Genomic DNA, 144,179 nt, shown 5'->3' with positions numbered 1-144,179 from the left:
TTAAGGATAAAGAGGTTAATTCACCAAGTTTCTTAGTCCTACACCTAATGATGAATTTTTCTAAAACATACACATGCATTCAACATTCCTTATTATCTTGTCAGATAAATACACATGAATATTGACTGTCCTTACTAGGGAAATCTAACAATACAATTGGACAGTGAGGACTCTTGTGATGCTTTGTTGAGGTGTAATTGCCTACCTCTCAACTTTTAGATTAAGATGTCTAAAATAAGGTGCCTATTTTTATCTACCCTGACACAATGGGTAGATCTTCTATATTACTGATTCTTCCAAGTATCTTAATCTTCCAAGAATTGGTTTTAAAAGGATACACATTTTTATTACTTTTTGTTTTTCTTTTCTATTCCACTAGTCTATTTTTAGTCCAATACCATACTGTTTTTATTCCAATGGCTTTGCAGTATAGTTTGAAGTCTGGGTGTATAATATCTCCACTTTTTTTTTTTTTTTTGATCAGGATTGCTTTGACTTTTTGGAGTCTTTTATAGTTTCATATAAATTTTAGAAATATTTGCTTTATTTTATTGAAAAATACCATTAAAACTTTGGTAGAAATTGCATTGTATCTGTATATTGCTTTGGGAAAGATGGTTATTTTGAGCATGTTAATTTTCCAATCCATTAGTAAGGAATTCCTTTCCATTTTTTAATTTATTCCCAGGTATTTCTTTTTGATGCAATTATAAGAAATTGTTTTGTTGATTTCTTTGATAGTTCTATGATTGCATATTAAGAACACAGCAGATTTTGAAACTTGCCACTTTAGTATACTAATTTCTAACTTAAAAACTTTTGCATAGAAAAAGAAACAAATATTAAAATGAAGATACCCTATTGAATGGTGGAAATTATTTGCACATCTTACATCTGACAAGGACTAAAATCCAAGACCAATACATAACTCATATAAACCAACAGAAATACACAAACAGCTCAATTAAAAATGGGCAGAACTATGCAGACACTTATCCAAAGACAGGTGTCTAGCAGGCACATAAAAAAAATGCTCATCACAGAAACATAATTAAAATGACCAAAAAATATCACCTCACACATGTGAAAATGACCCATATCAAGAATACCCAAAACAAATCTTGGTGAAGGTATTGAGATAAAGGTATACTCATATACTGTTGGTGGGAATATAGACTGTTACAGCTCCTATGGAAAGTTTTTTATGAAGGCTTCTTAAAATATTAAAAATCGGCATGCTATATGATACAGCAACTGCACTACTTGGTATCTACCTGAAGAATACCAAAACACTAATTTGAAGGGATTTATGCACTCCTGTGTTCATTACAGCACTATTTACAATTAACCAAGTTATTAAAATATCCTAAGTACCCAATTACAGGTGATTGGATAAAGAAGATGTGGATTATACATACATAATGTATTATTACTCAGCTATAAAACATGGTGGAACTGGAGGGGATTATGCCAAACAAAATACGTCAGAAGGAGAAAGATAAATACAAAATAATTTCTCTCATATATGGACAATAAGGAAACAAAACAACAGACTAAACCAAATCAAACTCTGAACGCCTGACTTGAGTCTTGTGTCATTCGAAAGTAAAGGGTGGAGATTGTGGAGTAAATAGGAAGGGGGTGCAGTGTTATATGGTGGAGGATTATGGGTGTTTAGGGGGTATGGTGTGGTAGTATTAATCTGAAGGTGTATGAACCTAAAACCCTAAATCATATAGTTTTGTAAACAAGTTTTTACAGCTTACAATGAAGCAATTTGTTACATCCATCATGATTTGTTAGCCAAAGGAAGGAGTTATTTGGGGAAAGATTATTGACTATTCAAAATCATCCAAAATTACCTTCCGAAAGACAACTGAGAGAATTTCTTGTTTATTGCAGACCATCGGGTCCCAATTTTTCTTATGTATCAAGGGTCCACTTCTGTGCAACTCAAAAATTAAAGATACTTTTAGCAACATCAAAATTTTCCTTCAACCACAAACTATGTTCGGTGTTCCAGATTATCATAACCCTCTTTTTTATGATCAGGAAAGTTTTAGATCATGATCTAGAGTCATGAATGCAAAAACAGCCATCAATAACACACTACATTGTGAATGCATTTTAAACAGGAAGTAGAAACCCAAAGCTGTTTGTTTAGATACTTCTTTTCAAATTTTAATGTGATACTCTTTATTGATTGATATTGTGTTATAAATAAAAAAAGTTAACTAGTGTGACTTCTAATTTGCCCAAGTTAGAATTTGGAATTTTTTTTTTTTGGTTTGAGAGTAGAATGATTTTCTTTAATAAATAGGTTTATATTATCTCATTGCATGATTGTGCCAGACCTCTTAACAAGAGAAACCACAAAGTTCATTATTAAAAATAAACAAAAAACTACATTTTCAACTACATGAAAATTAAGTCTCTGTGGCAATATATGTATAAAATTAAGTGCAAAATGATAGTTTGAAATACTTACATTCTACTTGACAAGGATTAAAAGCTTTAAAATATGAGTCACTTTTATGAGAAAGACAATCCAATATAGAAAGGAATAATACTCAGAAGAGGAAATGTGCATTTCCAATACATTTATAATCAAGAAGAGGAAAAGTGAAAGAATAATACTGATACAACATTTTCTCTATCATACTGACCAACACTTAATGACAACAGTCAGTGTAAGCAAAAGATACTGGAAAAAGGGGTGTGTGTGTGTGTGTGTGCACGCACGCGTGTATGGGTTTGTGTGTGTATGTGTGTGTGTGTATGTGTTCCATCCTATAGAATTTACAGCACCAGTACATACGCATCTATCTGCAAAGATTTGTATCCCGATTCAACTTCTAAACTGTGAATGGTTGATTTTGATTGTGTGGATTAAAACTAACATACAGAAAATATACCCTGAAAATTATTTATCAATATTAAAACACATGGTGATGTGAAAACACGGTGGGATTTTCAGTAGAAGACCTCAGCCTTCTTAGTCTGGTTCCTCACACATCGTCCTCTGCACCAGTTGTTTCTCACAGTGCAGCATGTAGTGGAGGTAACAAGAGAAACAGCAGAGACAAATGTGACAGTCAAGGAGAGAATCCTGTGCTTCCTAAACCTAGAATGGAGCCACCCTGGAGGATCACCTCCTGGAACTCTGGCTCACTAATTTATGGATGTTTTCTCTTGAGTATTAATTATTCACCGAAAGTTTGGCGTAAGTATGAAAAGAAGCCTCTGGTTCTTGGCATTGTCAGCCTGTCTCTGTGGGCTTTATTATCTCATGGTGGTAGGTTTCCTAGTGGACACTTCAGGGACCTCAAAGGCTCTGGGCCAAGTTCCAGTGACTACTTCTAGCCATAGGTGACTCTGGGAGCTTTTGTTAAATCTCCTCTAGTATATCAGAGACAGATGGGTTCCAGGCAAATTATGATAGCTAAGGGAGTGTAAAGGCTGGAGTTAGTCTGTACCAGGAGAAATGGAAGCCCCAGATGACTCCATGCTTGGGGAATCATATGCCTTTGTGCTAATGATGCCTGAAGATAGAGACAGGCTTTTACAATAGCCTGGTCTGCAGGTTTAGAATGCTTGCCATTTATTAAGTGGAGATATTTACTGCCTATAGGATTTTCTGCTTCTGCCCTCACCTATCATTTGTTCCTCTTACTCCATCTCCCACACCTCCTAGTTAGATAATGTGGTCTCTTAATAAAAGTCAGAGGTAGAGAAAAAGCTATTAAGTTGGCATGTTAATGTGATGTAAGTACAACTGAGCTGGAGTTAATTTTATGAGACCCTGTGCCTGTATAGAAGAAAGTAGTAGAGCTGGGTAGGCCAGAGTTGTGGGGGGTGAGAGGATTCACCAGAGACAGAGTGGGGAACAGAACAGGCAGATTGACAGAAGCACACTGCTGAGGGGAGCAGCGAGCGGGTCATGAGAGTTCTGCTGCACCATGTGGGGATCTCCCTGGCTGGCAGGGGATCGAACTCATGCTGCAGAGGCTGCGGACATCTTCATAGATTGTATCTGTGAATGTGGAGTAAAATATTTGAAGACACTTATTTACCACTTGTGGGGTGTGTGTGTCACAAGTGGCTGTGCCTATAAACTGTTTCTCTTATGTAAAGAGATTGAAAACGACAGGAACTAAGCTCATAATTGTTCCTTTAACTTTAAAATAAAGACTGTACTTTTGAAAAATACATTTGTGGTGGGTCTTTTCATCAAACTATGGTTTTCAAATAAAGTCAATGCAATTTAATAGGAAAAAGACTCCAAACAAATCCAAAATATTTAATAAGCAAATGAGTGCTGGTATTTTAGCCACTACTTATTTACAAGTTAGCTACTCACTTTGTAAATATATCATACACTCAAATTGAGTTAAAGAGTTAAATATGAACCATGATACCATGGTAAATCATGGTGGATATTTAATGAATCGCTAAATGGCAAATAACATGCACAAAAGTGAAGAAAGATAAGGAGAAGGAAGAGAAAGATGAGGAGGGAAGGAGAAATAAGTGAGAAGTCAACAGATTTAACTCTCTTCTGAGATTTTAATCTCTGAATATTGAAAAATATCAGGAATATATAAGAAAATAAACTAACATTATTAATATGCAAAAAGTCCATCCAAGTCAATAAATTATAAGCACTAGAAAAAAGTCAAAGAATAGTAATAGAATAATGAAAGACTTTCAAGCAATAATAAACATGTGAAAGAGGAGCAGCACCCGCCGCTGGGGCAGACTGGGCGTGCAGGGGAGCGCGTCCCTGGCACCGGCACCGGCATTTTGCAGCAGGGACCTTTCTTGCTGGAGACTGTGTGAACCCAGCAGAAGGCTCACCAAGGAGACAGAGGTAAGCTGGGAGGCTTTCCCATGCTGGGCGCCTTCTAGCCTGCAGTTCCAGCCCAGAGGGGAGCAGCACCCACCGCTGGGGCAGACCGGGCGTGCAGGGGAGCGCGTCCCTGGCACCGGCATTTTGCAGCAGGGACCTTTCTCGCTGGAGACTGTGTGAACCCAGCAGAAGGCTCACCTAGGAGACAGAGGTAAGCTGGGAGGCTTGCCCACGCTGGGCACCTTCTAGCCTGCAATTCCAGCCCAGAGGAGAGCAGCACCCACCGCTGGGGCAGACCAGGCGTGCAGGGGAGCGCGTCCCCTGCACTGGCATTTTGCAGCAGGGACCTTTCTTGCTGGAGACTGTGTGAACCCAGCAGAAGGCTCACCGAGGAGACAGAGCAGGGACCTTTCTTTGCTGGAGACTTGTGAACCCAGCAGAAGTTCCCCAGAGGAGCCAGTGGTGAGCTGGGAAGGTCGCCCAAGATGCCGGCCAGTACCAGCAACACAGTGTCACAAGGAATACGGCAAATTAGAAAACAGGCAGTAGGGAGTAGAAAAACCACATGCAACCCAGCAACTCCTCAGCAAAAAAGCACACCGCAAAAAGAAAACCATCTACCAGATTGCAATGACAGTAACTTGGAAGAACTTCTGAGCCTTCCAGATAGAGAATTTAAAATTGCTGTGATTAAAAAACTGACAGAAGTCATAAAGGAAAACAATGATAAGGGGAAAATAATTAATGACCAGAAGAATGAAATTGAGTCCCTAAAGAGGGAAGTAAAAGAAATGCAGGAGATCAAAGAATTAATGGAGACGCTAAAGAACTCTGGGAAAAGCAATGAAAGCAGAATAGATGAAATGGAAGAACGAATAAGTACTCTTGAAGACACAGAAATAAAAAGAACTAAAACAGAAAAGGAAGGAGAAGTACGAAGGAAAAAGACCGAAGAAAGACTTCGGGAACTATCTGACTCCATGAGGAAAGGAAATATAAGAGTTATAGGAATCCCAGAAGGAGAGGAGAGAGATGTAGGAACAGAGAAAATATTCATGGATATAATTGAAGAGAACTTCCCAAACGCGAAGAAGGATCTGAAAATTGATATACAAGAAGCAAGAAGAACACCAAACTTCCATGACGAAAGGAAAAATACAGCAAGATACATAATAGTAAAGCTCCCAAGAATCCAAGACAAGGAAAAAATAATGAAACTAACAAGAGGGAAGAAACAGATAACATTCAAAGGGAAACCAATCAGACTGACATCAGACTTCTCTGAAGAAACACTACGGGCAAGGAGAGAGTGGAGGGACATAGTCAACAGACTCCAAGAAAACAGATGCCAACCAAGAATACTCTATCCCGCAAAGCTCTCCTTCCTCTTTGAAGAAAGAATATGGACCTTCCCAGACAAACAGAAACTCCGGAATTTCATTAAAACTAAACCCCCACTCCAAAAAATACTACAAGGAGTCCTAAAGCCAGAACCTCAGAGGGATGAATAACAACAAAAGAAAGCCAAAGAAAGTTATTAAACGAATAAATAAAATCAAAGGAAAGACAAACACAATGGCAAATACAGATGCTAACATATCAATACTAACTCTAAATGTGAATGGACTAAACTCAACATCATAAAGGCCATCTATGACAAGCCAACAGCCAGTATCATTCTCAATGGTGAAAAGCTGAAAGCAATTCCATTAAGATCTGGAACAAGACAAGGATGTCCACTTTCACCACTGCTTTTCAATATAATACTGGAAGTCCTAGCCAGGGCAATAAGACAAGAGAAAGACATCCAAGGAATCCAAATAGGAAAAGAAGAAGTCAAACTATCACTCTTTGCAGATGATATGATAATATACATAGAGAACCCCAAAAACTCCACAGAAAAACTATTTCAACTCATCAATCAGTTCAGTAAAGTGGCAGGATACAAAATCAACACGCAAAGTCAGTAGCCTTCCTATATACAAACAATAAATCTGAAGAAGAAGAAATCAAAAAAACCATCCCTTTTATTATTGAAACAAAAAAAATCAAATATTTGGGAATAAATCTAACAAAAGAGGTAAAGGACCTATACAAAGAAAACTATAAAACACTGTTAAAAGAAATAGAAGAAGACACAAAGAAATGGAAAAAAATCCCCTGCTCATGGATTGGGAGAATAAACATTATTAAAATGGCCATCCTACCAAAAGCAATATACAGATTCAATGCTATTCCAATCAAAATTTCAATGTCATTCTTCAAAGAAATAGAACAATTATTGATGAAATTCATATGGAATCACAAAAAACCCCGAATAGCCAAAGCTCTCCTGAAAAAAAAAGAAGGGAATGGAGGCATCAAACTCCCAGACTTCAAACTCTACTACAAAGCCATAATCATCAAAACGGCATGGTATTGGAACAAGAACAGACATACAGACCAATGGAATCGAATAGAAAATCCAGAAATAAACCCACAGATTTATGGTCAACTAATATTTGACAAAGGAGCAAAGACTATGCATTGGAGCAAAGAAAGTTTGTTCAATAAATGGTGCTGGGAAAACTGGGTCGCTACATGCAAAAGAATGAAGCTTGACCACTACCTCACACCATATACAAAAATCAACTCAAAATGGATTAAAGAACTAGACATGAGACCTGAAACCATAAAATACATAGAAGGAAATATAGGCAAAACACTACGTGATTTGCACATCAAAGACATCTTTACAGACACATCACCCAAAGCAGTGATAGTGAAGGCAAAGATAAACAGCTGGGACTACATCAAATTAAAGAGCTTCTGCACAGCAAAAGAGACAATAACAAAAACAAAGAGAAACCCCACCAACTGGGAGAAAATTTTTGCACACAACACTAATGATAAAGGACTGATCACAAAAATCTGCAAAGAGCTGATGAGACTCAACAACAACAAAGAAAATAATCCAATCAAAAAATGGACAGAGGAGCTAAAAAGAAACTTCTCTGAAGAGGAAATGCGAATGGCCAAAGGCATATGAAAAAATGTTCAACATCACTTGCAATCAGGGAAATGCAAATCAAAACTACCATGAGATACCATCATGGTATTGATTTAGATGGTAATCTTACACCAGTGAGAATGGCACATATTAAAAAAACTAGCAACAACAATGTTGGCGAGGTTGTGGAGAAAAAGGAACTCTTCTGCACTGTTGGTGGGAGTGCAAACTGGTCCAGCCACTATGGAGAGCTGTGTGGAGATTTCTGGACCTACTAAACATAGAGCTTCCACAGGATCCAGCAATTCCACTCCTAGGTATTTACCCAAAGAACACAGAAACATCAATTCCAAAGAACACCTGCACCCCTATATTTATAGCAGCACTATTTACAATAGCTAAGCTTTGGAAACAGCCCAAATGCCCAAAAATAGATGACTGGATCAAGAAGATGTGGTACATATATACCATGGAATATTACTCAGCATTCAAAAAAGATAAACACATGCAATTTGCAGCAACATGGATGGCGCTGGAAGGGATCATGCTCAGTGAAATAAGCCAAAAAGAAAAAGAAAAATACCAGATGGTCTCACTCATAGCAGGAATCTAGAATACTTAAATAAGGGACCAGGAAAATGAATAACTATAAGAAAGTGAAAATCAAAATCAACAAAAACTATGAACCAGAGACACTTTTTGGGGGGTGGGGGGCAGGAGGGGAGGGATTGGGGTCAGAATGGGGGGATTGCAATTGTAAAAAAAAAAATAAAGAAAGATGGTATGAAAAAAAAAATAAACATGTGAAGGAACCAACTCCATATAAATCACTTAAAATATAACAAGTTTATGAACATGATGATGACCAAGATGGTCCCTTACTTTGCTACTGAGAAAAACACCTAACAGTAACCAGAAAGCAGAAAGACACTACACCCAAGAGTTCTGTGGCTTAGGATGAAATTGAAACAACCTTAACATCAGAGACCAACACAGCATTCACAGCAGAGAAACAAAGGAGAGTAATGCTTCTGTGAACTGGAGATAGGTGGAGAGAAACACCTAGAAGCTATTGTCTGGAGCAGGGTACAGAGAGGGCAAGGCTGCCTACTCTGACAGGGGTCCTGGGGAGGAAAGCAAAATGGTGTGGAGGCATGCACCTTAACTGGTTGTAATAGGAAGAGTAGAGCTAGTGCTATGGATTTCACTCCCGTCCCCCACACATTAGGTTTTGTATTGATCTTGTGCAGTACCCTGACAGTGATAGACTGTAAGGTCACAGATCTGGAAACCCAGAGAAGAGCAATATTTGCAGTGCCATCGCTTTGAGCCAGGCCTCCTACCCTGTACAGCACATTCAAACTAGTTGTTGGACTTCTCCAGGCCTTTCCACCGTCCTTCTGACTCATCAATAGCAAAATAGGCCTTAGTAGCTACAAAAACCATCAAAGGCATCTAAGTCAAAGTGAAAAAATCCATATAAATTGAGTAAGTAAGCAGATAGTAGTAGAAACTTAAAGGCAAAATGGCAGTAGCAAATCCTCGTATTATCAAAAATCACTTTAAACTGAATGGACTGAAATCACTAATCAAAAGGCACAGAGTGATTGGTTGGATTAGAAAACAAAACCCAACATCCTACTATTTCCTAGAGGCAGTGGAACTCTTAACTCCAAAAGATAAATACAGTCTCAAAGTAAATGGAAAACAATACTGCAAGCAACTGGGACCCAAAAAAGGAAGGGACAGGCATGCTTATATCAGATAAAATAAACTTTCAGCTAAAAGGTCACAAGAGAAAAGGTAACAATTATATAATTATTAGAGGATTAATTTTTCAAGAAGTCATAACCCTCATCCATATATATACACTAAATAAAGAGTACCAAAATTAGACAACTATTGACAGACCTAAAAACAGACATTTGACAGCAACACAAGTGTAGTAGGGAAGTTCAATACCTCACTTTCACCATTAGACAGATCAAAAAGAGAAAATCAACAAGGAAACCGTAGTCTTAAGTGAGGAATTAGACTGGATGGACCTACTAGACATTTGTAGGACATTAACACCCTCCAGCCCCAATTTTTCCTCTTAAGTGTACATGGAACACACTTGATGGGGAAAATCCTAATGTTACTGCAGTTAAAAGAATTATTTTTTAAAATGGAAAAAAAATAGAGTATAAGAAATGGAAGGACATTCCATGCTTATGAATTATAAGAGTTAGCTTTGGTAAAATGGCCATCTTATATAAAGCAAAACATAGATTTAATGCAATACTTACCAAAATTTCAAATGAATTTTTCATAAAAGTAGAGCAAACCTTCCTGAAATTTATATGGAACCACAAACACTGTTACTATCCAAAATAATCTTGTGAAATAAAAGAAAAAGAGGAATAGAGTGACACACTTCCAGACTTCAAATTATACAAGGCTATAGTAATCAAAACAATATCTATTTGAATAAAAATACACACAGAGACTGATGAAATAGGATTGAGAGCCAGACACAACCCCACATTTACATGTACAGTTAATTTCGGACAAAGGAGTCAAGACATTTGACGGAAAAAGTAAAGTCTCTTTAACCAATGGTTTTGGGAAAACTGGACAATTACATTCAAAAGAATGAAACTAGAACACTGTCTCCCACTGCACAAAAAATTTGGATGTAACCTGGAATTTTAAAACACATAGAAGAAGACATAGGTAAAACATTCTACCACACTGGCTTTAGGGATGTCTTGGAGACCTGAATGAAACAACAAAGGAAATGCAAGAGCAAAAATAAACAAGTAGGTTTTTTTTTTTAAATATTTAGCATTCATATGAACCACTGCAGTATCTCTTGGTAATCTGAACCCCAATTTTCACTGTAAATTGGCAAATAAAGCAACTGTGGTCAAATCATGGCATGGTAATCAAAATCTTAGATCTCTCAGGTGGCTCCACCACATCAGTTGTCTAAATCTGCAGAATTTCTGGCTGAGAGTAAAAGGAATATAAAATGAATAGTAAATAAATGAAATAATCAGTATCAATTCTGACCTCAGGACAAATTGCAGCCTTGGAAGCTATAGTTTTATTCCATTAACTTTCAAGTTTTCTCAGAAACTGATCAACCAGAATCCTGAAGAAGTTATAAAAGAATGGAGTGAAACTATCCTGCAAAGCAAGTGGGGTAGAATAATTTTGGTGCTCTGTCCAGATCTCTTGGACTTTCTTTCACTGGTTTGGTGCGTGCATGTACCTTCAGCTGCCATGTGTGATGCTGCTAAAGGCTCACACTTGGAACATTCCAAGAGCCTCAGCCCTGATGGGTTGCAGCACCATCATCAGGAGGTGGCTGCAAGTTATGCACTACTCTCCCTGGTGCCCCTAAACAATGACTGTCTAGAGCCTGATATGAAGGTGTAAAGGCCTCACTCCTCCCTTGCCACGAGGTAGAAAGACTGTGTTGCTGGTATGCATGAGAGTTCCCGGAGACTTCAAGCTAAGGCTAGGTGCCGCTGAAACCAAATCTTGTTTCGTTTCTCTTGGTCTTGTTTGTTTTCAGCATTCCCTTCAGATTTTTTTTCTTTTTGCCTTTTTTTTTTTTTAACAGTTATGAGACTTGACCTTAAAAGATACAGTGAATATACTGGTTAGTCTAAAACTGGCAGCTCATGAAGATTTTTTCATGTAATTACAAAAATTTGCCTTTAGTGGAAAACATGATTATATAAAAAATAAATGGGAAGACTAACATTCCTCTCTCAGTAACCAATGAAATGGTCTAAAGGGATGTAAAGATGTAGAAACTATGAAAAACTTAATATGACACAATGGATATATTTAGAAACTTCAATCAAGCAACAACATGGAAAACCCACCAAAAGTGGCCCTTTTAAGGGTTTAAAGTAAGTCTAGCTGCTTTAAATGATAGATGGGGCCCTCAAAAAACAAAAAGCAAACAGAACAAAGGCTAAAAAAACCCCAAAAACCAGAAGAGACCATCCAAGGACAATGAGGGAACAATAAAAGATTGACCAGTAAGGTTATGAGATGCAATACCACTGTGATACATGTCCCAAGTCCAAAGCTGCATGTGATAAAGTTCAAACTCTGGGAAACAAATTGCTCTTGCTAATTATAGCTTTCCAGCATCAGTCTCCACAACTGCATCTCCACCCACCCAGGTTCTAGCTTTTACTTTCAGCCCTCCTCTCAACAGTCTCTGCCCCTGTTTTCCACAAATTTCCTTGAAGAATCTTTGTAAATATTATTTCTGAGCATAGGGGTGAATGAAAGATCTGTGGGAACAGACTGAGGCAGAGTATCAGGTGAGAGAAGAAGGCAAGTATAAATTTTCAAGGAACTGGTTGTAGAGGGGAGAACCACAGAGGGGAGCAGAGAAAATCGCTATGATTTGCTCACTGAGCATTTAAGATGGTTTCTTTTTCTGTAAGCCTAAGAAAGAAACTCATAACCCTGTCCCTTATGATTCCATATCTAACAATGGAAATGACATTTGTTTATTTGACTAAAACAATGCTGCCTTTTCAAAGACATTTCGGTGAATGCCAGTTGACTTAAAGAGTGGTCTCAAGGTATCAACATTGAGTATAGCATTTTCAAAGGAAACTACAGGTAGAAAGTAGGTGAACCATAGGCTGGTTTCCATTAAGTATCTTTTGCTGCCATTTAACGACAGCTTTAGGTGATGTAAAGAAATGTCAAAAGTTTGGCATCCGGGACAATGAAGACCTGGGTGACTAAGTACTTTTATTTCCATTGCACGTATAGTACGCTTTGGGGCTGCAGGTGTTTCAGGTTTGTCTAGTAACTTAATCTGCTGGTTTGCCCTCGTGGTCACACTTAACCTCCTCAAGAGCACTTAATAGTCATGTTTCTGCAAAGCAAGGCAATTAGACCCCTGAAAATGAAAAGTGTAATCCAATGACAGCTCAAGGAAAATGCCATGGATACATCATGTTAAAAAAAAAAACAAAACAAAACACCCATCTGGGCCTCCCCCCGTGGTGCAGGCAGTTGAGTGAAGCGCTTTGAAGCTGTCTACAGCCTCTGCAGCACCGGTTCGATACCGGCCGGCCTCTGAAGGTCCCATATGGCACGGCAAATCTATCCTGTTGTGCCCGCTGCTCCCCTCATCAGTGTATTTTGTCAGTTTGCTGGTTCTGTTCCACGCTCTGTCTCTGGTGAATCCTCTCACCCTCCTGCACATCTGGCCTGTACCCCGGTTTTTGTATAAATAAATCTTTAAAAAAACAAACAAAAAAACCCAACACCCATCATTGAGTAGACACATTATGTTTACATGGTAATCAAATGTCTTCCAGTGAGAAATGAGTCTTTTTTTTTGTAAAAATGTGCTGCTGCTGTCATGTGTATTCATATTTTATATTTTTGGTATTTTATCTTTGGGGCCAGTCCCTAGAAGCATAATTTCTAGATCAGAGAGTAAATGCATATATAAGTCTACAATGTGTGAGTTTGGCTGGTCTTCCATAGCCTCACCAATAGAGCAGGCTTACACTTTGCATGATACCAGTCTGATACGTAAGAAATGGTAGATCCTTGTATTTTTGGTTTTTCTCTTATTATAGTTTCAGTCAAGATCCAGCCAAGATAAGAGAAACCCAACTAATTAATGTAATAGAGAAATTTGAATACAGGTCAAAGTTTAAGCAGGAATTGGTGCATTTACATGTAAAAAGGAAACAGGAGTGCTACAGTGAGTTTAATAAACTATTAAAACTCTTCATATTTGGAACACAAAGCATGGCTTTGGTTTTTTAACTGAACCCTAAGTTTTCTTATGACTACTCCTAAATAATTTTGCCTTTTCTAATACACTTGCTCAAATTTCCTTTAATCCCATTAAACATAGAAGCTTCTTATATTTTGGTGAACCCAATTGATTGTAATGAGCACTGCATGATTTCACTAATTTGTGGAATCTAATGAAATATAAAACATACAAAATCAAAGAGTAGAATGGTCATCATCAGAGGCTGCAGGCACACAGCAATAGAGTCATATCGATCAAACTACAAAATGTAACTTCTGGAGATCTGGACAACATAGGACCTATGTTACCAATATTCCACTATTATACTTAAAAATTTGCTAACAGGATAGATCTTATAAAGGCTCTTAATACATAGGAAAAGAATCAATGACTGGGAGACAAGTGATAGTGATGTTTTAATGGTTGTATACTTATGTCCAAGCATAATAAATTTTACCCATTACTATGTACAGTTTTTTTGTCAATCATACTTCAATGACGTGGTTAAAAAATAAAAGTGGAAGTATCTTTGATATAGAATTATCTCAGGGAAGTTGACTCAATAAAATATCTCACAGTTCTAGAATCTAGGACATTAATCTCTGCATTAAGTAACTTACTGAGAACCATCTATCACTGGTAATAAACAACCTGGATTCATAGATTCAATTTTGGATTTCTGGTCTTAATTTTTCTATTTTTCAAACTCACCCCTCTATTTTGGACTGTCTCTGGCAAAATAAAATGTATTTGATTATAGAATTATTATCAAATCTTGACTGAAACCTGGGGAGGCTCGCACTTTTCAGTATTGACAATGACACTTGACTCATTCTTACAGTTACCGAATCTCAATCACTTTAATATGCTTTTCACTATTTCAACCCTCAAGGGAAAATATTATTCCTATGTTTTCCAGCATCTAGATACAGCTACCATGAATTGTTTCAAGGGGATTCAAGAATGTATCTAGAATTTTATTGTTAAAATGATTGAAATATTTTGGGAAGTTTATCAGATATCTGAAGGCAGCAACTGTGTAAGACTCCACAGCTTGTCCAATGAGAAATGATTCAAGAATGGATTATGAAGTTAACATCAATTGTCATCAATGTTGGATATTTGGGGAAAGATAGTTATGCACAGTATGGTAAAATGTGACCTTGAGAAAACACACTTATCTATTTTGATGGGGATGTAGATGTCAAGTGAGGTTGGCCAGAGACTCTACTAGGAGGTCTCTGCACAGCTGTCACCAATGAACACAAATGAACTCTGAAGACTTCTACTCCAAAGTCATGTTATGTTTCTTATCTTGATATTTTAATTCGGCACATTGTCTCCCTCAGAGCCTGGTGGACCTGCTTGTTCCGCAGAGTGTAGATGACAGGGTTCAGCAGTGGGGTCACCACTGTGTTCACAAGGGCAGCTTCCCTGTTGGATTCCAACCTGCTCATTTGCTTTGGCTTCACATATATAAAGACGCAGCTGCCATACATCAGAGAGAGGACAATGAGGTGAGAAGAGCAGGTTGAGAAAGCTTTCTGTCGCTCCTTGGCTGATGGGAGATGAAGGATTGTGACTATTATCTTGCTATATGCAGTGACGGTTATAATGAGGGATGTCAAAAGGACACACAAGGCTAGGACAAAGGCCCAAATTTCAACAGACCTGGTGTCAGAACAGGAGAGATGGATCAGGGGGCCAAAGTCACAGAAGAAATGAGGGATGACATTCGGGCCACAGAAGGATAACTGGGAAACCTTCACCACCACACCAGTGATGAGAGTGAAACCTAATACAAAGCAAGCAATGACCAGGAGGATGCAATTTTTCAAGTTCATGATGGTTGGGTAATGCAGAGGCTTGCAAATGGCCATGTACCGATCCAGAGACATCACTGCCGTGAGCAGGAAACCTGCTGCTCCCAGGAATAGAACCACAGAGCCTTGTATAAAACAGGCAACAAAGGAAATAGTTTGCCTGCCTAAGAGAAAGATGACCAGTAATTTAGGAATAACAGTACTTATGAAGCAACACTCACAGAAGGAGAAAACGCTGAGAAAGAAGTACATAGGTGTCTGGAGTCGGGAGTCAGCACAGGTGATGGTGACGATGACTGCATTGCCTGTAATGGATGCCAGGTATGCCAGCAGGTGCACCAGGAAGAGGACCTTTCCCAGATGTTGGACAGCAGGGAATCCCTCCAAGGTGAATTCTTGGACAGTGGTCCCATTCCCTGTTCCCATGGTCATCTCTTCACAGTAGACTTACCCACTGGTCATAATCTACAATAAAGAGATCACGGCAAGCACTAAGGCTTTAAGGGAGCACACCTTCAATTTGTTTGACTACCCGAGACAGCAGGGAGGCAGAGAGAAAAGTGGTCCAGTGAGTTGGTTCTTGAATCAGAAGAACCTGAGTTGAATACAAGTTCAACACTGAGTTTTAGCTACTGAAATGGGTCATCTTTGTAAAGTTAGTTTAATGCTATTTTAAAATTCTTTCACAGAGACTCCCCGGTGGCGCTGTGAAGCTGTCTGCAGCCTCTGCAGTGCGGGTTCAATTCTCGGCCCGCCGGGGAGAAACACATATGACATGGCAGACCTCTCCTGTCTCTCCCGCTGCTCCCCTCAGCAGTGTATTTTGTCGGTCCGCCTGTTCTGCTCCCTGCTCCATCTCTGGTGAATTCTCTCACTCTCCCGCACCTCTGACTGTACCCCAAGTCTTGTATAAATAAATAAATCTTAAAAAAAAATAAAATTTTTGACAGAACATTTTAAAACAGGAATATATTGGTTATGACTCAACCTTAAATAAAAATTGACCATTACTTATTTTTTCTATCCTTCATTAAAATAATTGCTGATTTACTGACCTGTAGAATGACATCAGCCTGAGAAGTAATCTAGTATAACCACTTTACAGAAGAAACTGGAACTTTAGAGACTTTGGGATTGCTCAAAACCATGGCATAGTCTATAAATCTAGGTTTTAATCTACTCTTTCAAAACTCATGCTGGCATGTAAGAGAGATGGGGAGAGGAGTAGGTCACAAAATTAGCTCACTCATGACAAACATTTTGGATACTTGGATTTTCATATTCACTCTTACATCAAGCCTCAATGCACTTTCTCATTCTCTCTTCAGTCCCCTCAGTAAAATACTTATGATGGTGTTTGGTTCTCGCATTTCAATACTAAACTGAATGTCTCCAGCATGGAGTGTGCCTCTTGCAATTACCTGCCATGGGTCAGTTTCCCTGAAGCACTGCTCCTGTAACCACACTGCTTACCTGAGGGTGCGCTGCTCTCAGGGCACCTGGAGGAGCCTCTGTTTCTGTCCTGGTTGACAGCAGCCTTTCCTCCAAGGGACCAAGATGCTTAACAGGGGCACATAGGAGTTACCTCAGGGTGGGCAGCGCTTTCTCCTCTTACAACCAGCTTCTTCCCAGAAATCAAGAACTTGCTCTGAGCTGAAGGGAAAGGAAAAGGAAACACATTTATTACAGGTTGTTATCCCAGAGTGGGACGAATGGTTCCCAATGTCCATGATTGACAAAGTCCTGTTTCAATAGCCCTGAATGTTTCATTCCACAACAAGTCTACAAGGCAGCCTTGATCACTGAAACTCCAGAAAGGAGCAGACAGAACAGAACATTTGCATTCCTCTGCTCCCAATTCTGGGTGACAGTTTGACTTTAGGGTTCTGATGAAAGGTCTCGCTATGCCTCTGCCATGGACAGTAACATGACTCCATTTTCTACACCAGCTAACAGGGCCAGACAGCTACTTTTGAGTTCAGCTCTTGCTGCTGTGGAGACAAGGCTCTTTCTCTTTCCATACTCCATCATCTTCGGTGGACCTGATACAACCTACCTTCCATTGAACTTGCTCCCCGCCACTATGACATCCTACCTTTTAGAGATGCATGTAGAGAAGCACCCTTATTCCAATGTATCACAAGATACTCCAGACATGCAGGTGTGAGGACTCTGATAATTTCCCACAAGACTGTTTGATCACCAAGCAGGATATACCCAATCAGTGAGCAAAGTACAGGCTTGCAAGCTTCATTAGATGCTGAAGGGACAGGGGCAGAAAGTAAAGCCAGGCTTGGTGCTCTGGGGGCAGCTAGTTGGTCACCCTTGAGAATAAAACTTACTGGCAGAACCTTTATGTTTACTTTTCCATTGTCTGTGGTAGCATTTGCTCCCATGTCTATGCTATTTCCTGCCAGGATTTTGCAAAGAAATTAATCTCCCAAGGGTTTCTAAGATCTCAAATTGGATATTACTGAAAATTCTATGTAAAAGTTCAGACTAAAATGATGTGTGCACTAAGGCCAGATCATAGAGAGAAAAGTTTTTATGATGAGGAAGAATTGGGTACATCCCTGCCTTTCATCAGGCTCTTGACAAAGACACCGGTTTCAGAGGAAAGAACTGGGTGAAACAACCATTACATCCTTAGAGTCGATACCTAAGAGTGGGATTGCTGGGTTACAAGGTAGATCTATTTTTAAAACTTCGACAAACCTCCATACTGTTTTTCAAAGGAACGGCACAAATCTAATTCTCACCAACATCACACCAGGGTTCCCTTTCCTCCATGATCCATACCATCACCAATATTTGTTCCATTAGTCTTTCTGATATGGGTCATTCTCACAGGAGTGAGGTGGTATCTCATAGTGGTTTTCTTTTTCAGGTCCCTGATGACAAGAGATGTTGAACATTTTTTTCATGCCTCTTGGTGATCCATATGTCTTCTTTGGAAACATGTCTGTTTAGCTCTTCTGCCCATTTTAAATGGGTTGTTTGCTTTCTTGTTACTGAACTGTATGATTTCTTTGTAGATCTTCCTTTTTTTGTTTTTAAAGATTTATTTTATTTTACAAGAATTGGGGTACAGGCCAGATGCGCAGGAAGGTGAGAGGGTTCCACCAGAGACAGAGTAGGGAACAGAGCAGGCAGACTGACGAAATACACTGCTGAGGGGAGCAGTGGACGAAACAGGAGAGGTCTGCTAGTCATGTGGGTTGCTCTGAGGCCGGCGGGGATTGAACCGGCACTGCAGAGGCTGCGGACAGCTTCACAGCACTGCACTTAACTGCCTGCGCCACCAGGGAGGCCCCAGATCTTGCTTCTTTTTAACTGAACCTTCCACTGTAGCATTACTAAGTAAGTTGAATGATGTGAATGAGATAAGCAGAGGTAGGAAAAACTATCTACTGCAGGACTTAGGAAGAACAGGCATGCTTCTAGATGGTATCTTTAGCAGCAAGATTCCTAAGCACCTTCCTTATATCTGAAGATCTTTCCAGCATGAAATGGTGGATGTTCTATTTTACAAGATGGAAGACTTTTCACAGAGTTTAGAAGAGCCCCAATGAAATCCCCAAAGCAATCTCCTTTGAATGGGAAAAAGCATCATGATTATAAGGTCACCCCTCTCCTGATAAAACCCACACAACTTACACGATACAGATTTACTGTGACGGGAGGGAAACAGAGGAGAAAATGAAAGCTGTGCAATGAAAAGAGAAAATGAATTTATATTATCTCCCATAATCACATTTAGGAAATATGATCTTTTGGGCTTGGCTTGAGACATCACCTCACCAATTAGTAGTACATTGCTGTGTGTGGAGAAGTCAGTTTCTAAGGCTCATAGTATTCAGTAAACTGGATTGATCTCTTTCTACCCAAGTATTAATTACTCTAGATCTCACAGTGATCTGGGCTGTTAGTATAGATGTTGGGAATATCAGTAACCCAATCGAATTCTGTCATCTTATCTAGTACTTGCCACTACTTGAAGGCAAAGATCCTGAACAGAATTCTTAGGAAACACAGGAGAAAAACTGGAATTCTTCAACCTGCCAATTTGGCTAGATCGTTCATCATTGGGTAGAGGTAGTTATCTGCCTCATATCCCTTACTTGGGATGTCAGGTATTCCTGAAACAGACAGGTAAGGAAAGGAACCACAGTGGGAAGCCCAGGCTCAGTTACGGAGAAGCACACTGCTGGGGTGAGGCTGTATTAGAGACTGGCTTCTCTTGCAGTGTCCCTCACCATTGTACCTCATGTTTGCTGATGAGACACATCCATCCAAAATAGAGGAGCTAGATGGACTCACCTCTGCTTTCTCCATATATTCACCTTGACTGTTTTGATAAAAATAGAATATATTTTATGGTTTCATGTCTTACATCCAAGTTTATCCACTTTGAGTTGATTTTTGTGTGATAGTGGTCTAGTTTCTTTCTTTTTTTTTTTTTTTTGCATGTGGCAGTCCAGTTTTATTGAAGAGGCTTTTCTTGTTCCAGAGTATAGTCTTCATTCCTTTGTCATAGATTAGTTGTCAATAAATGTGCCTTTACTTCTGGGTTCTCAATTCTATTCCATTGATCTATTTGTTTTTAGTTCCAGTATCATGCTGTTTCAATTATTATGGCTTTGTAGTATAGTTTGACTTCTGGAAGTGTGATACTCTATTTTTCCCTTTTTAGTCAGGAGAGCTTTGGTATTTGGGTTTTTTTTTGTGGCTCCACATGAATTTCAGTAATCTTTGTTCTATATCATTTAAGAATGCCATTGGGCTTTTTACGGGGATTACATGGAATTTGTAAATTGCTTTGGGTAGGATAGTCATTTTGACAATGTTGATTCTTCTATCCATAAGTGGGGAATATCTTTCCATTTCTTTGTGTCTTCTATTTCTTATAGCAGTATTTTATAGTTTTTCTTGTATAGGTCCTTCAACTCCTTTGTTAGATTTATTTCCAGGTATATATTTTTTGGGGTGAGAGTGTAAATAGGATGGCTTTCTTAATTTCTTCTAGCTCATTAATTGTGTGTAGGAAGGCAACTGATTTTTTTGTGTGTTCCTTTTGTGTCCTGCCACTCTGATGAACTGGATTATTGTTTTAATTAGTTTTCCTGTGGTATTTTTGGGAATCCCCATGTATATTATTACATCATCTGCAAATGATAGTTTTATGTCTTTTTCCCAAATCTGGTTCATCACATAGCTTTCTCTTGACTAATTGTTCTAGTTAGAACTCCCAATACTATGTTTAGTCGTAGTCGTGAAAGTGGACCTCCTTGCCTTAATGGAAAGGCTTTCAGTTTTTCACCACTGAGACTGATACTAGTTGTGGGTTTGTCATATATATTGCTTTTCTGTGTTAAGGTATGTTCCATTTATCCCCAATTTTTCAGGTTTTTAATCATAAATGAATGCTGAATCTTATCAAATGCTTTCTCAGCATCTGTTGATATGAGCATGTGGTTATTTCCTTTTTGCTGACATGCTGAATGACATTGATTCTCAGATGTTGAACCATCCTTGTGTTCCTGGTATAAATCCCACTTAGTCATGGTATATAATCTTTTTAATACACTGTTGGATTTGGTTTGCTAAGATTTTATTGAGCATTTTTGCATTTGTGTTCATTAGGGAGATTGTTCTAAAGTTTTTATTCTTTGTGTTGTCTTTGTTTGGTTTTGGGATATTGGCCTCAAAATGTGTTCTGAAACCATCTGGTCCTGGACTTTTGGTTTTTTTGGGGGGGAGAGTTTTGATTACTGTTTCAATTTCCTTGTTTATAACAGGGAGAAGAAAAAATATAAATAACCAAGCAAGCCCACAGGAGAAGGACACACCACAAAAAGAAATACAGTCACCAGAGCTCAACAATGACATGGAAGAACTTCTCGGCCTATCAGAAAGAGAATTAATGATCATCATGATTAAAAGGCAGAAAGAAAATGAAAAGGGAAAAAAATGGTTTGAGACAAATAATCACTGAACTGAAGAATGAAATTGAGACCTTAAGAAAGGAAAGAAAAGAAATGCAGGAAATTAAAAGATAACTAGAGGAGATAAAGAATGCTAGGAAAAGCAATGAAAACAGAATCAATGAAACTGAAGAATGGATCAGTACTATCAAAGATACAGAAATAAAAAGCCAAAAGAGAAAAGGAGAGAGAAGTGCAAATGAAGAATTATGAGGATGCTCTTAGACAATTATCAGACTCCATGAAGAGAGGAAATGTAAGAGTTATAGGCATTCTAGAAGGTGAAGAGAGAGACAAAGGAACTGAGAAATTATTCAAGGAACTAACTGAAGAAAACTTTCCAAGCATGAAAAAGGAGACGAATATAGACATACAAGAAGCAAGAAGAACTCTCAAATACCACAATGAAAAGAAACTACAGCAGGACACATAATAGTAAAGCTTGCAAGACTCCAAGACAATGGAAAAATAATGAAACTGGCAAGGGGGAAGAAACAGATAACTTATAAGGGAAAACCAATCAGGTTAACTTCAGACTTCTCCAAAGAAACATTAAGGGCAAGAAGAGAATGGAGTAACATATTCAGCAAACTTCAACACAGCAAATGCCAACCAAGAATACTTTACCCTGCAAAGCTCTCCTTACTCTACAATGAAAAAATATGGACCTTCTCAGTCAAACAGAAACTCCAGAAATACATTACAACTAAACCCCCACTCCAAAAAATTCTACAAGTCCTAAAACCAAAACCAACAGACAAATGAACAAGAAGAACAGAATAAATCAAGGAATAAATTCACAAGAAAGACCCCAAAATGGCAAATACAGATGCCACCATATCACTATTAACTCTAAATGTAAATGGATTAAACTCATCAATAAAAAGACACAGAGTAGCAGGCTGGATTAAAAAACAAAATCCAGGGCCTCCCCGGTGGCGCAGCGATTGAGCACTGGGTTGCGAAGCTGCCCGCAGCCTCTGCAGGGCTGTTCGATCCCCGACTGCTCCTCGGCCACCGAAGGAGGGTCCCACATGGCGTGCAGACCTCTCCTGCCGCCTGCTGCTCCCCTCAGCAGTGTACTTCGGTCCTTCTGCCTGCTCTGCTCCCCGCTCTGGCTCTGGTGAATTCTCTCACCCTCCAGTGCTTCTGACTGTACCCTGTGCTTATATAAATAAACAAACAAATAAATAAATCTTTAAAAAACAAACAAAAAAACAAAATCCAACCTTCTGCTATCTCCAGGAAACACATTTTATCACAGAAGATAAACATAGACTGAAAGTGAAAGGATGGAAAATAATCCTACAAGCAAATGGACCAAAAAAGAAGTCAAGAACAGCCATACTTATATCAGATGAAATAGACTTCAAATCAATTTCCTTGTTTATGATTGGCTAGTTCAGGTTTTCTATTCCTTCCCTCTTATGTGTTGGATAAAATTACATACTTCTCAGAATCTGTCCATCTCATCTAGGTTGTTAAATATGTTTCATATAAGTATTCATATCCTCTGAATTTCTACAGTGTTTATTGTAATATCTCCTTTATAATTTTTGATCCTATTTGAGTTTTCACCCTCTTTTTCTTAAAGTTTTTTCTATTTCACTTTTTCAAAGAACCAGTTTTCGATTTAATTGATTTTTTAAAAGATTTATTTATTTATTTATACAAGCACTGGGTACAGTCAGAAGCGTGGGAGGGTGAGAGGATTCACCAGAGCCAGAGCGGGGAGCAGAGCAGGCAGAAGGACCGAAGGACACTGCTGAGGGGAGCAGCGGCGGCAGGAGAGGTCCGCGTGCCATGTGGGACCCTCCTCTGGTGGCCGGGGAGCAGCCGGGAATCGAACCAGTGGTGCAGAGGCTGCGGGCAGCTTTGCAACACAGCGCTCAACCGTTGCACCACCAGGGGGGCCCGATTTAACTAATTTTTTTGAACTGTCTATTTCATTTATTTCAGATTTAATTTTTATTATTTCCTTCCTTCTGTTGGATTTTGGATTTTTTGATTCTTTTTCTAGTTCCTTGGGATGAGAGACAAGCTTGTTTATTTGGGCTCTTTATAATTACTTAATGTGAACCTGCATTGCTTCCCTCTTAGAACTGGTTTTGCTGTGCCCCATATGTTCTGGGTAGTTGTTTCCTCATTACTCATTTGTATCCAAGTATCTTTTGATTTCCTCTTTGATTTTCTCATTAACCCTGTGGTTGTTCAGTTATATGTTGTTCAATATCCATGTATTAGATTATTTCCTCATTTTCCTTTTGTAGTTGATTTTTAAGTTCAGTACCTTTATGGCCAGAGAAGATATATGGCATGATTTCAGTCTTCATGGGTTTGTTGATACTTGCCTTGTGACTCAGTATGTGATCAATCCTGAAGAATAGTCTGTGTGCACTTGAAAAAGTTTATTTGGCTCTTTTGGTATGTGGTGCCCTATAAATGTCTGTTAAACCCATGTGATCTAGTTCTTTGTTTAGGGTGATTATGTCCATATTTATATTGTCTTATTAATCTGTTCATTAGTAAAATTGGGGTGTTGAAATCTCCAATCACATATGTATTTTACCCTATGTCTCTTTTCAGGTTCGATAGTTTTCCCATGTATTTTGATGGTCCTTTATTTGGTGAGTGTTATGTCTACCTGTTGTGTTATTCCCCTAATCATTATATAGCATCCATCCCTATTGCTTGTCAACCTTTTTAGGTGGAAGTCTATTTTACCTAATATAAGTGTGACTGTCCCTGCCATCCTTGGTGCCATTTGCTTGAAGACGACCAAACATATACCTTGCAAACTAACACGATGATAGCTATGTGAGTATTATATAAGGTATACTAAGACAAAAATACCATAAGATATGAGAACATTTACAATAATAAACATTATTAAACATTAATTAGGACCTCCCCGATGGTGCAGCGGGTAGAACGCAGCTCTGTGAAGCTGTCTGCAGCCTCTGCAGCTTGGGTTCGATTCCCAGCTGGCCAGGTTGCTACCCGCATGGTGTGGCAGACCTCTCCTGTCTCCCGCTGCTCCCCTCCGCAGTGTTTTAGGTCCATCTGCCTGTTCTGCTCCCTGCTGTCTCTGGAGGATTCTCTCACCCTCCTATGCTTCTGGCCTGTACCCCAGCACTTGTATAAATAAATAAATCTTTAAAAAAATAATAAACATTAACAAGAGGATACAGGTTGAATATGTCTCAAAATATGGGAAGCAATAGCTAAGAAAATTCAATTAAATCCACAGTCCTGGTTAAGATTTTAAAACATCTCTCACAGTAACTAATAGAACTATGAGACATAAAACATTCAGGAATGAAATAGAAAATTTAAATCTCACGTTTGAACACTTACACATAGAACATTATATCACTATCATCTGGAGGGTTTATTAACACACAGATTGCTGGACCCCACCACAAAGTTTCTGATCCTGTGGCTGAGGATCAAATATTTCTATTTGTAACAATTTATCAGGCGAGTATTGCTACTGGTACAGGGAACAGTATTTCTTGGTTACTTCAGAATCAATATTTCTTTCCCTTTGTCACCATTCAAATTCTTGTCCACTAAGCATAAATTAATTTTTCAAGAGGATCAAGCAGTGAAAGAAATAAAGCTGATGAAATAATAAGCTGTCTTACATTTGGGAACAAGGTGGAGCATAAATCAATATGAGAAATGACAGACTAAAATAAAGGCCTTTTTAGAATTGAGGTATTTGTAGAAAGTGGAGACAGAAGAGGCAGGGGAGAGAGGAAAGAGGAAGTTCATTCACTTTTGCCTTTTTTTTTTTTAAGTTAACTTGCTCTAATAGTCATGGATAGTGGTGACTTTAGAGCTAGTTAGTGGTAATTGTAGCAAACAATTTAAGGGAATTCTCCAGAGCTCCATTGGGCCCTTGTTAGCCCTGAATACTATGAGTAAGAAGCTTCGCACAGAATGTCTCTGCACACTTGGGTTTATAAAGTAATAAATTCATTCCCTAGCCTTCCTGCCATTCTAGTGAGTATAAATTAGCAGATAATTCCTTAGGGATATTTTTCTCATAGTTCAACTTGAAAATGTTTTCTATGAAAGTTACATGCCTGTGGGAAATAATAAAATGTTGCCTTTGTTATCGCACTGATTTTCTAAGTAATTATGCAGGAAAGTAGTTATCAGGCATTTCCTAAGAAAACTTCAGTGAATCTGCCATTTGAGATTAGAGTGGAACTACATAAAACAGTTACAAAGCATTCAAATTATTAAATATTATAGTGACTGAGTATTGGTCCCAGAGTGGATGAAGGTGAATAGAAATAAAAGCATAAATAATTATAGGAAAGGTTGTAGGTAATTTGGAGAAAACATATTTTTTTCTTTCTCAAGCACTGAATGCAGCTATGAAATAGAATGGATGGAGCAGCCGTTGGAGGACACTTTAAAGAGAATAACAAGCAGGAGGGTTGGAAACAAGACAAGAATTGAATATACTACTGAATCAATGCTGAATATCATGTTTTATTTATTAATTTAATATCATCTTGTCCTCTTGCCTCTTGGTCCAAGAGAAGTTATAGACACAAAAGTGACCAGCAATGGAGACTAACCAAGGTCCCATGTTTCTGGTCATAGAATCTAAAAATGGAGTTCCAGGGAAATCAAATATATCAGGGAGAACTTGTGTGACATTGTGTGTGAGCTGATCTGACCCTAATTAGTATTATAAAGATTTTGAAAACAGAATTACCAGAAATATTTCTGGCCAAAAACTGCCACTGGGTGATGCACGTGTGGAGAAGATCTAAAGAGCTCTACAAAGATTTTGAAATCTGAATTGACATTACAATGACAGGCTTTAGAAAATGTGATTGAATTTATGGCATAGATGTAATTGGTCAATTTCTTGCCAAAATAAAAATATCAACTTTCTCTATAGGATTTTAAAAAGACTGAGTCTGAAAAAATGATATTCTATTTCAATTTTGACATGTATGATCAATGAGGAAAAGCTCAATTCTCACGGGAAAAGAAAATCTACAAACATCAGTTGACATTGACATGATGCAGATCTTGAAATTAGCTTACAAATCAGTTACTTAAATAGTCTAACATGCAATTGTAATCACTCTGAAAATAGATGTATCGATGTACTCAGCAGTCATGTAATAAAGGAAATATTTGAGTTGAAATACACAATAACTGAAATTTAAAAATCAAATGAATTTCATTTGATTATACTTTCATTTATTATGCTTTCAAAGCATAATATAAGTGAGTGGACACTGAATCTGTCAATGAAATTGAAAATAGATCAATGGAAATTATCTAACAAGGAAAATAAAAAGGAAAAAATATGTCTAACAATGAAAAGTGTCTCAGTATTCTGTCAGAAAATAATAAAAGGTATAATTGTTATCAGAGTCAAAGGAAAGCAGTTTAGTACTCATATATACATCTTTAGAGTAGTGGCTGAAAACTCCCTAAATTTGACAAAATCCATAAACCTACAGGTTCAAGAAGTTGAGTAAACATCAAACAGGATCAACCTAAAGAAATTATATGCTCAGACCAATCATTTTCAAACTCTTAAAAACTAACATCATAGAAAACTATTAAAATCAACCAGAAAATAATGTCACATTATCTGTAGAGGCGAGCATTTTGAATGACTGCTGTGCCATGTGGGTGGCTCCCTGGCCAGCTGGGGATCGAACTTGTGTGGCAGAGACTGCAGACAGCTTCATAGGTTGCATCTTAACCTCTTGAGCCACCAGGGAGGCCCTTTAATTTCTTTCAATAAATGTTTTATATTTTTTTCAATATACAAGTCTCCCTGGCTAAGTTTATTCCTAAGATTTTATTAATTTTCATGTTATTGTTAGTGGACCTGTCTTTTCTTAATTTCAGTTTTGAAGTCCAATGTGTTATCCTTTGGATAAATATTTGTGCAAATAGATACTTACACTGGTATATCTGGGGAGGAAGGAGTTAGTGCAGCCCAGTCTGGCTGTAGGGTAGGGTTTGTTTTCCTTATTTAACCAGCCACCCTTTGTCTTTTCATTGGTGAGCTCAGTCCATTTATATTAAGGGTGATTACTGGTATATTAGGACTTGCTTCTGCCATTTTGTCTTCAGTTTTCTAGTCTATCCATTTCCCTGTTCAATTTTTTTTATGGATTTTCTACTCTGATTTAAATAGGAGAGTTTCTTTTAACATTTATTGTAAGGATGATCTAGTGTCGGGAAACTTTATTTTTGTCTGTGTGTGACTGAGAGAGACTACCAACATCTACCCACTGAGTAGCCACAGGAGGCAGAAGCTGGGTCAGGATCACACTCCCACCCACTCAGTGAGTGAGAGTTGTGTACCTCCACTGAACCCAACCAATCCTAGAAGCCCACCTGGTCCAAGAGGGCTGCAACTGTGCCACCCCAACATAGTATGAGGGTGTACCCCATACAAGGAAAGCAACTTAAGTGCCTATCTTGCACAGCTAGAAGGGAACATACTCCTGAACTCATAAAACATCACCTGCCCAAGACCAAGCCATTGAGGCTACAAGAGACAGTAGAGTTGCCTAATGTCTAGAGGCAAACACAGAGAATCAGGCATAATGAAAGAGAAAAACAAAATCCCAGGAAAAGAACGTAGAGAAATGGAATTAAGCAAACTATCTGATGGAGAGTTGAAAGTAACAGCTAGAAAGATACTCACTGAACTTGGAAGAATGAACATAGTGAAAATTCTAACAAAGAGATAGAAAATCTTAAAAAGATCCAATAGAACTTTTAGATGTAAAGAATACCATAATGTAACTGAAAACAAAAAAGGCAGTATAGAGCTTGAACAGCAGACTGAATTAAGTAAAGGAGTGGATAAGTGAGCTATAAGACAAATTAATTTTAAGACTCATCCAGACAGACCACAAAAGTTAAAAAAGAATTTGAAACAGGATACCTTTAGAAAAAAAATCACAAATACATGGAGACAAGAAACGTGCTGCTGGAAAACTATTGGGTTAAAGAGAAATCCAAACTGGAGACAAAGGAAAATAAAAATAATACTGAATAAAATATTCATGATGCAATGAAAGTGGTACCAACAGGGACATTTTTAAAAAAAATTATATATTTTTTACATCATTTTTCATTTTTGTACAATATATGCATTTTCATCTTGGTTATAGTCCCCATGCAATTCCCACTCCCCTCCCCTTGTTTTGATGCTACTCCCTCCTGCCGCTACCCCCCCCCAGTGTATCTCTTATAGTTGCTTGTTGATTTTGATTTTTACTTTATTACAATTATTCTTTTTCCTGGTCCCTTATTTAGGTTTTCTACATTCTTGCTATGAGTGAGACCATCAGTATTTTTCTATTTCTTTCTGGCTTATTTAGCTGAGCATGATCCCTTCCAGCGCCATTCATGTTGCAGCAAATTGCATGTGTTTATCTTTTTTGATTGCTAATATTCCATTGTGTATATGTACCACATCTTCTTGATCCAGTCATCTATTTTGGGGCATTTGGGTTGTTTCCATAGCTTAGCTATTGGAAACAGTGCTGCTATACACATAGGAGTGCAGGTGCTCTTTGGAATTGATGTTTCTGTGTCCTTTGGGTAAATACCTAGGAGCGGAATTGCTGGATCATATGGAAGCTCCATCTTTAGCAGGTTGGGGAATCGCCACACAGCTTTCCATACTGATTGGACCAGTTTGCACTCCCACCAGCAGTGCAGGAGAGATCCTTTTTCTCCACATCCTCGCCAACATTTGTTATTGCTAGTTTTTTTAATATGTGCCATTCTCACTGGTGTAAGATGGTATCTCCTTGTAGTTTTGATTTGCATTTCCCTGATACAAGTGATGTTGAACATTTTTTCATATGTCTGTTGGCCATTTGCATTTCCTCTTCAGAGAAGTTTCTTTTTAGCTCTTCTGCCCATTTTTTTAAAGTGATTTTTTTTAAAGATTTATTTTATTTATACAAGCACTGGGTACAGTCAGAGTGTGGGAGGGTGAGAGAATTCACCAGAGCCAGAGCTGGGAGCAGAACAGGCAGACTGATGAAATACACTGCTGAGGGGAGCAGTGGACATGGCAGCAGAGGTCTGTCGCACCAGGTGGGACCCTCGCCAGTGGCCGGATTAAACTGGCACTGTAGAAGATGAGGGCAGCTTTGCAGCCCAGCACTCAACTGCTGCACCACCAGGGGAGGCCCTCTTCTGCCCATTTTTTGACTGGATTATTTATTTTTGTTGAGCCTCATCGGCTCTTTGTAGATTTTTGTGATCAGTCAGTCCTTTACCATTAGTGTTGTGTGTAAAAATTTTCTCCCAGTTGGTGGGGTGTCTCTGTGTTTTTGTTGCGTCTCTTTTGCTGTAATTTGATGTAGTCTCAGCTGTTTATCTTTGCCTTCACTATCACTGCTTTGGGTGATGTGTCTTTAAAGATGTTGCTGAGGTGTATGTCATGTAGTTTTTCACCTTTATTTCCTTCTATATATTTTATGGTTTCAGGTCTTATGTCTAGTTCTTTACTCCATTTTGAGTTGGTTTTTGTGCATGGTGTGAGGTAGTAGTCAAGCTTCATTGTTTTGCATGTAGCAACCCGGTTTTCCCAGCACCATTTATTGAACAAACTTTCTTTGCTCCATTGCATAGTCTGCTCCTTTGTCAAAGATTATAAAGTTGACTGCAAATTTGTGGGTTTATTTCTGGATTTTCTATTTGGTTCCATTGGTCCGTTTGTCTGTTCTTGTTCTAATGCCATGCAGTTTTCATTATTATGGCTTTGTAATATAGTTTGAAGTCTGGGCGTATGATACCTCCATTCCCTTCTTTTTTTTTTTTTTTCAGGAGATCTTTGGCTATTTGGGGTTTTTGGTTGCTCCATATGAATTTCATCAATATTTGTTCTATTTCTTTGAAGAATGTCATTGAAATTTTTATTGGAATAGCATTGAATCTGTAAATTGCTTTTGGTAGGATGGCCATTTTGATAATGTTAATTCTTCCAACCCATGAGCAGGGATGTCTTTCATTTCTTTTTTTAAAAGAGCTTCTTTATAGTTTTTTTTTTTTTAATATTTATACAAGAACCGGGGTACAGGCCAGATGTGCAGGAGGGTGAGAGGATTCAACAGAGTTAGAGTGGGGAGCAGAACAGGCAGACGGACCAAAATACACTGCTGAAGGGAGCTGTGGGCAAGACAGGAGAGGTCTGCCGTGCTATGTGGGTTGCTCCGCGGCTGATGGGCATTGAACTGGCAGTGCAGAGGCTGCAGACTGCTTCACAGCGCTGTGCTCAACTACCTGCACCACCAGGGAGGCCCATCTTTCCATTTCTTTGTATCTTCTTCTATTTCTTTAACAGTGTTTTATAGTTTTCTTTGTATAGGTCCTTTGTGTTTATTCCCAAGTATTTGATTTTTTTTGTTTTGATAATAAAAGGGATGGTTTTCTTGATTTCTTCTTCAGATTGATTGTGTATAGGAAGGCTAATGATTTTTGTGTTGATTTTGTATCCTGCTACTTTACTCAATTGATTAATTAGTTTGATTAGTTTTTCTGTGGAGTTTTTGGGGTTCTCTATATATATTATGATATCATCTGTGAATAGTGACAGTTTAACTTCTTCCTTCCCTATTTGGAATCCTTGTATGTTTTTCTCATCTTATTGCTCTGGCTAGGACTTCCAGTATTATATTGAAAAGCAGTGGTGAGAGTGGACATCCTTGTCTTGTTCCAGATCTTAGTGGAAATGCTTTTAACTTTTCACCATTGAGAATTGTATAGGCTATGGGCTTGTCATATATGGCCTTTATGATGTTGAAGTATGTTCCTTGTATCCCGAGAATTTCAAGGGCCTTTATCATAAATGGGTGTTGTACTTGTCAAAAGTTTTCTCAGCATCTATTGAAATTATCATATGGTTTTTATATTTCTTTTGTTGATGTGTTGGATTACATTGATTTTTGGGTGTTGAATCATCCTGTGTCTCTGGAATAAATCCTACCTGGTCATGGTGAATTATCTTATGGATATATTCCAACAGGGAAATTATAGCAAGACAAGCTTATATCAAGAAACAAACACTCAAATAAATAATCTAACATGCATCTAGAAGAACTAGAAAAAGAGTAACAAGTAAAACCAAATGTCAATAGAAGCAAGGAAGGAAATAATAAAAAACAAAGTATAAATGAGTTGAGACCAAATAAAATACAAAAAAAAAATCAATGAACTAAAATCTTTTCTTTGAGAAGTAAACAAAATTGACAAACTTAGCTAGACTCAGTAAGATAAAAAGAGAAAAGACAAAAACAGAATCAAAATGAAAGTGGAGAAAAGACAATGTATACCAAAAAATACAAAGAATCATAAAACATTACAATGAACATCTCTATGCCAACATATTGAATGACCTGAGAAATGGATAAAATCTGAGAATCATACAACCTTCTGAGATTGAAATTATGAGATGGAAAACCAATCAGTAGTAAGGAAATAGAAAAAAATCATAAAACCTCCAAAAATGTAAATTTCTGGTGAATTCCATCACATACTCAAAGATTTAATATCTATAACTCTTACATTTTTCACAAATTGAAAGTTTCCCAATTCTTTTGATGAATGATATTCATCACCCTGATACAAAAACTAGGCAAGGATAGCACAAAAATTGAAAAGTAGTGGCTAATATCCCATGAACATAGTTGCAAAATTTCTTAAAATAGTAGCAAACCTAATTTAACAATAATTTAACCTAATTTAACAAATCCTTTAAAAAAGGATTTTTTATAGACTGCCTTTTTAAAAAAAGATTTATTTATTGTGCATGCAAGAGCTGGGGTGTAGGCCAGAGGTACAGGAGCACGAGAGGATTCACCAGAGATAGAATGGGGAGCAGAACAGGTGGATTGATTGAAATACAGTGCTGAGAGGAGCAGTGGGCAAGACAGGGGAGGTCTGCTGTGCCGTGTGGGTTAGCACCTTGACTGGGGATCGAAGTTGTGCTGCAGTGGCTGCAGATAGCTTCAGTGCTGAGACTTAACCCCTTGCACCACCAGAAAGTCCTTAAAAGGATCTTATACCATGATCAAGTGGGATTCATTTCGGGGATGCAAGTATGGTTTGCTATATATAAATCAATGTGATATATCATTCTAACAAAATAAAGGAGAATATATAATTCTATCAGCAGATGAAGAAAAAACATTTGACAAGATTCAGGAAAAAGAATCCTCAATAAAATGGGCATAAAAGTAATGTACCTAACATAGTAAAGTCCATATATAGAAAATCCATAATTAATATCAAATTCAATAGTGAGAAACTGACAGCTTTTATATTAAGATCATGAATAAGACAAGATGAGCACTCTCACCATACTATTCAACATAGTATTGGAAGTCCTAGCCTGACAATTAGGCAAGAAAAATAAATAAAATATATCTAAATCTGAAAGCAAGAAATAAAACTGTCATTACACAAAAACATTATTCTAAATGGATTAAAGACTCGAATACATATCTGAAATTATAAAATAAATAAATAAAATATTCAGCAAGATCTTAACATCAACCTTGGTGATGTCCTGATGGTGTTGTTTCCAATAGAAACAGAAAAAAAGCTAAAACAAATGAGACTACATTAATCAAAAAAAGCTTCTTCCCAGAAATCATTGCCAAAACAAAGCGGCAACCTAATCAATAGGTGAAGATATCTGAAAATCTTATTTCCAACAAGTAATTAATACCCAATATATATAAACAATGCATGTGACTCTGCTCACCTTTTTAGTAGTTTGACCATGATGAACTGATTTATAATAAAAAAAATGCTGATTATATACCACATCTTCTTGATCCAGTCATCTATTTTTGGGCATTTGGGTTGTTTCCAAAGCTTAGCTATTGTAAACAGTGCTGCTATAAACATAGGGGTGCAGGTGCTCTTTGGAATTGATGTTTCTGTGTCCTTTGGGTAAATACCTAGGAGTGGAATTGCTGGATCATATGGAAGCTCTATGTTTAGTAGGTCCAGAATTCTCCACACAACTCTCCATAGTGATTGGACCAGTTTGCACTCCCACCAACAGTGCAGGAGAGATCCTTTATCTCCACATCCTCGCCAACATTTGTTGTTGCTAGTTTTTTTAATATGTGCCATTCTCACTGGTGTAAGATGGTATCTCATGGTAATTTTGATTTGCATTTCCCTGATTACAAGTGATGTTGAACATTTTTTCATATACCTGTTGGCCATTTGCATTTCCTCTTCAGAGAAGTTTCTACACCATGGAATATTACTCAGCATTCAAAAAAGATAAACACATGCAATTTGCAGCAACATGGATGGCGCTGGAAGGGATCGTGCTCAGCGAAAAAAGCCAGAAAGAAAAAGAAAAATACTGGATGGTCTCACTCATAGCAGGAATCTAGAAAACTTAAATAAGGGACCAGGAAAATTAATAACTATAAGAAAGTGAAAATCAAAATCAACAAAAAACTATGAACCAGAGACACTCTATGGGGTGTGGGGAGGGGAGGGATTGGGGTCAAAATAAGGGGATTGCAATTGTATAGGAATATAAAAATAAAATTTATTTAAAAAATTGCTGATTAAAAAATGGGCAGTTGGAGCGGCAGACCTCTCCTGTTTCGCCCACTGCTCTCCTCAGCAGTGTATTTCGTCAGTCTGCATGTTCTGTTTCCCACTCTGTCTCTGGTAAATCCTCTCACCCTCCTGTGTATCTTGCCTGTACCCTGGTTCTTGTATAAATAAATATTTTTAAAAAATGGGCAGAAGAGCTAAATAGATATTTTATCAAAAGAAGTACTGATAGCCAGCAGCAAAGATGTTCATCGTTGCTTCTTACTAATAAAGTGCAGATCCAAACCACAATAATATATCACCTCACACCAGTTAGAATGGCCATTATTAAAGAGACAAGAAATAACAAGTGTTAGATAGGATATGTTAGTAGGGATATAAATTGGTGCAGCACCATGGAAACAGTATGAGAATTCTCAAAAAATTAGTGTTAGAAATACCATATGATCCAACTATTCCACTTCTATGTATCTAATTAAAAAATACAAAAGCACTAACTTAAGATATGCATACCTCTATTATCACAGGCCAATGTCTCTGATGAACATAGATGCAACCTAATGATATGAAAATAGCCTCAGGGTCTATTGCCAGATGAATGAATTAAAATATATATATATATATATATATATATATACACATAACATACACACATATACACAGAGGAGTATTACTCAGCTATAAAAAAGATAAACTCGATTTATAGCTACATGGATGGATCTTTTGGGGACTATGCTTCATGAGATAAGACAGATGGAGAAAGGGAAATACTATATATTTTATTCATATGTGTAAGACAAAATGAATGAACAAAATAAACGAAAGTATCTTTGGTTTATAATTAGCTCAAGGAATTTGTCTCAATGAAATATTTTGCAGCACAAGAATTCAGTACATAAATCTCCACATCAGGAGTTGTCTTTTACTGGAATTCAAATTCAATTTTGAATTTCTGGTCTTCTTTTTTTAATTTTCAAACTCACCCTTCAATCATGGTCTATCTGAAGGTAATATAAAGTGCATTTTATTAATTCATATAGAATAAATTATATCAAATCTTGATTAAAACCTTGGAGGAATTCACACTGTTTTCAGTAGTTTGACCAGGATGAGTTGATTTATTCCTGTAGTTGCTGAACCTCAACCACATCAATATACTTTCAAGTAGCTCAACTATCAGGGTGGAACATTATTTTCCATGTTTCCCAGTAGCTTGATGCTATCCTCATCAGACATTTCCCAGTGGACTTGAAAGATTATATACCTCAATAGCCACATTTTATGGGTATATGACTAAAGTGTTTTAGTAATTTAACCAGTTATTTGAGAATCTATGTCTAAGAATCTATGTCTTGTAACCCATGCAAAATGATTCAGATTCTGCTATTAGTACCTTTGTATTGCCACTTCCCCAAGCCATTCTCATTTCCCCAATTTCTGTATTTGCAGTTTCTATAGTGACTTTCCTACTCCATTCTTTGTTTTTCGAATCTCTTTTTCATATAATGTCCGCAACTAGAATACATAGTTAATCATAAACCATCTGTTATTTTTTATTTTACAGATACTTCATTGTAAATAAGATGATATCTGAGCTTTATAATATGACCTTCAAGGCCAAGTATGGTCCAATCAAGGTGTAGGACATAGTTCATAAAATGTGTTTGATTTTCTAACCTCAGAATTTGGCTCAAATATCAAATAAAATGGTGTCAGTGTTTTTAGAATTATTTCCGCTGAAGAAAAAAAGACATTTCTATTTTAGAAATGGGAACTAAAAGTGCATTAATGCTAAAGACTGAGGCAATGGAAATGCTGGATATTAATAGGTGAGTTATCAAATGATAACCTTGATGTCCACCAGGAAAATGCTTTTTATTTTTTTTTTTTAAGATTTATTTATTTATACAAGCACTGGGTACAGTCAGAAGTGTGGGAAGGTGAGAGAATTCACCAGAGCCAGAGCGGGGAACAGAATAGACAGGCTGATGAAATACACTGCTGAGGGGAGCAGCGGGCGCAGCAGGAGAGGTCTGTGCGCCATGTGGGACCCTCGCTGACCACCAGAGATTGAAACGGCACTGCAGAGGCTGGGCAGCTTCGCAGCCCATTGCTCAACCACTGCGCCACCAGGGGAGGCCCAGGAAAATGCTTGATTTTTAAAAATTACTTTAATTAGTAAACTAAGTAGGCAAATAACTTAGATTCTCTCACCTTCAAATATTTGGATGAAATTTTACATCTGTAGAATTACTGTTCCCTTTTTTTCTCTTCTCACACACATTCTGTGTAACAGTTTGAGACCCAGACATAAATATGAATTAAGTATTTGAGGGTCTAGAGCTAGAATCAATAATTTAGAAATATAGCAGCATTGATCTGTTGTGGGATATTGCAGTTTTTCCTTCTTAGAAAAGATGCTTGAGACCCAAAACAGTTCTAGATTTTTGAGCAAGGAAATGATACCTATATGGGTTGCTAAACTAATGGCTAAGAACACCAAATGAGAGATTATCTGATATAACATCATACATACCCCAAGGTGAAGGGTACTATTCTTTGGCTAGGCAGGGATGGAATGTGGCCCTAGACATTGGTGCTATTTCTATTATTTCCTTTAAAACAACCCAATATATAATCTTCTATTATTTTAATTACTTAATTGCTTTTTGGTAATTATTAAGTCTGCTGAATGATATTTATGGCTAGAGAGATGTGAAATGAAACAGTATAAATTATGGATTTTTGGAATAAATGAGGTTCTAATTTTAAGTGCCTGGTTTATGGTTTATATCACATAGATTCAATAAAGTATTTTGCCAATAAAATCTATAGATTAAGGTGAAAATAATTATGCATAGTGGCAGGAAATATGGTCTTGAGAAAAGAATTGTCTATTAATGGGGTTGTGCAAATCAAGGTCAAGTGAAGTGTGTCGGGGACTTTCAACTAAGAACTCTGTGGAGAGCAACTTCACCAAGAATGAACAGAAATGGTTCTTTGAAGACGTACACTCCGAAGTCATGGATACCCTTTTTATCTTGATATTTTAATTCGGCACATTGTCTCCCTCAGAGCCTGATGGACCTGCTTGTTCTGCAGAGTGTAGATGACAGGGTTCAGCAGTGGGGTCACCACTGTGTTCACAAGGGCAGCCTCCCTGTTGGATTCCAACCTGCTCATTTGCTTTGGCTTCACATATATAAAGACACAGCTGCCATACATCAGAGAGAGGACAATGAGGTGAGAAGAGCAGGTGGAGAAAGCTTTCTGTTGCTCCTTGGCTGATGGGAGATGCAGGATTGTGACTACTATCTTGCCATGTGCAATGACGGTTATGATGAGGGATGTCAGAAAGACCAAAAAAGCAAGGACAAAGGCCCAAATTTCAACAGACCTGGTGTCAGAACAGGAGAGATGGATCAGGGGGCCAAGGTCACAGAAGAAATGAGGGATGACATTCGGGCCACAGAAAGATAACTGGGAAACCTCCACCACCAGACCAGTGATGAGAGTGAAACCTAATACACAGCAAGCAATGACCAGGAGGATGCAATTTTTCAAGTTCATGATGGTTGGGTAATGCAGAGGCTTGCAAATGGCCATGTACCAATCCAGAGACTTCACTGTCATGAGCAGGAAAACTGCTGCTCCCAGGAATAGAACAACAAAGCCTTGTATAAAACAGGCAACAAAGGATAGTTTGCCTGCCTGCCTAAAAGAAAGATGACCAGTAATTTAGGAATAACAGTACTTGTGAAGCAACACTCAAAGAAGGAGAAAATGCTGAGAAAGAAGTACATAGGCTTCTGGAGTCGGGAGTCAGCACAGGTGATGGTGACGATGACTGCATTGCCTGTAATGGATGCCAGGTATGCCAGCAGGTGCACCAGGAAGAGGACCTTTCCCAGATGCTAGACAGCAGGGAACCCCTCCAAGGTGAATTCTTGGACAGTGGTCCCATTCTTCATCTCCATGGGCATTTATTTCTACAACAGTCTCACCTGCTGGCCTTAACTGACAATAGACATCACTGGAATCACTAAGTTTTAGGAGCACAAGTCAAGTGAACAGATTACTGCTGGCAATGCACATAGCAAGTCGGTTCCTGTATCAGTGAGTGTTCTTGAATCCCAAAGTTTTTTCAGAGTTGATTCCTGAGTTAGATGAATCTGAATTTAATAGTTCAATATTTAGTTCTAACCCCTGAGAGAATGGTCATTTTTGACAAGTTAATGTTTGTGAACTTCATTTTCACTTTCTAAAATAAAAATGATAGAACCTACCTGGTCATGTACCTGTTCACTTATGTGGCATGTGATGTTAATGTTTCTATGTGTTCCTAATAGACTTAGTGTAATATTGTGATCATTAGGATGCACTTAAATATTGCATGATCAGTAGGCATGTCATTGAACTTGAATATCAATGAAACATTTTCTATTATTTATGATATGGTCCATTTACATATAAACATAACATTAATATAAATAATACTCCCCTGGAATATCACTTTTCATACACACAAAGTTCCCATGGTCAAAATCATTATTAGTATTATTCTTGTGATCACCAGAACCCAATTATTTCTATCACTTGCCACAAAATCATGAGCTAGGTTGCTCCACCCCATCTTCTTACAGGAGTTATGTAGAGGTTAGGTCACACAGTTGAGACTTTAGGTATATGTGCCCAAATTCACAGCCCCTACTATTTTCAAATACTGTGACAAGTATTTAAAATGCTATTCTTGATGATCTAACAACTTGAAGTGAAAGTGTCATGTTATCTTTCTTACTTTTTCTCTTCCCCAGTTAACTGATGAGTTACTGATCTATTCAATCACATTAACCTAAACAATGATGAACTTTAACACATTTTATAGAAGAGACAGACCACAGGTGTTGGGAGTTGCTCACACGTGTTATAACTTGTCAATCCAGGCTTGACTCTGTTCCTCCCAAGTCTATATTGACATGTAGGAGAGATGGGGAGTGAGAGGAGTTAACAAGTTTAGCTTAACAAAGAAGGCTATTCCAGGAACTTGGCACTGGCGGATTTATACTTCAAAACTCAGTGGACATTGTTCTTACTTTGGTCACCTCAGTAAAGCACTTCTTTTACTATGGCATTTGGTTTAAGCGCCTCTATCCAAAACTGAAGGTCCCCAACATGCAGTGTTTCTTTTTCACTAATCCGCCATAGACCAACTTCTCTGAAGTGCTGCTCATGTAAACAACCTGCTCAGCCCTCAGTGGCACTGCCCACAGGGCACCAGAAGGAGCCTCTCCTGGTCCAGTGGTAGCAGTAGGTCTTCCATGTTACCACAGTGCCAGGCAAAAGATCACCTTAAAGGAGGCAGGGATTTTTCCTTTTGCAGCTATTCTCTTTAAAGAAATCTAGAGTTCTTCTGGCCTTATATAGCAAAGAGAGGAAAGAGAGACTCACGTCTGAAAGTCTGTTGTTCCAGAGCAGGGTGAACACGCACATTCTCAGTGTCCCTGGCTGAAAAAGCCCCGCTTCAATAGCCCCAGGGGTCAAATTCCACACCAAGGCTATATGGCAGCCTTGACCACTGAAACCCCACAAAGAGCACAAAGAGCAAACCCACACTTTATTGCCCTAAATTTTGGGTACAAACTTGACTTTAGCACAAGTTAAGGGTGTGATGAGAGATGGCTCTGCCTCCCCCACGGGTAAAAGCCCATCCTGACAGGAAACATTGCTTCCATGTCCACACCAGCTCAGAGACAGGCAGATTCTTCTGAGTCAGCTGAGGGAGCTGTGGAGACAAGGCTCCTTAAGCGAAGACCTCCATTGTCTTGGGTGCATGTGCCCAAAGACACCACCTTACACCACCTCCCTCTACAATATCCTACCTTTCCTCTCGGAGAAGCATTCGTTTGCCACCGCATGACCGAAGAGAAACCCCTGACATATATGTCTGAAGCCTCTGATATTTTCCCACCAGACTGTGTCCTATCACCAAGCAGGATACATACAAGCAGAGAGCAGAGGGCCAGGGCTCCCAAGCCTCATTAGATGCTGAAGGGCCAGGAGCAGAAATTAAGGCAGGGCTGGTGCCCTGGGGACAGCTAATTGGTCACCACTGAGAATAAGAGTTACCGGCACGACCCTTATGTTTCTCTTCCCAGCGTCAGCGGTGACATTCTTTCCCATTTGTCTACGCTCTGCCAAGATTTTGCAAAGAAATTATAGGACCTAATTTCTCAAGGGTTTCTAATTTCTCAATCTGAACGTTTATGTAATTGCAAGTACAAGTTCAGACTAAATTTTTTTTACTATGACCTGGCCTCAGTGTACACATCACAGGAGTTGAAAGAACAGATTTTTATCATGAGATAAAAATTTATCTCTCTGCTTTAGGCAGGCTGTTAGGAAAGAGATCAGTTTCTGAGGAAGGAACTGTGGGAAGAACCTTTCTCTCTCAACCATTCATGCTTCCACCAACACCAATTCGTTTCACTGGATATGGAGGAAGGGGCAGTGTGGTAGCACGAGGCGCCTTTCTCAGTCTAACTGAGAGGCACTCTCAGTGTGGGACTGTGTGTCCTCGGGGTCACAATGCCTCACCTTTCTACATCAGGCTGCTGAGGACGAGACCCATCCAGTCAAAAATAGAGGCACTAGAAGGGCTGAGATCTGTCTTCTTCCTCACACCTTGTTTGTGTCTGTGTTTTGAAAACACAAATCCAATCAACCTCCTTACACCAAGTAGATGTGTATGGAGGTTCTTACACATCTCATTCCTAGATATCCTGAAATAAGAGTTCGGGACTTCTGAACACTTCCTGTTCCTTGTGGGCACTGAGGGTGCAAAGTGCTTCTATGTTAAGGGAGCCCCAGAATGTTAGCATCTGGGTTTTCGGATGATGCTTCCATCATCCATCATCCACTGCTCTCCTGTTAATATTTTCACATTCTTAACCCTGCACTTATGGCTTTTGCCAAATGCTAGTCCCTGTACTCTTAGTCTGTATCTCTGTTTCTTCTGTGGTAGAGAGGCCATAGTAGCTGCTACACTTTCTTGTGGTACATCTTTGTACTTTAAGGGAGAAACACAAATCTTACATTCTTCTGAAAGGTATGCAACAAGTTAATACAGCCAAGAATTTTAAGGCAAAAAGAATTACTGAGAAAAAGGAGCCTATTTCATAGGCCAAAGGAATCAGTCCACCTGGAGGGCACAGCAATTCTCAATCTGTACCCACCAAATAATACAGCTTCCAAATACAGAAAATAATAAATTCACAAAGAAACCGCAAAAGCACAATTAAAGTGGGAGACTACAATAAACTTCTCTCAATAATCAACAAAATAATCTGAAAGGGATACAGAGTAAAGATATAGAAATTCTGACATATTTGACTCACAAACATGACCCAGTTGGTGTGTCTAGAACCCTCTATTCAGCAACAAAATACAAATAAGGCCTCCACGTACATTGGACACTCACCCAAACTGGTCATATTCGGAGTATAAAGTGAGTTGCAACACGTTTAAATGCTACAAATTATTCTAAGTAAGCTGGCTAGCCACCATTCGTACAGGAAACTCTGGTTGTAAATGTATACATTAGAGAAGAAACACAATGGAAAATTATGGTTTTTTTGCTTACATCTAAATAAAGAAAAATAAATCCAACTAAAAGGAGGAAAGAAAAAATAAAGCCAATAGAATCCATGACATAAAAACTAAATGCATTCTGATTGCGTATGTAAGAAGTCAGACATCGCTCCTCTGTTCTAACAAGTAAAAAGCTAAACAGACAGAAAAAGCAAACCAAAACTCTTCTCGGATTTGGATTTGTGTGAGGGAAGAACACAAGATAAACTTGTCTGCAAGCTTCATGGGCAGGAGCACATAGGTGACAGCACTCACCAGAGGAGACTCACCGAGGACGCCTCTTGAGAGCCAGGACAGGTTGCTGTGCGGCTTGAGGAATTGCTGAGGCTCCATGTGAACAACCCCAAAGTTAATGCCAAGGAGACCCAGCCACAGAGAGGATCCCTAGATAATGTGGGATTTAATGCCCAGGAGCTCAACCAAGTTCTCACAGTAACTTGCCCAGGAGCTTGTGCTTCTGGCAGGAGATGGCTGAAGGAACCATTTTGAAATAAGCCAGCGTGTCTTCTCTTCTTAATAAGGTGCATGCAGGGGAAATTAATTAACCAGAGCCTAATCTGTTAGGTAAATCAGAACTTAACTCACCTGGGAGATGGAGGGCTCCCGCTGGCTCTATCCATCCTGCCAACCTGTGTGGGGGCAGAAGAAAACCTGATAAACAATTAGGAAATCCACACTCCAGAGGCGCAGGCTCAGTAAACCAGGGGGCTCGAGTCATAGGACTGTAGAATGTGCCTCTTTCCTGACACCTTGCTGCTGCTTTATTACAGGCATATCTATAGCACCTCCTTTTACCAGTGGCAGGGTGTAGGGTAAGTAAAGTATCAGGCTTTTCCGCCCTCCCGCCATTAGATTAAATGCATGCCTGATGGCGGGCACCTGGAGTAGGGTGTGCGCACACGTAGATGGGATATATCTGGGCTAAGACTGGGCTTGTAAGGGCAGAGTCATGGGGACGCCAGCAGAAGGAACAAGAGAAGATAGCAGAGAAGCAGAGGCCACGAGTGAACGCTGGAGAGCCCAGAAAGAGTGAAGACTTGCTGGGGGCTGGGAGACCTGCCAGTCTCCTGGCCTCCCGGCCCCTCCCACCCCCCCCCCCCCACTCCTGCCTGCCATATACCTGGTAAACTCAATAAAACCCTGAAAAAGCCATCGAGGACTCCAAGACTCCTTCACTCATCTGCTCCAATCATAGAAAACCTGCTCTGTGGCCTTCCTGGTGCTACACAGGGTAAACAGAGTTAATCAGGCTTTTTACGCCCTCCCACCATTAGCATTTATGACCAACACTGTGGTCTTGCTCCCGCAACTGTGACTAGGGATGCGGGGAGGCAGGGAGAGGGGCAGCCCAGACCCCGCAAACCTGCCTGCTCTAACTAGGTTCTGCCATCCGCCGCATCAACACAAAACATATGAGACTTTAATGGGAAGGAAATTTAATACAATTAGGAAACAATACAGGAAAGGCAAAGAATCTAGTTTCTAAATCAAGCACCCAAAGTGACCCGTCCCCTCGTGGGTAAAAGTCCACCCAAGCAGAATTGGCCCAGAACAAGGCCCCAAAGCCTGCCCCAAGTCTAAAGCACTTTTCAGTGGTGCAAAAAGTAAGTGAAGCATAAAGTAAGTCACAACACCAACACGTTTAAATGCTACAAATTATTCCAAGTAAGCTCGCTAACCACCATTTGTACAGGAATTTCTGGTCATAAATGCATATATTAGAGAAGAAACACAACTGAGAATTAGTCTTTCTCAGAAAAGGACCCACAGAAAAGGATCAGAAACAACCAGACACATCTGGGAGGAAAAGAGCAAAATCAAAATTAAGATAAAAGCTGCTATTGTTATCCTCCCCACGGGACTCTCACCCACATCTGTGTCACCCAGTCCACGACCAAAAGGCAAGTGCAGTTTCTTCACCTGTCTGTCTCCTCCATGTGCCACCTCCATATCTCCTTCTGGCTCTCCATCCTGCTTCCTTCCTTCCTCCGTTCCCTCTGCAGCTTCTTTTCCCTGCTCAGCTGCATCCTCCTTTGGGTGGGGCACGAAACCTGAAATCCCCTTTCCTGGGGACCACCCTGTTACAGGAGGAGACATCCAAATACTGAGAAGACTATCCTGTCCCCTGATTCAGCAGTAAAGGCCTGAGAAATTTACTGAAGGCTCCAAAATTATCTTTTCATCTAGGAGAACTGACAACGAACTTACCCAGCCTGGGATTGTCGCAAAACACCAGTGTAGCATGTTTGGCTATCAGGAAGAAATAAGCTCATTCATTATTAAAGGCACACCAAAAACAAAAAAAAAAAACCCAAAAAACCCCCCACATTTAGAAGAGACAAGAGCGCGTCAGCACCACACATGAAAGGGATGTTGCTATTATCACATTTGGAATTTGAAACAATGATTAATATAGAAAGGGATCTTTTGGGTAAATTAGGCATCATGTGAAAACAATTGGGTGACGTAAGCAGAGACGGAAATTCTAAGAGAGATCTATCTACAAAGAGGTGCTAAAGATAAAAACAGTGTTAAGAGCAGTGAAGGATGCCTTTGATGATCATTGGTAGACTGGACACAGCTGAGGAAAAATCTTGTTCTTTTAAAACTGATATCTAAATTACAGCAGAAATGAAAGTCATATTCAAAATGATGCTTGCATTTTCAAAGACAATTTACAGAATCCCAACTGACTTTAAAGAGTGGCTCAAGTTTTTAACATTTTAAATATAGTATTTTATTTTTTTTAAATTTACTTATATATATTTTACATCATTGTTCATTTTAAAACAATACTTGCTTTCTTTTCTAGGTGTAGCCCCCATTTTCAAATATAATGTAGGGGAGGAGGCAAAGCCTACCGGTTTGTTCTATTATATCGCCTTTGCTGCCACCTAGGGACAGTTGTAGGTAATGTAAAGAAATGTCAGAAGTTCTGAGTCCTGGATGATGAAGACCTGGGTGACTGAGTACTTTCATTTCCACTGTCCAGATAGTGCCCTTTTGGGTTGGAGGTATTTCAGATTTGCCTGGGATTTAATCTGCTGGTTTTCACCTGTGGTGTCAAGAGCACTTACCAACCATATTTCTGAATGTTGTACAAAGAAAAGGCAAACTGACTCCTGAAAATGGTAAGTGTGGTCCAACTACAGCTCAGAGCAACACATCATTGCAACAATAGCAAAGAGTAAGAAATGTAGGAAGGCCCTGCTCTGCCACAATTCTGGTGCATGAAAGACTGATGCTCTGAAAGTCTCCTCCTTGGGGTTGGGGGCTCCTTGCTTAGGTATTGACTCCCCAACTTGTTCATAACTTGTTATTGCTCATGTTCTTAATATTTCTGTGTATTTTATCTCCTCCTGATCTATTTGTCCCATGAAATCAGGAATAGTGTCCTACCTTCTATATCTGCAGCACCTTGCCCATCACTAATATTTACCAAGGGCTTGGTGGGCGTTGACCTTAAGATAATTGCTAATCATCCCTCCTTTCTTTCCTGCAAATCTCTCCTCCCTCTGCACCTGAAAAACTGTAGTGTCGATTCTTTTTGACTCTTTTGATCACTTTATTGCACTCTTTTTCTCAATTGTTTAATCTTCTGACAATCCTCTTTATAATACCTTAACTGGAAATACTATTTATCTCAGGAGTGATATTCAAAATAGATGTCAACAAATATGACAAAGGTCCTGTCCAATCACAAAGTGGACCCCAAATGTCTTAGATTAACCCATCAATTATAGAGGGAGGCCTATGGGACCCCTCAAGTCACAAGAACCTCTGATTCCTTAAATCCTTTTGTAGATTTTCTTCTTTCATTACTTCATTCATTCATTCAAAAAATGTACTGTGCAAGGCTAATGACTTACGCAGTGAACAAGGATCTCCAAGAGAACAGAAAAGATAGAAGGGTGTGAATGGCAGATGGGGAAAGAAAAGTTCTAGGTGGGACTCTCCATCTAGGTGGACATGGTAGCTAGGTGGGTCTAGAACTTTCCTGAATTAATTTACCTTTTCCCACTAATCTTTCTATAGTTCCCTCTTGGCACTTCTTCATTTAAACATTGTTAAATGTTTAAATTAAGAATGTTAAATTAAACAAGAATGTCTACTATAAGCCAGGAGCTCACAGTCTACCAGGTGAGGAAGTGAGAATGAAATATAAACCATTACAAGTCAGTTTAGAGCCTCTAGGGAAGATTCAAGGTCAACTTCCTGGAGGTATAGCTCTCAGAATTGATACTGGTTAAACAGAATAAGCAAAAATAAAGAGCAATTTGGAGTTGCCATTCAGTGTGGGGCAGGGACTGAAGAGAGGTAAAGAACTGTGGTCCAAGGCAAGAGGTAAATTCTTGTAGGTCTAATTTACCAAGTGGGTCTCTTCTGGAGTAACATGGACGTTATTTCTCACTGAATCATCACCTAACCTATGCTCTGCCAGACTTCCACACCCTATTATCAAATGTTTCACTCTTAAGGTTGATAATTAAGGCAGTCCTAGAGATCCATTCCCACCTTAGCTTTATGCCAGCACATCACTATGCTTGTTATGGGTTATAGCAATGGTTCTCAAATTGTGTCCTAAAAGCCTGTTAAACATGAAAATTATCTGACTACAGCTCACTTACTGAGAAAGCAATTCTGAAAGTGGGCCCCAACATGTTTTAACTATTGAGAAGCACTGGGTCAGAGTACCCTATGCTTGCTTTACTAGTTTTTGTTCTTTCACTCGACTACCCATTTAATTTGTTTCATTTCTACCACATGTATTAAATGATTAAATAAATGACTGGAAGGCAAGGATTTTTTTTTTTAACATATCGTATAGGGTTTAAAAAATTTCTGTAATACTTAAAAAAAACCCCCAACAACCCTGTAGTTCATCTCCAAATCTTCCCACCCTCCCTCACCACCCGCCCCCACCCCCCCGAAACATTTAAGTATCGTATAAGTCTGTTAAAATAATAGAATTCAATTTGGTAAACCTAAGTTATCATAGAAATGCAGCAAAATATTGAGGGACAGTATATCTTCATATGAGACTATTCAAAGAGACAATGCCTATTAGACTCATATTCTACTTTTCCTCTACTACTAGAACACTACTTGTTCTTGTAGTGGAACATATCCTTTAATTCATTAATTTAAAGCAGCTACAATTTCTCTCTCGCCTAAGCTGCCCATAAAAGTCTGCAACACCATGTTAATTACTAATGTAGGTGACCGTAAATGTTAGTGACCTATTTGCTCTGGTTTCACGGCTCTAGGAAGAAATGTAAACCACAAACTGAAAATACACTAAAGTACAGAGTATTTGCTTTATTTTTACAGAAAATATGAAAGTCTATTTAGGATCAAAATGTTAATCATGAAATCAGCAATATACAGAGGTTTTTCTGTTGCAAGACCCTGTGATTACTGCCAAAATTGGTGAATTCATTAAATTTAAAAGTGGTGTTGGTTCCAGTCAGAAACTACTACAGACCCAAGCTGCAATAAAGAACACTGATAGGTAGATCCTCTAAATGATCCCATAGCCACGCCTCTGCTACAAATAATTTGGACCCAAGAGATCAAAGCTCAATTCTTTTGTAAAAGTAACAGCAATCATCTCACTTCATTCTCACAAAATGGTGAATCTGTTGGACGAACCTGCCATCAAGGTCATGTTCCATAAGAATGCACTCAAATGTAGGAGGGAGGCAAAGTTCAAAATGCAGGTAAAAACAGTCAGTCTTCCAAAAACTGTGATTTGTGATGTTACCCTAATCATTAAGACAATTTTCCGGCAGAAAAATAAAGAGAAAGCAGTAGTATACAAAATATTACATTTTTAAAATTTTTATGGATAAAATTTTATGGATGTAATTAATATAGCAGGAACTGGTATGATTTAAACAAAGATACCAAAAGGGCAGAACATTAACATTTAACAGCAATAAAACCTGAGCTGGAGGTTGATCAGAATGACACCTGGCACTGTTCTGAAGGAAGTTAAGAAACATGTCTGCTTGATTTCATAATTTATATAACTGAGAAAAAGTTAAGGAAAATGTCAAAGGAACTGCAATGCACTGAACTTGACTTAAATGACTTGCTGTTGACAAACCTTTGTTTACAATAACCATGGTTACCTAAAGGTCTCAAAAGGGAAGGCAGGGAAACATGTAAATTGTGGATTTTTTAATTAGCAAGTTGAGACTACTTAGGTAAAATAGGGTTTAATTATTTATTCACATAGATCTAAGAGGCTAAGTGAGTTTGTCAGAGCACAAACAAAGGTAAAAGCAGGGGCTGGAGTAACATAATCCATCCCAGCTGCTGGAAAACAAGTGACACATCATAACATCATTACAAAAAACAGAACTAGTGGTGTTAATTCAATTCTCACTTTGGCATCCAGAGTTTCCCTAGCACTTTGGTGAAATCTACTATGTTAATAACTACCCATAAACAGAAGGGAAGAAACAAAAGAAAGCTAACAGTGGTGGGCCTTGATTATAAAATCTGCATACATGATTACTCATTAACATAAGTACTTTTTAGTATGTTGAATCTTGAGTCTTACTCAGAAACCAATGGTTAATATTCTACAAAACTTTACAAACATACAATCTCATCTGCTGCAGAGTTCCAAAAACTAATGGAATTAATTTCTTCTCCCTCCTAATTAAGCCTCCCACAGTCCCAAATCTAAGCCAGTCATTGGTATTACTACATCTTTACATGTGTGTCATCCAAACATGATTGTTTCTCAAAATGATGCAGGAAACAACTTCAAAGGAGGTCAAGATTTTACATTTTCTCAAACATATTTTTAGTTGTTTGTACTCCATGGTATATAAAAAAGAAATGGTAACAGTCGGACTCATGTAATTCTTTTCAGTCCAATGTCATTAAACTTGCAAAGTTTGCATGCTACGAAAGGACACAGTATTTAAGTGTTCTACTATAAAGTATTTTCAGGTCTCAGAGATTGCTTTTATTTTTTATGTTGTTGTTTTTCTTTAAGAGGATCAAAGCAGTGCCCTTTACTTAACGGAGGCCAGCCACTGATTTCCTTCCTGTACCAGCTTTCCATGAGGACACTAAATGAGTTTTTGCCCTAATATTTTTGCCCCGGGTTTTACGAGGTTTCTCTTCTTTGTGCACCTTTGTGTGTTGCCTAAGGTGAGAGCTCTGACTAAAACATTTGCCACATTCACTGCACTGGTAGGGCTTCTCCCCTGTGTGGGTTCTCTGATGCTGAATAAGGTGGGAACTTTGGCTGAAGCATCGGCCACACTCATCACACTGATAGGGTTTTTCTCCAGTATGAATTCTCTGGTGCTGAATGAGATTTGAGCTCTGTTTAAACCTTTCTCCACACTCATCACATTTATAGGGTTTTTCCCCAGTATGGATCCGACGGTGTTGAATGAGATTAGAACTCTGAAAGAAACTTTTCCCACAATCAGCACATTTATGGGATTTCTTTCCAGTATGGATCTTCTGGTGTTGAAAAAGAGTTGAGCTCTGACTGAAACTCTTTTCACATTCAATACACTTATAAGGCTTCTCATCCAAACTTCTTCTCAGTCTGCTCAAGCTCGAGTCAAATCGAACAGTCATTCCCCATTTTTGCCGTTGGCGCCCTGTTTTGACCTGGTTCCCATAAGGTTTTCCTTGGCTTGAGCGCCTAGAAATAGCTCCCTTCGGTTTTCCTAACCGCATGGTGAAATCAATTGTATTCTTCAGAGACTCTTCTTCTGAATTAATATTTCACTTCCTGCAGCTGCACGGATCAGAATTTTCTGTGTATAGAAGGAAAAAAATGAAAAAAAAAAAGATTTTTAATTATTCAACTTCAGTATCTCTTTAATCCATCAAAATTGCATCTACAATTAAATTAAAAATGTGCTCAATACTTCTGAAAACAAAGTGGGTCCTGGGCTGGGACAAATAAGACCTGCAAAGTAATTCTAATAATCCTAGAGGTTAAACTTAACAAATGAGTATCACCTAGTTTTGACCAAATTTACCTTTGGGGTTTCATTTATTGATATAGGACAAAAACCCAAAATTGGTAAAGTGAAATCTACGTTTTTATTGGTGATTATCGAATGAATATGTAATTCTGAAGTATTAAAAATTGGTGACAATATACTATCTTAATGGGAATAGAATAACTTCAAATGACAAAATTTATGTTATAAACTATGATCATGTTTTAAGAATTCTAAGTTAAACTTCTCCCTTATTGGTGATCATTTAATTAAGGAGTCCAAATTAGTAAGAAAATGACAACTCATACTTCAATAATGAATATTCCTGTTATCCTTATTTAGTCATTCTACTTTCACAGATATAGCTTACACTTTAACATTGTAGCAACATTTATTTTGAGAGTAGGGATGCTGAATAAGAAGTGTCTGGGAGACTATTCAATAAATGCCAAGTGAGAAAATGTCAATGGAGAGTTGCTTGTTGTTTATTTTTTAAGGTTCTAATGATACAAGAAAGAGGACACGTTTTTGAAAACTTGAAACAAGAGGACCATTTCTGGAGATAGAAAAATTGACCAAGAAGTCTTATTGGACAGCAGAATGAAACTGAGTAGGAAAAAATGTGGTAGGTAGGATACCAAAAAAGAAGGAAAAAAACAAGTTTACAAGTAAAAATAGAGCAAAATGTAAAAATATACAAATGCTGCAAAAACTCAACACTTCAAATAAATTTCATTTATTTACTTATGAAGCTAAAAAAAAAAAAATGGCCATAAACAAACAGGCCTGAAAATCCAAGTTGGTGACAAGTGGGAGAAGCTATGACTGCAAAAATAACAAAATTATTGGAACTATTTTCCATGCCTTGTGTCAAGAAGCAGCATTAAGATGGTAATAATTACTCTGGGTTTCTGCAAATGACTGAAAACACAAATTACATCATTGTTTTTGTCTTTCCAGCATCTGTATAATTGAGACAACAGGGCTGACAGTGCTAAGGACTTTATCTGGCTATCTAATAACAATATCTGCTGTAATTATGGTTAAGTATTAAAAAAAGCAAACTGCACACAACACAAAACTAGAGACAGCATTAGTCATTCGTTCAGTAAATATTTATAGAACATCTGTTACAAAAAGGCATTTGTTAGCTACATGGTGTTGTGGTTAAAAAAAAAAAAAACTATAATAGTAATTATGTACTTTAAAAAACACCATTTATTCTTTAACAGTATCCAAGTCAGACATGGTAGGAAACTCAATGTCTAACCCGAGATCACTACCAATGTAGTGTTCAACCCCGTGTGACTGTGTGTATTCCACAGGTAAAGAATGGCAGGGCCCACTAGGAAGGGTTCTCAACTCCGAGCAGCCTGGCCCCAGAGCCTGTTCGCTATGAGACAGAACTGACCCCAGCCACAGCGCCCAACACCCCCACCAGACCAGTGCACCCTTATAGGGTTGGTGTACCGGTTAAGGTTAAAGTAAACTTGACAGCAACCACTATGGAGAGCTGTGTAGAGATTCCTCAACCTGCTAAAGATGGAGCTTCCATAGATCCATTAATTCCATCCTAGGTATTTACCCAAAGGACACAGAAACATCAATTCCAAAGAGCACCTGCACCCCTATGTGTATAGCAGCACTGTTTACTATAGCTAAGCTTTGGAAACAACCCAAATGCCCAAAAATAGATGACTGGATCAAGAAGATGTGGTACATATACACCATGGAATATTACTCAGCAATCAAAAAAGATAAACACATGCAATTTGCAGCAACATGGATGGCGCTGGAAGGGATCATGCTCAGGAAAATAAGCCAGAAAGAAAAAGAAAAATACCGGATGGTCTCACTCATAGCAGGAATCTAGAAAACCTAAATAAGGGACCAGGAAAAAGACTAATTATAAGAAAGTAAAAAAAAATCAACAAGCAACTACAAACCAGGGACCCACGGGGGTTGGGGAAGTAGGGATTAGGTCAAAATAAGGGGGGTGTGTGTGGAAATTGTATGGGGACTATAACCAAGATGAAAAAGCATACATTGTGCAAAAATGAAAAATGATGTAAAAAATATATAAAATTAAAAAAAATCATAAATTAAAAAAAAAAATTGTTGGCAGCCCAACAGCTTGAAAACTAAGACATTGTAAACATGTACTATTGTTAACACCTAAATAATTAAAAAACTAGTTTTATCATTTTGGGGAAAAAAAAAAAGTAAACTTGACAGGAGCGACTGGCGGTGCCAACCCGCACAAACGGAACGTGCCTCGGTTTCCTCACACACAGAACTGGGGTAACGAAGCTGCTACTATCGGGGTGCTAGCAGCTCAGCAGCCCCGGACAGCCCAGAAGCACCTCGGCGAGCGGCCCGTGCGCCCACGAGGGATGGCGCTGGGCCTCACCGCCCGGCCCGGCGCCCCCGCGGCCCCAAGTCGCCGGGGCCCCCGTTCTGCACCCCTGGGGTCTCCGGCCGCCGCTCCTCGGTCCCGCCGACCGCGCCGCTCCCCGCCCGCGGCCCTGCCCGGCGCGGGGCCCTCCCGGTGGCGGAGGCCCGAGGCCGCGCCCGCCACGCCCGCCACGCCCGGGCCCGGGCGAGGCCGCCCCGCTGCGGCCAGCTCGCGCCCGCGAGGGCCTCCCGCGCCCGGCCGCGCGCCGGGCCCACTCACCGCGCCCGCCGGCCGCCGCCTCGCTCCCCGCGCGGCTCCCCTCGCGCCACCGGAAGTGCGGACCGTGCGGCGGGCGGGCGGCGCTCGGTCGCTCTAGGAACGTGGCGGAGCGACCCTCTATGGTCCCGGGCCGGCGGAGCGGAGGAACTCTGCTGCTACTTCCCGCCCCTCAGAAGCCGTCCTGTGAGCCCCCAGGACCTCAAGACCGGTGGCCACCCCCCTTTGTAATGGAGGAGCGGCCTACAGAGCCAGCAAACCTCGGCTGGTGTCAACCACGGCTTTTGAAAAGATACACCAGCCCTCCCACCCTGAAGCACCCTTGCCACTAATGTGAGCGCCTGTTATAAAAAGCTACTTCTGGGGACTCTCACCTGTACCTGATAGTTTTCATGAGTCCCCTTGTCTAGTCATCACCAAAAAGCCCCTGAAAGATAGGAATGATCACACTCATTGAGCAGATAAGGAAACCAAGGCTTTGAAATGTTGTTCAGTTTCATGCAGTGTTAAGTGGATGATCAAGGGCCAGGAAAGGTTGTTTTCACCTCTAAAGTCTCTTGATCCAATTGATTACTCAGCCATATTTGCATGTGTGATGGACACTAGACCTAACCTAACCTCAAAGGAACTTCTGGTACTCATATGACCTGTTTCCTAACAGTCTTCATCCCAGCAATTGGTGACAACTCCCAGCTTTCCAGTTGCTTGGGGCAAAAATCTTGATGTCATAAAGCCCAAATCCAGCCCACCAGCAATTCTCATGGTTCTGTCATCAAAATATATCCAGAATCAAGACGCTTTCAACACCTCTACTGCTATAACCTCCTACACCAAGCCTCTGTCATCTCCTCTATGGATTGTATTGGCTGCCTCACTTCCCTCCCAGAGCCTGCTCATAGCCTCAGAGTGATTCTCTTATGACCCAAGATAAGTCTTCTCACCACAGCCTTCTCATTTTGTTAGTGCAAAAATCCTCACAGTGGTACACAAAGACTTCGTGATATCTTTCTTGTTCATTGTTCTGTCTGCAGTGCTAAGAACAATGCTCAGCAGGTAGCAGACACTCAGAAAATGTTTGTCAAATGAATAAATTTGTAAGATATCCCATTGTATACGAAGTGCTTTTACATCTATCCTCTCCGGTCTGGTCATTCACCTTTACTATGGTCTCATGAATCAGGGATCATATACCTTGTAGATCAAGGCATACTACAAGTATGTCTTATAGTAAAGTGAGACTGAGAGAGGGAGGCTTGCCTGATATAACAGAGAGTTGATGGCGGAGCCCAGACTAGATCAAAGATTCAGAACTCAAGGTGGAGCTTTCTGCTGTGCAAGATGGTATGACTAAGGACTTAACAAAGATGTCAATTTAATAATCCAGACTATAACTGGGTTTTTGTAAAGAATAAATGAGATACTGAAAAGCACTTAACACAATTAATAACATAAGATATGTGAACCAATGTTATTACTTTTTCTATTAAATTATTATCACAAAGTTTTTGATGCTGATGGTTAGAGGGAATAGGAGTAGGGAGGGGTCATGACCAGAGATGGTTCAGGGTAAGTTTCAGGAGCAAAATGACCTGCTGAGACTGCTTTCTCGATGTACATTAAAATAAGAAAAAAAAATTCAGAAACATTTTTAAAAGTTTAAAGTTTATAAACTACCCCTTTCCATGTCACACACCAGATCGATTATCCCTTTTTCCTGTACTGAAAATAAACTAGGCGAGGTATGGAAGACCTAGAGTTGTGTTGATTAGCAAGGTAGAAAATTATCTGGATAAAGAAAGATGAGTCTTTAAAAGGAAAGAAATGAAAGTCAGTAAATGAAGGGGTGGACCAAGCATGGGTAGGAGGTAAGATACAGAGGTAAGAGACAGAAACAGAGCTAGGGTGAGGATAAGGAGGAAGAATAAAAGGGAAAAAGGGGTGAAGAGGAGGAAAAACAGGCAGAGTTTGATGCCCTCAATATATTTATTAGTATAATAATAGTCAACACTACTGAATGCTTATGTGTCAGACACTGTTTGAAGCACTTATATCTCACCCATTGTTCCTGTGGTTTGATTTTTTCTGAGCTTTACTCTGCCCTGCTCTGGTTTTGCACCCCTTGACTACTGCTGTGGGAATTTCAGTGCTTCCCAGTGTATGACAGTCTTTTTTTTTTTTTTTTAAAGAAGATTTATTTATTTATGCATACAAGAACTGGGGCACAGGCCAGAGATATGGGGGGTGAGAGGATTCACCAGAGACAGAGTGGGGAGCAGAACAGGCAGACTGACTGAAACACACTGCTGAGGGAAGCAGCGGGTGAGACAGGAGAGGTCTACTGCACCATGTGGGTTTCTCCCCAGCCAGGGATCGAACTCGTGTTGCAGAGGCCGCAGATTGCTTCACAGTGCAGCACTTAACCCCCTGCACCACCTGGGAGGCCCCACCCAGTGTATGAAGTTCTACCCCATGAGGTTGACTTTAAAGTGAGTAGCCCTGGGTACTAGATGTGAGTGGATGCGAAGTACAGCATGTCCCAAAAGCCTCAGGTCACTATGTTTCTGCCACTGCTCTGTTCTTTCCTTCCCCCTCTAGGAAAACATGTCCCTAGTAGGTCTGCTCCTTCAACTTAGGGCTCATCAGGAGAGAACACACGGAGCAGAGCTACCTACAGCCACCCCCAGTCAGATGAAACATGCCAGAGAAATAAATGCTTCTGGTGTAGCTACTGACATTTTTGTTGTTTATGAAGCAAAGCTAACCAATATATCTCCTAAATCTTAAGAGCTGTTATTATCCTTGTTTTGCAGATAAGAAAATGGAAGCAAGTAATTTGTCTAAGGTCACATATTCCTAAGTGCTGGAAGCCAGACAGTCGGGCTCCAGAGCCTATACTTTTAAACTCTACATAGAAGCATCTCACAAATGGAATTCCAGGTTATTTCTAGGCAAATTGTTGAAAATGTCACATGTGATATTTACAAAGCATAAAGTAGAAGGTGGGGAGAGAGAACGGATGATAGACAGTGAGGACAGGAAGACTATTTCCACTACCTGCTCCTAACAGCTATTCTTTCTGGGGAAACTGGACTAAGAGGGGTCAGACCCCTTAATGGCTGGGGCTTCTCTGGAATTCTACATCCTGTCTTATTTGAAGGCATCATTCCAGGAAGAGGTTTCTGGGTTGAGGAAAGCTCTGGCAAGATAATTCCTTTTGCTATGGCTTTGTCTTCTACCCACTCCCTCCTTCCCTCCCTCCCTCCCTGTGGACGGACACACACACAAACACACGCACACTCCATGGAAGACACTGCTTCAGCAAGGAGCATTACTGTCTTGAGTCTGCATTTGGCAAAAGTGCAAGGAGCACAGTCACGTGTGACCCAAGTGCAGTTAACGCAAGTAACCCATCCCCCATAGAAGGGACCCTGAAAGATTCTGTCCACCCAGCCTGAGACTTTGCTTTCTGTTTCCTTTGAGTTCTCCAGGAAAGGAAACTCTGGGAATTCCCACTCCAGGTTTGCAGAAAACATCTCTGCTCCAGGAGGGAGCAGAGTCTACCCATCACACAGTAAGTCCGGGGCAGGTCAGCAGTGACTTTGTCCCAGCCAATGATAGCCACGGGGCTAGTACGGCATGTGCATTTGGCTGTGATTGTACTTGGATAGGCTTGGCTCTGACTGCACTTGCTGCCTGAGGGACAGAGGGGAGGGGGGCTGCTGCCCACCAGGGCATCTGGCAAGGATGTCCTGCTCCCACTTTGCAGCTGCAGGGTGCCTGCATCCTGCCCACACTGGCCTCATTGTGCATAGCCAACTCCTCCACAAATCACCTGGTCAGACTGGATAAGCCTCTTGTTTTGTTTCCCTGGGACTAAGGGGCCAGATGTGTCCTAGGTAACCCCTGGACTTTATTTTGACAGTGGGAAGGTCTTTAATTCATTCTCTGGTAAACATTCCAAGCAGTAGCATATGGTTATCACCACAGGAAAAACACGCTGTTTTTTCTAATTCTTCCTGGTAGTATGTTCTGGGCAAACCACTCTGTTTTTCTAGAGTTGTCCTTATGCAATCATGTTGATTTCACCATGTTTATTATTTTTCTTGTTCCTGAGACCTGGTCTGGGGAGACAGTCCTACTTTAGGAGATGCTGGTCAGTGAAGGAGCATATGAGAAATACAGTGACTATGGAGAAAGAAAGAGAAGTTCCCAAACAAACAAGCAGGAAACCACAGACCCTGGCGGAGAAAGTCAGAAATGGTGGAGGTTACAGTGAACTGACTAATTTGCCTCTAAAGCAAATCAATATTAATAAAAAATTTTGAATTCCTCAAATGATTTTAGAAGTGTATATTTTCTCTTTTTCCATGCAACTTGTTGGTGATTTTTTTTTTTTTTAGCTATAGTATTCAGAAGTTAGTTTTGATAATCATCTATTTCAAAAGGAACACTTACCTAGACAGGTCTTAAATAATATTACACCTGCACAGTAACAAAAAATAAACCCAGTAAATTCAAAATAGAAAACAAACTTGAGAGTGCTTACAGGGAGGCCCTGACAGGGTGGCTTCCTGTGCTGGGTCCTGTCCTGCTTCTGGGCTGGCATGTGTCTCTTGGCTGGAATGCCACACACACTGTCTTCGCTGACTCCGGCTCAGCCTTGGGCCTCCTCCCAGGCATGTTCCCCAGCTGGGCTGGGTCTTCTCCTGCTGAGAAGACCCCTGAGCACAGGGTCAGTGATGGCTCTCACTTTGTCCCCAGTAATGAGGGACAAACCTGCAAGGCAGTCACTCAATTACTGCTAAGCAATGGACAGCAGCTGGCTTGGACACAAGGTTGTAAGAACAGCCCAGAGAGTAAATGAGCCGGGAGTGCCTGCTTGATTCCTTTCCCACCCTCTCCTGCTGCCATCTTACGTGAGTCTAGAAGATTGTCCTTATGTCCTGCTGCCATCTTACGTGAGTCTAGAAGATTGGAAGTTTCCTGAGGTCCTCCCCGTGCTGAGCTTCTGCAGTTTGGGGTGATCTGATTGCTAATGGTACAGGCCACCCCCATCAATGAGTTGTATTCCATGTCTTATGGCTGCCTGGCCACAGGCCCCACACTGATCCCCAGGACACGTGCAGAAATGAAAGTTGTGTCTGTGTCAATAGCAGTTGACTCACCTCTGGCTCTTCTGCCACACCTACTATAGGATAAGAGTTTTGGAGCTCAGAGTAGGGGTCAGGGTGCAAAATAAAGCTTGGTTCTAAGCCTTTGGGTTCAGTACAGAGCAACTTTATTGAGGACATAAAGAAACTATGTAGCTACAGGAAGACAGAGACAATAGAGACTGGTCCAGGCCTCCCCATGGCTTCTCTCTGCATGTCTCTGTGACCATGGAGCCAGAAAAATACTGGTGTGAAGCTCTCTCTGAACAGCGGCTTCACACAGCCTGGTCTGGCCGCTCCCAAGCTCTGCTCTTCCTAGGTGCTTGTAAGGAGCCATGGCATGAAGCAGAGATGGGACCTCTCCTATCTTTGGAAGCCTTTATGGTTCTTCCTTTAAAAATCTGTTATCCAGAGACTCCAGTGGGAGAAAAGTTTGGTCTTCAGTTTGTTCTGTTTTGGACAAACATTTCATATGACCGATGTAAACTGTTGCATAGTTTTGCAAGTAACTTCTCGTTCATTCCAGGAATTCTCCCACCAGTTGACAAACCCAAACTGTTCAATATCTGGCCCCAGGGAATTCAAAGCCCATTCTACTCCAACAGTCATTTCTCTGTATCATGGCCCCTTTGGTGGGAAGTACTGAGCAGGGAGGAACGCAAGGTCAGAGGGGGCAAGAGGCATCCATAGGACAGTGGTGATGGGGGCCACTGCCTTCCCGAGTCCCTGCCTGGCGGCTCTTGTGCAGCCCTGGACTCTCACCCACACTGAGTGACATTGTTCCAGTGCCATGTGGGCTGCCTCCTCTGCATGATCAAATAAGGTGTTTCTTGCAGCGAATACCTCATAATCATTCCCTTCAGGTCTCACTGTGGAATTTAAGAGTGGGTACTGACAGAGGGGATGGAATGTTTGTGGTTTAATCCTGGTCTGACCTCAGCCAGCCAGGCACCGCTGTGTGAGGCTCACAGGGGGACACTGTAGGCGTGGAAGGCGGAGCTGCTGTGGTGAAGCGATGGCTGGGAGCAGGGTACGTCATACAGCCGCTGGCATCTCCTGCTTTTCTCAGCAGTGCTCCTGAGGGCAGACGGGGACTTCACGTGGGCAATGAAGACAGGCTGGTGGAAACGCCCTGGGCCAGCCACTGGGGAAGCAGATGAGGCCCAGGCCACAGGGCTTCCACCAGGTAGTGCTCTCCCGGGCAGGAGAAGTGTGACTTAAACAGGACTGGTCACACCATCCAGCTACATGAGATAGTTGGTGCCATAGCTTTATGGCTGCTCACTGTCCTGGCCAACCATGCATGCAGACCGCACCTAGCAAGGTCCTGGCTCCTCAGGTATGTGGCTTGATCTGGTGAGCACTCATCTTGCAGCCAAGAGCCAGACACATGGGACCAACAGTACTGAGGCAGGTAGACAGGTAGAAGCACAGGCTCTGGATTGCTCAACTGGTGGCTATCAATCAGTATGATCAGTCAGGTTTGCCCATGGCACTTGGTTGCACTCGCTGCTAAGGGCCTAGGAGGAGACCTATAGCTGGCTGGCTACTTGGCTTCCACAAGTTGCTCCAGGCGTTGCAGCATTGTCAGACGCAGGGCTTGGAACCTGAGGGGAGACACAGCCAGGCAGACTCGTTGACACTGAGGAGACAGGGAGTGGGGAACAGAGCCAGGGAGCACACAGATGCCTGGTCCAGGAGGCCTACAGCGCTTGACTGGCTGATTGGTGGCCACCAGTCTGTCAAGGAGAGGGAAGAGCTGGACCCATGCCCTGTGAAAACCACTGGCTGCAAGAAGCAGCCATACAATGCTACAGATTTAAGCACATTTCAAAGCACAATGTTGCTATTTCTATTTCAAAGACTCCAGCATGAACAAGTGCATCCTGGAGTGGACAGGGCAAACACAGGAAGCAGGTGTTCAAGCCCAGCTCTGCAATAACCTGTGCCTCAACTTCCTCATCTTGGGTCTTTCTACACTGACAGGTGACCCCCAGATTTCTTGTCGCTCTCAGATCCTACAGTGACATTACTGGCTGCACAGTGAACTGCTCCCTCCGATTGGGGTCTCTGCTCATTGCTCATAAGAGGCCCAAATTGAAGCTTGGAGGAGGGGGCTGTGCCTTTCCAAGGATCATTTAGCCAAAAGTCAGAATCTGGACTAGAGCCCTGACTGCAGGCCCTTGCAGTAAGAAGCCTCCCAGATGCTGGCTGAGTGCCCTCCACGTGTTCTCCTTCCCTCCCCTGCTTCACTTTGCAAAGAGAAAACAGATCATTCGAAGATGTAACCTGCTTAAGCTCTCACTGCTGGGCCCTGATAAAGCATTCCCAGCAGCTGGCAGGTGACACCTTAGTATTTTTCCTTTGAACTGGCTCCCTGCATCTAAAAATATCAGCTGGTAAGGGGGTTCCAAAAATGATGCTTTTCAGCAGGCTCAGAATTCACACCAGCACAAAAAGCCCAGAGCAGGCTGAAGGGGCAGCGAATGGGCCCTCTGCTCAGCTGCTCCTCCTCCAGAGCTGTGTGACCAGAACTCACAAGGCCAAGCAGCACCCACCGAGCTCCTGCCTGACTCCCCTGCCGGCTGTCAGCAGTGTGTGTCCTCCTGGGCTGGGGTGTCCCCCAACTTGGTGTTAACAGTGAGCAGGGGGCAGAGGGTGGTGCTGGGAGCAGGGCTAGCAGGTCTTCCCAGCCTTGCGAGGGCACCTGGTGCCCCTGGAGGAGGGGGATCTCCCAGCCCAGCCTGAGTGCTCTGCCCTGCGGACTCGCCCTGCTGTTCAGGACCCACAACTGGCTCTTTAAGTGCTGCTTACTTCTTGGTCAGTTTGATAATTTCTCTTTCCTCCTCTTCTTTTAATTTTTCAACAAAACTGTCCAGCACCGGCATTTCAAACTTAATGTACTGAGCGACCTAGAAAATCCAAGAACATTTTAATGTGCTTAAATTAGAAGCCACACAAGTGATTTCTTTTCCTCATGGCTTCCATAAATGCCAATGCAGCCAAGTCTCATCTCCAAGGAAATAGTCGCCCCTCTGCACACCCACCCCTAGCACTGCTCTGTGTGTACATTCTGACCTCAAGGGCAACTCCAGATCCCTGGGAGGAAAGACTGAGCTGAATATTAGGAAAAGCATTCAACAGTGAACAGAGTCACACGGGGGTTCTCAGGGCCTGGGGTGGGAGTGGTGGAAACACCATTGTTTCTAACAATGGAACAAAACTACAGCCTGTGAATGGCCAGAGCGGGGCAGGGTCACTGGGTCACCTGGTCTGATCCTTGGGGCCCAAGCCCTATAGGCCTTTTCTGTGTAGGGACAATCCCTGGCCAGGATTCAGGATGTTGTAAGACTCAGATGCCCCAGTGAAAATCACAGGCCCTGGTTTTATAGGTTCCAACTTCTTTTTCCCCCTCTAAGCTAGCTGGTGGTTGCTGACAGGCAGAGGGAAGGCTGGAGCCATTACTGGCTTGGAGTCCTTCAGGGCAACCACATAGACCTTGGAAACATGACACAACAAGGCTCTGGCCAAGGTGACCTCATGACCCCCCAGATCACCCACTGTCACAGGCCCTTCCCTCAGGAGCAGGCCTCCCTGAGCCCCAGCCCTCACTCACATCGTGGGGAACTTCCTCGCCTAAGTCAGCTTCCATGAGGAAAATCCTGGCGATCTTCTCACAAGGCCCGTGCAGGATCCTGGAAATCAGTGGGTACTCAGAGTCTTTTAATTTTGTCCTCTCTGAAAAAGAAGGCAGTTTACAAAACCCATGGGGCACTGGGATCATTTCTCTTCATTCCAGCACAGGAAAATGACAGAAGATGAAAGTCCAGGCTGCCGGGAACCCATCTCCAGACCTCTCTGAGAGTGTTAGTTTGAGTGATGTGTGATTATGTTATTCAGCAAAGGCCCAGTTGGAGATGGATGCTCGCAGAGGGAGAGTGCATGTGGGGTGTGGCTGCTCGGTCACCAGACCACCAAGGGTGAGCGCTGCGTGGAGGGAGATGTGGGCTCTGTATGAGCAGATCTCCGGGAATGAGGGGCTTCAGCTCCACATCCCGGGCTCCCGCATACCTCACATGCCCCTCTTCCCACAGGCCTCACCCCACCTGGCAGAGCCTACGGGGGGGGGGGGTGGCAGCTTCCCATGTGGTTTAGGTGGGATCTGAGAGGAATGACTGTGTCCCCAGATTTGGGCCAGGAAGAGTCCCAAATCACTCATCACTCATGGTGATGGCACAGCATGACCCAAGGCCAGGAGGGAGGGCGGCCCATCCAGCCCCACCAGGAGCACGGCCAGTGAACTTGCAAAACAGATGTTTGTTTTTATGATCCGGGGCGAAGGCAGACACTTACCCCCAGATTCGTGAACAATGTAGAGTGCAAACTCACTGGGACCATTTTCCACCTGCACAGGCAGTGACAGGAAGTCAGACCATGGCTTTTCAAGACAAGAGAGGTGAACAGGGACCCCAGCAGTAACCACACCCTTAGTGCCACATGCAAAAGCCCTCAAGACCCTCTCCTTTCTGCTTAAAATCTCAGTGACACCAGCTCAGCAGAAAATACTTTGCTAGACTTTCTACTTGGGAGCCAAGCTACGAGGGCAGCTTCCCCAGCCTGCACCAGTCCCTCCTCCAACAAAACAGCAAACCACCAGCAGGAGGCACAAGGCCACTGGTGGCCACACTTACTCGGAACTTGTTCAGCAGCAGGGTGAGCACTTGCAGGGTTGTCATGGTGCTGTTGACTCTCACATTGGTCACGGACCCATAGGCAGGAGTGAACACTGAGGTCTGAAAGGAGAGTGGGGTCAGTGCAGGGCCAGAAGGGACAGGGGGCTCATATTATGCAGGATTGGGCACACTGTTGGCCTGATAATGCTGAACAAACGAGCTGTCAGTGAACCTGGGCTCTGGGATCACCCATGCTTGTCTATTCTACTTAAAAATATATGAAGACTTCCCATGGCCTAAGGAGTGCCATCCACCTTCCTCTCCTTACTATGAACATGCCATACCATGATTCCCGCCCAAGCACCTTGGCTCCAGCCGCCAGGTGGCTTCTTCAGTATTTGGGGGGTGAGGGCTATTATATTCTCAGAGTTATCTTGTCTTTGCATATAAAGACACTGTATATGAAGTCAACCAGGGAACTGCCTGAGGCTTAACAAGTCCTCAGTGGTCACTAGCCAAGTGGCAAATCTGCTAGGCACTTTACATATAATCTTTGATTTAATTCTCACAATAGCCCTTTGAAGTACCTGTATTTGCTTAGAAATGGAAGCTTGGAGATATTAAGTAGTTTGTCAGGGTCACCCATCTACAAACGGAAGAGATGCCCCAAACCCCAGCTTCACTCCAGTGCTACTGGGGCTGTCCCACAAATCTGACTCCCCTGAGGTGAGATCCTCCTTTTTTCTAAACTAAATTTAAATATACATAGTCCTCCTGCATGGTCTAGCTCTGCTTGGCCCAGGATGTGACTGGGGCTTGGGGCTCGTGGGGGACTTGCTCAGTATCCCAGCTACTTCTCAAGTTCTGAAGCCAGAGTCCAACCTGGACCTGTCTCTTTGATAACTGAGACAGAATGACTCTGGTTAGACAGAAAACCAGATCTAGGCTTTGAGTTCCCATGAAATATGGAGTAACTAGAGGCGTCAGGCTATTTCAAGGAGGATAAAGGTCTTGTCAACAAGACATTGTTAGTACTTCTTCTGTCGGAAGCCTTTCCTCTAGATGATACCAACCAGCTCCAAGTAGGAGCAAAGGTCCATGGCTGCTTGCTCGGGCCTGTCCACAGTGGTCAGAACACAGGTGAAGCCAATGGACCAGGGCTAAGCAGTGGGAGCAGCTTCCAAGTTTTACCCACTCTGGAAACCAATCCATTACTGTGAAGCAGAGTAGTTCCGGAGAATGACTGAGTAAAGTAATGGGGCACAATCTAAAAAATGAAACCCTGAATAACAACCCCAGGAAGGCAATTCTAGGGATTTCTTTTTTCAAATCGTTGCCTAAGACCCAAGACTTTATCATCTGATTTCTACTGACTCTGATTCCGAATGGATGTAGCGTGAAATGAAAAAGAGGGAGCCTCTTACTGAGAGGATGTGAATCCACTGCCTACAAGCCTAAGACCCTGGCCTATGTTCTGGAAGATAGTCAGTTTGACTGGAAGAATAGATCCACATTCCACAGGCAGTTCTGTTACTATGAGGAAGAGCTGTCTCTATTGGGGTATAGGCTGGTGTGCGGCGTGTCAGGCTGTCTGGGTGAGGAGCTTGGAGGCTCTCTTGGACATTGAGAGGCTGGCATAGCCCTTGATGGTTATTTCTGTTCATTTCAATGGCTATAGAGTGCTCAGACGTCTCCATGACCCTGTGACACTTGCAAGGACTAAAATAAGTTTTAATGAGCCAGACACGCCTCTTAGAGATCAATGACTCCTACAGAGGACTGAAAGTACCAATGATAAACCAATGAAAGTACCTTAAGTCATGGAACAAAAGACTTTTTTTGTTTCCTTGTTTGTTTGTTGTGAACATAGAACTAAAAAGAGCCTAAACCCATGCAAATATTCTTGAAAATATTTTGAATAATCCCGAACAAAGCCTATCAGCTTGTATTCCAGTAGTAGTGACTGGTGTTTATATAACACTTTACAAATCCCTTTTGGAAGAAGATTTAAACGATACCCCTGTGAGATCACAGGTCCTTTGGTTAATCTAAACCATTCTTCATCTAGGCTTCAAATCATCCCTGGCTCCCCCTTCACTGTCTCAGGAAACTCTACTCTCAAGTAAGCCTGGATTTTCCTGGACTTAGCAGATAACTATTGTCACTCAGGAAAACAACGGCGGGCAAGGGGAGGGAGCTCCTGATTATAAAGCAGAGTCCCTCGTTTGGCACACTGAATTCTTCATCTCTAAGACCAGCACACCCCAAGAGTGGTTTGAACCCCTGTTAGCAGGCCGAACTTGTGTTACTTCCTTCAGGCAATGCCCCTGAGCCCTCCCTGTGCCCAGGTGCCCTCCCCCTGCCATGAGTCATGACCCATCAAGAAGGGCAGCCGCTCCAGCTGGGAGTCGCTGCCTCAGTTCCCAGTGCAGCAGGATGTGGCCCGTTACAGGACACTCCATCCAGGGCCTCGCCCAAATTGCCACTCGTGCCATTTATAGTCACAATCAAGTTCTCCTTTTACAGTTTAGTTTGTTTATGGAATGATGTCATCCGGGGAAGGAGACCTTTTCCGGAGGTCAGTACAATGCATACTTGGACAAAAGGCTAAGTGCTGGGAATTGAGAGCATTGCAGGTTCTCTGGGACATGGGTACATGTGCCCTAGGCACACCTAAGGAGGGCTTAGTCACCCGGCCAGAGCGGCAGCAAGATACATGATGTTCCCATGAAGCAAACCCTCGAGGTCAGGTGGAAACCTCACAGAAAATTGTCTAATTAAAGACAGACTCAGCATTATCTGCCAAAAATCCATGCAACTTGTGAGAGTGTGGTGGGAATAAAAATTGAGGCTTTTGGGTCATGAACTAGAATGTTCTTTTGGTATGACTTTGAGCAAGCCATTTCTCTTCCTGGGCCCATTTCTCCCTCAGTGCCCTGGGACAACCACAGCTGCGCACAGGGCTCTGGTGAGGATGAACTCTGATGCAGTGCAGTGGGGCCTGATCTACTGCCGGCCCATGACTGTGCCCATGCTTGGGGCTGCTTCCCCGAGACCCCAACATCAGGGTTCAGGTCAGAGGCCAGATGGAGACATTACCTTATGGTTGTAAAAGTGTCCATTGATGGAGAACCGGTGTCGTCGGATCCTCTGGGCCTCGCCGGGGGCTCGGCACTTGGGCCGCCTCTGGATCACACAGCCGGCGTCGCTTTTGGTCCGCATCAGCTGCGGGGCCTCCTCTTCCTCCTCCAGGGGCTCTGTGGTGAGACACAGACAAGAGGTCAGGTCTGGGTGGGGCGTCGGTGCTCCCGTGGGAGTGTGTGCCTGGGGTGGGCTCTCCGGAGTCTCCTGCTTGTACCGCATTGCTGCAGTTGTGACTTCAATGCTGTGCCTGGGAGGGACTCTGTGGGGTCCAGACAGGAAAGGCGGCCCCTACACAGGTTACCTGTGTCACCATGTCCCATGGCCAGGGCCTCTGGGTCTCCATCTTGGGATACCCACCACAGGTCTCTGGCAGCCCCCAGCTCTGTCCATTCTGGGGCAGCCCTTTGCTGAGTGAGAGAAGAGTGCACAAAGAAGACCAGCAGTTATGGACCCCAGAGTGCGAGGAAGAAGTCCCAGTGGACTGCAAGGCCAGGCAAGCACCATAGCCTCTGCTGACGTTTCCTCCTTTCAATAAGGGCTCCATGAAAACGCCCAGTAAAGCACCTTATATTGAGGAGGTATTTAGCAAGGGTTGTTTCTCAAGACAAATGAAGCCATACTGGGCTGTTCTTCAGAGATGAAAAGAACAAAGGCACAGGTCTTCCTCTCCTCTCCCAGACAAACAAGACAGGGTCCCAGGCAGCAGGCAGCTCCACTCACCCGAGCTATCTCTGGAATCCTCGGTCTTGTGCCCTGGCTGAGCACCTGGCTCCTGGGCGCTGGCTCTGCCATCTGGAAGAGGTGGCTCTTTCCTGAAATGAGACAATCGTGTGCTCAGAGGGCAGCAGGCCGAGAGAAGTCACTCAAGGCCAAGAGAAGAGGCCGTCGTCTCTATGGATGGGACACAGGCAAGGAGCAGGGTGAAGCTGAGACCGGGGTTTTACACCCAGAGGGTCAATGTAAAGTATTAAACAAAGAGGAGAGGGTGGCCAGTGTCTACTGGAAGGAGGTGTGTGCTCTGCAGACCTGAGAGCTGAGCAGACCCCAGGCACGCGCAGACCCCAGGCACACGTGTGCCCATAGGCAGGGCCTTGTGTGTTCCTAGCACTGGGCTGAGGCAGGTGGGGGCAATCTTGAGGGGGCTGATCTTTTGGCCTCCGGGCAGGAGGCCTGAGCCAGGACAGTGGGTACTGTGCTGGGGAGGAGATGGATGTACTGGGAACTAGTTCTAACACGAGGAAGCTGGTAGAAGCTGAGAAACTAAGCCCCTGCTAAGAGGCCTGTGAGGTTTCTGTTCTCCATGACTGCTCCTGTGACCACAGTCACCCCAGGAAGTGGAAACATGAGTCACATTTGCAGCCTCTGGAAGGAGCCCATCTGAACGTTCAGCTCTAAGTCCATGATAATCAAGATTCACAGGAGTGACCAGGGATACCTGGCGACATGCCAGGTGCTAAATGTCCTAAGAGCAGCAATGTTACTGGAATTTTTAAAAAGGAAGGATTTTTGAATTTCTGCCTCTTAGAGGGCTTTATTATCTGCAGAAGCCAGCAAAACTTAGCAGCTAACTACCCTTTTACGGGGTTGGAAGGTCAACAGGAGGTCAACAGCATTAAAAAGCAAGACAGGCAGGAAATGATTACATCCAAATTAAAACATTACTTTGATATTAAAATATTAAAATAATCATATCTATAATGATATATAATGAAATAGTACTATCTGACATTAAAATAAGTTCTGATAAATTTATAGAAATAAATTATGACTTTAGCATAAAAGCAGAGCAGTCAGAAGCTCAAATTGTGTGCATTTTTAGGCTACAATAGGAGAGGCTGAGAAATGTTTCACTTGCAGGGCTTGTGGACAGCTCTCTCCCTGCAGACAAAGTGACTCCTGTGAATGTTTGGGAAACATAAACAGTTGTGGCTGCAGTTGTGACTTCAATGCTGTCAGATGGAAGCCCAGAGCAATCTGAGGTGAAAGGAGGTGACTTGCTCATAGTCTAGAAAGACCACCCTAGGGTCAGGCTGCCTGGGCACCTGGTTAGGTGAGGCCTTGGGCTGAGGCCATCACGGGGCGAGAGGGATGACGCTGGGTGATGTGCTTATGCTTATGACCATATGGGAGCTGGGAAACGCACCCTGAGGGTGTGGACAACTTCCATATCCCAAATAGTAACATGGGGCAGAAACGTAAAGGTCACCTGGCACTCACAGGTGGCAGCCGGGCCGTCCAGGTGTCCAGGAAGCTGAGACGTGCACTCTCTCCTTGTCGTCCTGTATCTGGAGCCGGATTGGCCGCCTCAGTCCCCAGGAGATGTTGAGGAGCCCCTCGATAATCAAAGCCCCTTCCTCCTGTGGGGACCCACACATGTCAGCCTCTTACCCCAATGCAGACGCCCTCAGGGATCACTGCTACCTTCACCGAGATCCCCTAGGTCCCTTGGGACTCCCTGGATACTTGGGCCCCGAAAGATACTCCTTCTCTTTGGAGTCCTCTCTCCCCCTGGCGAAGCCCCACAGCCTGCATGTGCTCCAAGGCAGGAGGCCAGAGGTCTCTAGCAGAGGAAGCCTGAGGCGTGCCCTTCCACCACTCGCTGCACGCTTGGCCAGGGACATGCCGGGGACAGAGCCGCTGAGTCAATGTCCCACAGGAACCCGGCTGCTGTCTGGCAGGCACGTCCACACAGTGGCGGGGAAACACATTTCAGGAAAGCTCAGCTGAGCAATCATGGCAATGCAGGGCACCTTTCTGCTCAGCACCCTGCCTGGGTAGGGAGCCCCATGGTGACCAGGTCCTACCGGGAATGTGCTGAGGGTGTTGGATTCAATGCCCAGCCGAGCATACAAGGGTGGGTCAACCTCACCCTCTCACCACACTGTTCCTGTTAGAAGGCTGAACTTACCTCCAGATTTCCAAGTTGGCTTTTTCATAAGGGCTGATCTTACATTTCTGAACACTGGGGACACTGCCAACACCTGTCCCACCACTGGCATGTTCACTCCACATATCAACAACAGCACTCATCCCGTGTCCCCAGCTAGCCTTGATTTCCCTAGGTTGGTGGGGGGCTTGGCTACTCCCTTATCCTCAACACTGAGTTCCTAATCAACTGTGTCCTCCAGAGGCACCCAGTTAGCTCCCACGCACACCTTTCAGGTTCTCCATTGTGTTTCTCTGACCTATTTCAGGCTCCTGGCCATGTGTGACCACCTCCAGGATCTCTGTGTCCCACCCCATACCCCCACACATGTTCTGGACAGGCTGCTTTATACACCAAGAGCACCTGCCAGAACCTTCTCAGCCTTATTCCTCCCAGCTATGATCTCTTAAACTGCCTGGATTCAGATCTTCTGGCAGTTAGCTTTAAACCTTGTCCTCCTACCGCTACCCTGAGCACCACTGTAGAACTACAAATTCTGATTCCTTCTTCCCCCTGGCACTGAACCCCCTACAATAACAGGACCTTGTGGACAACTTCATATCCCTGGCAGCACATCCAGACGTGTCCAGCTGTATTGATTTCATGGTTAGTGACTGACAGTTTAAAACACCCTGCCATCAACAACAACAACAAAAAAATAGTTCTATTTGTTCAAGGTTGTCAAAAACACACATGACTTTCTGGGAAGACCTTGCACTATTTGCTTGAAAAGAAAACAACACAAACCCAGAGCTATTTTTGGTCACCACTGATGTAATGCAGGCACAGATATGTAACGAAACCTCCTATAAAGGAACGGTGAGATTGTTATAGAACCTGGGATGAAAGTGAAAAACCTAACTTGGGGTCATCCTTGTTTGCAGTCTTGGCCTCAGATGCCTCTGTGAGATGGCACTTTCTCTGGGATATAGCTCGGGCTGTTCAGACATGGAGACCACTGCCTGCCAGTCCCATGCTGGACCCTGGGGGGAGTGAGATGTGGGGGAGGAAAGAGCACAACAGGGAAATGGGCAGTGGGGCTGGAAACGCTGAGGCTGGGCCTTCGAGGACTCGAGGAAGGCTCTGGGGTCCTGGCAGTGAAGAAGGAGGCAGGAGGTGTTGCTCTGGGTGGCACTGAGGGGCTGAGGTCATGGATCAGTGGTGCTGGGACCAGCTGACCTGATATGACTCAGGCCTGGTGTCCCTGCACACCCTGGTGTCCCTGTCCCCAACCTGACACCCGCCCCTACTGGTCCTGTGCGGATGAAGGAAAGGCCCCGTCACCCCATGGTCAGAGTAGTGGGATCTTGGGGCTTCTGGGTAGCCCTCACCATGTGGGTAGGGCAGTGTACATGGGCAGAGGCAGGATGAGAACCTGGTCCCTGGGGCCTTGAACATCACAGCTAAGCCAATCTGGATATTCTGATTCTTTGTCTCAGGCAACACTTTCCTCTTCAGATTAGTTTACTGGCTAATTTGCAAATTGCTAATGAATTCAAAGACAGTGACAGAAACATCCAGGTAGAAGAATTGTCAACATAGGAGTTGCCACCTCTAACTGAGGTCCTGGCCCAAGGTCTTTGCCCATGAGGAATACTCCACTCCAGCTGCAAGACAAAAGACAGGTACATTCCAGTGTGCCTATCAGAGGTAGTGGTGCTGGCTCTTACCAAAAACCTTCCCACATCAGTGCCTTGCCCTCAGTTGCTTCCTGTGCTGCGATGGTCACCACTGGACTTTGGCAGTGGCTTCCAAACCTTGCCCAGTTTCTTCCAACGCTCCCCATCCACTGCCTCCTTTAGTTCAGGCACAGCAGCTAAGTCATTCCTTCAAAACAGAAGCGACACTGTTGCCCCCTTGTTTGAACACTGTGCTATCTTTCTGTCCCACTCAGAGGAAAACCCAGTGTCCACACCTCGGTCCACTGACCTCCTCCCCTGTGGACCAGTCACATGGCTCCTGGCTGGCACCTAACATGCCGAGCACACTCCCTTCACGGGAACTTTGCACATTCAGCCCCCTCACGGGGAACACATGGAGCCCATTGCTTAGATCCCTGCTCTGTGCCCCTCTCAGAGAAGACATGCCTGACCATTCTGCCACCATGGCCGCCGCACGCATCTCTGCAGTCGGTACCATTCCTAGAATCACAGCACCCCTCTGCCGAGTACTGCTTGGCTCCCTCGCTGGGAGGTAGATTCCATGGACAGTGACTATTTCTCCTAGAGTAGAGCAGTGACTTGTGCTCAAGAGCACTAATTTGATGCCTGAGGAACAAGTGAGGTGACAAGCTCTCACTTGAAAGCCAGCAGAGAGACTGGGATGTGGCCCCCCTTTGTCTCTGCATGAGATGGACACTTGTCACCTGAGTAGGCCCAGAGAAGCCCACCTGGGCCTCTTCCAGGCTGAGCCCTGCATCACCATGTCTGGCCAGGAGCCTTGAGGTGCAGGCCTGGGGCTTTGACCAAACTAGAACCAGGCTGGAGGGACTGAGGGTGTAGGGGCCGGTGTCATCGGCAGTGGGAATGTTTCTAGATGGGGATGGCAGACCCGGGGCTGCCTGTGGGAGCCCAGTGAGGTTCACTGCCTCTCCCAGTGGCCCGAGGTGGCCAGGAGCAGCCTCCCTCCCCCACCAGCAGTGTAAACATTCCCAGAGCCTCCCACAGGAGAAACACTCCATCCAGGCTGGCAGCTGGGCCAGGCCCCGCCTGCCAAGCTGTTTTCCTCTGAGAGCCTTCCTGAGTGCTGCTATTTTTGGCCCTCGTGACAGTGATTGATAGCTGCTGGAAAGGTATAAAAGTAGCTGCCAGACCTCGAGATAATCCAGACAGCCCAGGGAGGACTCTGCTCTGGCCGTGGTCACGGTTCTCTTCCTCTGAGCATACAGCTCCGCCTGCTGGACCCCCAACCCTCTGCCCAGAGCTTCCTGGGGGCTTCCCACGGACGGTCCTGCTCATCCAGCACCCTTGGAGCCCCCTAGGTACAGGTAAGAAAGCAATAATCTGGTGATTTGAGATAAAACTCAAAGTTTTTGCTTATCTTTGAGGCCGTTCTCAGCCTCGGACTTGCATTGTGGGTTAGAGCGGGAATATAATTTAATGGCAGCAACAGCAACTGCAAAGCGCTTTGTATTCATAAAGGGACTCACGAGAGGTGTTAGTACATGAGCTTCTCATTACAGTCCTGTCTTTATAACCCTGGTGTATTGATGAGTAGGTGTGGGTTTGGAGCGGTGACTTTGCCAAGCAAAAGATCCCAAGATCAGGAAGTGGCAGAGCCTGGATTTAAATCTGGGTTTCCTCTGACTGCAGCCCTTTAGGCTGGCTTTTCTTATTTGTACAGGTTCCTAAGCAGTAATGATAGAGTCTTAAGTGCACAGGTTTCTGATATTAGCAGGAGTTAGAGCCCAGGCGCCTAAGCCCTGGGTCCGTGTCTGGTCTTGGATCTAGAGACTTCAAAGCGCTCTCAGGCTCTTGACTCACCTGGGCGGCCTCAGATGAGGGAGGGAACATAGGGGGTTGTCAGGAAGGTGTGACACGCCCTCACCCCCTGTCCTCTGTCAACCAACAGGCTGCTGCATCCCCACCTCTGGTAGCGATGAGGTCCCGGCTGCTGCTTTCTGTGGCTCATCTCCCTACCATTCGGGAGGCCTCGGAGGAGATGCTGCCTGGGGGGCATGGGCGGGAACCACCAGCCTCCCCCAGCCTGGATGACTACGTGAAGTCCATCTGTCAGCTGGCGCAGCCCACTTCACTGCTGGAGGAGGCTGCTGCCAGCGTCCGACCCTATAGACCGCACCGGCCAGTCAAGGCCTGTCAGAAGAACAGCCTCACAGACTCCCTACAGGATATCACCACCCGCTTCAGTGGCCAGCAGCCCACACTGCCTGGGGCTGGCACTGCTGACCCCTTGGACTGGCTCTTTGGAGAATCCCAGGAAAAACTGCCAAGTAGGAATGACCTGTCGCGGAGGACTGGCCCATCTGCTGACTCTTGGGGTTCACACAAGCAGACGGATAGCAGCAAGGCCCAGGTGGCTCCCAGAGGCAGGCTCAGTGATGCCAGGGTGCCAGGGCACTCTCTGGCAAAACTGTCCAGGGGCTGGCACCAGGGGTCCCGGGCTTTGGGACAGTCTGTCCAGGCTGTAGCCTCCCCCATCAGCTCGCACCCCAACAGTGTCCTTAGAACTCTCTATTTGCACCTCCCAGTGATCCATGAACTCTGACCCCTCCCCAATAAAGACTTTTGGAAAGAACATGCAGGTCTGTGTCAACTCCCCACCTTCCCTTCCCCGAGTGGGCACTGGCCCTGGCAAGGGAAACTTTCTGCAGGGTGTTGGCAATTCATGGTGAGACCCCTACTCTGAAAGGCAGTAACAGCCTATCTCACATGATGAGGTGACACTCATCCCGTTTGCACTACTTCTTTCTGGCTGATCACTGGGCATTCTTTACTGTCCCTGTTCCTTGGTTTTCTCCTGGTTTGTAAAACAGGGGTAATGACTGGAACCTGCGATGAGTAAATGGTCTAAAATTTACATAGATGACAGGGCAAAAATCACAACTCACAAACAAATAGCTATTATGGATGTAGTTGCTTCACAGGTGGGGAAACAAGTTGGTGGGGGGTGGGGTGGAGAAGAAATGAAAAAATGAAGGTCTCAGCCTCCCAGTTGGTTCAAAATGAGGCCTGACCTCTAAGCCAGTCCCTTGGCTCCATCCTCAGAGCCCAGGTTCCACGAGGCACAAGAGAAAACAGAGGGTCTCAGCGAATGCACCTGCTGTGTTTTGGGGACCTGTCACTGGGCACCAATTCACAAATCCTGCACCATCAGGAGAGTTTTCTCCATGCAGAGGGCCAAGACAGAAGCTGTTCTGGCTTAGTGTGAAGGGAGCAAAATGTCTGGACCAGGTGGTCCTGTCCCCAACCTCTCCTTCCCACTGCCTCCACCCCTGGGACCTCTCAGCTGTGGAGCAAAGAGCAGGCCATTGTCCCACTACCCACTCTCAGGCAAGTCCTTGATTATTCCACATGTTCTAAGGTCCAGTTCCCCACAGCCTGGTGAACCCCAGTTCCTGAAAGCATCTGGCAAGCAAGGCGGTAATGGTGAGGAACAGTAGAGAGGGAGGACTGTCTTCCTCCTAGAGGCAGATGTGGCCTCAGAGAACTCAGAATACTCAGGTCTGAGGACTTGTCACCCCACTTCTTTGGGCTTGGCTGATCCTGGTCAGGATGGGGCAGAGAGTGGCAAAGCTCACACACCTGCTTCAGTTTCTTGTACCTTCTTGCTCTGTGGACTATCAAATGGCTTTCCTTCCTTTCCTTTCCTTTTCTCCCCTTATGTTCCCCATTGGTTATTTTAAAATTGATTTGGACTTTTAAAATGTTTATCTGTCTTCTCTTATAGGTGTTTTGCGGGGAGGCAGAATGTAAACCATACATTTAAAAGACAAAAAAAATTCAGACAAGAAATGCACTCATTTCCTGATCTGTAAAGTGGGCACAACCACCTGTTCTTCATACCCTAGAGGGATTGGGGAACCTGAGCAAATGAACTTAGAGGCAGAGCTATAAGCACTGTATACAGATGTTTGTGTCTGCCACAACCTGCTGTGTTTGACCTTGGCAAATACAATACTTGCTGGGCAGCCTTCAAACAGAACGTCCTGTCCCTAGGAGGTGTGGGGAGGGAGCTGGCTGGCGGGTGGGTGCGTGGCTGGTGACTGGACAGGTTGGGTTCACTCTCCCAGCCTCACTGCAGCCCCTTCTGCGAAGCAGCATAAAACTCAGGTCAGAGGGAGACAACTAGGATGGTGTGGACAATTCCCCCTAAGCTCAGAAAACATACTGCTGCATTTGCAGAGGTTACACAGGTATCAAGAGACACCAGGCTCTGGGCTTCTCTATTAATAATTCTCTAAGGTGAAGGAAGTTAATGGCATCTTCAGAAGGCACTAAGAAATAAACACAATAAAGGGTTGGAGACAGGCTTCTGACAGTATCCCAAACTCCTACAGGACAGAACAACCTAGCAGATGATCCTCCTTGTGGGGACATTCTGCTTCCACTCACTACTGGAGTAGGGAAAGGAGCCAGGTCCCACCCAGAGGGGTGGGCTGGGAAGCCCTAGGGCTCCCAGGGAAACAGATTTCCATGGACCCATTATGCACCCAGGACCCAGTGGTCTGTCAGCCATCCTTCATTCCTGCCCATGGGCCTTCGAAGAAGGGAGATCCTTATGAGAGGGAAGGGGATCCTAATTCTCCCCTCTCCTCCAAGACAGATAGAGACCCTAGGCTCTGGAAGTTCCTTCCCTTTCCTGTCCTGCACAGTGGACCTGGGGCAGGACTGTCAGTGAGTGTGATGCATTCTTGGGGCCACCAGGGGGAGCTGCCAGCACACTGAGAGCTGAGCACGGAGGGGTGGGAGGCAGGTTGGCAGAGGGCCCACACTGGCACGCTGGGTAGTGAGGCTTCTGCTACCTTGACCTCACATAGTTCACCCACAGTGTTGTACTTGCTCTCTGGCATTTCCAGGTGGCCCATTTTTTTCTCCCGAGTAGTCAACCAGACTGGGTAAGGGCTTTGCCAGTTTCAAAAGACACAGATTGCTCCTAGTAGGTTACACTTTTCATTGCAATAGAAGCAAAATTATCCCAAAGGCAAGGTTTACAATAAAGGAAGACAGTGCCCTGGCTTCCTGGGTGGGAAATTCCTCTCCCCAGCCTTCTGGAAGCTGGGGGAAGGTTCAGAGAGAAAGGCTTGCCTCGGGCTGTGGCCGGACACTGACACAAGCCATCTCTCCAAGCTCTACAGGCCACAGATGAGACAATGGAGCATGAGCTGCCCCCAAACTCTAGCAGTCAGGACACAGTTGTTACTGGGGAGGGCCAGTTACAACAGAGCAGGAAGTGGGGTCTCTTTAAAGGCCACAGATCTCTCTGTGAGGGGAGACCAGTGCTGCGCCCCTCTGCAGTCTGAAGGTACCAGTGCTTGGAGGTCCAGGGTGATGAACAACTCCCTGTATCCCTGAGGTCTGGTAAGTGATATTGAGTGGAGCTCTTCAAAGAACTCCACAGCTTAAAGCTGGCAGTGGTGTTGCAATATGATAAGCTCACGTGCCCAGGGCCCAGACCCACCCCGCATTTGTCACTTACGGCAGTGTCAGGTTGGACAAGATACAATCCGAGAGCCTTGATCTCTGATTCTATTATCGTAAAGAAGATAGAGGCAAAGTGGCTGGTGCATTGGTGGTGCCCAGGAATGGTTCAGTTCCCCCGACTGTTTCCCCCTCACATGTCCACGTTGGGGTGGGCCTACAGCAAGTGCTTGGAACTGAGAGCTTCTGAGCTCAGGAGGCCCCGTATCTGCAACCAAGAAATTGCAGAGACTGGAAAGCTGGGTGTGGGTGGGTCACCAAAGGACATGACAATCCAGGAACCAGTCATGCAGCTCAACATCAGTACTCCATGGCTCCCAGGCTTGTGGCCTGCCCTGGCAGTGTGCCTTTGTCTGTTAAATCTGCATAAGTTATCTGAAAGGTACTTTCTGTCTCCAAGAAGATTAAGTCAATCCTCACAATTTTAGGGTGGGGAACATGCAACTCTCCCCTATGGGCTGTTAACTTCCTGCTTCTGGGAGCTGTTGAGAACAGCTCTTCCCCATTGCGGGTCCCTACTTCTTCATGTGGACTGAAACACACAAATGTAGAGTGCAGGTTTGGGACTCCCTAGTACCATTCTCCCTATGGCTTTCCCTACAGAGGAGGGGGACACTGGGTTTCCCAAGTGCCAAGATGGCACTTTTAGGTGAGTGGTTCTCAAACTCAGCCATCAGAGCCTCTTGGGGGACTTGTGAAAACATGGATGGAGGGATGACGAGCTGCTGATTCAGCAGGCCTGGGGGTGGAGGGTAGAGAGTGATAAGAATTTGTACTTCTAACCAGTTCCCAGGTGATGCTGAAGCTGCTGGGGAACCTATAATAGACCAATCCCTGAATGACCCAGAGCTAAAGAGAACAGCCCAGCCAGAAGACCCCACCCCATCCCCATGCACAAGAGCTAACTCCCTGCTCCTCCAGGATCAAAACTGCACAGCGTACTACAGCTGAGAACTCATCCAGCATGACCCAGGTCTACCCCTGCTGGTTACCCATCCAACATTTACGGGCAGGTGCCATGCTGTGCCTGGCCTAGGGGCATTCAGAAGCAGAACACTCAAGGAAGAAAAGGGCAGGACTGGAGAAAGCAGGGGGTGGGATCAGAGGCCTGCCAGCAGCATAGGGAGCCAGGCCAGGCCAGACTGGTAAAGGGAGCAGGTGCAGTGCAGTGGGGGTGGGGAACAAGTTGTCAGGGCTGGCCTAAGGTCCTGTGTGGGATGGGCATGTCAAAGGGAGGTGAAAGGTGAAGTCTGGGCCACTCTAGGTCATCACCATTAGCCTAGCACCACATCACCAGGGTAAAGTAGCTTCCCTACTGAACTGTGTGATGCTGGGCCTGGCCTGGCTCACAGGTACCTCAGGCCAACTGAGGCTATCTTGCAGGTAGATCCTAGTAAGCAACCTCCAGCTGCTCACCCTCTAGTCTGGAAGCCCCAAAGGGATGTGAGGCCATTTGAATAAGTAAAGAAAGAAATAATGAGTAAGCAGAGTGGTCTCCACCTGGATGAGGTCTCTGTATGTAGGTAGACTGGACTTATGGTGTCCATTCCCAAGTTTAAGAACAGGACAGGGACTCGGAGGAGGCCTGAAGCCCCCATCAGATACTGACAGGCTGGAGACAGGTCTGGGCCAACCCTATCTCAACCTTGGAAAACTCCTAAATAAAACCTTATCATGACAAGACTCCCTAGTAGGCTTTAAAAATAAAATGAATTGGACCAAAGTGGAGCCCCAATTGGACCCAAGGAGCCCCCTTGATCAGGAGTCCCCTGTGAAAGTTCTGGATGGCGGCAACACCAGGCCTTCACTTCATCTGCTTGGTGAGCCACTTCTCGGCTTCTCCCCGGGTCTCGCTGGTGCCCACAGGCTGTGTGGCCTCCAGATGTGTTTGCCTAGTCTTCTGGGGTTTCAAGGTTTGGGAAATTCCATATGAGTTCCAGATATGTAGCTTTTTTTAAAAAATTAGGAAGGGTCTCGCTGTACCAAGCCCACATTTCTGCACAGCGGCGCTGGGTGTGATTTTCGGGCCGCAGCCGCAGTGGATGAAACCATGCTCTCCCAAGTTCTCTGCAATCTGTGCTTGCCCTGCTTTCTGTTTGCACCCGCCTGGCCCTGAGCATCCTTCAGCTCGCCTCTATTCCCAGTCTTTCCTCTGATGTTTACTCTGATCGATATGCACAGAGGCCCCGCTTTCATTCCTCGATGGGGAGGGGAAGGCTGGGCCGTTCAGCCTCAAAGATTTGAAACTCCAATGTCCCAGCAATTCACCCAGATAAAATCCCAGGCAGAGGGGAAAGCCTGAAAGGAGACTTCTACCTGCCCTGAAATTTCCCAGGGATGCTCCAACCCTCAGCACCTCTTACAGGGACCTCAAAACCTGGCTGCCGATAACCTGGTCCCCTGGTCAGGGAATGGTGATAAGGATGACCAAACAATCTGTTATCTAACTGGGGACACTTCTGAGCGTGAAGAGGATTATCTTAATTAACAAGCACACTGCAATAACAGGAATCAATCAGGAATATCTTTAGTAAACTAGGATAAAAGGTGACCCTATGAGTTAAGAAGAGAAAAGGACCTTACCTCTCGGTGTCTCAATTGGAAGCTTCTGCCCTCATGGTAGCAGTTGTAGGTTTTCAGCAGGCTTAAGAGCTCTGACCTAAAATGGTAAAGACACACACAGACTCAAGGGTCTTGCACAGCCCTTGACATTACTGACCTCAGTTTTCTCATTGGTCAAATGGTCAGAACAGTTCACATCCTACCAGCTGCGCAGTATCAGTTGCAAGGCTAGCCTCTGCCATCTGACACATGCCCTTTGGCCTTCTCAGGCTTTTGCCTTGCAGCCCTCTGGAAAGCATGGAGAGGGGCTGAGAAGGAAATGAAACTCACAGAAGGACCACGTCACTGGACAGCTATGGTATTTGCACACTTTCACTATTACAGATAAGAGCTCCTTGCAATCTCCTTGCACTTTACCCTGAGTCACTTCCTCATCACAAACCTCCTGGGCTTGGGTAACTGACATTTTAAAGATTCTTGCCTTATTCCTCATATTACTTTCCAGCAAGGGCTGGGGTGGCTGCTGTGGTTACTGGACTTTCTGGAGGTCTGGTCAGGGACGAGGGGATAGCCCTGAGAATTCCTGAGGGCCCTGTGGGGCCTTGCTGCCCAGAGGCTTTGTTCCCCGAGTAATGGGGAAGCTGTTGCATGGGTCTTGGCAGGGGTGTGGCAAAGAGATGGACGGCTCCCTGCAGCCAGCCTGGGCCGCACAGGCCAACAAGATGGGAGACACAAGCCATGCATGTAATTGTAAATCTCCTAGTAGTCACATTCCAAAGGAAAACAAAACAAGCGAAATTAGTTTAATAACACATTTTATTGAACCAGATATATCTAAAATATGAACATGTTAACATGTAATCAATATAAAATTATTAATGTGATCTGTTCATTATGTTATTTTATATGACTTGTTTGCCACCTGGAGTGTCACAGTAACTACATCTCTCTAGCCACAGGGCATGTGCCGGTAGCCACAGCTGGCTGGGGTGTACCTGTTGGACAACAGGACACTCTTCAGGCAGCACCTTCACCCACACTAGCCGGGGCCAAGGTGTGCATGAGCAAAATCCTCCCTAATGTTCCTCCCGTGGGTCCCCCAAGTGTGATGGTAAAGGAAGGGGAAAAGATTTACAACTTCATGGCATTCACAAAGCAGGATTGTGTATTGCACGTACACTGCTTGCCAGTATGTAAAAAAACTAACAATATAAAAATGATTATATCAAATACACATGAAATGAATCATGTTATAGTTATGAATTTTCTTCAAAATGAATTCAATATGGTTATACTTTTCTGATTCAATTTATTTATTTTATTTTATTTTTTTATAGATTTTTTTTAATAGAGGCATGTTTTTATTTATTTGTTTGTTTGTTTGTTTGTTTTGTTTATACATGCACTGGGTACAGTCAGAAGCGCGGGAGGGTGAGAGAATTCACCAGAGCCAGAGCGGGGAGCAGAGCAGGCAGAAGGACCGAAGTACACTGCTGAGGGGAGCAGCGGGCGGCAGGAGAGGTCTGCGCGCCATGTGGGACCCTCCTCTGGTGGCCGGGGAGCATCCAGGGATCGAACTGGTGCTGCAGAGTCTGCGGGCAGCTTCGCAACCCAGCGCTCAACCGCTGCGCCACCAGGGAGGCCCTTCTGATTCAATTTAAATAAGGAACACGGTGGCGTGGGCAGCATTGTGAAATGACAGGTGGAAGGTCCTCTGTTCCTCAGGGTCTCTGGTAGGAGGACCCCTTCAGGTCCTCAGCAAAAGGGGCCCTATTTCAGGGAGGCTGTTTGTCTTTAGGGTAGCTGATAGCAGTTGCCCAAATATAGAAAATATTTGGACTCCAGCCTCAAAAACAAGATAAAGTAAAAACTGTATTTTCTCATGGTTCAGAAATGAATTTAGAAAAACATATTAAATAATGTATTATGATGAGACAGAATAAACAAAATAAAATAAGCTGAGTTAAAAATCAATGTCATAAAATATACTTTACGTCAATAAAAACTTAAAAATTAGTTTTAAGCATTTTCTTGAATTGTCTAGCTCAGTAAGATTACAGTATTATAGCTGTTAAATACATTAAATGTCATTTCTACAGAGTCACAGAGTCTTATCACAAATTCCTGCTTTTGTGGGCCCAAGAAGGTGGGGCTCAAACCTGTACCCCCAAAAGATTCTTGATCTCTGAAGAGACAGGCTTCTTAAAAAGTCAGCGTCATCATTATCCCAGGCCAGAAATGTTGTTAGATCTATAAAGCGTCCTGAATCCTCCCTGGACTGCCCAGAGCAGGGGAGCGGCGACAGAAGAGGATAGATATGAGGTCTCCTCCCTGCACACAAAGGCTTACCTCAGAATGTACTTGCTGTCACTGATGGGCACATGAGAACTGGGTGGACAATCGTCCTTCATCTTCTAGTCTTGTCTGCAGGCTTGGAAGTTACCTGTCAGGGAGACCAGGAAGGATGGACAAACAGGTGAGCTGGGAGGAGCGAGGGCCAGGGAAGTACCCAGGAGCCTCAATGCAGGGGTCTGAAGGCTTGGCTCACCTCCCACCTCCATAATGTACCCCCAACCCCCACCCAAGGCAGTCACCCATGGCTGAAGGGTCCCCTAGAGAGGACTTAATGGGGCACCACACCTATCTACACATGCCCCCCAGTGTCCCCTAGTGGGACAAGTTGGCACAGCTGACTCAGTAGGTAGCAGCCCTGTCAGCTCCTCTCCCAAAACCTTGTCATAATTCTCAGGAATCAGGATCACTCTCCTAAATATTTCAGATCACCCTTGACAGAGTCAGGATACCCCAAATGATGCTCCCTAAACCATCAGCGCCTCTTGGGTCTTGCGTCCCCATTCCCACCATGCCCAGGTGGCTCCAGGCTGTCTGGAAACTGCATGGCCTTGCCAGCTCCTCACGATGGCTGACTGGTACCAGATACACGGCATGTTGAAGACCCCCAGTGATTGAGCATTTTCTATGAATCATTGTATTTATTCCTTACAACAACATATGCGGTATCACCCTATATCCACTTTATGATAAGAAAAGCTAATCACATTTTTTACCCAAGATTCCCAGCAAAGTCACTGATGAGAAAAAGAACAAGAATTTTGACCCTGCAGTCTGGACTCAACCCCTTTTCTATATTGACCTTAGACAATGACTTAACCCCCCAGAACCTTCCTTAACCCAGGTTAATCTCTATCGTGCAGGATTGCTAGTGGAGTCACACATGTGTTTATATTTCTCCTCATTCACAACCTGAGAGGTTTGAAGAACCTTCCTGGATTTCCTCATGGAGGAAAAACCCTCCAGTCTTGTTGGCGTCATCCACTCACATTCTTAATTCTCTTACTCCTTATTACTCCGGCTGAGGAGTCTCTCTTATCAAGACCCCCGTGTGCCCAGCAGTGAGTCACAGGTTCGTACACACACCCTCCAATCCTGACCTACCTCTACCCGCCTTCTCCCAAGTTGCAGCAAGGAATCTGAAGGGAGAAGTCACACTGGAAGGTGGTACAGATGGGTACACAGGAGGACCTTCATACCACGGAGGTTGGTTCCTTCACAAAACCCCAGTACCCGTTCACACAAACCTAACTCAGTCTCATCTTCCTGGCCTGGGTGTGCAAATGTTACTGGGTGGCTCGAGGTCAAGTTCACTATCATACTAATGTCCTCTGAGCCTGTCACTGCAAGCACTCTATCCCGTGGGCACTGACCGCTTCCAGCTCAGCACACCTTCTCCCTGCTTGTGTGACCCCACCCACAAGCCACATGGACACGTTTTCTGTGTTGGCATCAGCCCTGAATTGAGCCTTTGATCCAGGAGGCTGGGGGAACATGGTTGGCATGGGGAAGGGAAGTGATTTGAGGGAGATGGGCCTCCCGGGGTCCTCAGACTCATCCGATGAATACCTTCCCTCTGCCTTGGTGTAGAATATGGCAAGTTGTGGCCTGCAGAGAAGTCAAGCCCCCAACTGTGGCTGGCAGGAGGCCCCTCCCTCCCCAAGGCACAGGGTGAGGCCTGTAACTGGGTCTTCCAGCAGCATTCTTCTTGGCAGAGCGACCAAGACTTGAAAATAGGGTTTCAGTTCCTTAGCGCCTCAGCTCTTCAGAGGAAAAAGGGATCTGCCAGGTGCCCTCTCTGAGTGTTTCCTCAAACACTTACCCTGACTGCACCCAGGGTAAGACCTGTGTCTGGGGTTCTCACTTAACACTGGGTCCACGGCACAGCTATGACTTGTTTTAACAAGTTCATGGGGGGAGGGTTGAATTTACCCAGAAATAATAGGGGGTGATTTTTTTCTCATGCCTTCTTCTGTAGGCTCTTTTCCCCTAATTCTCCTGCTTCCTGCTCTGAGCTCCAGCCTGAGTTGCTCACTGTTCCCCCAAGTGCCTCTATGCCTTGGGCTTCTCTGGTGCTGTCTACTGCTCAGAAAATAGCCTCCTTCTCGTCCTATAGCTGACACTACCTCCTGCAGGAAGCCCTTGCCAGAACAGCCCTCAGCTCCATTATCAGGAGCTCCTCTCCTGTCCCAGTACGTGTTCCCAGTGCTTGCTGTGCTGGCCCTGTAGGGGCTGCCTCCTGTTTTGACTTGTATTTGGTACAAACAGCAGTGACATTGCTTTTCTGCCTCATCACTTGTCACCAACACTGATCACAAATCTGGCATCTTGCAGGGATCCAAAAATGGCTGTAAAATTACAGGAATACAAGAAGTCTCACAGCTCTTCAAAAGTCAACTTTCCTGGACTTGTGCATACACAGCTATAATAAAACATGTAAAAGTCTCCAGGGGCCAGAGAGACCCTGGTCAGTGGAGTCCCTGGGGAATGGGAGACTCAGTCCTCTACTAGAGGGGCAGCTCTGCTGGTATTTCATGAGAAGCAGAAACCTGATTTTTTATGGGCTATGTTTCACTGTCTAAAGTAGGTGGTGGGGATATCTACCAGCACTACCATCATGATCACATGATGGCTCATACCTTCCACCTCCAGCAGATGTGGGGCCAGGCGGCCAGCTCTGCAAACAAGTGCTGTGTATCACTCCACATCACTGCATTTGGGTCAGTGCATGACCCTGAAGCATTCCTGTCCTCTGCCTTGGTGACCTACAAAGACACACGTCCTAATTGGTACAGCTTCTCAATGGCCAGCCTGTGACCTTGCGTGCTTCTGATGTATGCAGAAAGTCATTCAATTACAACAAATGTATATGCAGTTAAAAATGAAATGCAGCCAGACAAAACACTTGCAAGTTGCCCTTGGTGTGCCTTCTGATTCACCACTTGACTGTCCCCAGTACTTGCATTCCCTCAAGCATGTGGGGAGTAGCTCATTTTGGTCTATGTAGCAGGAATTCTGAAACGTGGAATTCTTGTTAAGTTGAGCTGTGATTAGTTATTAATGGAGGATGCTTCCTAAAGAGCTCTGGGCTGTGATTTCACATGACTTCAGTTGTGTGCTCTTTCTGTTCTGAGTCTGAATTTTCCCAACTGAACAATGAGAATATTGACCTCTCATGGATTAAATGTTCTCAACCATTGGAATGCTTTGGTCAAATGGAATAATTATGCAAATCAGATCATTGGGGACTGCTTTTGTTCATAGGGAGGTAAGTGGTTGTGGGGAGGGGGGGCACCCAGTGCCTTGCCTGAGGTTCCAGATAATGCTGTTGCAAAACACTGTGCTGAGTAACACGTGAGAGCCTTCTCACACTGGCCTTCAGAGCTTTATCCTCAGAAGTTGGTTTATTTAAGGGATAACTACAAGCTCAGTGTCTCCAACTCATGCCATTGGTTGGGGAGGCTGCTCTGAGAAAGGAGTCAAGAGGAATGTGAAGGAGGACTGGACTGCAGATGGCTCATAGAGTAAACAGCTTAGCTTGACAGACACAGAAATTGGGGTTCATCATCCTGGATGAGGGCAGAAGGTAAATGAGTAAGGCTGGTAGAAGCATTGAAAGGCCTACTTCAGCAAAAGGGGCTCTTCCAATTTGCAGGACTGAGTCTTAAATCTCATGGGGTGGGGGTCTAGGCATCTAGAAGAACAATCTCTCCTTGGAGAGTACCACATATTTCCGTGTCCTCTGTCATTCATCGCCTGGGTGGTCCTAAGCAAGTCTGCAGTTCTCATAAGCCCCATTCCTGAGCCCAAGTAGGTAACATCTCCTCCCCAAGGTTCAGTCCTGAGCTCTTGGGTCACGCACAAAATTTTAGCGCAAAACTTGAACCCTGGGTATTTGTGTCTCCTTTATTAGACTTCAGGTTGAGGGCATTTTTATCCATTTTAATATTCCCAGTATCAGTGAACTGCACATGTATCTCAGAGGCATCCTAGAGAACTACTAGAGAGAGAGAGAGAGAGAGAGAGAGAGAGAGAGAGAGAGAGAGAGAGAGCGAGCGAGAGCTCAGTAAGAAAACAAACAGATTTCTCTCCATTTGGAGCATGGTCCTGAAACTGCCCCTTAAATGCTCACTCTCCTTCTGCCTCGAGCAGACTTTGGAGAAACTCGTTAGCAGTGTTTTTCAATATTCTATGAAAAGTATTATCTTATCTTTAAAGAAAACCCTAGGCAGAAGCCCCGGGATTAAAGCAAAGTCGGTTGATGCAGGAGTGGGGAAGATAGGCTGGGCTGCCCTGCCACCAAGGCACAGCTGAAAACCAGTGACAGATGCACCCGGCAGGCCAAGCCCTGCTGCTCCTGGGAGTCCAGCCTCCTTTGTCCTGGCCTGCGCCCCTCCCCCCCACCCCAGGGCACACAGCCCAGGCTTCCATGTTTGCTTCCCAGGCTGGAGGAAACTCTGTCCCCAACGAGAGGGTTATGCTGAAGCCAGGGCGCCTTGTCCCCAGAGGAGGGGCCCCAGGGTGCTGTGCCAGCCTTGGTTACCTGTCCCCAGTGAACAGACAGTGGATTGTTTTCCCTTTCCACCTCAGCGGCTGCTCTGCCAGCCATGTGGAGGGGCTGCTGAGGAGGCAGCTGCCACAGCCTGCCCGTGCATTGTCCTGGCCTTTGATTTGGGACAAAGGACACTGAAGCCTTTCCAACTGCTAGACTTGACCCAGCTTTCCTTTTTTGTGGTCATGGAGTTGATTGTCACCGATGAAGCCCTCTCTGTGGTTCTGCAAATCAGCACTACAGCCCAACTCTGATTGGCCAATGGCAAAAGGATAAAAATAAGGTGAATGAAGTACAGTTTTCATGAAGCTAAATTGAATACATTTAAAGCCTTTTATTTCAAGACTGTACAACCGAATTTTTGGTACTACCATGCCCTCTCTCCATAAAATAAAAAATACTCACAAAAGTCGACAGCTGTCCTTGCTTGCAAAATGGAAAATGTACCAACATCTGAATTAAAATGTTTTGAGGACAGCTGTGAAATCAGAGTTTGGTAATTTCTGTTCTAACATTTCATAAAATTAGGCTTATTTTCTTACTCAGGCATGATTGAAATAAAACATACAGAGAAAGTGAATGAGAAGCAAAAGAAAGGAGGACAGAGAAAGTGGGGCACAGCTGGGGGCCTCTCAGCCAAGTCTAATCCCACTAGAAGGAGGTGGGGGGTTGGAGGGACAGGGCAGGCCCTGGCAACATTGCCTTGCATTCCCGGGGAAATCTAAGCTTTTGCTGTACAGCCCATGTTACCACTTCCACATGCCAGCCTAGGCCAGCAGGAAGGTGCTAAGACAAGGAAACTTTATATAGGGGGCTTCCTCTGCACCTGTTAGCCAGCAAGTGGCAGGAGGTTGGCCAGGGAAGAAGCTACAGTGCATATTGCTACCAGTTGTCTCCGAGAAAGGTTCTGCCTGGACACAGGCTGCCTCTTAGCAACACATTTTTGCAGAGAAAGCCAGCAGTTGGGATGTGGATGGCAGAAGCGACTCAGCAACTACAGCTCCTGCCCCCTCCCACACCACTATCCTTATCCCTCCTCCTGCCTCCACAGCTCTCCTGCCCCTTGCCCTACCCTGACCTGGCCACAGCCTTCCCTGCCCCAGCAGGGTGAGGAGCTCTGGGAGGACATGCACATTCCAGACAGAGAGCTGAGGGAGAGCAGAAGAGATGGCCACAGAGCCACCAAAGCTCACAGCCACCAAAACTTCCTCACTGCCCTCCCCTGTGTCCCCTCCCCACTGATGACATGCTGAGTTCCGACCAACATGTCTCCCTGAACCCATTCCACCTCATGGGCCTCCCTGACACCAGTGTCCTTCCTCTGAAGAGCCTGGCCCCCTACACCCATGTGACTGGCCTTCCTCACAACTTCCTGCCAGCCCAGCCCAGCCCAGCCCAGGGCCAGTGCCTCACCCAGATCCCTGAGGCCAGACTTCTGGCTTTTGACTTAAATTTTAAAGCATTGCAATGTGGAGCAAGAAAATTGTTTCCAACCTTCCTGGTCCTCCTTACACACACACCCCTGGCCCTGAGAGATCTCTACTCTTCAAACTGACGCACCTCCTGCCTATGGAAGAGGGGCTCTCCTCTGGTTTTTGGGCCAAATTGTTGCTCAGAATGACCACCAGCCAATTTCCTGATCACCTGGGCCCGGGTATAGCCTTGCAGGTGGGCCTTGAGTGGTGGAGGCCAGCTGCTGTGGGACTGTCCTGGGTGATCTGCAGCTGCCCCACCTGCACTGACCACCTGGCCAGGCACAGGCCTGCATGCCAGTGCAGCTGTTGGGGGGCAGTTTCCTGTAAGGTATGGTGCAACTTAGAATCTTCTAGGTTATGAAGCCCTTTGGAATTTCTTGAAAGCTTAACACTTTTCTCCCCAGAAAAATGCACATGAGGATGTGAGTAGATATGCACATGCACACACACACATGCACACTGAATTTGCAAACCATTGCAGAGAGACCAAGAAGCCTCTGTTCATGTGCTCCTGGACCCCCAGATCCTAGGTTAAGACTTCTGCTAAAACTGTCACAGCAAGGCAGAGGAAGCAAAGGACACTGCAGAGAGAATTCTGAGTGTGAGTTTTGTGGGGGCATCAACTTGGCACATGGCTTCTGCATGTTGTGCCAACTCTCGACACCATTTAGCCAGGGTTCTATGGCAGCTAGTTTAGAGTATCTTTAGGGCTCTTCCTAGCTGTATGACACTTTTGCCCTGACCTCTCAAGTTCACACAGGGAGAGACTTCCAAATCTTTCTTTCAACAGTGCATTCTGGGGACAAGGTCAGCCAGCCAGGAAGGGAGATTGAGCAAACTGAAAAGTTCCCCTTTCACAAAGAATGAATAAAACCACAGAAGCCATGGAAGTACAGCTACTTCCTATTTTATTTTAATTTACTTTAAAACAATTTCCAAATATTTTCTTAAGTACTTTGTGATTGGCTAACCACCCAGCCTTCACAAGGACCTGGGCTTAAAGCTCTGCTCTGTGATTCTTAAGTTGTGTGATCTTAGGCAAGTTCCTTTCTCTCTCTGAACCTCAGGTTGCTATTTAATTGAATCACTCACTGCTGTAAAGGTGAATGAGGACACATGTAAGATGGGTCCCATTCAGGGTTTACCCCAAATAAAAAGAAGCTTCCATTATAGGTTAGGGGCTCAGGAGAGATAGTGGGGCTCTGAAAACAGAATAACAGTCCTCCCATCAGTAACTGCTGGGATCGAGGGCACAGGCTGAGCTGGCTCTCAAAACCAGGCTCCTGGTCCTCAGAGGTCCCATCCAGAGCACCTTCTGGTAGGTCCAGCAGCCAGCGTGTCCCCTTTGTGGCTTTGTGTTCACAGGCTCTGAACTTTGACACATGCCAGCATAAGTCCTGTATGTTCTTTGCTGTGTGCCACTGCCTAGCTGACCCCGACCCAGGGCAATCTGGTCCTTCAGTGGCTTTGCCCTCCAGGCCACCCACTAGTGTCTCATGGGGGGAATCTAGCTCCACTTCCCCTCCACTTTTTGCACTGATACTTTAACCTGTGCCCACGTTCACTTTCACTGTCAAGTCTTGACCCACCAGCACTACACGAAAGAGCACTCCTGAGAGAGAATTGCAACAAGAACTCACAAAAACAGACTTAACCAACGCTGACAAAGTCCTGAAACATACCCCATTGCAATTTCCAGCCAGCAATTTTTTTTTTAACAGAAGTTTAATATATTCCATCTTCTCTTTTTCCCTTCCCGTTCCGTTCTCTTCTTCCCCTTCTCTCCTCCCAGACCTCTCCTCCCACTTCCCCTCCCTAGCAACTCCCTGGTGGCAGCAGCTCCACTATTACACAGGGGAGTTAGACGCAGGCAGCTCTGTGCCTACCTGTTTGTTCTATCATTCGGTTATAGTTGTTTTAAAATCATGGGTTCTGGCAATAAGTCTTGATCGTGCTATGGGCACAAACTATAAAGAAGCCAGTGAGGGTGTCTCTGCCAGTGCAAGCGCATGGCTTTGGAATCTAACCTGATTGGGTTCAAATTCCAGAACCCCAGTCTTATTGGCTGTGACCTTATTTAATCCTCTGTGATGTGGGATGACTAAAGCTCTCCTTACAGAGCTTTAGGGAAGCACTGGCACTGATCCTGGCGTGAGAGGACCCCTCCTCTCTCCCCCTGGCCAGGGCAGTGTCAGATTAATGAAAACACAGGGGCATATTGGGAGGTGGGACATGTAGGGCTGTGGGAAGCCTAGGGCTGCGAATCAGCAGTCTTGGAAGAGCGAGGTGTCTTGCAGGGTAAGTTCTGAGGTTGGTGGATGAAATAAGACCTGGCACAACAAAACAGGGGTTCAGAGCCTGACTCCATCACTGACTCATCTGGGTAAAACTGGTCAATACCACTATTTTTTAGCCTCAGTTTTCTCATCTGAAAATGGGGAAAAGCGAAAGTATCAGAGCTGGGAGTTTTAGGTGGCATTCTGTGCTGGTCCTCAGCACAGGTCTTGGAAAAAGAGAAATCCTTTATAAATGGCAACTGTGAGGCAAGTCCCTCCTTCTCCTATTTTCTTGGCACTGGTTTTCCGTGTATGAAATCTGAGAATTGTGGTAAAGCGCTTTGGATCTCTCCCCACCACACTAAGACCAATGCTTCTAGGTTATTGGCTTAGACGGGAGAGAAGGTGGGCTAAGTGTAGTCTGAAGCCGCGCTTACCTGTCGTGCTCAGGTGTGGGCCCTGAAAGTGTCCTCCCCTTGGAGGAGGCGCTTGGCGCAGTGCCCAACCCGGCATTGGACCTGAGGCCCGGGATGCGCCAGACTGGCAGGGGGAGGGGGCCGTGCGCGCCGCAGCGTGGGGCACCTGTGCCCAGTCTCCAGCTCCCAGGGCAAGGGGCGGGCCCGGAGCGCGAAAGAAAGGTGGGTCGGAGCTCCGAGGCCGTCCCCGAACTCTCTTGCCCGTGCATCACTCACCGTCCACTCATCGCGCCGTCCGGAAGCCGCTGCCAGGGCTGTGCCCCCGTCCTCGACCAGTAGCAACGCGTCGTCTGCAGCCAGGGGCCTCCAGGACGCCGCACTTCGCGCCCGCCCCTCCCCGCCCCTCGCTCGTCGCTGGCCAATAGCGCCGCCCCGTCTGCCCCTCGAGCCCCGCCCCGGGCGCGCCCCTCGCGCCCTGCCGGCCAATGGCGCCACCTCGTTCGCTCGCCCCGCGGCGGGCTTACCCGCAAGGGTGGGCTCGGATAGGAGCTGAAGGCGGCGGGGGAGATTGGCGCCTAACGGGAGTCCCGGGACCACCCTGAGGGCTAGGAGGTGCTTGGAGGAAGCAGCACCGGCTCAGCAGGGAGAGTCCAAAGTGCGGGCGAAGGCCTGGACTCTGGTGTAGTGGGGGCTCTTGGGTTGCCAACAAAGGCTGTTGAGCTGACACCGCAGTGGCTTGTGTGCGCGTCGTCGGGGAGAAGGTGATCAGTGAAGCCCTTATTTTTGCTCGAGGGGCATCTGTGTGCAGTCCTGATGGTTGCTTGCTTGGTTCGAGCTCCACCCTTTTAAGAAATCAGATTCGATGACAAAGCAAGATAAACTCTTCCAGTCACCACCTGCTGGACCTCCTGCAAGTTCTGTTTTATCTCACCCCCCAAGCCACAGCCTTCGCTCCACATACCAGGTTCGTCCCAACCCCAGGCCCTTTGCACCTGCTGTTCCCTTAGCCTGGAAGGAAATTCCCCTAAATATCTACAGGAATTGCTTATTATGTTCTTTCAGTCTTTACTCACAAACCACCTTCATTTTGAGGTCTTCCCTGGCCCAAACCTATTCCTTTCTGGCATGTTATATATTTTGGAAACACCATCTAACATTTTTAGTCACGAAGGAGCCATAAAGCATGAATTTATATTTGATTTGCAAGTGGGGAACTTCAAAGACCTGAGAGTCTGAGAAGACAGTTGTGTCTTGGTCAGGCAAGGTTGCTGGGCATCTGCCTCTGCTTGGCTGTCGCTTGAGGCTTCGCCGCATCAGGACGCTGCTCCAGGATGACTGAGAAATTACTTTCTTCTTTCTGGTGCTGGGAGAAGCAAGTCATGAAAATGACTGGGTAGCACTGTAACAGGGTGGTCCCCAGGAAAGGGGGAGGTTCCCTGCCCCACCCAAGGGAGGGTGGAGCTGAGCAGGAAGAGGAGAAGCTGCAGGAGAGACTGAGGAAGGAAGCCGTATGGAGCCAGGAGGCCTGGAGGAGGCGCATGGAGCCTAGAGACACGTGAAGAAACTGTGCTTGTCTTTTGGTCGTGGACTGGGTGACACAGATGTGGGTGAGACCTGTGGGGAGGTGACAATGGCAGCTTTTATCTTGATGTTGATTTTGCTCTTTTCCTTCCGGGCTTGTCCGGTTGTTTGTGACCCTTTTCTGTGGGTCCCCACTGGAAGATGCTTTAGACTTGTGGCAGGCCTTGGGGCCTTGTTCTGGGCCAATCCCATTTGGATGGACTTTTACCCACGAGGGGACGGGTAACTTTGGGTGCTTGATTTAGAAACTAGATTCTTTGCCTTACCTGTATTGTTTCCTAGTTTTATTAAAGTTCCTTTTCATTAAAGTCTCCTATGTTTTGTGTTGATGCGGCGGATGGCAGAACGCATTTAGAATAGGCAGGTTTGCAGGGTTTTGGTCTGCCCCTCTCCCTGTCCTATAACAGCACCACATATTGTTGAGATGCGATTTAGTTTTCTTTGAGCCTTGAAAAATAGACCTCTATGTTTTAACATAAATAACATTAATAATAAGGAACATTTTCAAGGCCATTCCCTTAAAGCAGTACATGGGAGTTGAAGTAAAACGACTGGGTAATTGCCTATGGCCTTTTATGAATGACTTCATACGATTTTCCTCCTTCACTGTCTCCCAATATATGATTCAGAGCAAATGACTTTTTAAAGTAAATTTTCAAAATGTTCACATGATTTCAAATATACATTCTTTAAGAAAACAATTGGATGAGGGCCTCCCCCGTGGCGCAGCGGTTGAGCGCTGGGTTGCGAAGCTGCCCCGCAGCCTCTGAAGCACCGGTTCGATCCCCGGCTGCTCCCCCGTCACCGGAGGAGGGTCCCACATGGTGCGCAGACCTCTCCTGCCGCCCGCTGCTCCCCTCAGCAGTGTACTTTGGTCCTTCTGCCTGCTCTGCTTCCCGCTCTGGCTCTGGTGAATTCTCTCACCCTCCTGCGCTTCTAACTGTACCCAGTGCTTGTATAAATAAATAAATAAATCTTTAAAAAAAAAGTGGTTTAAAAAAAAAGAAAACAATTGGATGATTGCACTTAATTGAGATCTGTAACATGCAGTTTAAACTGACCACTTTTCATTTAATAAGTTCTATTTTACTGAACCCACCGGCAGGAAGAAGTCATTTACTGAATTCTTCTTGTGTCATTTGCTTTGGGAGAATCTTTGGATAGTGAGGTCACCCCATCGCATGATTGCAACATACAGAAGGATTGGCATTGGTTTTCAGATGATTTCTCAAATAACCTACACAGTGTTTACCCTTCTTTGCTCTGTTGACATGGTGTTCATTAACTCCATTTGTTACCATATAAATAATAGCTGCAGGTTAATATGTGGGATATTCAACTCATGCCATAGATAGGCTGGAAGTGAGAATTTGTTCTCCAAATGGATATAAATTTCAATGATGTATGTCATATAAGTCCCTTCTCATTAAACACACAAACACATGAGCACACACATTTTTTTCTATTATGGAGATGCACTGGAAGATTTTATACCCTACACTGAAGGACTAACAAGTGCTTAGGCCCAGGGTTTCCTAGGAGGGAAAGAGCTGACTTTGAAAGGTGATACAGCTAAAGATTGTTGCAGAAACTTCCTTTTGGGGAAAAGCATCTGTTCAACCAGAACTCTGTTCTATTTGGTCTTGAGACTTATATGTGGAATTTAAAAAAATAAAAAAAAAAAACCCATACAAAATATCTCCCAAACCAAAATAACCCTCAGTTTGCCAGAGGCAGAGGAATGGGTTAGGGGGAGAGGGTAGGAGAAGGGTGAAATGTGTGAAAGTGGTCTAAAAATCTAAATTACCAGTTATAAAACAAGTCCTGGAGATGTAATATACATAAGATGACAATAGTTAATAATGGTGTATTGCATATTTGAAAGTTGCTAAGAGAGTAGATCTTAAAAGTTCTCATCACAAGAAAAAAAATTTTGTAACTGTGTATGGTAATGGATGTTAACGAGGTTTTTATGGTAATCATTGTGCAATATATACATTAGTGACTCATTATGCTGTATACCTGAAACTAATTTATATTAATTATACCACAATAAAATTTAAATTAAAAACGGATGCAATTTTCTGTTTCAAAAATATAAGTGAGGACAGGTGTGGCATGAATATTATAGACAGAGAGCTTAAACTGAAATATAGAAACCCTGCCTGCATATCTAGCTGTCAGGCTTACAGATTTCAGACTCAAAACTGCAACATCAAGCTTGTTGATGAATCAAATCTTTCTCTTCACCTTCTCCTCTCTAATCTTTTTGAAAAAGATTTATTTATTTATACAAGAACTGGGGTACAGGCCAGAGGAGTGGGAGGGTGAGAGAACTCACCAGAGACAGAGCAGGGAGCAGAACAGGCAGATGGACTGAAAACACTGCTGAGGGGAGTAGCAGGCATGACAGGAGAGGTCTGCTGCGCCATGTGGGTATCTTTCTGGCCCGCCAGGAATTGAACCCGTGCTGCAGAGGCTGCGGACAGCCTCACAGCGCTGCACTCAACCCGCTGTGCCACCAGGGAGGCCCACCTCTCTAATCTTTTTGACACTGGAAATTATATAAGTATATAAGTTCATCTAACACTACAAACAGAAGTCCACAATAGAGGAATCTCTCCACTTCTTTAGGATTTCCTGGCTCTCCCAAGCCTTCCCCACACCTGTGTCACCTCCCTGCCCACCCGTACATTACACTTCCCTCACCTTCTACTTGAACTGTGCTTCCAGAAGATGCTGGCAACGTGAGGCTGCTAGAAAGTAGATCATTAGACATTGTAATGGCCATTGAGTTGCTATGTCTTACAAATAGGAGAAAGACACATTTGACAATGCAAGAGACCCTTACACACTGCATTTTCAACATGACTATGATGTAATAATATTAGAAAATGACTTGATGTTGTTGAATGTTTAATAAATAGAAATATTTATGAAACACAGGGAGCTTGCAGAACAAGGAGAGTAGTGTTTATAGAAGGACATACTTCTCAAAAGAGAGTATCTTAAATAAGGATTTCCCTCCATAAGGGTTTGCTGTTGCTTCAGAGCCAGAATTCCTATGAATGGCAAGATACTGATTGAAATTCAAGTCTGAAAACTAAAAATGATTAGGACCTTCCCGCAAGCCAGGATGTTAAACAGCCAAAGGAAGTGGAGACCTTCCAGATGGAAAAGAAAGGAACCCTGAGAAAGTGCAGAGCATTTGCACAAACAAGGGTTATTTGTCCAATTCCTGTGCTGTGTATTTCAAAGCAGATCATCCCCAGGGCACTCTGGGAAGACTGGCCCACCAGAGGATGTGGCTGCTGCTGAGTCCTGGAGGGAAGAGCAGCGCTCTCCTCCCAAGCATGTAGTTCCCAAGGAATGTAAAACATCCTCACTGGACAAGGGGTGAGCTGGCCAGACTTGACCTGTTCACCCTGTGTTTAAAAAGATGTTTCAGCTGAGTTGACCTCACCTCTGAACCTGTTATCAAAGCCATCTCTGTTTAGTCCCTGGTGTGATAGGAGCTTCCCATCCCCAAGTTTCCTTCCCAACCTTTGCAACTGTGAACTAAGAAATTGTGAGTTTAAATTTTGCATCCCTTTGAGAATCATTTTTAGCTTTTGACATTTCTGAGTTTTGTCTTTGAAAACTCTCTTGGTATAACACATAAAACATGACCTTAAAGCTGCAAGAGAATTAGAATGATCAGTGTATTAGGGTTTTCCAGAGAAATAGAACCAATGGACATGTGTCTACTGATTTATCTCATGTGTGTGTGTGATCATTGTGGTTGTGGGAGCTGCTGACCAGTCCGCAATCTTGCGTAGGCAGGAGGCTGGAGATGTTGAGTTGATGGAAGAGTTGATGCTGCAGTTTGGAGTCTGAAATCTGCAGAACTGACAGCTGGATGCTCAGGTAGTATCTGTATCTCAGTATTTTTTTTTTTAAAGATTTATTTATTTATGCATACAAGAGCTGGGGTACAGGCCAGAGATGCGGTGGGTGAGAGGATTCACCAGAGACAGAGTGGGAACAGAACTGGCAGACTGACTGAAATACACTGTTGAGGGGAGCAGCAGGCATGACAGGAGAGGTCTGCTGCGCCATGTGGGTTGTTTCCTGGCTGGCTGGGGATTGAACTCATGCTGCAGTTGCTGCAGATTGCTTCATAGTGTGGTGCTTAATCCCTTGCGCCACCAGGGAGGTCCCTGTATCTCAGTCTTAAGGCAGAATTACTTCCTTGGGAAACCTTAGTCTTTTCTCCTGTGGCCTGCAGCTGATTGGATGAGGCCTACCACCTCATGGAGGATAATCTGTTTTACTCAAAGTCTACTGATTTTAATATTCGTTATACCTTAAAAAACCTTCATAGCAACATCTAGACTGGTGTTTTGATCAAACAACTGGGCAGCATAGCTTAGTCATGTGGGCACAGAATTAACTATCTCAAACAGTGAGTTTGACCAACAGCTCATACTCCCTCACGTTCCCTCTCAGGACAGACTCTGTTTCAGGGTGTGATCTGATACCAGGTATTCTGAGACTTCGGCTGCAATAGTGCCTCCTTTCCAGGGATTTCATGTTTTAATGTACCTATATAATTGGGGGTAATTTTCTAAGAACTTTTGCTTCTCTACAGCCTAATGGATCTAAATTAGGACTTGGCCAGATAGTAAACATTTTCTTCTCTGTAGACTATACTATGTCTTTTGCTACTACCCAAGCCAAAGCAGCCATAGATAATCTGTAAAAGAGTGGTGTGGCTGTGTTCCAGTAAAGCTCTATTTACAAAAGCAGGCAGCAGGGCCAATCTGGTCTATGGGTAAAGGAAGAGTTTGGGGTTATGTCAGACCTTTGTTCCTTGCCACACCTGATAAGGTGGGTGGATAAGCTACAGTCTGAGTTGGCTGCATCCAGCTTAGAGGCATAAAAACCACAAAGGATGGGGGTTTTGTTATCTCATGTAGTAAAAATCCCCAAGAATGGGCAATTCCAGGAGTGGTTAGCCAATGTCTCAAAAGCACCTTTAGGGAAAGAAGAGGTTCTTTCCATCTTGCACTCTGTCATCTTCAGTATTGGTTTAGTTCCCCTTGGCATTTACAGGTGGTTCGATATTTCCCAGCTGACATGAAGCAGAAGAGCACGCTCCAGTGAAGCTCATTTTAGTAGCAAGGAAACCTTTCCCAGCTGGTACAGGGCCAGCCTCTCTTGCTTCTAATCATCCAGAACTAGAGTATGTGCACTCTGGGAGGAGGGACTCTGGATGGGCTCAGTGGCGCACATGGCTGCCAAGGAGGAAGGTAGATTAGCCATGGAAACTCTGACTCTTCCAGCAAGCAAAGCAGCAACAGTGACCCTGGAAAGAAGCCCACCTCTGCCTGCTCTAACTGCAGGGCCCTAGCAGCTGAGGGGCATCCTTTCCAAGGGGGCGAAGTCACTGCCTCGTGATGAGTGAGCATGAAGAGGAAAAAGGGGGGAAGCAGGCTGGAGAGGGGAGTGCAGTTCCTGTTGAATGCCATGTATGTGGGTGCAGGCTCTTGGTTACTGGAGAGGATCCTGGCTGGAGAAAAGCAGTGTGACCATGAGCACAAGGAGTTATCCAAGTTAAAGAAAAGGGACATGAAAATACCCTTGGAGAAATAAAGAGAGGTCACAGGCATCTGAGGTCAAAAAAGCCCTACCAGCTGCTGAGGGATCGTCACCAATGAGCTCTGGAGTCTGGTGAGCATGGGTTCTTGGGTGGCTGTGCTGGCTGCTCTTTCTCTGCTCACCTTTATAATTGTCCCAGAGCAGAGCACAGCAAACAGAAGCTGGGGGAGGCCTGGGTATCTGGAAGGCAGCCGGAGGAGTAGCTCCGATAGTTATGCCCTGTTCCCAAGTGTCAAAGTGACATTTACTAACCACTTCTTACCTGCACAGGCCAGGGGAGACCACCCTGCTGCTGATGGGGTTTTGGGCTGGGAGGCAAGTCTTGCAGGGGACTTGGTATAGTGCCCAGGCTCTGCTCAGGCTCATTAGCTGCCCAGGGCAAAGCCAAGGCACTGGCAGTGTTGATATTGAGGTTACTGTTCTGGCCCTGTGTATATTGGGATAGGGGTGGTCAGTGCTCAGATTAGAAGCTGCCCCTGAAAATATGAACATAAGGCTAAAAAATGAGGTGAACGGTTACAACCAAAGTGGGGAGCTGGCATTTTACCTTGCCTTACCTGAGCCTGCTCTCTCATTCTCTCATTTCCTTATCGCTCCCAGGCCCTTTCCTATTCTCCCTCCACCCCACCCACTCTCCATCTGAGAAATATTAGAGTCTCAGATGACTGAGCTAAATGGGACCTTCAGGTTATCTGGTCAGTATATTCTCATTCAAAAAATATGACGCGAGAGAGGCCCAGAGGAAGGTGCGCAGCTGGTATCTGTGGCCTGTCTCGAACTTTGTCCTGATCCTAGGAGCCTGGAATGATACTGGATGTACTGCCTGAAGCGGAGCGTCAGTGTGCAAGTTACTAAATTCTCCAAGCTATGGTTTCCCAGATATAAAGTGTGATGGTAACAGACCCTGCCTCACAGGCCTGGAGGGTTAGAGGAGCTGGAACCTACAAAACTCCAAAGTCTAGCACACACTCAGGTCTCAATTGTTTCAGTTGCTACTGTCATTGTTACTGGCGTGGCTTTCTGTCTTATACTATTTCCACTGCACAGGCATCATCTTGGTTCGATATGGTAAACACATCTGGTAAACACATCTGCTGGCTCCAGACTGATGGACTCAGCCCTGCTTCTCTTGTGACAGGACAGACAATTATCTGATCCTATTCTAGTCCTACTTTTGAAGCTCAACTCATATCTACCTGCCTAGGTTTCCCTCTGAATTCATGTCTCATGGCACCCTGTTTGCAATTTCTTTGTTATGCTTATATCTGCCTCATGCCAGCCACACTTAGGGTTCATCTACAGGATGACACAGCACACCCGACTCACCCCTGCAGAGTTTCTGGCCCACCCATAGGTGCTTAATGAATAATCATTGAGTTAAGTTGCTCAGTACTCACAGCCTAATCTCTAAGTTTGTGCGTTCTGGTGCAGCTGATTGAAGGGAAGGAAACATGTTCCTTCCAGAAAAGAGGAACCTGAGACTCAGGGCCTGCAAGCATCCCACTGAACTTTCTGGAAACTGGAAACTGAAGCAAGAGTGGGTTGGTGGCCCCCACTCTGGGCTGTGTGCGGCCCCAGACAGAAGCGGCTGCTTAGAGACAGATGAATCATCACAGGCATCACCCAGTCACTTCCCTTGTTATCTTGCCTTTAAAGGGAAATTTGATTTGAGACTCACAGAGGCTTTCAATATCCATTAGGTGATAAACACCCCACTGGGTGGGCTCTTGCACCTGCCCCAGGGTATTCCCAGTGTACTTCTCCATTTCTAATGTGCCCCATTTCTCTAGATCACTGTCCTCAGAGGCGATGCAACATCCCCAGAAGTTCATGGTGTAAAAAAAAATCACATAGTCTGTCTTTAGACTCAGTATTGGATTTTCCTTGGGCCTGCTCTGAAGTCTGGGCTAATCCTTGTTAATGTGCATAGCTGGGTGTCCCCGAGGCTCCTGCTGGCAGGGCCTTTAGAAATGACCTCATTCCCTCAAAGTATATGTGACCCACAGCCCCAGATCTCAGCAGAGCTGAGTGGAGCCGTACTCCTGCCCTCTTAGGTGATTCTGTCTATGAAGTGGTTTTCACCCTTGTCATAATGTGAAAGTTGGAGCATAATGTTCCGCTTAAACTTTGACATCTCTGATTTCCATTTCTCTCCCAGGCAAAGATCTTGACTTAACAGTTCTTCCCTATACTCCAGGAGAATGATACCATAACTAGGCAGGCAGATCCAGTGGGAGTAACTCCCATCCACTCAATGGGAACAGTCTCTCTTTGTCTCCCAAGTCAGCTGACTGTCCCCTGGCAGATCAGAACTCTGAGCTCCACTTAAGTTCAGGGCTTTGAGGGGAAGATGCAGGGATAGATCAATTTGCAGAAAAAAAACCCGGTAAGTTGTGCAGACAGGGGATGGAACAACAGGCTCTGTTTCTTTGTAGAGATTGGTGAAGTAAGGGATGAACAGAATCCCAAGAAAAGAGGTTCAAGTTTATTCCTGGGACAAACATGCCATTGCTAATGTTCTGGTTCCACACTGAACTGAAAGGAGCACGTGGGACTTGATGAGGATAATGTGCAGCTGCAGGGAGCTGCATGTCAGCAGAGCTGACCAAGAAACCGGCAAACGATCCCAGAGTAGCTTTCTGTGTTCACATCCCATAAAACACTCAAGGACACTTTCTAACTCATTCTGTGAGGCCAGTATTACACTGGTATTACACTGATACCAAAATAACACAAAGCTATCACAAGGCTAGAAAACTACTGAACAGAATCTCTTAGGAATAAAGACACAAAAATCCTCAAAAAATACAGCAACATAGAAACATAATCCAGAGACATGTAAAAAGGAATATATGCCACGAGCAAATGGGATTTGTCCTATAACATCATGGTTGTTCAAACAGTTGAGAATCAATGAATGCAACAAACCATATCAATATATTAAAGAATGAAAAAAAATGGATGATTATCTTAAAACATCCAGAAAAAACACTAGATAAAATCCAATATGCTTTCATGAAAAGAACACTCAACAGACTAGAAATAGAAGGACATTTCTTCAACCTGATGAAGGAAATATACAAAGAATATATAGTTAACATCATACTCAGTGGTGAAAGACTGAATGTATCTCTTTAAGATCAGAAATAAGACAAGAATGTCTGCTCTTGTCACTTGTATTCAGCATTGGGGGGTAAATGATTTGACATTGGTCTTGGCAAGGAGTTTTTGGATTTGCTATCAAAAATAAGACAACCAAAGCAAAAATAAACAAGTTGGGCTTCCTCAAACTAAAAGTTTCTGAACAACAAAAGAAACCATCAACAAAATAAAAAGAATGGGAGAAAATATTTGTCAATCACATGTGATAAAGGGTTAGTATCCAATTATATAAAGAACTCATATACAAAGAAATAATCTGATTGAACAATGGGCAGAGAAGCTGAATGGACAGTCTTCCAAAGAAAATGGCCAACAAATACACAAAAAAGGTACTTGACATCACTAATCATCAGAAATGCAAACCAAAACCACAATGAGGTAAGATCTCATATATGTTAGAATGAGTATTATAAAAAGACAAGAGGTAACAAATGCTGGCAAACATATGGCTAAAAGGGGACCCCATGCACAGCTGGTGGGAATATAAATTGTTACAGCTACTCATGATAGAAAACAATACGGGGGTTCCTCAAAAAATTAAAAATAGAACTCTGTATGATCCAATAATCCCATTTCCGGATATATATTCAAAGGAAATAAAAATTTGACCGCCAGGAGATATCAGCACTTCCACATTCATGGCAGGACTTTCCACAAGTGAAGACATGAAAAACAATCTACCAATGGATGAATGGATAGAGCTGTGGTGCATGAGCACACACTCATGGATGCTGTTCAGTCATGAGAAAGAAGGGAATCCTTCCATTTGAGGTGATAAGCATGGACTCTGAGGACACTGTACTGAAGTAAGAGAAAGACTAAGGCTGTATGATCTCATTTGTAAGTGAAAAAGTCAAACTCTTAAACATAAACCAGACAAGTAGTTTTCAGGGGTTGGGGATTCTCAATACACTAAAAAGCACTTGATTGAGCATTGTGAATGGGTGGTTTTTTTTTTTTTATGGTATGTGAGTGATATGTCAATAAGTATATATACAAATTAAAAACAAAAATTCCTTAGGAGAGACGGGGTGGGGGTAGGGGGGCAAGGATGTACCCAGTGAACTCCAGAGCAGCTCCTGTGACTGGGGGGGTCTGCTGTGGCTTTCTGTAAGCTGCGGGTGGCATTGCTCCCTCCCCAGGCTCATGCACTGGCATCTGGAATCCAGAAAGGAGCAAGATCTTACATCTGCATAGATCTTGCCGCAGTGGTAAGTCTTGGTGGTGTTTCCTTATTTGTGCTTCCTCCCTGTGAGGCCCTACAGTAATAGGAGCATGCGCTCACATCAACTTGGGTGATTTGTAATCTAAAAAGCCCTTTCCCCATCTTCTTGGAGAAGCAATTGCACCAATCCTGAGAGAAGTGCTGTTTTTCCCACCTGACAGGGGAACCTGAGATCAGAGAGGGAAGAGGCCTGCAAAGGTCAACCAGCATGTTAGTGGCACATTGAATGACCCCCTAGGCTTGTGTTCTTCCTGCTTCTAGAGTTCCACTTATCAAACATCTGCTCTAGTTTTTGCTGAGAAAGGGAGGTCGCCCACACCAGAGTCAGTCCTTGGAGTCTTGCTTCTCAGCGAGGATGGAGGCCATCACAGTATCTTTGCAGGGAGGCAACGGATCAGGATGTGATCCTAGAATGTCTCGGCTGAGAGTCACGTGAAGAGGCATGGTGTTCATCTTCCTCTGAGGAGGTGCCACTTTTTCGCTATTCCACTGACCACAGGCTCTGGTCTATGTAATGCTCTTCTCCTGGTTTCCTCCCCCAGCAATGAGAGTGTTGGAGGGTTTTACTTTGCTTAACTCAGTCAGATGATAACCATCCCAGCCTCTAATGGTGCATGTTCAGTGCTTTCTCTTAACTGATGACAAGTCCGGGACACCTAGATGCCTTAGATGACATGTACATCTCTTCACGTGGAACTCCCAGTGCCTCCAAGACACATTCCAAACAAGACACATTCCTCACTTCCAAGACACATTCCAAACAAAGCTCTAGCACTTGATTTTACAGAAATGCTTATTAAACAGGGTCTGACAGCTTGGACATTACACTACGGGATATGTTTCTTGTTCATTCTGGGTAGACTGCCAGCGTGTAGTTCTTAATAGAGAGCTAGTCTGCCTGTCCCTTTCTCCTCTCCCTCCACATTCCCTCCTCATCTTTCCCTCCCTTCCACTTTGAACAAACATATTTATCAACTATTTTGCTACCAGGCCCTTGAGCATGGCATAGCGACTTGTCTGTGCGGGATGTCTCCAGGCACAGCCTCTATGGTCTCTGCACACAGCAGGCTCTGTGTCCTGTGCTGCGGCCCTGTTGGCGACTTTCAGCATCTTTTAGTTTATGTCATCTACTTGGAATCTTGAAGAAGTCCCTGTGGTAGGGATGCAGGGATTGCTGAGCAATGCTTTTACAGTGAACTTCACCCCTCTGGCCTGGTTTGCCCTGCAGGGAGCATAGAGTGCCATTGTTTTGGAGTTGCTTGTGGGGCCTGCTGCCCAGTGCCAGCCCCAGAGCACGCGGAGAATGCGGCCCACTGTCAGGCGCTGCGTCCACCCCAGGCCTTGTAGTTTTGCTTCCCTTCCCATCCCGAGCAATCTCATTTGAGGTTTGATGGCTGTTTTCAATGCTTGCCTTTGAGATGCTTAACTTGCCAACACATTCCTGGTCCTTCAGAGCTGGGGTGGGCCGTGAGTGCTTGTTGAGAGCTTGCCCCTATGCCAGGAGCAAGATGATTTCTCCTGGGGCTGAGGCAGCCTTGTGTGAAGTGGGGTGAAGAGCTCTTTGGGGGCAGCACAAGGCTTTTCCCACTCCATGTCCAGAAAGGAGGAACCTGTTCTGGGCTGAGATGGTGTCAGCTTCATCTGTGTTCCCTCGAGGCCTCTGCAGGTTCTGTCATGGTGCCTGAGGGCCCCAAAGGCCCAGACCCTTTGAAGAGTTGACCTGTGAAGACCCTGGAGGACCCGTGGACATCAGGAAACTCTGGGCAGGCCCATCCTTCTATGCAGAACCCCAGGCTGGAGCAAGCAGCTCAGAAGAGGCCTGTGCCTGTGAGAGAGGACAGGAGGAGTGGGGCCTGGGGGGCAGGGATGATGGGGGTGGTGTCAGAGGTGGTCTCCTCTGGCTCGCTGTCCTCATCATCCAGGCCTTCGGCGAGGGAGGGGATGATTCTCACATCTGACATGTGGTCTTCAAAGTGCACCTGCTTCTTCTTGGCCAGCAGGTCAGCTGGTTCCAGAGTCAGCTCTGTCAGGGTGTTTGGGTGCTGGGGGGCACTGGACCTCTTGGTCCCTTTCAGGATGCTCTTCATGTGCACAAAGAGGGAGTTGGGCCCCTCCTTGAGTGCCCCGTGGAAGGTGTAGGTTTGCTCCGTGTCCCCAGAGCCAGTGGTGCTCACGGCACTGCCGGAGGGGTCCGTGTACTGCTCTGGGGGGGCCAGAGCCTCAGGGGCGGCCTTGTTCTTCTTCCGCTTGCTCAGTAGGAAGTAGGCCAGGCCCGTGGTGATGAGCATGGAGCCTAGAAGAGATCTGGGCAGTTAGAATGCTGGATGTGTCCTGGACAGAAGCCAGGGCCCATCCAAGCCCACTGTCCCTAAGGATCACTCGGCAGGCCTGTGCCACACTCATGCCTCATAGTCTCTCATACCCACAAGGACTCAGGGCGGGCCTGCCACCTGGTTGGGGGAGGACATCAGCAGGGCTAGTACTGGAGGCCTCACCCAGGGGACCCTGTGACTGAGGCTCCCTCCTGTTGAGACCTGATCCTGGTGCTCCCATCACCACACTCAACCTCCCTCTCAGGATGACTTATTGGGGCTCTACCTGTGATACCTTCAGGGGCACTTTGCATTGGGTACCTGGCCCCTGATTGGTGAACTGGTATTCTTCCAGCTCCAGAAGTGGGGAGACCTCCCTTTATGTCAGTCTCCCCTTAATAACCTCAGAGGAAAGTGCAAATTTATGGGGCTAGCACAGCATTGTCCCCCTACTGGCCCTTTACCCTGACTTCAGGTCAGAGTTCCCTGTGTCCCAGGCTGAGACTTGCTGTCTATATCTCCTGCTGGGACCCTGACTCTTCCAGAGGAGGAGAGAAGGGGTTGGGCTGCCTGCCAAGGAGATGTTCTGATCTCCAAGAGCAGGAAGCTGTGGCTGAATCTCTCAGTAGTGCACTGGAGGGCCACATGGAGGGCCTTGAGACTGTGATGGGGAGGGGGGTGTTAACAGAAACTGCTGGAAGAATGAGGAAGCTGTACCTTTCAACTTTGTGTCCCTGGGTGGTGGGCTTCCTGGCCTTTTAGATGCATCCTGAGCCGGGACACATTTTTCATAGTTTTGGGAGTGGAGGATGGTGAGTTCTAAAAGAATAAGTCACAGATCAAACCCAGGAGGTGGGAGTCTAGAGCTTTGGCTCCTGAAAACAGAAACCAAGCTGACCAGCTGGGTCTAAGTGGGGCAGGAGAGGATGATGAGGCTGCTGGGGTCTTTAGGGGCCCTATCGTAGGGTGCCTTCCAAACCAGGCTGAGTTTGGATGTGAGTAGGTAGGTGTTGGGTACACTCGGATGGCTTTGGGAAGCTTAGCTCACACACAGGTATTGATGGGAAGACCTTTTCATGTACAGCCTCTGGATGCCTGCATGAAGGATGAGTTTCCTGGAACATTCCTGCCAATCGATGAGCATTAAGGCTGGCCTAGAGTTTCCTCACCCCATATTCCAGGCCAGAGAGGGCAGTGGTATCAGCGGGGTCTCTAGAGCCAGTAGGCTTATGAGAGAGGGCTCCTGCCTCTCTTGCTCAGAGCCCACCTATGCTAGGGATACCTGCTTTCACTACCTCCTGGAGCTCCTACCTGGGATGGTCACGTGCCAGACCAGCACGGGGTGCAGGAAGCAGGCCACGGACAGCAGCATGTAGGCCAGGAACTTCTGGAAGCAGCCCAGCCATTGGGCCTTCTCCCGTGCTCTGTAGGCCAGGGACCCTGGCTGACACCTGGGGGAGGGAGTCTAGGGTTAGCAGGAAGCAACCCAGGAAAACCCCAGAACACACAAGACTATTGGAGACTGGGATTGCTTCCTGCCATGGCCATGTTCTCTTCAGCGGCCTCTGGCTGAGCACCCCCAGGGGCCAAAATCCTCATTGAACCCCTCCATAGGGTCTAAACGTTTCCTGAAAGGCCTCCCAGCCCTATCAAGGAGGGAGGAAGTTAGAAACTCTCAGGATGTTGCAAAGGAGAGAAGGAGACTTGGGGCTCCCTGGAAACCCACAGTGGAGTGAGAGGCGTGCAGTACAGGAGAAAACTGACTTGGATTGTTGTCCTAATAGTGTGCTGCACCAGAGGCCTGGCCACATGCAGGAGAGGCTGGAACCCAGCTACAACCTGCTCACCATGCCTTGCCTCTGCACAAGATGGAAACAGCTTAGAGGGGCTTTTCACTTAACTGGCATGCAGGGACTACACAAGGGCTTACAGAGGCCGGATACTGAGCAGATTTATTGAGGGTCACCACTTTCAGGTTTCAAAGGAGAAAGGAAAGTGCTTGCTTTATTTTTCATTTTTTATTTTTAAAGATTTATTTATTTATACATACAAGAATTGGGGTACAGGCCAGAGTTGGGGGAGGTGAGAGGATTCACCGGAGACAGAGTGGGGAACAGAACAGGCGGATTGACTGAAATACACTGCTGAGGGGAGCAGCAGGCGAGTCAGGAGAGGTCTGCTGTGCCATGTGGGTTGCTCCCTGGCCGTGGGATTGAACTCGTGCTGCAGTGGCTGAGGCTAGCTTCATAGGTTGCGTCTTAACCTCTTGCGCCACCAGGGAGGCCTCGGAAGGTGCTTGCTTTTATTTTTTTTTTCATTTTATATACTTTTTACATCATTTTTCATTTTTGCTTTTGGGCCTAGCTCATCTATCCTCTGAATTCATCTAAAGTGGGGCCCTGCACACTGCCTCCTGCTGGGGTTGCTTTGCATGTACTGGCCTAGAACACAGAGGTCAACTGTCATGGCTCATTGGTGCCCCCTGCTGGTCATTCTTTTGTGTGCAGACCCTGTCTGGGAATGGAGGGAGTTCAGAGCAGGTAAAATGCCCCATTAGGTCCAGGGTTCCTTTCTCCCAGCTCTGGAGAAGTTGCAATTATCCCTGGGCAGTGCACTCAGCAGAAATGCTGTGACTCAGGGATGGTGGCCCACAGAGGTAGCTGGTGGTCTTGCATGTTATCAGGATAGTTGGATTTGAGGCCTGGCTTGGCTTTTGACAACCACTTAGAGACCCAGTGATACAGGTTTTGAGAGTCATGATCCAGGATCAGCCTTTAATCACACTGATGACAACTCTCAGGAACTGAGCACTGCTGGGAAGCAAGTGAGTCTGCCATGGTCACGTGGCCTCCCAAGCTCCTCGAGGTCTGCACTTCTGTCTCCCACAGGGTGTGGAAGCCTGTGTTCCCAGCAGGAGGTGGAGCCAGCCCCCAAACCCAGCCCCACTCACTGCAAACCAGATCTCTCACAAGGTCGTCACTCCTCCAGGGGATGCTTGGACTGTGGATGTAGTGACTGGTTGCAGGGAATTCTGGGTGGGCATAAGTCCTGAAAGAGTGTGTCAGTCCACTCCCCTGGTTGGGAGCAGGGAAAAGAGGAACACTGGGATGACAGTCCAAAGCCCATGTCCAGGACAGGCTGACTACTGTGGCCAGGGGACCTGTCCATGCTGTTTCTGGAGCAGGACCTTGTCCTTGCCATGGCCTGACGGGTGGAGGCAGTTGAAAGTGTAGGGGCTCAGGGAGGGGGATAGGTAGAGGGACCACTCTGAAAATCACTTACTGGAAGCAGAAGGTCAGCAGCTGAGTCACAAAGTAGGCCCCTTCACACAAAGAGATGGCAGCTCCTGTAAATCTATGGCGGAGACAGGTGAGGGAGGCCCAGAACCCTCCGACCCTCCTTTCATTTCCCCACAGCAAAGTTTGGGGAAGTTTTCTTCACTGTCTTCTCAAAGCAGCTTGGCCTCCTGAGTGTCCTCAGCTGACTAAGTGTCCAGGCATATCCTGACCTAATTCTGTCACCCAATCACCACTCACCAGGAGCTGCCTTGATGCCCGGGCCTGTGGTGCACTGGGCTGTAGTGATGGAGGGGGTCAGGGCCAGGGCCCAGAAACATGAGCTGGGAGCTACAGGCCAGCAGGGGACATTCCCTTGACCCTGAAACCCTGGTGTGGACACTGGCAGGCACATCCTCGACCCACTGTCATTAGGAGGGACACCCACTCTGGTTGTGCACCTGATCATCTAGTCAGCAGGAGTAAATAAAACAGCCCCAGATTCACTCCCATTCTCTCTGGCCTCACCTGTATTTTCTGAGTTTGGGCACTGACCCCTGAACCCCATACCAAACTCCCCATCTTGATCTCTCTGACTCCCTGGTTCTCGCCTTGCCCACTCCTACTCCTCCTCTCAGTCATCCTTGAGCTGCCCTGGGGGCTCCTTCTGACACCTGAACCTGCTGGTATTTTTCCTAGTCAAGAATGCTGCAAAGGCTCCTCTGCTCCAAGTGTGGTCCAGGCACCCTCCAATAAGACTCTCCTGGGGAATATGTAAAATCATAGATGCCTGGGTCAGTCCCAGACTTAATGTACTAGAATCTTTGTGAATGGAAGCTTCTTTTTTATTTGAGGGTCTCACTGGCCTCCAGAATTAAAATTTCTTAGCCTGCCTTTTTTAAAGCCTCAGATGAAAGTCCATATTTCTCTGACTATACAGGAAGCTTTCAAGTACCACAGGACCTTTGCACAGGCAAAGTGGTAGTGGTCATTATATAAAGCTTCATTATTATCATTTCTCTCTGTGTGTGACTACTCAATCTCTACCTTCTCCTACTCTGTTTCTCAGTGTCTGTCTACTTCCCTTCAGCTTTTAAATGGTAATAACTATCATTTATATAATGATCACTATGTGAAGGGCCAGTCCATTGATTTAAGGGTTGGTCTAACTAAAGGTCTGCCTAGACCACCTTATCTCCTAGAAGTCCCCTCTGCTTCTCCCACCTCTGGGATAGAATGGAGTATTAATATGGGAAAGAGAGAGGCTACTCTGGATTAGTCTCTATAGGTAGAATCAGGCTAGCTGGAGTGAAATAAGTAGGGAGGGACACGTGTTCACATACTCACAGCAGATAGAAAGCCAGGCTTTTGAATTGTCCCTGGAGGAAGGTCTCAGTCCCCACGCCGATCAACACTAAGGGGGGGAAGAAGGAGGGGGTGAGCCCAGGTGCCTGGTCACAGTGCTGCCCTCAGCAGGCTCCTCGGCCTCTAGGAACCTATGACTGACAGCCCAGGTGGGCGCTTCTCCCATGTCTCAGGGAGCAGCGGCTGGGAAGGTGCAAGGGAGAAAAGAGCCTTCTGGGTTGGTCTCTGGTAAGTAGAAGGGCTTTAGGCAGAGCCCCAGAGCATAGATCCCCATATTTCTCTGGCCACATTGTCACGACACCATCCCTAGTGGCCCCAAAGACAGCCCACTATAGCTTCTTCTCCAAAGCTGCCTTCCACCTGGTTTCAAGGGTCCTCACCGTCCTGCAGGCCACACCCATTTGTGCTGGGCATCTAGGCTTCAGCGCATGCCTTTGGGTACCACTCTGCTGCCTTGCCTAGCTGTGTTTGCCATTGCCAGGCCCTGGTGTTCACTTGCTGGCTTGGCGGCTGCATCACACATGCGTGCTCCATTGCTTTGGATCTGGTTCTGATTAAGCACCTGGGGCTTGCTCTGGCATGGGATGCTTCTTGTGCTGATCTCATCTCTGCTCATTCTTGGCAGTTGGTGTGTGTTCAAACACCTGACCTTGTGTTTGTCCGGGTGGACTTTTTTTGGACCTATCTTTGTAGACCTGTTGGCTCCCAGTTGTCCCCTGGGGGGTATGCAGGGGTCCATTCTCACAACTCCACTTAGCCAGCTGCAGCTCTGACCCCACGCTCTCACTGATGAAATATAACACCCCAAGACAGCACTGAAATGTCCCCAGACCTTCTACTAGGACCATGTCATTTCACTAATTAGACTTCTTCCTGGCCTAATTGATTTTACCCCAAGCACCCCTTATTTCTCTTTCTCTGGGCTTGGAGGATATAGTCTGGTATTTGCCGATCGTGTCTTAACCTCATCCCCCTCCCAGAAAGTCAGGTGCAGGCCTGGGCATGGCACGTGGCGGCCTGTATGTGGACCTTTGTCTCTGCTGTTCAGGGGGCTGCTTCCCTGGTAGAGACGCTACATCAGCCTCCACCCCTGGGTACCCCAAACCTTTAGTCCACTGCAGAGATGTAGGGTAGAGCACCTCACTTAGGCCACAACATCCCCACCCCTCACTTCTACGGGGGATGGTGGTGGTTTGTGAAAGTTCTTAATGGACTTCACGGATGAGCAGAGTGCTTCATTGATGAAGCGAGGGTTAAAGGTGAGGGTTCTGAGGTGTCTCTGAGCTTCAGGCCCAGAGAGGCAGAGGGCCAGGGCATCTGTCCTCTTCAGTTCCTTGTTGCTTATTTGATGTGCTAGGTGAGGGGCTGGGGTGCAAACCACACTCATCCATAGTGTTGGCCTAATTTAAGCAATTAATTGTTTTTATAGAGGCAGCCCCATGACATAGGAATTTTATTCTCCCCACTTTACAGGAAGTAAATAAGATGACCTTGTAGAGTTCTCCCAAAGACACATGCAAGAAAGTGAAGGACCTACAGACTGAACTTGAGACTCCTGGCTCCAGGTGGTGGGCAGTTTCCTGGTTTCCATTGTTTACCAGTGTGTGTGTGTGTGTGTGTGTGTGTGTGTATGTGTATATTATGCAAGCCTGTGCCCATTTATTTGATTTTCACTGTCTTCGGTTTCTAGTCCTGTTCTTAGTACTTAAAATCAATCATCACAACAGTTCTGTGTGAAGATACTGTTGTTATTCCCATTTTACAGAAGAGGAAACTGAGGCACAGAGCATGTAACCAACCAACCTAGGATGTCCAGGTCACAGCCTGCATTTCATTCTCACACTTACTAGTTAATAGCAGAGTCCTCAAACTCTCTGAGCTTGTGTTTCCTTACTATTCCTCTTGCACATTATAGTCATAAGGATTCAACAAGCTAATTGAAAACTTGTACCTCACTGGAGCTGCTCGAAATCACTGGTTCATTTTTGCAGGGACTTCATTCACCTAAGTGGTGATTTGGGTGGGCTTGTGGTGACTGACATGACCAGCAGATGGCAGGAGAGTGCCTTGGGAACTCAGCCCCTTTCCAGGATTTGCCCCCTTTTGGCATACAGAGAATTATTTTGACTCCTTTTGACTGAGACAAACGTTCAGTCTTCAAAGGGGAATTTGAGGAATGCTCTGAAGGCAGCTTTGCTGTTAAAAAACAAAGTAACAACAGAGAAAACAGATTATTGAGCAGAATCCCAGTTCTGTGTCATTACCTGGGTAACTGTGCTAAGTATTTACTCTATTTGAATCGGGTTTTCTCCTCGGAGCAATGGGAAGAGTAAGGTAGAGTGTGCAGACTTGTCGCTTGGATTAGAGAAAATAATGAGTCTGAAATGCAGACTCAAATTTTGTGCCTTCTCCCAGCCTCCAGCTAGCCATGGCAAGTGGGGTCACCCCCCAAAAGCTATCAACCAGAGATAACTGGGGTGGATTCTATAAGCCCAGGATGGAGGAGGAGAGCAGGGGGAATGGAGTCAGAAGTAGGGATCCTCCTCCTGCTAAAAGTGGGGAGAATAAAATTCCTGTGTCACGGGGCTGCCTGTATATAAACCACTAAGTGCTCTACAAGTTAGGCCAATTCTAAGGAGGGGTGTGGGAGTCATTTGCACCCCAGCCTCTCACCTGGTACAGACAGTAAGCAACAAGAACACTTCACAGAGGTCACTAGAGCTTGTGATGCTTCTGAGCATCCCTCTGGGCATCCTGAAGCCCCAGCCACACTAACTGGCTTTTCAAGCTGGGCGGTGACCATGGCCCTCAAAGCCTGGGGAGTCAGATGAGACCTAATACTGCTTCTGGGACAGCTTCATCCTGTTGTACTTACTACCCCTTTCACACTTGAGTATGGGTGTCTCCTACTTGCCTTTTGGTCTCCAAGGACATCTCAGGGAGGGATGCACTGGAAGATCACAATGACTGGGGTTGGTATAAGTTCAAGGGCTCGCAGTTGCTTGTAAAGATGAAAGCTAGATTTTCACCACTTCTACGAACATGGAGATGCTAAAAGCCGTTGCTCAGAATCCCCTGAGGTAATAATGCAATAGCTGCAGATTTCTTAACTCAGAAGTTGTGGCAGATTTGAAGCATGACAGGGAGGTTTCCCTGTGTTCAGGAAACACATACAAGGTTCATACCTTGTGCTTACCTGGCACATACAAGGCAGGCTTCAGAGATACAGTGATAAGAGGCTAAGATTTATAGTTGAGAATTCTAGCCATTTGATTAGAAGGGATTTTGTTATGGCTCCTAGAACTCTCCATTATTTCTAATGAGTTCACTGGGGAGACTTTCCTGAAGGTGAGAGTCTACCTATCTGCTGCTAGATTCTCACAGAGTAAAGTTGACCAGCAAAGATGTTGATTTTGTTTGGCCTTGTAGAAGTTCCCATGTGATTCACAATAATGCCCACGATCCTGCTTCCTCTTGGCATCTTTGCTCTTTGTGCAATCCCTAGCACTCAGGAAAAGCCTGTCTCCCTCCCTGGAATCTGGGCTCAACAATGTGACTTGCTCTGGGCAAAAGGATGCTCCTAGGCATCAGGCAAGCAGAGATGGATGGTGGCTTGTGAACTAGGTTCTCTCTTGCACCTCTACCATTATAATGGGCACATGTCTCGACTAGTGACACATGCAGCAGGCAATGCCAGTATAGACAAGCAAACAGCCTCCAGGCAGGTAAGCACACCCAGCCAATGCTAGCAGAGCTGTCTGCCTACTTGCCCACATTGATGAACAACATAAGCTTATTGCCACAGGTCACTAAGGCTTTGCTCTTGCTTCACAGCATTATTTTGGTAATAGATGACGGACATGTGCAGTTTTAAAAGCAGCTTTATTGTTATAATAGACACACGACAATCTGCATATATTTAAAGTGTGTGATTTGGTAAGTATCCATCAAAACAATTGAGATAATGAAAATATTTATCAGCCCCAAAGTCCTCTTATCCTTGTAATCCTACTGTCCAATCTCCCTTAGTCATCCCTAACCAAATATGGGTCTACATTCTGTCACTAGGGATTAGTTTGAATTTTTAAAAGAAATTTATATAAATGGAATCATACAGCATGTACTTTTTAAAACATACTTGTTTTGAGGTTTGTCCATTTTGTAGGATATATTGATAGTTCAAATTTTCTATTGCTCAGTAGTATGGATATACCTTTGTTGCTTTACAACTCATCCATTAATCAGTGCTTAGATGGTTTCTAATTTTTGCTATTTTGAATCAAATGCTATGAACATCCACATAAAATTTTTTAATGTGGATTTACATCTGTGTTGTCTAGTTTTGGCATTGGATTAATGCTAGTCTTGAAGACTGGATTGAGAAGTATTGCTTCACGATTTTTTGGAAGGGTTGTGTAGAATAGACATTATTTCTTCCTCCAATGTAGAGTTCACCTGTGAAGTCACCTGGGCTGATACACCACTTTTTGATGATGATCTCATTGACATGGAAGGACAGACCTACAGAATGCACTGGTACTTTTGGGAGATTATTTCCCAAAAAGATTGTCTCCTTTTTCGTAAGGATCCACAGGAGGAATTTATTCTATGTCTTAAATTCAGGTCAAGCTATTTACCCACAATATTTGCTTCTTATGCTCTTTTTCATGCAAGGAGAATCTACTCCCTTTTCTTATGGTAGCTTTCTGGGTGCCAGCAAGCAATGGCCTTGCCCTCACGTCTTCACTACCCATGTTGCACGAGCCATATTTCTTTCCTTGGTCCTGGGAAAACTCTAATCTGCCCATTCACAAAGTAGAGATGCAGTGGGAAGTCAGAGGACTGTCAGCACACAACTCCAAAGGCCACAGACAGATAACAAGGAAATGAGCTGGGAGTGAGAGTCTCAAAAGGAAGCCCCATGGGCCTCCCGGGTGGCTCAGCGGTTGAGCGCTGAGTTGCGAAGCTGCCCGCGTTCTCTGCGGCGCCGGTTCGATCCCCGGCTGCTCCCCGGCCACCGAAGGAGGGTCCCACATGGTGCGCAGACCTCTCCTGCCGCCCGCTGCTCCCCTCAGCAGTGTACTTCGGTCCTTCTGCCTGCTCTGCTCCCTGCACTGGCTCTGGTGAATTCTCTCACCCTCCTGCGCTTCTGACTGTACCCAGTGCATGTATAAACAAAACAAACAAACAAATAAATAAATAAATAAAACATGCCTCTATAAAAAAAAAAAAAAAAAAAAAAGGAAGCCCCAGGAGGGACCTTTATTCCAGCACCAGTCATTTATATTTGACTATATTCCTTTTTGATAGCAGTCTACTTTAGATAGTTGTGCTACACTAAGGGCAATCTATCAGTCCATAAAAAAATAAATGAGGCTAACATCTTCCTTCTGATTTGACTACTACTGTGAGTAGAAATAACCCAGTTCTTCTAGGCTGATCTTAATGACCCACATTCAAAATGTGAAGGAAAATGCTACTCAGTATAAGACCATTGGCATCCTTGGGGATAATCTACTTCCTTGTTCTTTTCTTTTCATCATCCTTCTCTTTCCATTCTAAGAGAAGAATCCACTACGCATGTTGGACAGTCCCTGTGTTTTGTATATTCCTCTAAAATTAACCAGCACTGAGTGAGAATCTATGTTCTAGGCAGTTTGCTGGTTTAGTGTTTGTTTCATCGAATGCGCCAATGCTAGAGAGTAGATACAATTGGCACCTGCGTTTAAAGAGGTTGGGTGACTTACCAAAGGTCAAATGCCAAGGTAGTAGTAGAATAGGGCACAGAATCCATCCTCTCAAACACTGCACTGTGGTGCTTGGCACTGGGGTCCTAGTTTGTCTCTGTAGTCAGACCACGTTAGGGCAAGATGATACCATCCTAATCTACATGTCTACCTTGCACAAAGTGGGAACTTAGCAAATATCTTCCAAATAAATAAATCTAAAGTGGAGGTCTTGATTTCATGTTCTAAACCTAAGGAAGAGGCCGCAAGCAGAAAGAAAGAACCACTTGAAACAAATCACATTGTCTTTCATCATTAGAGGGCAAAACAGGGGCAAAGATGTTCATTTACTCATAAGAACAATCAGCTAGAAAAAAGAGAACAGCCAACATCCACTTGAAGGATTGGAAAACAACGTGGTATTGCTCAGGCAATAAATCCACCTGTAGATTTGTTGGAGAGCATAATGCTTCCTTAGATGTCAGGAAGTGGTCACGGGACATACATTTAAGGAGGATGGAAATTAGCATGCAGGGCCCAGGATGGTTACTTCAGAAGCATTAATGTTTTTTTTGAAGGCTTTGAATTGGGTTAAGGTCAAATTATGCATTTGCTCTACTCTTTAAAAAATAATGGGAACATCTGGGTTTAAATGCTTCTTTTGTCTTAGTCTATATTAGTAAGTCAAGCCTTCGTTTTGAATGCAGTGTGGCAAGGAATAGAGCTGTTAGGAATGTGACTCTGTCCTTTATGTAGAGAAGAGGTTAATGGGTCAAAAACCTGGAACAAAACAAAACCCTTAAGTGATTCCAGGTTGACTCAAAGTAGTTGATTTGTGAGAAAGAGTATGTTAGCCTGACAAGCAGGGCTTGCTCAAAACAGCTCTGTCTCAATCCCAGCTCATTTTCCTGCAGGCTGTCTGCTGCCCTTCTCTTTGGGGCTGTGTGCTACAGTCCCCACATGCCACTGCACCATGCCCCTGTAAGTGGGCAGACTGAGGACCCAACAGCAGGCCTGCTCTCAACTTGCCCTGTGATACTGCCGAGCGACCTGAACACCCTGAGCCTCAGTCCCCTCATTTACAAAATGGGGTTAAGCTCCGCTTTGGCTGTCATGGGAAAGAGGTGGGAAGTCAGCCAAGTGGAAGACAAATAGGGGCCGCTGGCTTATGATGGCCTGCAAACGCTAAGGCTGATTCGAAGGGAGAGACTTTCTAACATTAGAAATATTTCTGTCTGGGTGCAGAATGCCATGGACTGTTTTAGTTTAGTTTGGGGGTGGCACTGTGCTGTCCATGTTCTAAATCTACTCTTGGTTTGGGGAGGGGTGTGGGGGGAGGGCAGCAATACGCTAGACCACCGATGTCCCAACATAGCTTCGTGCGAAGGAGCCAGAGAGGAAGCGGTAAGCTCAGCTAGCCAGCACCTGCGCAGGGCATGCTGCAGCCACTGCCACTGGGCCTTGTGTGCTGGTGGATGCCCCAGGGGCTGGGTGACCTTACTGCCCCTGACAATTCCATGTCACATTCTGTCTGCGAAGAAGAAGGGAGTCCAGGGAGGAGGCTGCTGGACCAGGAGCTGCCTGGTCCCTGAAGAGGAGGGTCAGGGTGACCCCGGGCCTCACACTTATCCAAGTGCCTAGAGACTTTGCACCTCTTCCCAGAGAAGGCCAGTGGCCAGCCTAGGTCTCCCAGGGGTTCTGCAAAGTGGTAGCCTCTGCCTGAAGTTCTCTTTCCTTTCTAGCAACCAGTGCCCATGTAATTGAGGCCCAGGACTTTCAACAGAGATTTCAACAGAAAAGAGGCTTAAGGGAATAAGGAATTTGCAAATCTTACACCCTGGAAATAGGCCAGGAGTTCAGTGATGCTGGAAGAAACTTGAGATTTGCCCAAGAGTACCTAAGCCTCTTTCGCTAGCTTCCCACTTGCTCCCGGCACTCTAGAAAGCCCAAACAAGATTATTGGAAATCCTGGCCATTAGAAGACAACTTGTGGGCTATTTTTAGCCTGGATTCTATCAAGACCAAGTGGGAGGCCTATCTTCAGCATTAATAGCAGCCCTTTTTGCAGAGATAACAGTTAAGGGAGCAGTATGTACGAGTGTGTATGTATGTGTGGCTGCAGATCCTTTCACCGGCTGACATAAATCAGATTTTTAAGCTGTCTTTAGCTAATCTAGTAGAAGGAGAGATACAGCTTAAAACAGCTTCCCAACAGGAGGCAGGCCTAGAGGGGGTAGGACTCAAGATCAGCAGTGGTAGACCAGACCCCAGGCACAGAAACACTATTTAGGATTATTTCATGTCCTCTGGATGGACATTGGGGGCATTACTTTGAGTAGGTGACAAGGTAGCTCTGAAGGAGGTTACTACCAGCTCCTCTCTCAGCTCAGTTACTCAGCGCCCTCAGCAGAGCATTTCTCAGCTTTTCCTGGTGTGTCTGCTGGGTAGGGTTTCCTACTTTGGGAGGCTTTGGCCGGAGTCCTGGCCTTTTCTAAAGTTGAGTGACCAGGCTCTAGCCTGGATGTCCCTCTCTCTTGCAATGTGACCTTGGGTAAGGTCACTGCCTCTCCTTGAGCTCAGCTGTTCCATCTTGTAACAGGAGCACTGGGGTTTGAGCTTCTCCAACAGTCCTTCCTGTTATAATTCAGAGTCTAGTTTCTAGAAGAGCCCACTAACCAGCCTGCCTGTGAGCCTGGCCTGGAAACTTGGGGATGACACAGACACCCCTGAGTTCTGAACTATGTCATGGGAACTTTCCCAAGATATTTGCTTCCTCAGTTCTGCCTACTTATGCCCAGTTCATGCATCCTTAATCCCCCAGAACCTACAGCCAGCAGGTCCAGAAATCCCCACTGCACAGATCAGAAGTGTGGTTCCAAAATCTCTCATGGACACACATCAGTAAGTGACAGGGCTGGGGCTGGAACCAGTGCTATGTGAGCCTGGACTGGTGGGTATTTCCCTTTTGCCAAGACCCAAATATAAGATTTTCTCTTGTCATAGGAAAATTGATGAATTGTGGTGTATCTTGTCATCAAGGGACAGGGGTCCCAGAGTTAAGGGCTAACTTGCCCCACACAGGTCCTAGCCATGCAGGGGCCACAGGGTTAAGGGCTGAATCTGTACTGGAAAAGGGAGCAGGTGGGGCTCGGGATTGTGACTGTGACAGTTCTGCTCTAACCGTCTGTCTGGCTATCTTCCCGGGAAGTCCAACATCCTCATGACCAGGTTGAGGGAAAGAGAGGAAGCCAGCTGTGGAAATTATTTCTCCCCCCGCCCCCCTGCCAAACCCACTGTGCATTAGGGAGACAGAGGCTCCCCATGTCCAGCTCTGTAGCTCAGCTGCCCCGTGTGCTGGGAATGATCTCTCCTGCAAATGGGGATGTGGTTTGAGTAAAGCAGGTGAAGATCTCTGACTTTTCCCCTAACTATACAGTGAGGCTTCCGAGTCTCACATTTTCCCAGTCCTTAACACCTTAGACTTCAGTTCCCACCTCCATCTTACAGCAGACCTTGAGGAGGTGAGGCTGACTCACTTGACTCATCTCACAGAGGGGATGCAGATGCCATCCCAGGGTCACCTGAACAGTGAGTTGCTAAGCAGAGATTTAACACCGGCTGCCCTCTGGTTCCCAGCCCCAGGTTCACCCCATGCACCTGCTGCCGCTCTGCAGAGCACGTTCCTTGGGGTCTCAGGGAAAAAAAGTGAAGAACAGATGCGCTCAGATGTGTCTGCCCATCCAGGCAGCTCCCACCCCGCAGGCAGCCCTGTCTGTGTGCCTGGTACGCAGGCGATTGCCGTGGGGGTAGGGGGTGTCTTACCTGCAGCAGTGGTGATGCCTAGGAGCCGGCAGGTGTACTCCAGTCCAGTCCAGAACACCTGCAGCTTCATGGTGCCGGGGGTGAAGGCAGGTCCCCACAGGGCAGGCAGCAGAAACTCCAGCCTGAGATGCTCCGAGATGCTTGTGTGCAGTGGGAGGATGCAGCTGCCAGTTCCGGGTCCCTGGTCCCTGGGGTGCTGCCTTCTCAAGCCAGTCCTGGCCACCACAGCCTGGTCGAGGTGTGAATAGAGCTCACCTTCCTAGCTCAGTGGCCCGTGCCCTTACCAGGCACTTAGCTTAATCATTACCTTGGAAGAACACCCCGCTGCTCTGCAGCCCCGCTGGCCTGTAGCTGCTGCTTCCTGAGATCAGGCCGATTAGGGCTGGGCTGGAGGCAGCCTGGAGCTGGCAATTAACCATCTCTGGCTGGGAGGAGGGAGGCGAGAAGCCAGCCCAGGTCTGTCCGTACTGGGCAGAGCTGACAAAGTCACCTGGGTCTCAGGCAGATGGCGTCCAGGAGAGTCAGGGTCTGAGGTGACACTGTGTGCAGCTCCTTGTTTGTGTGCGTAGGGGAGAGAGGGATGTACCTTTAAATCACCAGTAGAAACTTTTGAAAAGAGTTCCCAGCTTCTATTCTGTGTATAGGTGGATTAGAGAGCTTTTGAGTCCGTGGTGGATTTGGACTGACACCAGACATGCTTAGCTCAAGCCCACGCCACACACAGACCTGCCCTGTGCCCTGCCATGTCCCGGACAGGTGATGTGGGAAATCACAATGAATCTTTGGGAGGGGAGTTGCTATATCAATAATTAACTGGGTGACCTTGGATAAAGATATTTGTGAGCATTAGTTAACTTTTGCAGAAAACCAATGAGAGAGTTTGGCTGAATTGATGGTTTTCAAACTATGTTCTGAAATCTGGACCGAGAAACCCAGCCTCTAAAATTAGACAGAAGTGGGCTTTTACTCATTCTTAATTTACTAATGAATGTAAGGGATGGAATGATATCAAATTTCTGCTTTTTTCCTTTCTGAAATCTCTCCCCCCTCTGTTTGTATGGTATAGACAACAAAACCAAGCAAACAAGGGGAAACACCCCCACCCCCAAACCAAATCCTAATAATAGAAAAGTCAGATATAGTCAGTTTTGCTTTTTTCCTTTGGTGAGGATGCACATACCTTCACATAACAAATAGATAATTTTGCTATTAAAAATTATTTTGAGTGATTAACTGGACCAAGATTCCATAGAACCCTATGTGGACTCATTTTTTTCCCCTTCCCCCTTTTGAATTAGTTTAAGAACCTCTGTGTTCCTGTCATCTCTAAGATCAAGTTTAAAAATGTCTGATTTGCCATATTTATTTCTTGGGTTACCTAGCTTTGTTTGATGGCAAACAGTGTTTATCAGCATCAGGCTGCCCAATTTCTAACGGGTCTTGATACTTGCTTGCTCCTTTGTCCAAATGATTCCTGGGGCCTGCACTCTGCACTGTGTTCTCTTTGAGTTCTTGGAAAGCTCTGGCCTGCCCTGTAGCATCTGTTGCTTCCTCCTTGCTCATCACAGCTGCTTTTGTATTGTCTCTTACTCTTGCTCCCTCAGAAGACATGGAGTCCATTCAGGCCTCTGTCAGCGTGGTCTGTTCAGTCTGTATCCTGCAGCCTCTCCTTCCTGCGACTTTGGCTTAGGAATGAGCATGCGATCCCGTTTTGGTTAGACAGCTTGGTAGGGGCGTATGCTGCTGTGCTTCTGGGAACATGTCCCTCACTTTTAACATGAGAGCTGCAGTGCTTCCCTGAGAGAGGGTGGGCTGCTGTCTGGTGATGAGGGAGCCTTCCCTGTGAGATGTTGAGCACTCCTGGGCACCGGGTGAACTCATGGAGCTGCTAACCTTACCTGTTCCTTATTGTTAAGCTTGTTGCTAGGTTTCCTTATAACTGAAAGCATTCTGCCCAACAGGTGAGTAGTGTCTGAACTGAGTGGTAGCCATGGCCTTTTTCTCAGGAAACTCTTATACACTGGGCTCAGGGTGGGGGTTGGGGGGGGTTCTTCTATTCAGGAAGGTGCCTCAGTTCACTGGCCTGCCCCTTACAAGGAGGGAAGAGGGGTGCTAAGTTTAGGGTGGAAGAAAATAAAGAGGAACTTCAGAGAGGGCCCCCCTTGAAGAAACTGCTCAGACCACTGCAGTAGAATTTATGATCCTCTTACCACCAGTAAGTCATTTGTGTTGCTCCATGGGGAAGGGAGAAATCCGGCTGAGCAGTCAAGTTCCTTAGACTTTTCAGAATTCAGAGAAAAGATTGCTGGGAACCCAGGACCAGAGACCAAAAATAGAAGTTGGCTGAGAGGGTGGTGAAACTCCCAGACAGCCAGGTCTGACCTTGAGTCACTAATGGGCCCAAAGGAAAAAAACGGGCATTTCCTGGAGAAACCAGGAGAGCCCCAGGGAGTATGTGCGAGGCAGGGAATGGGCAGGGACCTAGTGAGGGAAGGACAAGAGAGCTGTGATTAGCCGAGGGGGGTGGAAACTGCATGAACTCTGTGGAAGAGTACTCTGAGCAACAAAAAGGGCACCTCAGATTACAGCTGTGGAGGGAGCAGAGTGTGGGGCCCTGTGGCCTGGAAGATGGTGTGATGCTTATCTTACATGGAGAAGGCACAATTCCCACTTCCACTGCATCCAGAGGAGCCCAAACTTTCTCTCCATCCCTCTACCCCCGCTGACTATAAAATAGGTCTATAAGGCACCAGTAGGTGGACATTATGGGGAATGCTTTTAGCGCTAAAGCTTGTCCCCCTTTTGATAAGATTCACCCTTCTGGGAATTCACAATTTCCCTGGAGCCCACAGGCAAACTGAGAAGGGGGCATCGTGGGAAGTTCTCCAGCACTGATTAGACAATTCCAACTCCAGAGTTTGTGATTCCAGATGGTTAAGATTCCTGAAGGAACCCAGACAAGTGCTCCAAGACGTGCCAGGAGAACCTCCTGGAATACAAAAGAAGAGAGCTGGGGTTTCCTACCTTGCCTGCTTCCTTTTCTGCTCAGCTATCCATGATTCCTGTTTTCCCTGGAAGCAATATGGGAGTAAGGGGGTGGGGCGTTAAGGTCAGATTTACAGTTTATAGCTACATGGCCTTGGACATTGTCCCCTATGGATAAAATAGGTCTATAAGGCATCTTACTGGGTTAGAAGTACTGGATCAAAAGCACCCGTCTTGGGAAGTCTCCTGGAAATGGAATCTAGTAAATTTATAATAATACAAAACACGTGGTAACAACAATTTCTGCCTTCAGGGCTGTGAAAATTAGTGATGATGTCAGTGACAATGATAACAGCACTAGCTCAACATTAACTGCATTCCAGGTGCTGCGCTGAATGGCCCCACTCTTATTTGTGTTTTACAGACAAGGAAGTAGAATCTCATTAGGTTCTGGGCATTTGCTCAAGCTCATGCCAGACAGAGGAGCCCAGCTGATTTCAGCACTGCCCTCCCACCCCGCTGGCTGTGCCCAAGGTTTCACAGATGCCTGCCTTCATAAAGTCGCCCAGTGAGAGACCATGCTAGTAGCCCCAGGGCAAGTCACTTAGGTGGGTTTTGAGTGGAAGCCTGGTGTTGATTTCCTCACTGCTCCTAGATCTGAGGTGGCAGTGGTGGGCTTGGTGAAGCTCTTCCATGTCTTCTAATGACATGGTGGTCCATGAAGGGATGCCCTGTGGTTGGGCTGTAGCCCCCTCTTGGCCTTGTTTAGAACTTTTGTGTGTTGTTATAAATAGACACTTGGCAGATACTTCCAGCCATATGGGACGGCCATAAATTGTGCACCATTAATAGCAGCACAAGAATTCCAGATGCCCAGGATGGCTCTGGGGAGCTTGCGAAGTCAAGAAAGATGAAATGTGGGCATAGGCTAATCTTCATCTGTTGGGGGTAAATAAGTCTCCACAAAATACCAGGAGGCTCATGGGCATAACTCAAAGCGGGGGATTTGCCCTGGAGACAACTTCCTGTAGGAAGTCTAAACATTTGACCTCTTTTGAGTCCCCTGTCACCGCATGGCTAGTCTTGATCTCTGCAGAAGAAAACAGAGACCCTCAAACCAGCATCCTCCAAGCCCCTTGCATTCCTCCCAACTGTACCCGCACCCTCACCTGTCCTTTCCTGTCAGTGGAGGAACTTGGACTTTCACTTACTATCCTATTATTTCCTTTGGGAATTTGGACCCTTGATCCCCAATTTTCCCCTCCACCTCTTTTCTCTACTCATCTACAGTCAAGATCAAAGCTTTCATGCAAAACACTGTTTTCCCCTCCTCCCTTCATCAATTTCTATTGGTCTTTAAAGGTCAAAGAGAGCTTGGACAAGCCACACCTTTGGGGTGTTGCTTTTTCCCTGCATATAATGAGAGAGATCCTCTGAGTCACGAGTCTGAGCCATTTTGAGAAGCCACAAACTCCTCAAAAGAGAAGAGAGACAGAGTTAGGGGTTGCCTGGTCGGGCAGCAGCCTGACATGGGGATCTCCTGAGCAAGCCTCACCCGACATGGTGCAACTTGGTCTCCTGGCAGGCTCTGTTGAGACAGATTTACCATGTGAGGTCACAGAGGTTTTCCATATTCTCTCAATTTGGTGCTTTTGATGACCATAGATTTCTGGAAATTGACCTTTGAAATTGACCATTTCAGTCCTTCCGGGGACGCAGTGAGACTAAACACCTGTCTAGGTTTGTAGCAGTTAGGAGATAAAATCCCCAATGATCCCAGGAGGGGGACTCCAGTGTATGGAGGAAACAATATTTTAGACAACAAGTTGCTGAGAACAGGATTCCCCTCTACTCTTGCTGCGAGGAAGGGCTTTCCTCATTAATCAGAATCTCCGTGGGGCTCAGAAGAAAGAACACAGGCTCCTTCATGAGGGTGCTGGCTGTGTTCTCCCAGAAAACCTTCCCCACCCTGGAGTTTAAGGGTGGGAATGATATTATGGGGGGAGGGTAGGGGAGAGCTACCACTTCCCATTCCAAGTCTGTGGTCTTAATGGTAGTGTCTCAGAGCATTCTGAGTTTTTGGTTTTAATTTATTCTCAGAAGATATTGCTCTGTCAGGGAAAAAAAGAAGCCCATCAGTGAACTTTGTTCAGAAGTCATTCAAAGCCATCTGTCACTTCCCTAAGTGCTAAATCCACATTTTATTTATTTGATTCTCTTCATTCACTATCACACAGTTACTAATCCACAACTTGATCTGACTACATATATATATTCTGTTGTAACTAAATAAACAGGTTTATTTTTGAAAACATAGGGGTGTCTATGATAAATGACTATTTAGTGATATATACTTGGTTCTTCCCACTTAAACAGAACATAAGAATTTACAGCATTCACTCCAAGGACACAAGAGCAGACCTGGGGATTCAAGTGAGGCTGGAGGAGAGGCAACAGATTTTACAGAAACTGGGAAGGTTGGAGCTACTGGCTTACAATGGATTTTCCTGTGAGCAGCAAGCACTTAACTTGCAAATCCCTGCAGGGCTCAGCACCCAACGACACCAAGAACTAAGGAGCCAGGGTCAGTTTTGGGGCTTAAAATGAAAGGTATTGAAAGTCTGAAAACAGAGCAATTGAATCCTCAATCCTTCCTCTGCTGCACGCTACCTGGGGGCACGCGGCCCATCTCCTCCCCCACACAGTGGAGACCAGAGGCCAGGAGAAATGAAGGACCCTTTGGGGAGGTTAGGTGAAGTGAGCACAGACACAGAGGGCAGCTCAGAGTCACCAGGTATTTGAGGAACTACTTTGACAGAGAAAGCTCAACACAACAAGAAAAAGAGGACCCAGAAGGTGTAGCTAATGTAGGACACATAGAAGAGTTAAAAATAATACAGGCTTTGTTTAGGGGGGTGGGAATTGTATGGGGACTATAACCAAGGTGAAAATCCATACATTGTGCAAAAATGAAAATGATGTAAAAATATATAAAATAAAATAAAAAATACAGCCTTATCATTACTATACCCTGAGAGAGATATGAGATGTTATATAAAGAAAACAAGGACAGAGAACAATGGAAAAACAACCAGTGGTCACAAATCTTGAAATTAAAAACAAAGTAAATGAAACCAATAGAAGAGTGAGAAGGGGAAATCCATCAGAACAAAAGACTGAAAGGAAAACAGAAGAAAAAGGCTAAGGATCCTCTACTGACCTACAGGGGTTTTAGAAACACAGACAGAAGGGGAAAGTCCAGAAGAGACTTCCCCGTGAGTGAGGAAAATGAGCCTTCAGAATGACTAGGTTTCAGGAAGATGGGAGGAGGGGTGGTGACGGGGAAATCAAACGAGAAAATCTACAGCTGATCAATTAAAATTTACAACATGGCTTCATATTACCAAAAAAAAAAGTGAAGGTGAATATCAGGAGAGTTTGCCCGAAGACTTGACCATATTTCACTTTGGGGAGTGAAACTGAAGGGAATAATTGGGGAAATGCAACAGTTTTTTGTTATTGTTGTTTTGCTTATTTGCTGCTTTAAGATACATTTGTTGATATTTTCCACTTGGTTATTTTATTTCTTTGACAAAAATAAACATGTATTTTGGAAAAGGAAATAGAGATAAGAATTAAGGAAGTCCCCTCTAAATGTTAATGTATCAATATAAAATGTTCTTCTAGATAGACTGTTATGCATATACAGAAAAACATTATCTTACTCCAACAGGATAACATACATGCTGCTAAATTATTGATTTTTTTAAACCTACAAATATACTGGAATTATTCACCTGCCAATAAAAAGTGCTTATATGTAAAAGGGCTACTGCTAGGTCATACAGAAGAGAATGAAGCTATATATAATTAACAACCCTAAAAGCTGCAGGAATTGAGTGTCATGGGGAAGAAATAAGTCTGAGCTCATCTAGGGAGACTTCTTAGAAGAAGTGGTTTCCAGGAAGCATGCCAGCCCCGAGAGTGAGGCCTTGGTGACGGAGAGGACCACGCCAGCCAGTGATATCTACAGCTTTGAAGTGCATGCTTGTGCCTGGCTCCAGGGGTGCCCATGCCGGTCATGGTTGTAGTCCATGCAGAAGCCATGGGATGGGCAACTCCTTGCTTGCTTAAGGGAGCTCTGTCCTTGGCTGGGGAGGAAGGCGAGTTGCCTTCACCATCTTGGTGATGTGCATCATAAGGTTTTGCCACTGTAGTGCCACCTAATTTTTCCATGGTGGAAAATTTCCAGCCATTTTGATGCTGGGGTGGGGACTGGGTAGTGATGGGCTGGGCTGTCTTGAACATAGCACTGGAGGTTTCGGGGAGACGCTGCATGGGCAGTAGGGATGCATCCACACTCTTCCCTTGGGATGAAGCCCTCACTCTGAGTCCTTTGTCACTCCTTACCTGTATTTCTGAACTTTAAAAGCCTTACAAGCAACTTCAAGAGCACATTTCCTCTGTTTCCTTTCCCCTCTGGTGCCTCACTCCACTGATCCTCCCTCCTATAGTTCCTGCCTGCATAATTCCCACCTGCTTTACCTGGTCCAAAAGAATACTTTAGAGTGGGGCTCTGGACACTTTGGAACTAGAAGACCACCGTAGGGCACAGCAAGATGAAAACAAGTAGGATGAAGAATCATAGAGTTCTGGGGCTGCAACAGGAACCCCATTGCTGTATATGTGGGGAGCCAAGGCATACGGTTCTTAAGGAAATGTGAGCTTCATTGTGATAACTAAATCACCTGAAATAGACATTAGTTCCATTTTCTGCTCCCACCCCCCTCTCTAGTGGTTTCCTCTTGCGGAACAATCCCTCACATGCTGTGGCTTAAATGACATCATTTTAAAATGATCTCAGTTTGGGAGGTCAGGAGGCCCACACAGGTCTCACTGGGCTGAACTCCACATGGCTTACTTTGTTCCCCGTGATGTTGCCAGGATTGTGTTCCTTTCAGGGGGCCCCGTGGAGGGCCTGGTTCCTTGATCATTCAGGCTGTTGGCAGCGTTCAGCTCCTGTGGCTTTAAGACTGAGGTGCCCTTTTTCTGTCCCCAGCTATGGCCCCCATTCTCCAGCTTCAAAGCCACCAGGTATGATAGAGTCCCTCTTACATCCAATTCTCTCCCTTTTTTCCATCTTGCAGAGGGAAAGTGGGCTCCCCTGGATTGCACTGAACCCAATTAGATAACTCAGGGGAATGTTCTTATCTCAAGGTCAGCTCATTAACAATTCCACCTGCAACCATACTTGCCTTTCTCCTCACAGCGTGGTGCCTTCAGGTCCCAGGGCATAGGACATGGCCTGTTGGGGGCCATTATTCTCCCTGCTTCACCCACCATCCTTCCTCTGCATGTGCTTCCTTCCGCAGAAGATTATGCTGGGGAATCTAAGCCATGAAATTGGGGTGTTTTATTTCATTTTGCAGAGAAACCTCATGTCAGAAGAAAAGCCTCAATTATGGGAAAGGTGGGAAACCCCTGCTTTTAACCAGTGGTCCTTAAAGATTGCTCAGGGCTGGCAGCAGCATCATCTAGGGAACTTGTGAGAGATGCAGATTCTGGACCTCCATCCAGGTCTACTGAATTAGAGACTCTGGGTGGGCCCAGCCACTGGGGCTCAGGGAGCCCCGCAGGTGACTCTATTAAGATTTCCTGCTCCAGAACAGCTCTCCTCTCCTACCTCACTCTGGCTGTGGGCTGGCCCACCAGGGACTTTCTCTGCACTGCCTCAGTCAGTGAGGGCGTCTTAGGCTGCCAGTGCCTCCAGTCACTCACTCTAGGGCCTCCCTAGAGGACTGGGGCTTTGATTTCCTCAGCCATTGGGCTGCTAATGCCTTGCCTAGGTAATATGAACCAGAAAATCGATCAGGAGGAACTGAAAAGCCTCCAGCAGGGCCTTCTGGGAAACCAACTGGACTCAGTGCAGAGGGGAATGCGGGAAGTCAGGCCAGCAGGGGGGAGCCTGCGAGACAGCTCTAGGGCAGAACACAGGCCAACCTGAGCCCCGGAGTGCAGCTGCAGAGGGTTCTCTGTGTGCTGGTGAAGCCAGCCCTGCCCCAAGGCCAGCCATTCCGACCCCAGAGGATGTGGTGTTAACAAGCACCCAGGCAATAAGTCCAAGAGATTGGTAATTCTTTTTTTTTTCCAAAAAAAAAAAAAAAAAAAAAGAAATTGGTAATTCTTTCGGCCTTCCTCAGAAACCCAGACTCACCCTTTTCCTTATGTGTCACTGCAGTTGCAGGAAGGGACGGGGCAGGTTTCTATGACTGGAGCAGGCGGGTGAAGTCCTGGAGCCCCTGGTGGCTTTTTGCAGACTTTCATTTGGATTTACTAGGTACACAGCAGGCAGGGGAGCTGGGGGGCCGGGAGGCAGGCTTCCCAGCCCCGAGATAATCTTTATTCTTTCTGGCTCTCCGGCGTTCTCTCAAGGCCTTTGCATCTCTGCTCCTTTTGCTCTTCTCGCTCTCTTGTTCTTTTCACTCTGCTGGTGTCCCCGTGATGCCGCCCTTATAAGTCCAGTCTCAGCCCAGGTGAATCCCATCTACCTATGCCCACACTCTATTCCAGGTGTCTGCCATCAGGCATGCATTCAGGACCACAGGATTCATCATTAATCCTAATGGCAGGAGGGCAGAAAAGCCTGATACTTTACTTATCCTACAGTCACCTAAGACTTCGGGTCTTATACTCTACTGCACATACACCTGAGAATCACCTTTCAACATTCCTCATGGCCAGGTCACACCTCAGAGCAGGAATTCCTGCTCTCCCCCCGCTTAGGGACTGTGTTAACAGTCCTCTTGCTGCACAGCATTTATGTCATTCAACTTCACTTGACTGCTTTCCAGAAGGAAATGGCGGCGGGAGTGTGGGTGCTCTAGATTTCCTCCCGCAAGAGAAAGTATATTAAAAATAAAAGCCCAGAGTGCATCAGGGAGAACTAGTCATCAGGCTATGTTACCTTTTAGCAGGGCAGGAAGTTAAGTATAAGAAGGAGAATGATGAGTGGAAGGAAAGGCTGAGGGGTGTGAGGTGTGTTCCCCTCCCCTGTCCAAGTCAGAATTTGGAGGATTGTTCAGAGCCAGAAAAGGCCACACAACAGGAGCTCATGGAGAATGGACCCTCCAAATAGAAATCACTTCCTTATCTCATGGCCAGGTTGTGCACACATTGGAAAGCTGTTCTCTGATGTGGGTCCAGACAGAAGCAAGTGCTAGGGGCTTAGTCCAGAGTCCGAGAACCTGAACCATCAGGATGGAGAAAGATGTCTGTGGAATTGAAATATAAAACATCACATACTCAAATTTTCAATCTTTAATCCAGGCATCCTTTTCATTTATGGAAAACAAAGTGCAGATACCTTTGGAAAGCCCCCAAAATTGATAAAATACTATTTAAAATCATCCTGTGGTTTTCTACTATGGTAAGTCCAAGAGATTGGTAAGATTTATGGTTGCAAATGTACAGATTGCTGTAGAAGATTTTTTCTTTGCAATCAGTCATCCTTTACCTCTGATATCTCCAAATACATGGAGTTAAAAAGGGATGAATTCCCTTCTTTGGTGGTGGTGGTGGGTGGGGGGTGACAGTGTGGCTTTTCTCGAATATTGTCCATGGCAACAGTGCTGGTGCAAGCTCACATGTGAACTGGTGTGATTGTTGGCCCAGGGTTCAGGGTTCTTTGTTCATCTCCTCAGTCCTGAAGAGGGTTTTTTTTTTTTTTTTAAGATTTATTTATTTATTTATACAAGCACTGGGTACAGTCAGAAGCGTGGGAGGGTGAGAGAATTCACCAGAGCCAGAGCAGGCGGGCAGCAGAACAGGCAGACTGACGAAGTACACTGCTGAGGGGAGCAGCAGGCGCTGCAGGAGAGGTCTGTCGCGCCATGTGGGACTCTCACCGGTGGCCGGGGATAGAACTGGCGCTGCAGAGGCTGCGGGCATCTTTGCAGCCCAGTGCTTAACCGCTGCGCCACCAAGGGAGGCCCTGAAGAGGGGTTTTGAATACCAGGAGATCTCTGCAGCTTGCACAGACATTTTCCTGGCCCCCTGCATCTTGTCTCTTCCTCTGCATGCCAGTCAGAGCTCTCCCTCATTCTATCTGTCCTGGCTTGCCCTTCCAGACAGACTTGTTCATAGATGCTGTCTCCATCGGATTCACAAAGAGACAAGGTTAGATGTCCACTTAGGACTTGGAACCCTAGCTTCTTAGCAAGTCTCTGCAACTAATTCAAATTCGGAATTCAGGGTTGGGCTAAAGGGTTACATATGGATCCCACTTTTTCCTTTTAGCTCTGGGTCCCCTCCTCTCCCCCAGAGACAGACTTCCATATTGTTTCTGGGTTCATCACCCTGAGATAGTTTTAACATTTTTTTAATTGAGGTAAATAAAATGAAAAATTTTAAGCTTTTAGTTTGGAGAATTTTGAAAATCATATATATCTGTGTAATCACCATTCAAAACAAAATATAGAACATTTTCAGTCTCTCAGAGAGTCCTCCTATCCCTTCCCAATCAACCTCTAAAAACTGTGTTCTTTTATTTCTCTTGCTCAGTTTTGACTATTCTAGATTTCATATAAATAGGATCATAAAGTAGCACCCTTTTGTGTCTGGCATCTTAAAAATTTAAGATTCATCCACTTGGGTTTTTATGAGAAGAAATTTATTTATTTTTTAAATTTATTTTTTTTAAGATTTATTTTATTTATGTATACAAGAACTGGGGTACAGACCATAAGTGCAGGGGGGTGAGAGGATTCACCAGAGACAGAGTGGGGAACAGAACAGGCAGATTAACTGAAATACTCTGCTGAGGGGAGCACCGGGCGAGTCAGGAGAGGTCTGCTGAGCCATTTGGGTTTCTCCCTGGCTGGGGATCGAACTTGTGCTTGCAGTGGCTGCAGATAGCTTCATAGGTTGTGTCTTAACCCCTTGCGCCACCAGGGAGGCCCCACTTGGGTTTTTATATCAAAGTTCATTCCTTTGATATACCACAGTTCACTATCCTCTCACCTGCTGTTTTCAGATTTTTTTTTTTCCCTGACTGTTCAGAAGAAAAGCTGCTAAGGACATTACGTACAATTCTCTTTCTTAGAGGCAGGCTTCATTTCTTTTGGTAAATGCCTGAGTGGAATTGCTGAGTCATAGGTAAGTTGATAGAGACTGAGAAACAATTCTCTTTAGTACGTGAGTGTACACCCATCTGCTGTAAGGGAGAGCCCCGGTACTGGTTTTAGCAACTAGTTTGTGTGAGATAGAATCTCCTCTTGGAAGTTTTAACTCACCTGTTTGGCACCTTTTACATAGTCTCCTGGGTGTGCACAGCCTACCCGTGAGGTAGATTTAAGGATGTCTCGTGATGTTTATAGACCAGGAGCCTGATGCTTATAGAGGGTGAATGCCTTGCCCAGTCGCCAGTTGAAACATGACAGCACAGCATTTCAGCCCGGTTCTTCCCTTAATAAATAACATAATAAAAAACAGATATTTGATCTTTGTCTTCGGTTCCTAGCACAGAGCTCCTAAAACCCTGGGAATTTCCTGATAGGAGAGTCTTTATTGTTCATAGTAAGCCCCTTTTGGCCACACCTGAGTTTATGTTTATGGGCTGGCTCCTAGTAGGCACCTTTAGACTCTCTAGATGGGATCTGATAGCCAGGGCAACCAAGGATGAGAATTTACAACCCCTCATCCTCTGGCTTTCCAGGGAGCCAGAGGGGCATGCCTGTTTTTTCTATTCTTACAGATAGGAACTCTGAAATAATAATCCTAGCCAAGCTTCCGGGTTGGTGAACACATGCAGGTATAGGGGTGTGGCATGACTGAACAGGGCAGGCATGTTCTGCACACCCACACCTTCCCTTCCTTATCTCTTCATCTGGCCATTCATTTGCATCCTTTCTAACAAAACTACAATCTTAAGTAGAGTGGCTTTCTTGAATTTTGTGAATAGTTCTAGCAAATTATCAAACCTGGGAGCGTCATGCAAATGCTGAATTTATAGTCAGGCAGAAATGCAGGTAGTCTGGGACACCATCAGCAGCTGGCATATGAAATGGGGCCTTAACCTGTGAGGTCTGCACTGGCTCTGAGTAGTTAGTGTCAGAACTAAGCTGAATTTTTAGTTCTGCAATTGGGTTTGGAGGATTGGAAAAATGGTGTTGGAACGATGGCTGGCTCTTTGCTACCCCCTCCATTAGCTGCCCCTCTATTTGCTGTGGGCACATAAGTCATCTGTGAAACAGCAGGACCTGTCAGCTTTGGGACTGAAGAGCGACAAGCGAGTCTCCCTCTGAGTTGTGTAAAACATTCTGGTGTGTGTGTTAAAATAGCGGTCTCGTGGTATGAGTACAAGTCCCCGTGGACTTGCCAGACACTATTTATCAAGCTCCTTGGGATAGAATCTTAACAAAGACTGAATTCCAGAATGTGTCACAGAGCTGAGGGAGGAAAACAAATGACATAAATTGCTAACTGTGAGTTGAGGGAGATGACATGGAGACGTCTTGGAAGAATCCTTTAATGGAAATGCAGTGTCCTCAATGAGAAAGTCTAAATGGCAATGGAGCTAGACTTCGGGCATTTTATGAATTTTGTTTTATTTTGCATATTTTAAAATACCAATAACAGGAAAGAAGGATCAATGTTAACTTTTGTCTCTTGTATTCTTTATACATAATAGCAAAGTATTAATGTTATTCAGGCTATTTGCTAGCTTTATTTTTTTTTTCAGAAATTATGTTTTCCCAGTATGCCTAGGACTTTCTCATACTGAGTGGTTGAACTTGGAGTCTATTGTAGTTTGGATTCTGAAGAAGACCTTATTAGGAGGATATCCAGGGAATAACACTGAGGTACTGAGGTAACTCGTCTGCTACCTGCCCACGGATGGTGACTCCTGGGGACTTGAGACTACACAGGTACATGAGCAAGTGCTCCTGAGAATGAAGCATGCAACACAGGCTTTCTATTCCATAGGTTTTTGCAAGAAGTGGCCCTACATGTCATCTGTCTTCAGCACACATCAGCAGATGAGAAACTAAATCCTGGAGAGGCAAAGTCCTTGTTTAGTCCAGCTGGTCACTGGAAAAAGTCGGGGGAGAACCCCAACATCTCCTTGGGCTTTTGCTGCTGTGTGGGGAGCAGGTTGTAGAGGAATCCTAATCTCTACAGAGAAAGGAAAGGAAGTCAGAGTCGTGTCTTATGAAAATAAAAGCTACACTATACCGAGCTTTTACCAGGTATCACCACACAGTCAATACTTGACGCAACTACATCCCCAAGGAGAGAGGAAACAAAACCTGGGAAAGGCAAAATGAGGTCAAAAGTTAAAGGTGAAGCAAGTCGGCATCTACCATGCTCACCTGGCTCCTAATCTGCAGCAGCCCAGTGTAATAAATGCTGTCCTCCCTCTGCTTTGGGCAGTCTGACTTAGCCTCATTGTCTGGGTGATGACTTGATTTGGGGTCTCCCCAGCTCTTTTTTTCAGTTGATCCCAGAACATCTAATAGCCACTCCTCCCTTTGTGGGGGATGTCCAGGCTGTCCCTGAGTTATACACCTCTATTTTCTCTGGTCTACACTGTAGCTCTGAAAAGGTAATGCCCACGAGAGAGAACACCATTGTTCCCAGGACATCAGCATTCAGTCACCCCTTTTATGTGCCTCACAGATGAAGACAGACTCAGGGAGATGGAAAGCTTCATACACACACAACTGAGGGTGGCAACCGCTCTGCTTTTGCAGCATGTGTGGGCCTTCCCTCCATGCTACACACCACTTAGGGTATGGATCCACACTCTCTGAGTATGGATCCTGGATCTGAGGCTCAGGAGGCTGGGGGAGGCAGAGACCTCAGGTTCTTGGGGAAGGGACCATTAGTGCTGGCAGAGGGCACTGTATCAAGGAGACTCTGGACTCTGCTGCCCTCCTGGGCTCCTCAGGCATCCCGTGTCTGTGGCTGGGTGGGCAGCTGGCTGGCCTCCCCCACCTCCGCCTCCAACTTGGCCTTTCAATGTCACCAGCCTGCGGCCTCCCAGGTTCCCAGCACAATTCCAGCTGTTGATGGCTTCAGGGCATTCAGGAATGGGTCCTGTGACCTGGCTGTTTTTTCAACCTAGCACCAGTCACAAGGGGTTGTTTTGTTTTCTGTCACTGCTATTAACTCAAACCTTGCTGGGCTGCATCTAAATTTGGCTTTCTCACTCCTTTGTTTTATCTTGTTTCCAGGCCTGCCTGCATTTGTCATACCTTTCAGTATGCCATCTGGAGATCCTATAACCATTTTTAGAGACAGGGAACCATATTACTTAGAATTCTTTGCTTTTCTTTTAATTAGGAGTCAGTGGATTGGATACAAGTGATCCACTAGTTAAATTGAAAATGCCAAGTTCAGATAAATCTGTGTTTAATTTAAATATTTTTGTAGTCTTTGGCCCAGTCCTACACATAGATAAACATTTGAATGTTATCCAGTTACTTTGTTTGATGTGGTCAGAAAGAATACTGGTTTTTCACACACAATAATTCAGGTCTTTGTGGGTTTTGGTGAATTCTCTGATTTGACTATTGCTCTGATTAATAAGAGAATTTCTGTCTTTTCTTTTGGAAGGAGACTGGGACATGCTAAAATTCCCTTGAATGTAAAAATGAAACTGGACTTGATGACCCAGAGCACTGTCACCCACCCTGATGAGGGAGCCCTCCTGTGGTCCTTGCTCCACACAAAAGTGCCCCAGCTCTGGGGAATAGAGTTCAGGGGCATGACCCTCAGGGGTCACCCACTGGGGTTGGCAATAGACCAGAAGGCTTTCTACTTGGAAGATAACTATGAGCTTCGGTGACAGTGACGGGAGCTGAGACTGAGCTCTTGGGCCTGGAAGCTGCCCTGTGGGGTGGGGAACACAGAAGAATGCAGAAGGAAACAGGATCTTGCTGCAGTGCGGAACTGGGGTTTGCTCCTGACCCAGTAGAGCTGCTTGTTCTACCCACCCATATTGTGGGGGTGCCTCCATACAGTGGGAGGTCATTGTTTTTATCTTGTGGTCACCCAATTTTAAACATGGGTGCCTAACTAAAGTGCTATTCTCCCTCCACATATATGTTACTCGTGATGGGTCGGCATCTCAGTTCTGGGCCCCAGAACTTTTTTACAAGTCCTTATCCACCCCCACTACAATTGTAAAATTTAATCCCCCCCTTCTCCTTCTTAACCTCAAAAGCCTTACTTTATTCGTGTCCACTAGTTTTTATAAATATTTTACTGGTCAAATTGTCTGCAATGTAAATGTTGAATATTTGTCTTTGTCATTCTCACTGTCTGTACTATACGTAATTCCCTTGGACTTCTTCCATTTTGCTGTGAATGGCAATATTTTGTCTTTCCTTAATGATAAATAGTATTTCTTTGATGTGGATATGCCACATCTTCTTTTTCTGGTCTTCTCTTCTTGGAGTGGTCACTTAGGTTGTTTGCATATCCTGGCTATTTTCAATAATGCTGCAATAGACATTGTGAAACACATAATTTTTTGCATCGATGGTTCCATGGTCTTTGGATAGACGCTCAAGAGTGGGATTGCTGGGTCATACTGCATTTTCATTGTTCATTTATTAAGGTAAATGCTTTCCATACAAAGTACTTTCTTTAACTTTCATGCTGTTATTCATATAATTATACAGATGATTACACAAACACATGCAACTAAAGATGTAAGCTCTATTTTCTCCACAGCTCAATTCATAGGAAATCTGAATACAGGAAAGCAATGTGTGAACAGACTATATCTGAGACACCATTAAAAATGATAATACTTACGGGCCTCCCCTGGTGGCGCAGCAGTTGAGCGCTGGGCTGCGAGGCTGCCTGCAGCCTCTGCAGCACCGGTTTGTTCCCCAGCCGCAGGTGAGGGTCCCACCAAAAAAAAAAAAAAAAAAAAGATATTAAAAAAAATGATAATACTTAGGATAGGGTTATCCTAAGGATAGACTGAGGTAGATTGGAATAATCATCTTTTGAGAGTATTTCATTAGGAGAGTTTCTCTTTATATTATCATAGGGCAAAAAAAAAAAATCACGATTTTACAATAAAAAGAATCTCTGAGCATATTATAATGCATAAATACTGTACATAAATATAAGAACACCCCACACATAATATTAAAAAACAACAAGAAGTTGCCTAAACACTATAAAATATATAAATGCAGAGAAAACTATTAGGAAATTAGAGAAATATATTAATTTGCAATTAAAACTGAACAGAAAACCAAATGAAGATTTAAGAAGATTTATGGAATTAATACCTTTGCTTGCCAGCATGATAGGGTCTGCCGCTTAACCTCCCCGGCCAGAATACTGGTTTGCAACGCCCTCTCATCTTCCTACCCCCCCCCAAGTCTTCCCTTCTTGCCCTTTCCATAACCACAGTGTCTTTCCAATCACTAGCCTCTGCTGTAGCGCTGGCTCAGGCACGTTAGGAAACCAAAGGGTGACTTGTAAACAAATTGGACCCACATCGCTGGAGCGGGGCCCAGAACTGAGATGCAGACTGTCATGAGTACATATATGGGAAGGGGGAACAGCACTTTAGGTAAGACCACAACCACATTCACCACCCACCGAGTGGCAGGGAGATGCTGGCCCTCTAGAGGCCTGTCCCAGAAGCCAGACGGCTGGTGAGAAGAGGCGGGGCCAAGGCTCTGCCTTTATAGGGGGTTGAAAGCTCTGCTATGGACAATGCTAGCCACCCCCTTCCCCAGCCCTCTCCCACCCTTTATGGAGATGGAGCGAATCTGATGATGGCTTTTGTTTTCATCTAGCATCCTAGCAACATAGGTGAAGCCCACAGTTCTTAGGGCCATTCTCCTCAGTGATGTTTGCTGATCATCTGGTGATGCCAGAAGAGCAGAACTTAGGAGACAAAACCATTCTCTGCTAGCGAGATGGGGCTCTGTCTAGTCACCTGAAATGTAGGTGTGCACATAGATCTATGAGGTGAGAGAAGCACACCTTTCTGTCTGTAGGGGACCACCTCACCACCCAAAGGTACCGTGCAGCCTTGGAAGTCAGACTTCCTCCTTCTTTCAAAATACAGGAGAATCCTGTTATTTTGCATGAGCAAAACACCTCAGTTTCATTTATTTTGCTCCTTCTTTGGTGTGGGAATTCTTATAGTTACTCTGCTTAAGAAAACTGACCTCTTTGTTCAGTATCCAACTCTGAGGAGGAAACAAAGTCTCTGCCCTGCGGAGCATGGAGAATGAAAATGTACTGACTATGTGAAAATATTTTGGATATGATAGAGCTTATAGAATTAACAGGGGTGGCTGTTATTGACCTAATAAAACTATGCGTACATGGCAGGAGACCCAGCCATTCCCCTAAAATGCACTGGTTCTTCATATAAGTAGATATAACCAAGAACTCTCTGGGCTTGCTTGACTTGACCTTAAGGTCCAGTCTTAGTACTGTGATAGAGCAAAAGAAATAAAGTTTCAACTCCAAAACCATTTCAGAGTAACACAAGGCGACGTCTCCTGGTACATGGAAAGCATAGCTCAACGCAAAAGGTCTCAAAAAATCTTTAGGAGTGTTTTCTTGCAGTCCCCTTAGTCATGACCTTCTCCCTCACCCCCTTTTATAGGCCACAGTCTTGCTTCTGCTCACTCCTAAAAGCTCTTTTATTACTTTCCTGCCTCCCAGAGGCATCCTCTGGGTCTTCTGACCAAACCCACAAGCCAGTCAGAATCTTGCTTTCAAAAGAGGTAGAGGAGGGCCTCCCTGGTGGCGCAGGAGGTTGAGTGCTGCACTGTGAAGCTGTCCGCAGCCTCTGCAGCACGGGTTCAATCCAGGCTGGTTGGCGAGAATCCCACATGGCGCAGCAGACCTCTCCTGCCGCGCCCGCTGCTCCCCTCAGCAGTGTATTTCGTCAGTCTGCCTGTTCTGTTCCCCACTCTGTCTCCTATCACCTTTCCGTGCATCTGATCTGTACCCCAGCTCTTGTATAAAAATAAATCTTTAAAAAAAAAAACAAAAGAGGTAGAGGGAAGCTTGTGGACATTTCACAGCCTGTACTTGTCTTTGTGACACAGACAAACGCATCCATTCTAGTCGGATCTAAAGCTTGCTTTCCACTGTGTGTCCTGTAGGTATTAAACACTGTGAGAAATTGCACATTAATAACCTTCACAGAGGGTCCCCAGTGGGGTGGAAGGGAACAAAATTTCAGCCTCTTTTACTGGCAAGGAAACAATGGTTCAGAGGGGAGTTTGACTTTGTGAATCACAAAGCCCTCAGAGGGCAGAGTGGGGTCTTAAACACAGGTCATCTGGTTCCAGGGTGTGCCCACCATTGTCAGAGAGCAGGTGTGGACTCTCTGGCTGCCAGAGCTGCGGAGGAACCACAGGGCACAGGGAATGGTGTGGTTTGGATTTGCAGCACCAGTGGTGAATTTGAGTTGAGAGTGGGCGTGGGGGGCTGCCTTAGCCACTCAGACTGAGTGATCCTCATCTCACATGAGCTCCCTGAGCCCATTCAGAGGAACACTACCTTCTGGGGGCCCTGGCAGGGACCCATTAAAACTACTGGTTCCTGGGCATCTAAAGCCGCTTTTCTAGATGGAATGCAAACCATTCTGTGCAGGGGACCCTGCCAGGCATTGGCAGGATTAAATGTGACATTCAGTTCCAGATTAATCCATGTTGGAACAGTGTTGCTGAACATGTAGAGGTGTTAATTAATTAATTTTCTGAAACCTCCCCCCCCCCAAAAAAAATAAAGAACAACTTTCACGGTGGGGTTTTAGATTTCTGCACATAAGATGCATGAGCATAATTAGTATTATTTTTATAATGGATATCCATATAAATATTATGATGCTTATAATAACAAATGAAAATTATATTTGTTTAAGGTTTGTTTTTTTTTCTTTTCAGTGTCATTCCCAGATCTTGGAATTTAGGGATTTGTAGACCTTCACAGTACAGGAGGTGTAGAAGGGTCGTATCTGCTTTCTGAATCATCGCTATGAACTTTCTTTTTTTTTTTATTTTTATATTCCCCATACAATTGCAACCCCCTTATTTTGACCCCAATTCCTCCTTTCCCCACCACCCCCCAAAGTGTGTCTCTATGAACTTTCTACCCAGTGTCTTCCAGTTCGGATTTCCCCACTCACAGGGCAGTTGCCACCTTGCAGAGCAACCCATTTGGGTAGGAAGATTATTAGGTCTGAGAGACTCAAGCCAGTTCCTTTATTTTATGGATGTGAAAACTGAGGCCTGAGGCGGGGGGGGGGGGGAATAGAAGGAATCAGAAGATCTGGCTTTGATCATTTCTACAAACTGTGATTCCGGTCATCTTGTCCAACCCAGGTGTCCTGACCCCTAGCTGACCAGTGTGTCTGGGGATGTGTTCATTATTTTGAAATAAATTGAATCAATTAAATTAGATTAAGTCAAATTAATTTAAGTCAATAGAATTAACTCCTGTTAATTAAATTATTAATAAATTCATGAAAGATATATGAGTATATCTTATGGGGGCTCAGGTCTGGATGGGCATTTTCTGGGGGAATAAAAGAAAATCTTTGTTGAAAACATCAAGACTGAAAATTTTTCTCATTGTTAATATGCAGAGAACACAGATTAGAAACACATATTTCTGTGATAATTATTCTCTTTATGCAACAATAGTTCTCAAAGTGTGGTCCCTGGACCAGCACCATCAATATCTCACAGGGAAATGTTACAAAAACAGCCCTTCTATACTGAATCATAGGTTCAGGCCATGGGGTCCTGCAATCTGTGTTTTCACAAGCCCTCTGAGGGGTTCCCATACATGCTGAAGGTTGAGAGCTATTGCAGAAAATATCTTCCTTGTCTATGACTGTGTGGAGATTGATTGTGAGTCGTCAACTTGGCTACATCATGGTGCCCAAGCAGACTGGTCAATCCCATCTAGCTGTTGCTGGGAAGAGACCTTTTTAGATTTAAATCAATAGATTTGGGGTAAAGCAGATTACACTTCAAAATGTATATGGACCTTATCCATTCAGTTGAAGGACTAAAAAAAAAAGGCTGTGGTCCCCTGCAGGGGTGGGGAAGGCATTCGGCCTCCAGACTGTCTTGGAAGTCAAGATCACCATGATCCCTCCTGCCAGAATTTCTGCTCTGTCAGCCGGAGCTGCAAATTTTGAACTTGGCATCCCCTACAATCCCAAGAATCAATTCCTTAAGCACTCCCTTTCCCCTGATCCTATTGACTGTTTCTCCGGAGAATCTTGACTAATGCAAATATTAGAATCCAGATTTTTTTTCTCATTTAGCCCACATTCAGCTCTCTTGCTCAGAGAAGACTCCTGGCAGCTACTTTCATTAGGTAGGAGTTAGTACTGGCATGGGGCTTACTAGCTATCCAGGACTTAAATATCAGAATTTTGTAGTTATATCTGATTCAGCAGAATCCATTTGATTTTAGGTTCTTCTTGGAAACTTTTCCATTGGAAAAAAAAAATCTAGCTTTCAGTTTAAAAAAGCAGTTTAAAGTCCAATGACTCTGAATTTAAATCCACACTGCATGGCCTCAGCCAAGTCACTTATCACACTTTTCTTATCAGGGAAACAAGGTTATTCATCTTTTTTTCTTTTGTTGCTTCTTTTTTTTGTAAGATTTATTTATTTATACAAGAACTGGGGTACAGACCAGATGCACGGGAGGGTGAGATGATTCACCAGAGACAGAGCAGGGAACAGAACAGGCAGACCGACCAAAATACACTGTTGAGGGGAGCAGCGGGCGAGACAGGAGAGGTCTGCCGCGCCATGTGGGTTTCTCGCCACCGGCCAGGATCAAACCTGCCTTGCAGAGGCTGCAGACAACTTCACAGTGTGGCGCTCAACCACCTGTGCCACCAGGAGACCCTTCTTTTGTTGCTTTAATAGAGTTTCTGGGAAGCTATCTAAAATGCCAATTTATGTCAGGTTTATAGTAGGCATTCAGTGAATGGTAGCTATTATTATTTCAACTTGCAACTTCTAAATGTGGAGCCATTCTAGAGAGAGATAACTGTTATCTGGGAATTCTAGGTAGGTTAAGCCTGGATTTATTGTCACACTTTCAATGGGCTGTAATCAATGTATCAACATGATAATTTGAGTAAGGCACCAGGCACTGAGTAGAAAGGGATAAATCTTTAGAAGATGGGAGACACAGTATCAACCCTTGGTAGCATGAAATCTTCCAAGGTAAGGAAGATGATTTTGAAGGATCCACCAACATATTACTGTACAAGGAACTCAGGCAAGTCGCAGGTTCTTAAAATGTCTGTGAAAATAACATAGATGCTCAAAAGAGGACATAGGATATACTCTTTGAAACATTATCAGTTGTACACAATTTTCAGAACACGTATGAACTTCATTGCACAATACAATTTTCTATTCTCAAGTGAGAAGTTTGGCCTCTAAAGATAAGCAGATTGGTAAGTGAATTTCAGCATAGCTTGAAAGGGTCAGACTTTCTTGTTACTTAAAAACCCTCATATGTTATATTTAATTATGTATTAATAACTTTGAAAAACCAGATTCAGTGGACAAAGTTTTAGGAAAATAAGGACCTAAATTAGTCCATGAAGAAACTGGAAAAGTTGTATAAATGAACAATTATTAAGCAAATTAAGGTAATATTCAGAGACTTCCTGGCTTCAGACCCCCAAGTCCAGATGGTTACAGGTTAAGTTTTACAAAATTTCAAGGAATTGCTGATTGCTAATTTTATAAGTGCTTCTACAAAATAGAATAAGAGAAAGTTTTACAGCTCATTTTACATGCAATATAATTTTTCATTCAAGAGTCAGATAAGAACAATAAATCTAACAGGATATTACTCTATATTCACGTATTAAGGTAGAAAGAAAAACCTGAATCTTAGTGAATGAAATAGGTGAATATGAGCCAAGATCAAGTAGGTTGTAACCTACAAGAGCATCTCATCTTTGGAAATGTTGTCATAAAACCTCCTGGTAAAATAAAGTTGCCCATACGAGAGAATCAAAGAAAAATTTATTGCTGTATATGGCAACTTGTTTCCATACAAAAAGTATTCCATAAGCTCAACAACTTTTATGATTAAAAAAAAAATAGAAAACTAGAAAGAGGAAGAATTTTCCTTAAATTGCCTAATACAGTGCCCACTAATTTTGATATCTTGTTTTTTGACACTGAATCCATTGCTTTTTCTTTTCACTATGGGTCATTTTTCCTGTCTCTCTGCTCATGCGGTCATTTTTTTTTTATTATTTTTATATTCCCCATACAATTCACCCCCCTTATTGTGACCCCAATCCCCCCGCCCCCTCCATAGTGTGTCTCTGGTTTATAGTTGTTTGTTGATTTTTGATTTTTCTTTCTTATAGTTACTCTCTTTCCTGGTCCCTTATTTAGGTTTTCTAGATTCCTGCTATGAGTGAGACCATCCAGTATTTTTCTTTTTCTTTCTGGCTTATTTCGCTGAGCATGATCCTTTCCAGCTCCATCCATGTTTCATGCGGTCATTTTGTTTTTGTTTTTGTTTTGTTTTGTGGGACCCTCGCCGGCGGCCGGGGAACGAACTGGCGTTGCAGAGGCTGCAGGCAGCCTCGCAGCCCAGCGCTCAACCGCTGCACCACCACCAGGCCCCATGCGGTCATTTTTTAATGCATATGAGATATTCTTACTTCTTTCTTGTCATGTACTAGATATATTTGTTTTTCTGTATGTAATTTTGAGCTTTATTCTTGAGCATGGATAAGTTTGACTATTTCAGGTTATGCTTCTAAGCTTTCTTAGGGGGAACTGGAGCTGTGTTTACTCTGGGGATAACTTTTCCTCACTCCTAAAGGAGGACTCAACCAAAAGCCTCATGGTTTGTGAGTTTTTCAGTCTGGCTGGTGGGAAGAGCCATGTAGCTGCTGGGTATCTTCCCTTCTGGTTCTTCCCTGGGCTCTGGCATTTTCCTCACACAGGTGCTGATCAGTACCACATACTGAAAGGGGGCTCTTGTAGCTGTCTGGGGCTGTCGCTGTGCAGATCTCTCTTCCTTCAAGTTCTCCTTCATTTTGGTTTCTTTGGACTCTCAGTTTTGTCTCTACACCTCACAGAGTCTATGAGCTGGGAACACACCCTCTCTGAGCTGTGGCCTGGATACAGAAAAGTAAACAATCACAATGGTCATTTGTTTCTTCACTCTCAGTGATCACTTTCCTTTGTGTCTGAAATGCCATGTCTTGAGAGCTGTTACTTTAGCATTCTATCAGTAACCTCTGCCCCTTTCTTTCAGGTGGCAAAAGAAATTGTATATCTGTTACTCCATTTAAATCTCTGAACAATCTTTTTTTTAAAACATAATTTAGTCTACTTTTTAATCAGATTGTCTTTTTTTAAATTTTATTTTTATATTCCCCATACAATTGCAACCCCCTTATTTTGTCCCCACCCCTCCTTAAACCTTGTAACAATCTTATAGGTAAGAACTATTTTTACCCCCACATTAAAAAAATAAGAACATTTCTGTTAGGTTGCTTTAAGTAAGTTTCCAAGGTCACCCACTAGAAGGTGGCAGTGTCTGAGGGAGCCCAGCCTCAGGGGTGTGCTCTGTATTTCAGGGCTCCCACACGGAGGCTGTAGTGTGGCTGATGGCTGCTAGAGGGCGGCAGAGCTCTAGTTTTGTTGGGATAAATAAACCAGGTGACTTTTTTCCTTATGGCTTATTTCACCTGGTTTTTGTTCTGGGCTTTTATCCTGTCACAGCTCTCTTGTTCACTCCTGGTGATTTCTGAGCTTTGAGCTTTGTTATCCCACTTTGCTGCTTGGATGATGGACTGAGACAAAGCCCCACAAACACTGCTGAGGGTTGCAGGTTCTGGAACCTTGGCAATGGGAGCTGAAAGGCCAATGAGAGAAGACACGTGGTGTGGAAAAGCTCGATGTCCCTTCACTTTCCAGGGTAACTTAGGCAAAATTGCATGGATTTAAGATGTGTTTGCATGCTTTCACATGCTAGAGCGTCCATCAGCATTGGCGATCTCGTGGTTCTTTGGCTCCCCAGACTCCATACTCAAGGTGATGACATTGTGGAACATTAACTCCACTTATTTAAAATAGTTTCCTTCCTAAATCTTGCCCAAATATATAAAAATGATTAAAATACATAAATTCATTCCTTAGGTAGGCTGTTCAAGGGCCTCACATCAATTGGCTACTCTTGATGAAAGTTCTTGAGCTTAAGTATGTCATCCTGGAAGTGCGGAGGCAAACTCTCCTGCTATCTGGGGGTGGTCTCCCTCCTGGCACCCCCTCTTCTCCAGGCACAAATAGAGATCCTGCAAGGGCAGAGGGAAGCAGAAGCTACCAGAATCCGTTACAGAACTGCTAGAAGACCACCAGGCCCATTACATCAGTGTTCATACCTCCTGGAGGGTTCATTTTGTATCCCCACGATCCCATCCAGCTGAGAATCAGTGCCAATGTGCATTGTTTTTTTTAATCACAGAGTTAAATTATTTCATGACAAATTAGGAGCTTTCTGTAATTGTCAGTATACATTCTTAGTGAAAAACAAATGGGTTTGAGCTGCATTAATGTCTTTCCCTATACCCATGGCATCATGCTCTCAAGCCTTTCAACATTTTTTCATTTGTTTATTCATCAATGAAAAATATATTTGTAGACCCTGTGCTGCTACAATGGCGGGCAAAATAGTTATAAACATGTGCTTGGAGAGCTTGACATCAAGCAGGAGGGTCAATGCACAGGGCGCAGGAAACATGGAGCCAGAAGACCTCACTGGCCCTTGTAAAAAGAAAGACTCCCCAGAGAAATGAACTGTGGGTGGGAAGCTCACTCCACAGTGGAGGGGCAGGGGGAGCCTGGTGAGAGCAGACATTTCCTAGAGGGTGTGCAGAGGGTGAAGTTCTCAGGACACCTGGAGCCCTAAATGCTGCTTGCTGATAGATGTCACTTAACTGTAACACCCAGTGGGTGATTCTCAGGAGGAAGGTTCTCCAGTAACCACAGTAGCAGGACAGAGAAACAAGCTATTTTTCCCCTGCCACACTCCAGATCCTGGATTGAATATTCACACTCCAGACTGAATATCAGGAGGACAGTGATTCTGTGGCTCCAGGCATATGCCCAAGAAGGAGGGGACTGTGTAGCAGGGGCTTGGAAATGCCTCTGACAACAGAAAATGCAGAAAAATCAGTTTTGGAGACAGAACTAAGTTTGTGTGCTGCCTCTATTGCTTACTGGGTTTATGCATGTCCCCAGGCCTCCGTTTTCCCTCTGTGAAGTGGGTAAAAACACTGTGTGCTCAATGTGTACCATAAAACATGAGGTAACATAAGTAAAGTTCGTAGCACAAGACTTGGAGAAGGTTCTCAGTAATCTCTGGTGATTATGGTTGTTGGAAGTATATTTCTTTTTTTTTTTAAAGAGGCATGTATTATTTGTTTGTTTGTTTGTTTGTTGCGCTGGGTACAGTCAGAAGCGCTGGAGGGTGAGAGAATTCACCAGAGCCAGAGTGGGGAGCAGAGCAGGCAGACTGAAGTACACTGCTGAGGGGAGCAGCGGGCGGCAGGAGAGGTCTGCGCGCCGTGTGGGACCCTCCTCCGGTGGTGGCCGGGGAGCAGCTGGGGATCGAAACCGGCACCGCAGAGGCTGCGGGCAGCTTCGCAACCCAGCGCTCAACCGCTGCGCCACTGGGGAGGCCCTGGAAGTATATTTCGTTGTTGCATATTGAAAAGAAAGCTGAAAACCATTAGAAGATTTTGAAAACAGAACAGAAACGTGTTCATCTTTCTTGAAGAGTTGCAGTAGCTGTGGGTGTGGCCAGGGGTGATGGTCACAGGTGCTGACCCCCTGGGCTCGACAGCAGTCCCACCAGGTTGAGGTTCATACTATGACCTACTGCGGCCTTCAACCATCAGGTAATTGTGACTCTTAGCACATGCTAATGGACCATGTGCATGATGCCCGCCGGTGGGCAGGGCGATGGTTCTCGCTTTGGCCCA

General features: G+C 44.6%; 5 protein-coding genes and 1 pseudogene across 7 annotated transcripts; 1 reads left to right on the top strand and 5 right to left on the bottom strand.

Annotated features, from left to right (window-relative positions):
• Positions 1–14,945: 14,945 nt before the first annotated feature.
• On the bottom strand, positions 14,946–15,890 carry LOC311178420 (olfactory receptor 6C74-like; the record flags this gene model as incomplete). The annotated part of the gene is made up of 1 exon (XM_084245008.1): positions 14,946–15,890. The coding sequence occupies one exon, from the start codon at positions 15,888–15,890 to the stop codon at positions 14,946–14,948; it is 945 nt and encodes a 314-aa protein (XP_084101134.1).
• Positions 15,891–37,084: 21,194 nt separating this feature from the next.
• Positions 37,085–38,157, bottom strand: LOC311178636 (olfactory receptor 6C74-like; annotated as a pseudogene). Its single transcript has one exon. The product of its transcript is annotated as an olfactory receptor 6C74-like (transcript).
• Positions 38,158–48,730: 10,573 nt separating this feature from the next.
• Positions 48,731–49,408, bottom strand: ZNF22 (zinc finger protein 22; the record flags this gene model as incomplete). The annotated part of the gene is made up of 1 exon (XM_084245427.1): positions 48,731–49,408. The coding sequence occupies one exon, from the start codon at positions 49,406–49,408 to the stop codon at positions 48,731–48,733; it is 678 nt and encodes a 225-aa protein (XP_084101553.1).
• Positions 49,409–59,047: 9,639 nt separating this feature from the next.
• Positions 59,048–80,401, bottom strand: RASSF4 (Ras association domain family member 4; the record flags this gene model as incomplete). Of its 2 annotated transcripts, none has more annotated exons than XM_084245356.1 (10): positions 59,048–59,108; positions 60,316–60,413; positions 61,118–61,239; positions 61,855–61,906; positions 62,193–62,294; positions 65,274–65,431; positions 66,039–66,130; positions 67,536–67,675; positions 77,985–78,060; positions 80,313–80,401. In XM_084245356.1, the coding sequence occupies 10 exons, from the start codon at positions 80,372–80,374 to the stop codon at positions 59,048–59,050; spliced, it is 963 nt and encodes a 320-aa protein (XP_084101482.1). The 2 variants fall into 2 exon arrangements, with proteins under 2 accessions (XP_084101482.1, XP_084101481.1); XM_084245355.1 differs by having other exon boundaries at positions 65,274–65,461; positions 80,313–80,374.
• DEPP1 (DEPP autophagy regulator 1) lies at positions 71,842–72,468 on the top strand (the record flags this gene model as incomplete). Its single annotated transcript, XM_084245357.1, has 1 exon — positions 71,842–72,468. The coding sequence occupies one exon, from the start codon at positions 71,842–71,844 to the stop codon at positions 72,466–72,468; it is 627 nt and encodes a 208-aa protein (XP_084101483.1).
• A 22,049-nt stretch (positions 80,402–102,450) lies between the features above and the next one.
• TMEM72 (transmembrane protein 72) lies at positions 102,451–117,212 on the bottom strand (the record flags this gene model as incomplete). Its single annotated transcript, XM_084245114.1, has 5 exons — positions 102,451–102,935; positions 104,266–104,405; positions 106,237–106,308; positions 107,577–107,643; positions 117,143–117,212. The coding sequence occupies 5 exons, from the start codon at positions 117,210–117,212 to the stop codon at positions 102,451–102,453; spliced, it is 834 nt and encodes a 277-aa protein (XP_084101240.1).
• Between the last annotated feature and the right edge of the window lie 26,967 nt (positions 117,213–144,179).

This window comes from Talpa europaea (assembly GCF_964194135.1).
Source record: "Talpa europaea genome assembly, chromosome: 10".
NCBI classification, from domain to species: domain Eukaryota; kingdom Metazoa; phylum Chordata; class Mammalia; order Eulipotyphla; family Talpidae; genus Talpa; species Talpa europaea.
Note: the sequence above shows the minus strand (reverse complement) of the source record. Positions and strands in the feature narration are given on the sequence as shown.